Below are 144,179 nucleotides of genomic sequence, written 5' to 3' on the forward strand. Positions count from 1 at the left end.
GTCAGAAGGTTAGAATAGTTAATCTGTTGCAGGTTTAGATAGTGACAAACATCTGGATGTTCCTGAAAACAAAGTTAATAAATGTTTAAAAATGCAATTCTAGCAATTCTGTATCACTTCATTTATACTTAGCAGTCTCTGTATTGGTCTCTAAGTACAGAAAGCTTCTGCCATGTTTCTTTGGCAATGATCCAGAAATGGCTGATTAGGGGGTGTGCAATCCTTTGGAATAGGGGCTTTGGGAAATATGGGACTTCAAATGCAGCATCTGCCAACAACCCATTAAAGCACCCATGTCTTTCCCTTGGATTACACATGCAGAAAGCCTGCTCGGTCTTTGGATTTACAACTCACCACAGCCAACTTGCCATGGCCAACTTGTCACGGGACAACTCACCATGGCTAACTCACCACAGGAGAATGTGCCATGGGACAAGAGTTACACTAACATTGAACAAATAGTCAAATAGAATAATTAAAGAATAGCAAAGGAGGGGGAAAATAAAATGTGAATGACTAAAGTTAAAATATTTTTTTAATTATTTTAAATAATTGAATTGTCGAATTGTCCACAATGAGTCTTCCGGTAGCAACTTGGCCATGGCAAGTTGGCTGCGGTGAGTTCACTATAGTGAGGTTGGCCGCAGTGAGTTGGCTCAGGCGAGTTATCTCCCATTCTAGCCTTCAGTTCTTGTATTTCCTGATATTCTCATGCAAGCCAAGTACTAATTTGGTACACAGGGCATAAGTTTTTACAATCTGTCAACTGCCTGATTTATCAAATAAGCCTACACATGAACTTTTTATCCTGGAGATTATAAGTATCAATTTATACCCCTCAATTGCAGTCTATTATACACTTATCTGGGAATAGGTCCCATTGAATTCAATGCAACTTAGTTCGGAGTAGGTATGTACAGTATTGTACTATCAGCTGTGGTTACCCAAGGTATTGGCATTATATAGTTTTATATTGTCTAGATCTGGTTCTTAGACCTTCCTTACTATATTCTTGCTTGGAACGATGTTCTATGTTCATATGCAGTCCTGCCATTTTCTCAAAAGTGTTACGATGAAAATCCAGGTTGGGGAGAAGGATGTTTCAGGTAAAATGATACTAACATATGCTCTTTGTTTGCAAAGTCTGGTTCATAAAAAAGAAAAATATTCACTTCATTAGGAAGGAGCTTCTCATCTGCCCACATCCTTTTTCCAGTATCTGGCAATAGGAATCAGTTTACTGTAAAACATCATTCCCACTTCACATTATTCTTCAAACTCAAACCATGATTTGTGTCAATTGCCAAAGCATTTCAAATCCCCTGAAGTTGCACATTGTCTTAGTGCAGAATATCCCAGGGCTTTTACAGATCCCCCCCCCCCCGTAAGGCGACCTTTATAACACGCGACCTAACAGCATCCTTTGAAGGATCTATTCCGCAGCAACCTTTCCAATGTGAGATTTGGCGCCAGCTTATATACCGCTTTTGCGCGTTTCAAACCAGCATTCTGCTTCCTTCCCATCATTCCCAGCCCTGTGACTCCACTGGTTGGGGGGGGACAAGGGGTGTACAGCAGGGGTCTTCAAACTTGGTCCTTTTATGACTTGTGGACCTCAACTCCCAGAATTCCTCAGCAAATGTGCCTGGCTGAGGAATTCTGGGAGTTGAAGTCCACAAGTCATAAAAGGGCCAAGTTTGAAGAGCCCTGGTGTACAGCAATTCGACCAGCTGCAAAATTGGGAAAGGCCGATGCCCATAACGGCTCTGAGGAGCAATTTCCTTCGGAAGGTGAAGCTGCGGTCTACCTGGGGGTCCTTCCAAGCAGGGGTCTTCAAACTTGGCCCTTTTATGACTTGTGGACTTCAACTCCTAGAATTCCTCAGCCAGGCATGCTGGCTGAGGAATTCTGGGAGTTGAAGTCCACAAGTCATAAAAGGGCCAAGTTTGAAGACCCCTGTTCCAAAGCAAGGAGAGGAATCGCCTTCTGGCTTCCCCCCCCCCACCTCCCCGAACGCCGCGTGCTGGATTGGATCCAGCGCAGCGCGTGCCCTTCACGCCCTTGAGTGTTTTCGGCCTAAGCCCGTCGCTGCGGCGGGCAGGCGGGAGGGAGGGCAGCCTGCAAGCCTGACCGGTGCTGCGCCCAGGCCGCGGCGTTAGGAAGAGCAGCAGCGACCAAGCCCTTCTTTCTCTTTCCCTTTGCTCCGCGGCTCCTCTGCTTTCTCGTGTGTGTGTGTGTGGGGGGGGGGGGGAAGATGGGAGGAAGGGAAGGGGAAAAAAAAGCAAACTCACGAGGCGAGCCTGGGTAAAGCAGGCCACGTGCTCAAGGCGCCTAGGGAAAGCTGCTGGCAAAGGGAGGCGATTTTTTTTTAAAATAAAAAAAAAAGAAGAGCGGGCCGGCGCGGCCTTTTCCTTTAGCCGGCTTTCTCCCTCAGCAAGCCGGCCGCTCTCCCGCTTCTTTCTGTCCTCACCAGCCCCGGAAAGAAGAGGAGGCGGCGCCGGCGGGGGTGGGGGGGAAGGCGGGGGAGAGAGAGCCGCGCAGATCCTGTGTGAGCTCCACGCCGGGGATGTGTGGTTGTTTCCCGCTGCAACAACCACCCACCCACCCTCTCTCTCTCTCTCTCTCTCTCTCTCTCCCTCTCCGGCTCCCATCACTTTCCGGCGGCCGGGCTCGCCCATCTCGGGCTGAGGCGGGGCGCTCGGAGTTCAAGCGGGTGGGGTGGGGATGGTTGGGCGGTGTTGTTGTTGTTTTTTTCCCCTCCTTTTTTCCCCCCCCTTCCCCTTGAAGGTTTTGATAATGGAAAAAGCGCCCGGCGATATTTCTGGCGGCGGAGGTAATGGTGCCGCCGGCGTCCCTCCTCCTCCTCCTCCTTTTTTTTTTTTCCACCAGCGGCAGATTATTGTGTGGGAGGAGGGCAGGAGCTGCGGCGGCGACAGGGATGGACTTGATGTTTGGGATTTCTCGCTAAAGGGAGCAACGCAACCGCTCCGTCGCACCAGACCAGAAAGGAGGCAGACGCGAGTGGAGCCGCTTGCTGGCCGCTGCCGCCTTTCGCAAGCCTCGCCGGGGGGGGGGGGGAGAAAGAAGCCGGCAAGCCTCGTTTTTTTTTTTTTTTTTTTAAAGCAGCATCGCTTTTCTTCCGGCCCTTCGCCTTCGTCTCCTTGGCTTCCCACCTGGTCGCTTCCCGCCTCCGGCAGATGTGTTTGGGGTCGCTGCACAGGCTGGGACTATGGTGAAATTTCCGGCGCTCACCAACTATTGGCCTCTCATTCGTTTCTTGGTCCCTTTGGGCATCACCAATATCGCCATCGACTTCGGGGAACAGGTAAAAAAAAACAAAACAGAAACAAAAGCTGTGCCCCTGCCTTTTTTTAAATAAATAAATAAATAAATAAATAAATAAAATATAGATAGATAGATAGATAGATAGGGAACTTGTATCGTTCGTGAGATTTAACATCTTTTAGCCGGGGAAACTAACCGCGGAGCGATGGAAAGAGTTGCAAGGTTGCCCAAAAGTGGTTGCTTCGTGCCAGTCTTATTTTTAGGCTCCCTCATGCCGAGTGATGACAAAACGCCACAACGAGCTCCCTTTTTTTAATTTTTTTTTTTACCTTACCCCCCCCCACCCCACCCGCCCGGGAGAATCAGATTCGCAGCCGGGTGGCAACAACAAAAAAAAAAAGAAGAAAAAAAAACGCCGGCTCGATTAGTTTTGAGTGTCAGTCAGGCGGAGGACGGACCGGAGGGGTTGGACCTCATAGGATTTGACTTATTGCAAAAACGCCGCGGAATGTTAAAAAAGAAAAAGGAAAAAAGCTGCGGAAGAGAAAATAATAAGACCCATAGCAATGGGGGGGGGGTCGTGGTGGAATTTATTACGGCTAGGTCAGGGGTAGGCAACCTCGGCTCTTTTATGACTCATGGACTTCAACTCCCAGAATTCCTGAGCCAGCTACGCTGGCTCAGGAATTCTGGGAGTTGAAGTCCATGAGTCATAAAAGAGCCGAGGTTGCCTACCCCTGGGCTAGCTAAACCTGCTCGCGTACGGTTCGTTATATTGTCGTTTTAGGGGAGGCTCCCCAGGGTTCAGCTACCGTTGTGTTATTTCGAAGCAATCTTGATGTAATGCCAGACGAACCCGAAAAGCTGCCTGCAAGCGTGCAGGGGAAATGAAGTTGCCTGCAGTTCGATTTAAATGATTTACACCTGTGTTCGTTTATTGGAACGCCCGAGCTTGATTGATTGACCCATCTGGCTGGGGGCAGGGAATATTAGGCCCAGGCCCTCCGTTAATTATGGGAATTGCTCAAGGTTTTCTTAATTTTTTTTTCTCCTTTCAAACTCATTCACAGCTCACCTTTTGTTTCCTTGGCACTTATTTCCCCCCCCCCTCCCCAATAAATAGAGAGAGATTCACAGCCTCGGTTATTAATTTCTTCACACGTATCTCTTCCTCAGTTCTTCGAGAGAATTAGTTACCATTAAAGATCCTGGAATTTCTTACATGTTCACATATGGATCGTATTTGTCTCCCCCAGAATAGAAAGCTGAGTAGTGCTGCAAATTACTGATAACGTGATAGGAAAAGGGAAGGGCTCCAATTCCTGCTGCTTCAATTAATCTGTCCTTGAGTGACTGAAGATGCCATTAAATGACCTTTGGAAGGGCATTTGGAGATGGAGATAAAAACTGTTCAGAGATCTTAGGAGCAAGGCCTGCCTTGCTAGAGCTGGTGGAAAGTGTGTTGTTGCTTTAAGATTGGCCACACCTGTTAGTTTCTACTGGCAAACTAAGACATAGAATTAATTGATCAGCTTGCTTGGGGACTAGCTTGTACTGGCATGCTGCAGTCAAGATTTGTGACTTTGGAGGTGCTTGTCTGCTTCTGAACTCCTGCATTGGGTGCCAACCTTTAACTATTGTCAGTGTGATAAAGGAGAGCAAATTGTGTTCTCTCAATACTTGCATCCAACCAGGGTGTCTCCTTTCAAAGATGAACTGTGCTTAACACAGCTGTGATTTAAATGTATATTTTACTATCTGTACACTGATAAAATATAAATGCAATAAATGGATTCCACATTGTCAGCTCAATTAATCAGAATGTTGGATTACTTACAGCAAGGGCAGAGAACGTGGATCACAACAACAGATCTTAGTGTTGCTCATCACTTGCTGTACTGGCTGAAGTTCTGTTAGTAGTAGTTCAGCAATATTTAGAGAGCCAAATGTTTTCTGGTACAGTGCTGTTAGTTTATACTCTACCTGAGTTTACTTGCTGTTTTGTTCATGAAATTACTCTAGATCATTATCTTGGTTTAAGATACATGTCAAGTTCATGATAGTAAAAAATATTTAAATTTTGATAGTGTGCTGGAGAATTACATTGTTTTTACCTTTGTGTATTGGTAAATTGGAAAGGGCAACATAACTAACTAAAATATGCAAAATTCTGAATACTTATTGGCAAATACTAACTAGGATGGATAGCCCTTTATTGGCAGCCCTACTTAGGTATAGCTCCAAAGTGGATCTTCTTGAAGTACTAATTTGGAAGATGAATGGCTACTAATGCTTCCTATTATTCTTTCCCCTATATCCTCTATCCCAGGGGTAGGCAACCTCGGCTCTTTTATGACTCATGGACTTCAACTCTCAGAATTCCTGAGTCAGCTGAAATCTTAATTGAAACGGAAGAGAGTTGGAATGATCTCAATAAACATCTTTATATGTAGTTTCTTCTACTTAGGAGTTTCAATAAATGCATACAAATAAGCAAACTTCCTTTTTATTTTATATTATCTTTCCTTTTTCCTGGAACTTAATAATTAAAAATTACTTATTGGCTGATTTTAATGGAAGTATATGATTCCCAATCTATTTTGAAGTTCCCAGCTAATAAAATTTTAATATCAATTTAAACTGTCAGTGTTTTTCTGTCTAACCTGATCAAAGGTCTAGTTCTTAACATGTCCCTGTGAAATTATTTGCTGGGGAATATTTTTTTTAAAAAAAGTAGTCCTTGATTAATAAAGATTCATTTAGTGACATTTGAAGTTATGCTGCTGAATAAGGAGACTTACGATTCTCAAAGTTGCAACCATTGCAGCATCCCCATGATTATGTGATTGTGATTTGGGCACTTGGCAATCAACTCACAATTATGACAGTTGCAGTGTCCCATGGTCATGTGATCACCATTTGCAACCAGCCTTTGACAACATTAATATGGTGAAATCAACAGGAGATTGCAAATGGCAGTCATGTGATATTGCGCCTAATTACCAAGTTACTGTCTTAACTAAGGACTTCTCTAAACATGACTGCAGTAGGAGAATAAGATTACTGTATTTTATCTTGGCATGTATTTAAATCTTGAGATATGAAACTGAGGTAATTTCTGCTTTCACCAGGAGGAATACGTGCAAAAATGAGGACTATGTATCTTGCCTTCCTTCTTTTTTTCAGGTCTTCTTCACGCCCGGTACTGAATTAAATTCCACCTTATTTGTTTTATCTTGTTCATTATATAAAGCATGTATTGCATTTACAATTATTACTTTTCTGCTTGATAATTTCATCAGTACACAGTAGCAATTAAATAAGAATATGTAACCAACAGCCATTTACCTGGATTAAATCCCACTGAACTTTGTATAATGAACACTTTTGTGTGGAGAGAAACCAGAAAATAATTGGGGGAGGGGAATAATTATTTTTTTTTCTGGTGGACCCCTCTTTCCATGGATCCTGATAGAGAATTTCGTGAGACAGTTCCTGAGCTCAAGTGAATTCTTAACACACTTAGGTGCCTTCCAGGAACATGAAGAGAGATGCAAAATATCTGTTGACTTAGAAAGATGGGAAGAAGAAGCCTAAGACTGAAACCCTGAATTGTAGATCTATATATAAGCTATGATTGCTAGCCACTGCAGTAGATGTATTCTGTTGTACAGTATATGACTTCCCCCCCCCCCCAAGACTGCAATAAAGTAATTAGCCTTGCTGAGTCATGTTGTAAGTTTTCCACCTATAACAAAGTCCCGAGTAATAATTTCAGAGTCTGGAGCCCTTAGACATAGCCAAGTAAGGTACAAAGCCTGCCAGATTCCTATTTAAGGATTTTTACAATAGGCTGCTTCCAAGCAATTGAACTCACTGACATGCTTTACTTTGTCCAGATGATGACTTCTTAACCTTGTTATCAAAGACCTCTGCCTGCTATCCAGGATTTGGAGGAAAAAAAATAGAAAGCATTGCAGTTTGGATTTTCCTGCCCAGAGTCTAAAAATACAGAAGTTAAGAAAATTTGTGCCTCCCCCTAAAGCTGTGCAACTCTGCAGTCTTGTATGTGGAGGACGTTTTGATGACATATTCCTTTATTACAATAATAAATTCAAATCTCTTAAATATAAAAATAATGCCAAGTCAAACAAGGCAAGAATATAGAAGGCAGAACTCAGTTCCAGATAAAAAATATGTGAACTAGTCACTTATTACCTGTTGAATTTTGGGGTTTGGGCTTTTGGGTTTCAGCAGGATTTATTGCAGAGACAATGTTGGGGGAGAGACTAGACCAGTTTGGTGAAAAGCAGTCAAGGCATTTGGAAACGTGTCGATGATACAGCCATTTGGAAATGGCAATCCAGAGGCATCCACAATAACTCACCAAAAGGATGAAATCGGGGTTGTATATCACAGTATAAACTCCAACCCTTTCATACTTGTGTACAGTATTGTGATGCAAGTAGAGCAGGGTTTGCATCAGAATACACCTTCAATCACTTGCCTCTTCCCTGCCCCTGGATATCCATGTGGGAGCCACTGTGAATAGGATGAGATATTCACAATAGACTCAATTAGCTGCCAGAGCATGCTAGATATAGTCACGCATAGTGCTGAGTATATTAAGTTATACAAACATGTATATACAATTCCCAGAGTTTTTTACTTAGTGTATTGTTTAAACTCTGTCATTGTAGCTTGCAAACTTTATACATCACAGCATTTAAATAATTTGCAAAGTTAGAATAATTTTATAAGATAGAATATGTGAATCCACTTATTCAACAAACTGCGACCTTGTGAATTCACAGAAGTATGATTTATTCAGTTAAGCCATGGCCTAGCTCGAAGTGGGAATCCAGTCACTAACTGATAATGAATCAGGTGATGTCTTTTGTGCTACAGGTTGTCCTCAAATTATGACCACAGTTGGGACTGGAATTTCCCATCACTAAGCAATGAAGTCGTAAAGTGTGATGTCCAGTGAGGACAATCATGGCAGTCTCAGTTGGCATTGTAAGTCCAGATATGTGGGTCATTAAGTGGAAAGTGGAGGGAATCCCAGGTAAGGGGCATGGGGGTGTCACAGGGAGACGGGGGAGGCTGGCACTGGTTGTGTGCGAGTTGGGGATTATACAGAACAGCATGAGCTCAGGGAGGCCCAAGAAAGAGTGTGTGTGTGTGTGTGTGCGCACGTGTGCGCACTTGTGTGTGAGCACAGTGAGGCTGGAGAAAGAATACAATTTTATCTGATGTGCACTTCCCAAGAATGGTAAGATGGGCAGGTATATTTTCAGACAATTTTCAGACATTTCAGACGAGGTATAGGGTCTCTTGCCTGGACAGGGAGTTGGACCGGAAGACCTCCAAAGTCCCTTCCAACTCTGATGTTCTGTGTTCTATACTTTTGGTTAATAAATTTTAAAAAAAGCACTGCCACTCTGGGACTTCTGGGCTTATCATATCTCTGGACCTGCAAGCCCCTGAGCTGCATCCCAGGAAGAGGCTTAGATCCAGCCTGGCGCAAAGAGGCTTCTTGGTGCATTCTGCCAGAAGCCCCTGAGCTGCAGTGCAAAGCCTAGCATGACACCCAGTCCCAGACTGACCTGGTAGCGTAGCACAAAAGGGATTTCTTACTACCTCAGGAAGCCACAGCTGGCCCAGCCCAGCCCAGCCCTGGAGTAGGGTCATCTGCCCCAACTCACAGCCTGAGCCCCCTGATTATTTGTACTGCACTACTGCAGCTGACCTTTGCTGTCTTCTTGCTCCCCCAGCTGATGAAGCATGTCCAGTCTGGCCCTTCACAAGGCAGATGCTGGTCACATGAAATCATGTTCCCGGATCTTGCAAGGAAATTGCTTTGTGCGACCCAGGGAGGAAAGTCTCACGTAGCCAGCAGCTGCCTTGCGAAGGGCCAGATTGGGGAACAAGAAGACAGTGAAGGTCAGGTAGGGCAGCAAGGATCAGGGAATGCAGAAGGCCCAAAGGCAAGATATAGGCGGGTAGGGCAGTTGAAAGTGCAGGCAGACTGCCAAGTGCCCAAATTTTGATCACATGACCACAAGAATTGCTACAGTGGCTATAACTTCAGGGACTAATCATCATTCTCTTCATTCAGCACTGACCATAAGTTGAGGACTATCTGTAGCTTGCTTATCATTAGAAGAGCAAAAAAGGTTTGCTGTTCTGTTTCAAATACAAAGGAAAGATCCTGCACGACTGAAATGGCCAAATAGATGGGGTTTAGATGGTTTGCAGTCTTATAATAGTTATCATTTGCCACTGTTATTTTTTTTTACTTGTAGCATTTTTTTCAAAGATTTAGCCTTATTTGGTCTAGATACCTTCCAGATGCGTAGACCAAAGATTCTCAGCAGTAGTCATCCTGGCTGAAGAAATTTGGAAGATAGTGCATACATCTGAAGCATGCCTAATCAGGCTTTTATTTTATTTCTATATGGGGTGGGCCAATGTACCAGTATATGTAATTTTTAAAAACATACTCATGTATTGTGCAACTTTTCATTAGCTCTGTTGTGGGGGGAGAGGGGATGGTTCCGTCTGCATGCCCACTGCACGCACATGTAGAGCTATGTGTGCATGCAAGCTTGCCTGCCGCTTCCGCGGCCCAGTTCTGAACAGGTCACGGTCTGATAGTGGGCCACAGCCTGGGTGTTAGGGACCCCTGACCTAGGGGAAATTGTTGGTGTAGAATGTAATTAGGGAGATGGAAGTCTTGTAACCAGTGCTTTTTTTGTAAAAGAAAAAGGTGCCGGAACCCACACATGTCATACAACCTGCCTTGCGTACCCTACAAGGTTCCATCTAAAAAAGGTGCCGGAACTCCGTTCTGAGCGTTCTATGACAAAAAAAGGCTTGTTTGTAACAACAAAATAAATTTAGATTATTAGTTGTTGTTTTAAGGATTGTTTCCTTGTAAATCCGAAAATATTTTATTTTGTCATTTGGAATAATATGGTAACAAAACTGGTCTATTCTCATTGCAGGAGTTCCAAGATTTTGCCTTCCCTAAAATAGAGAAATGAAACCTTCCTGTGTTAATGTGCAACTAGGTCGCTGGATTACATTTAATTTGCCATGCTTGTACTTGCTGAATAGTAATGGTACACTTTGTTGTAGTAGAGCCTTCTGATAATAAAGGGTTGCAATTGATACATATGGCATTAGGCCTTGGATAGAAAAAGAGATTGTTTTCTTACATTGATTGATCCAAACTACTGTGGACATTAGGAAATGAGCCATTTTTCTAGTTCGGCTACATTCATTCTTTTTTAGCAGAAACACTGCGGTCTCTTTGTAGACATTTTGTTTAATCATAAGTCTTTACCACAACCTTTCTTTCATCTTTGAAAGCTCTTTCTTCTAGTGGCTGTCATAACCTCCTAGGATATCTGCTTCTTTTACCTAACCTGGGTCCATTTGTGACATAAGTAAATAAAAACTTAACTTTAATTATGCAAATGAATGCTGGAGCATTGGGTGTTTGTGTGCATTATTTCAGACTTGCTTAAGGATTATGCAAATACTTTAAGCCAGGGGTCTTCGAACTTGGCCCTTTTATGACTTGTGGACTTTAACTCCCAGAATTCCTCAACCAGGCACATTGGCTGAGGAATTCTTGGAGTTGAAGTCCACAAGTCATAAAAGGCCAATTTTGAAGACCCCTGCTTTAAGCCATCAAGGATAAATAGAAACACCATGTTTGTGGTAGGTTTCTTCTAAATGCCATAGATTGGGACAAATGCCAGAACAGAGCTATTGCTCTTTTTATATGTATCCCAGAACTATTTAAATGATGTGGCTGAATCCTCTACCTGAATTAGTAGGCGTTTTTATACAGTTGCAAGAAAAAGTATTTGAACCCTTTGGGATTATGTGGTTTTTTGCATGAAGTGGCCATAAAATGCGCTCTAAACGTCATGTAAGTCACAACAATAGAAAAACACAGTCTGCTTAAAATAATACTACACAAACATTAGCTGTTGTCATGTTTTAATTGAAGATAAGATGGAAACATTCACAGTGCAGGGTGGAAAAAGTATGTGAACCTTTGGACTTAATAACTGGTTGACCCTCCTTTGGCAGCAATAACCTCAACCAAACGTTTCCTGTAGTTGCAGATCAGACCTGCACAACGATCTGGAGTAATTTTGGACCACTCCTCTGCATAAAACTGTTTCAGTGTAGCAATATTCTTGGGATGTCTGGTGTGAATCGCTCTCTTAAGGTCATGCCACAGCATTTCAATCGTGTTGTGTGTTTTTCCCAAACAACTCAATTTTGGTTTTATCTGTCCACAGTATATTTTGCCAGTAGTGCTGTGGAACATCCAGGTGCTCTTTTGCAAACTTCAAACGTGGACAGATGAAACCAAAATTGAGTTGTTTGGGAAAAACACACAACACTATGTGTGGAGAAAAAAAGGCACAGCACACCAACATCAAAACCTCATCCCCACTGTAAAACATGGCGGAGGGAGCATCACAGTTTGGGGCTGCTTTGCTGCCTCAGGGCCTGGACGGATTGTTGTCATTGATGGGAAAATGAATTCCAGAGTTTATCAGAACATTTTGCAGGAAAACGTACGACCATCTGTCCGCCAACTGAAGCTCCGCAGAGGATGGGTGATGCAACAGGACAATGACCCAAAGCATACAAGTAATTCAACAAAACAATGGCTTCAACAGAACAGAATACGCCTTCTGGAGTGGCCCAGTCAGAGTCCTGACCTCAACCCAATTGAAATGCTGTGGCATGACCTTAAGAGAGCGATTCACACCAGACATCCCAAGAATATTGCTACACTGAAACAGTTTTGTGCAGAGGAGTGGTCCAAAATTACTCCAGATCATTGTGCAGGTCTGATCTGCAACTACAGGAAACGTTTGTTTTGTTTTGTTTTAATTCCATTTATATCCCGCCCTTCTCCGAAGACTCAGGGCGGCTTACAAGCTTAGCAGTAGCCTTCATTCTATGTATATGCCTGCTTATTAGGGCTTTCATACACCCCCCAAGCGGCATTATTACAAAGTCAGCTTAATTGCCCCCAACAATCTGGGTCCTCATTTTACCTACCTCGGAAGGATGGAAGGCTGAGTCAACCCTGAGCCTGGTGGGATGCGAACCTGCACTAATTGCAGGCAGCTGGTGTTACTTAAGGAGGCATTAGCCCACTGCTCCACCAAGGCTCTTTTTTTTGGTTGAGGTTATTGCTGCCAAAGGAGGGTCAACCAGCTATTAAGTCCAAAGGTTCACATACTTTTTCCACCCTGCACTGTGAATGTTTCCATCTTATCTTCAATTAAAACATGGCAACAGCTAATGTTTGTGTAGTATTATTTTAAGCAGATTGTGTTTTTCTATTGTTGTGACTTACATGACGTTTAGAGCGCATTTTATAGCCAATTCATGCAAAAAACCACATAATCCCAAAGGGTTCACATACTTTTTCTTGCAACTGTATCTGGGCCTTTTGACATACAGGAAACACTATTATTATTAGTTTGCCCATGTTAGTATCAGTGGGCATTGGTATTGGTTTGGAAGATTCAAGTTCTTTGGTCTTGTAATAGATGAGCATTTGCACCAACAATAGTAGAGGTCTAACTTAGAAGAGAGTGTTAGATACATCATTGATTTCTTTATAAATTATATTGTATGTCAAAGTCAAGGCCCTTTTATATCAGGGTTTTTAGGGAAGGTCTGAAGGTTAGAAGGACTCATTTTTAGCAAAATGTTTAACAGATGCAATACTAAAACTTTTAATTTGCTTTTGATTGATTGTTTATCATTCTAATCTGTTCAGTTCAGTTAGCATTTATGAAAATTTCCATCACATGTTTTCTATTCACAAAATTTGATCAAGTTAGAGATTTTTTTACTCATCTATTGAAAATTTGTTTTGGAAGTTGACGAATTAGTTGGGGCTGAAAACAGGAAGAAACATTTAAAACAGTGACAGCAACAGCAAACACCATTTACCTGAGGCTTCGACAAATGGGAAGACTTTCCAATTACAGTATGTAAGAACATAGTCAGATAACTCAGTGTTACAAATATACCAAAGAGCTTGTGATTTCTTAAATGTTGTGTTACCCAACATTTTAATTCAATGATGTGTTTGTTCAATGCCATGGCAACAGAGGGGGGAAGAACTTGCAAGGGAAAATTAAGTAGTACCTGCACATTTTTTTGCAAATTTATTTTCCCTCCAGTAGGGCCTACTTGTAATTTTGGAGCTTGGTTAAAGTTGAGAACACTTTAGGTTTACTGAGTTGTTAGCACATTTCCCCATTATTTCTTCTTAGAGGTGCCATAATCTCATTAGCATATTCATTTGGGATTTTTCTTGAAAAATATTCTGTTGTGCCTTTAAAATGTCTACATGAGAAATATTCCAAAGATGGTATAAATAAAATAAATGTTCCTGCAACAGTTGCTTATACATATTCTTACTGTAGATAAACGACAACGATGTTGATTTGGCTACTTAACAATGCTTTGCTGTATTATACTACTTAATGGTTTACTTTTTAATCAAATAATTAGATTTCTACAAAAATATTTCAGCAAGATATTAACACCTTGATCTCTGTATAGCCATGTGGGTTCACAGAGTAGGTTACAAGACTAATAATTATTTTGCAGTTGAACTGCATCAGAAATTGTACCAGAATACTGATGATATTTGCTGATATAGTCATACTCCAGGAAATTGAAAGGGAAAGGAAGTATTCTATATTCTCAGGGATCCCTCCCTCTCTAGTGTACCCTCCTTGAGCATATCCATGGTAGAGGTTTTTACCATGCTAAGGTACAGCTGATAGGAGCAAATTGGCCTCTCTCCTGGTGCCATTGCTGCTTTCTCTTTCCTCTTGCTACTGAAGAAAAGGAATTTCTATTAAATGGGGGTTGCAGTTTGCAGAAAGATAATGTGTCATGCCTATGTATCTGATAGCTGTCACTGCTCTAATGGTGAACACCTACAAAGATTTCTTTGTCTCAATCATTTCTTCTCCTGATGCAGCACATTTACCTCTTTGGAATCTGCAGCTTTCCTACAACAGTTAAAGACTCTCAGTTTAAAATGTGGATGGCAAGAGGTGAAGTCCAGTATGGTGATCATTAACCCATTAATTGACCTCTTCTAAATCAGTGTCTGAAGTCTCTGTTGAATATAACAACAACAACAACAACAATAATGATAATTTTTTAAAAAGAGATACCTGGTTGATACCTAGGATGCTGGCGGCAACCCGTGTCAACCATTAGTACCAGTCAATTTGAGTGTTCAGTTGACCGAGTTTCATGTTTTATGAATAAAAGTTTTAGAATAATAATATCATTATCATCATTATCTTAATAATAATATAATGATAATGATGATAATATATTATTGTTATCATTATCATATTAATAATAATATAATGATAATATATTATTGTCATATTAATATAATGATAATGATACTAATGATATATTATTAATATAATAATATATTAATAATAATGATAACATATTATTATATGTAATATAATGATAATGATATTATCATAATGTAAGGTAAAGGTAAAGGTTCCCCCGCACATGCGTGCTAGTCGTTTCCAACTCTAGGGGCCTGTATTCATCTCCGTTTCAAAGCCGAAGAGCTAGCGCTTGTCCGAGGATGTCTCCGTGGTCATGTGGCCAGCATGACTAGACGCCAAAGGTGCACGGAACACTGTTACCTTCCCACCGTAGTGGTCCCTATTTTTCTACTTTCATTTTTACGTGCTTTCGAACTGCTAGGTTGGCAGAAGCTGGGATGAGTAACAGGCGCTCACTCTGTTATGCAGCACTCGGGATTTGACCCGCCAAACTGCCGACCTTCTGATCGACAAGCTCAGCGCCCTAACCCACTGAGCCACCATGTCCCTATTGTCATAATATAATGATATATTATTATGTATTATTAATATAATAATGACAATATATCATCATCATCAAGAAAGTTGGAAGAGTCATCTAGTCCAACCCCTCTGCTCAAGCAGGAAACCCTATGCCATTTCAGACAAATGACTGTCCAGTCTCCTCTTAAAAACTTCCAGTGTAATCTAAACAACACGGCCATGTGTATAGCTCCAGGCAGGCAGTTGCATGAAATAATGTGTTTTATAAATAATGATTCCTTTTTGTTTTAGCCATATTTCATTTGCTTTTCGCTGTCTTGATTTTCAAAAGGCTTGTGTCATAGGTTAGAACTCTATATTTCTCTCTCATGGTTTTTACTTGTCAGCATTATTTCCTGAGGGGATTGCTACTTTTAGTCTGATAGCAGTGAAAACTGCCAACAGCACAGCACTCTGCAAACAAACATATTGGCTCTGTTTTAGTTAAGATCATGGAGCATTTTTTAGATATTTTTTGTTTGCATATTCTAGATGTTTGTTATACATCATTCCTTTTAAGCCACTGCCTTGGCCCTTCCTGTTACTGCTCTGAGGAGAAAGACTGCGGATTAGACAAGAGATGTGTTTAATGTTTATCCACCATCACTTTTGCTGCTGCTTCCCACAGCTCCCTCTAGAGCAATGTTTCCTGCACCATTTCGTGAAGGAAAAGTAGCTGGGAGTCAGGGTCATTTTACCCATCGTTTCTTCACAGCTGATCATCTTTTGCTAGTTTGTAGATGGTCAGATGGAACCAGCTTGAAATATACCAAAAGCATGTTGTTTCAGGCATGAGGGTCTAACATGACACAAAGCCAAACAGGCTGCCTTAGGCAGCAGATTCTAAGTAGCGTGGAAAGGCAACAAATCATGTATTATTTAATTTGTTCATATTGGATTTTTATTACCAGGCCTGGGGAGTGGTTTTTTGAGACTGATGTCTTGGTTTGGGGGGCATTATCTTCCTTGACTGGGAGAAGGGCTGGCATTGCTATTTTGCCTCCATCAGTACAAAATCTTGGTCAACCCTAAAGAACATACCCCTTTGCCTCTTTCTGATATCTAGATTTCCTCCTCTGTCTCACTAGTGGATTGCATTCTCCATAATTGTCAGCATTGCATTGATTATCATTAGGCACAGCTTTTGCTTTTGTAATTAGGCTGGCTGTTATCTTCCCCTGCATCTGAAGTTCTCCAAATGTGGAGCTTCCTATTAAGATGGCTATTATCATCATCATCATCATCATCATCATCATCATCATCATTTTGTCATCTTTAACCTAAGCAGGTTTTGCTACAGCTTTGGAACTGTAGCCTTTCTTTCTGGCCTTTCTTTCAGCTACTGAACCAAGGGGCCTGGAGGCCAACTCTGTACGCTGCTCCAAGCTTCCTGAATCTATGCCATCTGGGGGGGGGAAACCCCATTTAGCAAGGGTAAAAGTAGAATGTGAGCAAATGCTGAGTTAAAATGAAGGTTCAAACACTTCCAGTTGCTTAAATTAGGTAGAGAAATCTCACCTGAAAAGGTAGGGCTGGTGCAGCTTTAATGCTGAAAAGAAAACCAATGGTAGATATACCAGAATTAATTGGGGAAGATAGGAGGGAGTGGGACAACAAGGTATAAGTTAAATTTTAATATAATTTAGGGGCTTTGTAGAATTATCTGAACAACTAAATTTATTAAGTGTAATTCTCATGAATGCCCTATTATATCAGTCCTGCACAGTTAGGAACTTATCCATCTTAACCCCAGCCATCACATACGCAGGAGAGACTAGATAAGCACTGTGGTTTTATTGTTTATAAGTATTTCCAGGAACAGAATGGTTGTCAGATATTTCACAAATACAGACTGGTGGATGGCATTTGAAGTTTAGAAGGTGCAAGACGTACTAGCTTGCTTTTATTAAGGGAAAGGTTAGGTGTGATGATTCTGGCTGTCTTCCTTCTCTGTTTTACATAAACCTCCTAGATCTGCATTCCAGAATTAGAAACCGCAGTGTAGAAATTGTAGAAATATCAAATCCATTTTTAAAGCAGCTTTTTCCATCTTGGCACATTCCAAATATACTGGAGTACAATTCTGAAATAATTCTCTTCCCAGGTAGACCAGACTCAACAAATCTATTAGAATACCATGTCGATTAATTCTCTTCCATTCAGCTTCATATTTATAATGACTGACTTGGGGATTCTTGTTGCTTGTGATATTTTGTAGATAATAACTGTAAACCTACACAAAAAAATCTCTTTAGATCTTGATAGACAGCAGTCTTTAGATTTTACCCTTTGGGGGAAGGCTAGTACCCTTAAAATGTTTCCTAGAACATATTTTATATGGAATTCCATACAATAGAAGAGAATATATTTCTAGCTCAGGGTTGTACCTTGGGGTCCTTGGTATTATCTGAGCTTGGTTGTTTTCTTCTAGATGTTTCATTACCAAACTCAGTAACATTACTAAGCTAAAACTGCAGATATTACCTACTTGTGTAATGAAATTTCTGGAAGAAAATAGTGAAGCTTAGAGAGCACCGAGGACTTCACAATTTCTATATATTTATCTGCAAATCTTTTTAAATATTTAGTAAAGTGTTACAGAAATTCAATGAAGATGTTCAGTTATAATGATATATTTTAAAATGATGTGACAGCCTATTGAAAAGAGGGTATTGATCTTATATCATTTTGCACATCTATATTAAAGTATTATTCCCTTTAGTGGAAATTTTTCCATCCTGGGTTCATCTGGAATATTCATATGTTAGACCTCTAGTTAGTTGGTATCAAAATATAATAATAAAAATTAAATAGTTGTTGTTCCTATTATGTACATTGATTTGAAGAGTATATTATATCTTGGCATTCAATTTTTGATCCTTTTCCCAAACTAAATTAATATTAGGATTTAATATCAGGTTCAATAAAAGCCTGTTGCATGGAAAATCTGGATGAGAGCAGGAACTTAAGATCAATTACCGTATTTTCCGGCGTATAAGACGACCCGGCGTATAAGATGACCCCCGACTTTTAAGAAGATTTTCAAGGTTTTTCGTCTTATACGCCGGAAAATACTTACATGCCCTGCCCTCCCTGTCCATCGCAGAGGAGGCGAAGGCCCGACTGGCCCCGCCGGCCCTCCCGCTGCTCCCGCGCTTCTGCCGGCCCCCGAGGCGCAGCATTTCCCGGGCGGCAGGCAGCGCCGGAGGGCAGCCGCCACCCCGCCACGACCGGTGCCCCTCCTGCTTCCCCCCCAGGCCTTGAACTTCTCCCATTGGGCGCAGGGCAGGGCAGCTCCGCCCGTAGCCTCTTTTTTGGAACTCATGCCGCTTCCCTCTCACTGTCGGCCGAGGCGCGCTCGGCCTGGGCTCTCGGTCCCTCTTCCTGGCCGGCTTCCCACCCTGCCCCTCATGGAGCTGGACTGGGCGTGCAGCCTCTCGGTGTGGCTGCTTTTCCTGGGCAGCCTGGCGGTGCGGCTCCTGTGCTCGGACCTGTTGCTGAGCCGGCGGCTGCTGCTGCACGTGGGGCTGCTGGCCGTCCTGCAGGCGCTGGGCCAGGCCGTCCTGCCGCTGCCCCTCAGTGCCGCGCTCACGGCGGCTGCCTGCTGGCTCATCTCGGCCAGCACCGCCCGGCGGAAGCGCATCCCCGCAGGGGAGAGAGCAGTGCTGGTGACAGGTGAGTCCGGCGGGCGTGAGGCCCTCCCTTCGGGCCAAGAGCCGACAGGCAGCGCCGCCTTCGCGTGGGGAGAGCCGCCCGACGCTCCCGCCCAGCCGTGTCCCGGAGCCGTGCCGGAGATAGCTCGGTTGCGCGGGGCGGCCCGGCTTTGCAAGAACGGGGACGCTCGACTGATTTGTTTTTTTTTCCAGCGTATAAGATGACCCGGCGTATAAGACGACCCCCCCAACTTTTGAGAAGATTTTCATGGGTTAAAAAGTCATCTTATACGCCGGAAAATACGGTAGTAGATGAAACGTTGAATTTTTATCATTTTCCCCTTTGAAATGCAAATATTTGCTTTCTGCAGCTCAACAGCAGTGTTTACAATAATAACATTTATTCATCTCCTTACGTTTTGTATTTATTGGACTTCATTACACTTGCAATATATAGAAAAGGCTTGAATGTATTATCATGTTAAAGTTGTCGTCTTTGATGACTTTCAAAAGGTTAACAGGGTTGGTGCCCTTCAAGTGCCTGAGGGGATGCTGTTCCATCGGGTAGGCACTACCACTGAAGAAGGCATGACTCCAGAGGGTTCTGGGTATGCTGCAGAACCCGTCAATTAAAAAGTGTTGGCTGGTGGGGAGTAAAAGACGGTCCATTTCTGAAGTTCCACAGTACCTCTGTGGAATATCCTCCCTTTAGATATTAGAATGGCCCCAACCCCGTTAGCCTTTCGTCAGGCTCTCAAAACTCCTGATCCTGGGTTTCTGAATTTATTGAGGGTCCCGTTTCTTGGCTTTATTGTTACCAGCTAAGTATCTCAGCTGCTATGTATATTTATTTTGGATTATTAAATTTAATTTTTTATTGTTTTAAAATGTTTGTTGCTTTAATTGTAGTATATACTGTATATTTTTGAATTGTATGCAATCATGGCACGATTGATTTGAGATGGGCAGCTATAGAAACTGAATGATTGAATGAATGAATGAATAAGATGACATTGTTTAATAGGAAGGACCCAGAGCATGCCCTCTCTATTAGGTCTGGTTGCATAAGTAGCTTGGCCCTGTGCCATGAAGGGTTTTATAGGTGACGACCAGACCTTGATTTGCACCCGGAAGCCTACTGGCAGTCAGTGCAGCTTGCAGAGCAGTGATGTTTTATGGGTGTATTGAGAAATGCCAAATATAAAATGACTCTGCAGAGTTAAATATGTGTTGCATTTGTGAATAAGTCATTTCATGTATTATCTCAACTTTGAGACAAGATTTATTATATTCAGATGATCATATTCTTTTAAATATATACCTATTGTACGGAATTTGCACCTGGGCAAATAATTCTCTGTGCCCTACTTATAGCTAAAAGACTTATTCTTCAGTAGTAGAAAGGTAATTATATGGCTCCGGTTTACAGAGTTGACATTATTGCCACTTATGAATTGGCATTCGTAGATTCATTACAATGAGATATGACCACCACTCATTGAAATGCTCCTGTAGAACTTATATATTGTTTCTGTAAATATATGTCCTATATTTTAAGTGATCTTTCTTGATAATTTTGTGCATTGTTTATTTTTCTTTCTCTTTTTGGTGCTCAATGAAAGTAATTTAATGGTGATGTTGATAATAATTTATTATGCTTTTAAATTATTCCAGAAGTGCAGGTTATATTTTAGTGGTTCAACATATTTATTATTGCACAAATATAAAACAAAATAACAATCACATATCACCTCCAAAGATTTGCATCTGCCGTTTGCTTTTAAGCTGGTTGAAATATGCAATCAGTGGAATTTTTTCTTGCATAATACTACTCCGTGTTGCTACTCATCAGGCCTCTTTACTCAAGTTCTGGTAAATGTATCTTTAAATGAGAAAATTATAACTACATAGATATTCTTTATAACCTTTGAGTTTGAAAGCTTTCCTCTTATTTTTGGTCTTTTCTTTCTGTCCACTAAAGCATAACGACTTTGTTGTTTATTTTTCTTGTTTATTTTTCTTTCTCTTTTTGGTGCTCAATGAAAGTAATTTAATGGTGATGTTGATAATAATTTATTATGCTTTTAAATTATTCCAGAAGTGCAGGTTATATTTTAGTGGTTCAACATATTTATTATTGCACAAATATAAAACAAAATAACAATCACATATCACCTCCAAAGATTTGCATCTGCCGTTTGCTTTTAAGCTGGTTGAAATATGCAATCAGTGGAATTTTTTCTTGCATAATACTACTCCGTGTTGCTACTCATCAGGCCTCTTTACTCAAGTTCTGGTAAATGTATCTTTAAATGAGAAAATTATAACTACATAGATATTCTTTATAACCTTTGAGTTTGAAAGCTTTCCTCTTATTTTTGGTCTTTTCTTTCTGTCCACTAAAGCATAACGACTTTGTTGTTTATTTTTCTTGTTTATTTTTCTTTCTCTTTTTGGTGCTCAATGAAAGTAATTTAATGGTGATGTTGATAATAATTTATTATGCTTTTAAATTATTCCAGAAGTGCAGGTTATATTTTAGTGGTTCAACATATTTATTATTGCACAAATATAAAACAAAATAACAATCACATATCACCTCCAAAGATTTGCATCTGCCGTTTGCTTTTAAGCTGGTTGAAATATGCAATCAGTGGAATTTTTTCTTGCATAATTCTACTCCGTGTTGCTACTCATCAGGCCTCTTTACTCAAGTTCTGGTAAATGTATCTTTAAATGAGAAAATTATAACTACATAGATATTCTTTATAACCTTTGAGTTTGAAAGCTTTCCTCTTATTTTTGGTCTTTTCTTTCTGTCCACTAAAGCATAACGACTTTTCTACGTCTGCTGTCCTGTTTTCTTTAAAGAGTTTGAGAGATACTGTGAATGGTCCACTGGTTAGGCTCAATTCCAGCATTGTAACCTGGTCTTAAAAATGATAATCAATTCAAGGTTGTACAGGCCCAAAAGATTATCAGATTTTCCCCAAACCAGAAGGATCTAGTTTTGAAGATTTTCTAAAATGAGATCACTACGTGTCTCATGCATTTAGTTGGGGCAGTTATAACTCATTGAAAGGATCAGCATATACAAGATTCCCAGAATGTAACTGCTATATTGCAGTGTGCTTTTCCCGGGAGTTAAAGGTGGAATTTTTTTTAAAAAAAGAGGCAATAATCAAGAAAAAAGAGGAGGAGAAAAATAACAAGTGCACAGCCTCTCCTTTTTCCATTATTTTGTTCATTACTTTTTTAAATTGCTGAAACCCGAATTTTCTGTTCCAATATACATATACATCTTTAAAAAATAAAGTGTAAAATAACAATAATGATGCAATAAACTCACCAGCTCAGCATGTGATTAAACAAACCAGCAGCAAAGTGCAAAATTCTTTTAATAAACTAAATAGACTCCAAAGCAACTCCTAGGCTGCTCAGTAGATAAAAATAAATTTCCCCAGCTTCCAAAGTGAAAGCAGGCTGAAAGGTGCTCTGTCCCATATCATCTGCAGAAAAGTCCAACTCATTTAGAAGCACGATTTCTAGGAAGCTATTCATTGGAGCACATGCTCTGTCAGACAACCTACTTCCAGAACTTCAGGCAAAAATTTGAATGTCATCAAGAATAGGCAATGAGTGCAGTTACTAAGGTTTAGCATTGTATGTATGGTTGTATTTGGCCTAGTCCAGTTAACAGCCCAGCTGGCTTATTTTGGATTAATAATATTTTGGGATTGTTTTCAGAGACATTCTGTATAATACAGTGCTGTGAGCCAAATTAGTAGAGTGTAAATGGCTGTCACAAGGCTGTCTTTGTTCATACAAGTTCATCGAGTTCATCGCTCAATGTTCACAGCTATATCAATGTGAGTTGATAAAACGGTTCTGAACAACCAAAGCCATCTGTAGTGATAATCACGAATCTCAAAAAGGAGCCTTGAACTTAATCTATTTCACAACTGCCTTACCTGTATTAAGGCACCTCTCCCAAGCCATCTTGGCACCTCTCCCAAGCCGTCGCCGTCCGGAGACCTGCCGAAGTTTGGGGAGGTTTGGGGAGGTGCGCACGCACCTCCCCAAACCTCCCCAAACGTCGGCAGGTCTCCGGACCTCCGCGCCCTGCCTGCCTGCTTCTTTCCGCTATGGAAAGAAGCAGCCTGCCTGCTTCGTTCCGCAGCGGAAAGAAGCAGGCAGGCTGCTTCTTTCCGCAGCGGAAAGAAGCAGGCAGGCAGGGCGCGGAGGTCCGGAGACCTGCCGACGTTTGGGGAGGTTTGGGGAGGCAGGCTGCTTCTTTCCGCAGCGGAAAGAAGCAGGCAGGCTGCTTCTTTCCACAGCGGAAAGAAGCAGGCAGGCAGGGCGCGGAGGTCCGGAGACCTGCCGACGTTTGGGGAGGTTTGGGGAGGCAGGCTGCTTCTTTCCGCAGCGGAAAGAAGCAGGCAGGCTGCTTCGTTCCGCAGCGGAAAGAAGCAGGCAGGCTGCTTCGTTCCGCAGCGGAAAGAAGCAGGCAGGCTGCTTCGTTCCGCTGCGGAAAGAAGCAGGCAGGCAGGGCGCGGAGGTCCGGAGACCTGCCGACGTTTGGGGAGGTTTGCGCGCGCACCTCCCCAAACTTCGTCAGGTCTCCGGACGGCGGTGGCTTGGGAGAGGTGCGCGCGATCCCGGAAGCACCAAAGCCTCGGCCGCGCACAAGTCCTCGGTAAGTTTTTTTTGTTGACTGGAGTATAAGCCGAAGTGGAATTTTTCAGCCCAAAAAGTGGGCTGAAAAATTCGGCTTATACTCAAGTATATACGGTATACATTTTTTAAAAAAATAATGCATGAATGGTAGCATCAAAGACATCTCTTACTGCCTTCTTGAGCTGTCCTGTTGGAGAACATCATGCAAGAAGGCTAGAAAGCTATTTCCCTCCCCGCCCACACACCCCCTGCCCCCACACTCCTTTATGTGTTGTGTTCTCATATTTCAGGCATATGGATCAAGCTGGACAGCTCCACCAAGCTGATAGATAGATAGATAGATAGATAGATAGATAGATAGATAGATAGAGATAGAGACAGAGATAGATACACACACACACACACACACACACACACACACACACACCCTAAAACACGGAGTGATTGACTAACATTAGTACTTTGCAAAACCAACTACATTCATTGTTAGCAGGCAATATGTTTCTGCCGCTCTCACTTAGTTACATTTGTATATTTAATGTGCTTTCAATTTTCAAAGAAAGACAGCAAAAGTAATAATTTTGTAGTTGCTTACATTAGCTGTTTCCTCATAAACATTTTTTGAAGGGATGATCTCAGGTAATGCAGTTCATACACACTGGGGCTAATTATCATAAGCTATTGACATGATTGCACTCTGTTTAGAAAAGAGTTTGCTTTATTTACAGCCTCTTTCACCTAAAGCTCATATACAGACATTAAATATTTCACAAGTTCCTGTGTGACTTATACAAGCTCCTACATTATGAACTGATGCTTTAAATAGAGATTAATCAAATTAATGTAATTGCTTGTTGGCTTTGGTGAGGACACAGTACTGTGGATTTTTTTTATTTACAATATAATACAGTATACCGTATTTTCCGGCATATAAGATGACTTTTTAACCCATGAAAATCATCTCAAAAGTTGGGGGGTCGTCTTATACACCCAGTCGTCTTATACGCCGGAAAATAGTACATAAAAAAATCGAGCGCCCCCGTTCTTGCAAAGCAACTTCAAGCCTCCTTAGTCTAGTCCCCCCTCCAATGTGACTCTCCCTTCCCACCCCCTAGAGCCTCTCAGCCCCTTCCCCTCCCCCTTGCAAACGCCAGACCCCGGGAGCTTTTGCGTCTATTCCAAAGGGTGGGTGGAAGGAAAAGCCCTTTCGGCTCTGGCTTGGCTACAAGTCAGCGAGCCCGGGAAGGCACGCCCTCCCCTCTCACTGTGGAGGAAGCAGGGCAGGCTGGCGTCTGGCGGGAGCCGGCAGGGCAGTCCTGCGCACACGCGCACTCCCCGGCTCCTAAGGAGTCCTCGGGGAGCCATGGCAGGCGCCTCACGCTCTTCCCTCTTGAGGCAGCATCGGCGGAGCCGTCCGGCGTCGGGCGGGAGCCGGCAGGGCAGTCCTGCGCACGCGCACGCTCCCCGGCTGTTAAGGAGCACTCCTTAGCAGCCGGGGAGTGCGCGCATGTGCAGGACTGCCCTGCCGGTTCCCGCCCGATGGCTCCGCCGATGCTAAGCCGCCTTGAGTCTTCGGAGAAGGGCGGGATATAAATGGAATTTAAAAAATAAAAAAAAATCCTCATCAGAAGTCCTCAAAATGAGTGAAAATATTATGATGGATTTGTTAAATTAACAGAGATTAGTGTGACATAAACTAACATATGTAATAGTTGATTGATCTTAAAATTTTTCATTCATTGCACCAAAATTGCACTCAACACTTTTTGAGAGTTGTTCCAAGATGAAAAGAAGTAAGCCTGATTCTAGATAATGCCTAGCACACCTTTGTGCTACCCAGCTAATTTCATTGAAATCTTCCTCTGAATAGTTGTCTTTTTAAAATTGTTCCATCTATTTAACAAGAACAGAACATAGAATCATATAAGGTACTCCAATTACTTTTGTCAGAAGCCTCCCCTTACTTGCCTTGGGGAGATAAGAGGGAAAGACACTATGTCCATGGCTGAACTGAAAAATCTTATTCTAAAAGGATGGGGAATGAAGGAGGAGAAAAAATACTGTCAACTTGAAAGAATACCTTAAATCAGGGGTCTTCAAACTTGGCCCTTTTATGACTTGTGCATTTTAACTTCCAAAATTTCTCAGCCAGCATGCCTGGCTGAGGAATTCTGGGAGTAGAAGTCCACAAGTCATAAAAGGGCCAAGTTTGAAGACCCCTGCCTTAAATCAAGCAGCTCAAACACTGCTTAAAAAAATCCAGTAGACTAGTCATCACATTTTCAGAACAAAAGCTTTCTTATATGGAATACAGAATGCTCATAGGATACGCCTGATCATGCAGAGCCAAAAGAAAAACAAGAGCTAGGTCAATCTGTTGCCTGTCAGACAGACACAGACAGATATGTGGCATAATGCTACCTTCACACCTACAGCAGCTGCATGGATAAACATGTAATTAAATATTTTCTACATATGAGGAGCATTATGAGGTTTAGTAATAAAAGGTTAGTTAACACAAGAGCTGAAGTATAGAGGAGCTCTTGTAGTAATCATGTGTAGCCTGCTGGGTTGTCTTCTTGTGACAGGTTCTTTTCTTGTGTATTTAACTGTTAGCATCCCAGGGTTCTGTTGTGTAAGATATGCAAACACTTAAATCTTTTACATAAATAAATTTGTATTAATGTCCATATTTAAACGGGCCAACAGAGAAGTCATCAGTTGATTATTAATTTTGACAGTATATACAGGAAATACAGATACTTTAAAAAATATTACCATATTATACTTGCAGATTCAGCTTTCCGCAGATAAGCTGAATTTAACTTTTTGGGTGCATTGTGGAACCTAAAATTCTCGGTTTGTCTGTAACTATATATGGTACCTAATCTTGTCCAGACTTGGAAGCTAAATAGGCCTAGTTAGTAGTTGGATGGGAGGCTAAATGAAAGTATCAGGACCATAGTCTAGGATGGAAGTCTAAGGTAATTTGGGAAAAGGCAGTGACATGAAAACTGTCTAAATATACAGTATTTGTGAACCTACCAGAATCAAGATTGAGTGTGTTGCTTGCTATTTTGTCTATAAAACCGCAATCAATTAAATTCAGTTCAATGTAACTGTAAACAAGTATTCTACTATTTCTAGTATGTTTAACCTCAGCTGGAGCATAATAAATTCCTTATCCTGCTTCCACTTGAAAAGTTTTCTGGCACAGGAAAGTTGAATATTTTAAAAGGTGTGTCACATAGAACGATCTAAAAACAGTGCTTATTTTGTGACCATTGATGAGAACCCACCAATATCTTCTGAAAATCCCCAAAGAACTAGACAAGCCCCATTATGCAAAATATTTTGAGCAATCTGAAGACTGTTTTTATGCCCATGTTCTTATACTCTAGCAACACTGGAAAAATAACATTTGTGGCTTGTTTTGGCGTTTTATGTGCCAGCCTTAGTAGATAAAGAAGGCTATTAGTTGGATTGTTTTGATTTATGTGATCTCAGCAAATAACCTGGGATGGCTAACAGCCAAAAAATGAAGACAATAGCAAAGAAAAAAAAGTGCAAATAAATAATTATATTGGATCTAAGTCCCTACGAGCAAATTTTTTCCAAATTAAAACAGGCAGATGAACCACAGACTATATATATTTGCAGCAGTTTTCTAGGAATCTTTCTCAAAGTGATCCTGTCTATACTTATGCCTGTAATCTCAGGCAGCCAGAGATGATCCTTGGATGTTAGAAATTATATTCCAAATCATTTGGAGGGCAGCTACTTGATGATGGCTACACTGCAAGGATGTTTCTGCCCAAAGATAGTATTTTGTATTGGGTTAACTTAAAGGTCACAAAAAAAAAGCTTCAGGTTTTTATGTCCTCTAGATATATTCATCAGGCAAAATATTGCAGAGTTAGTGCAAGAGATTCACTTGAGGTTGAAGATGAATCATAGGCAAATAGGCTACAGATATTCAGGTTAGGTTCTAACAGATGTTTTAGGGAATTCAGGTTGCACTGGATCTCCCAACAGTAAAGCAGTATCTCAGTCACATGCAGTGATTCACATTTAATGCAGCTTCTCTTATGATAGCTACCGTAATCTTCCTACAGTGCCAGGAATATCAATTGAGTCAGATCCCATTCTGTAGAAGAGAGAAAAAAAGAGCCACGTTAACTGAGCCTTTAACTGTTCCTGGAAAAAACCAAAACCCCCAAGGTCAAACACCCAGAATCTCTCCAAGCATAGAGCAATACTTTTGCAGGCATGTAGCGGCCAATCAGCTTTGTACTATCTGACAAAATAGATGTTGGAATTCTTGAAAGGATTCTTTTATATCGTTATAGTTTTCTCAGCATTCAAGACTAATGTTTATCCATACCACTCCATTATCTGATTATCTATATTGGTGTTATGTTTCCAGAGCAGGCAATTGCATGGCAACAGCCACTAGGGGGCGTTGGCCTGGACGGTTTTGGCGGGAACCTCAGTTTCGGCGGGAAACCTAGGGCCAACCCCATTGGCTGATCGCCTACCTGGCTGGGTATTTAAGGAAGCCAGGTAACCCTTGTTCCTCAGTACGCTACCCCCCCCAATAAAGAGCTGAACACGTACTCCGGCTGGCGTCTCTCCCTTCCGTCGGACCCACTACATTACAATTGGTATAGAGAAATATGCCAATAAATATATCTGCAAGGCAATTTCAAGTCCAAAATCAGATTTAATTGTCCATATCAGTGTGATTAGTCCCTTAGGTAAGCCGTAGAGTAAGGAGAGGAAAAAAAAAGAGGAAGTGGGACAATAAAAAGAAAGTAAAAAGGCTCACAGAAGCTTGATTTGTTAATAACTTTTCAGTTGTCAGGGGTTATTGTAGAACACTGATATTTATCAAAAGCAGAAATGTAAGGCATTATTTATTTATTGCATTTCTATCCTACCTTTTCTCTTAGTGCTTAAAAGCCACCTAAACAGTCTTCCCGTAATCTAGCCTTAGAATAACAACCCTGTGAAGTAGATTGGCTGAAACTTTAACCTGCAACTTCATCTTCATTCCTCTTCATCTTAATAATACAGTTACAGGACATTGATTCAAGTCCTTCAGATCCAAAGAATCTGTGGAGTGCATGTGGGCTCACATGTCCATGGCATGTATCTGCAGCTCCTTAAAGCAATCTTCCTCCCCCCCCCCCCCAGGGCTCACTTGGAGAAGGTAGCTGTGTAATTCTGGGAAAAGCGCAGCTGCTTTAAAGGAGTTGGAGACAGTGTCACGGCAGTGCTCCTATGCTTCAGAGCACATAGCACCTTTTGCCTTTGAATCTGAAATGCCGAAAAGATCAAATGAGCCTGTCTAACAGTTCCAGGGTTGACTGAGCTGCTATTCAAACTGGACTTGCACCCCATCAAAGGTAGATGAGCAAATCTGATACTGATTGCATTACCGATAAAGTGAAATTGCTCATATAACCTTAGCAGCTTATTGTTCATTTTGAAGGCCAGATCCTGAAGCTAAAACTCAAATACTTTGGCCACCTAATGAGAAGGAAGGACTCACTGGAGAAGAGCCTACTGCTGGGAAAGATTGAGGGCAAGAGAAGAAGGGGACGACAGAGAATGAGGTGGCTGGATGGAGTCACTGAAGCAGTAGGCCTGAGCCTAAATGGACTCCAGAAGATGGTAGAGGACAGGAAGGCCTGGAGGAACATTGCCCATAGGGTCGCGATGGGTCGGACACGACTTCGCAACTAACAACAACAACAAAAATATGGAAGAACATGGGAAGCTTTGTGAATGCAGTTCACCTAGAGAAGGGGTCCCCAAGCCCCCGTCTGTGGACTGGCACTGTCAGCAAGCGGGCCACACAAACAAGCAAAGCTCCATCCTCGGGATGCAGGCAGTATTCAAAACCACACCCCCTCTGGTCCGCAGAAAAACCTTTCTGCATGGGCACCGGTCCCTGGTGCCCAAAAGGTTGGGGACCTCTGACCTAGAGGAAATGAAGGACTGTCATAAAAGAAATAGCAAAAGAAGACAGCTTGCTTTAAGCACACAAATAATGTCACAAACTCAGAAGTTTAGGAGTGGGGTTTATTAATAAAAGATGATAAAGGAATTCAAGACCAATAATTCTCCCTTTCCTATTTTCTGATGGAAACGCTACTAGGTTTCTGCTAAGGAGTTTCATATGGTGGGACTTAGGAAGAGAGGCTTTGTTACCACGGCATCTACCTCTGGAACATATTTGCCCTGACCCTGAAAATATGACTTTGCCATCAAACCTGGGGATTCCATGGAGATATGGATCCTGCATGATGGCTGTATTGCTGATTAGCAGTTTGTTATATATTTAAGGCTGAATTGTCTTCACTTGTTTTTTAGTGGTTTTATGCTATTGTTTTTGGATATGTTGTGTTTTTCGGATATTTTTAACTCTGTGCACTGCCTGGAATCACTCATGTTATATCACATCATATATCACAGCACACATGTTATCAGGTGAACAATGAAATAAACTCATGAAAACTAGTAATATATGCCTAAAATAACCTTAGTAAAGTGCTAAAAAGAAGCCTTCCTCTAGAAACAATTAGAAATATTTACTGTGCAAATGCCAATGCCATAACTCCATATACTTTATATCCGGGGTGTCAAACTGCCAGCCCACGGGCTGGTTGCATCATGTGGAGGTCGCACCCATCCCAGCTCCGGCAATGCGAAAAAAGTCACGATATGTTGTGACACGTCATGTGGCTTGGAGTTTGACACCCGTGCTTTATAACATATTGGTGTCCCCATGGCTCTTACCTCTTCAAATTCCCATTCCTCGGTCATCAAATGATTCCTCCCCCAAAATAAGGGACTAGTTGCCATTTCTAGTAGTTTAAACAGAAGAGAGATTTTAACTAGTGCTACTAGAAGGAGCTGGCAGTAATATTTCACTAGGATCTTTATTAGCATATATTGAGAAGAGATTTGGAAGAAGAGTTATTTTAGCCACCGTATCAACATATTCTTCTGAGACATTCTTTGCATAGGGAGCCATAAGAGAAAATTACTATTATCTTGAAAGAGACTTTTCTGTGACTAATTGTAGAGTTGGTAGAGTGAATATTGTTAGCAAAGGAAAGGACTGCCAGGAATAGCAATTTGAAAAAAATGAATACAAAGGAAATATGAAGCTACAAGAGATAGCCTTGGATATCATGTAGTTTCCTGAGGATGAGGGAACTTTGTTAGATAGACCTTATTAGATGCACACATACACTCATTTCTGGAGCAGATTCAAGGAGTTCAAAACTGTTTTCCAAAGTGATAAATTTTAACTAAGGTGCACTGAAGGAAGCTAATTTCCCCATGTGGTGTGAATTAAATATAATTTAGCTGACACGTTAAAATGTACCAAGAATAGCAATTTCAAAAATCTCAAAATACAAAGGAAATATGAAACTACAAGAGATAGGCTTGGATATCCGGAGGAAGAGGAAACTTTGTTCTAAACCACAGGTCTGCAAACCGTGGCTCCGGAGCCGCATGTGGCCCTTTCAGCCGTCTCCTGTGGCTCCCAGTCCTCTGCCATGTGCAGTCCAAAAAAAAAGTGGGACTAAAAAAGTTCAACCAATCAATTCAAATATGCAGGGTAGGTGCATATCTCGCCTTGGCTCCACTCTTCAGTCAAACCCTGTTCTGCGCATGTGCGCATGTATGCGCATGTGCACACATTTTTGCGGCTCCCAGTTTCTCCTTTTGTGAGGGAACCGGTTTCGAGTGGCTCTTTCACTGTTTCAGGTTGCTGACCCCTGTTCTAGACAGATCTTGTTAGATGCACATGCTCTCATTTCTGGAAAAGATTCAAGGAATTCAAAACTGTTTTCCAAAATGATGAATCTTAACTAAGGTTTACTGAAGGAAGCTAATTGCACCACATGGTGTGAATTAAATATAATTTAGCTGTCACGCTAAAATGTAGTACATCTAAAATCAAAGTAGGGATGTCTGTTTTTCTGATTGTGGCTGTGCTAGAAGAAAGGGGAATAATGCCAGAGTCCACATATCCTCAAACTCCACAGGATACAATCACACTGAATCTACTGTATGATTCCTATTTAGACAAATTTGGCGTTTGTTCTAAGGAGATGGCTAGTAAATCCTTTCAAACACTGATGCCACTCATAGAGACCGTCTATTGTATTTCAGTCTGGAGTTGACTGTCTTTATTCTTTAATATTATAGTTTTGGCTTAGTCTAAAGCAGATACAGCTAAGCTTGTAAGCCGCCCTGAGTCTTCGGAGAAGGGTGGGATATAAATGGAATTAAAATAAAATAAAAATAAAATATATTGCACCACAAGTAAGCATAATAGCAAGAGACTCAGTATGATAAAATGCTTGTGACAAGCTGTGGGAAGAAGAAATAAAAAGTTGAGGAATAGAAAAAAGGTGTTAATGTCTGTGGAGATAATATCTCTAAATTTCACTGATCTTTGTGCATGGCATAGAAGTGATCACAGTGGTAATAGTTTTAATATAGAATTTAAAAGGGGGAATTTTTCTATAGCATCTGTACAAGTATTTCTGTATCACCACTAGGCATAAAAGTTTAGGATTATTACAACAAGATAAGATAAAAGAAAAACCTCTCATTTGGATCTTACACATTATAGTACCCAATATTTTTTGTTATCCACACGTTTTGTAATATGATGCAAAAGCAATACACCTCATATCTTGATGGAATTAGACTGTCTTAGCCATATACTTTTGGCTATTTATATGGATGACAAATGCATCCATTATCTTCACAGTTATGGTTTAAGATTTTATCTGACTGCATTCATATTACATTTATTATTTTGAATATTATAGCTTGGATAGGTGGTCCCTTCCAGCGCCGTATATATTCTTCTGCGAAAATTAAATGAACACTGAATTAGGCAAATGTTCATCTTACATAACAACAAATGAGGCTGGAGGGAAGGGAATTAAGTTCTATTAGCTTTTAGTCATAGAGCCCTTTAAATACTCTTTTATGCAAAACCTGATTACCAGTTGTCCAGGCTCATTAAGGGCATTTTATGGGTGAGTCTGAAGGATGCCTTCCATTTGTAATCCTCCTATGTTCTTATGTAAGGTATATCAAAGCAAAAATAAATAAACCCAGGTGGTATATTTAAGCTAGTTTTGTACCAGGTTGTTGCCATAGTTGAGGGCCCTGAGCAAATGTTTTGTGGAGGCTCTGGTACTGCCACAGCCTCTTCCACTCAAGAGCAACTTTCATGTGATAATGGTTTTCTCCTTTTATTTTCTAATCCCATCATTCTTTTTTTCCCCATTGCTTTCTGGATATGAAGGGGTTAGGGTACATTGGCACCTGGCAGGTGGTACGCAACCATCCTAGAAAATTGGTAGCGGGGGAGGGGAATGAGCTGAACCGGTGGCAGCACCGCACAAGCCTGAGTGAGAGATGGCTGGAGCTGTAGGGCTGTCAGGGCTCAGCGGCAGCGCCAGGATCAGCGCCAGGCTCCAGCTGGAGCTCAGCGCTGATCCTGGTGCTTCTGCTGAGCCCAGAAGAAGCGCCAATCAGCTGGAAAGTTGCAGTATCTCCAGGGTCTTGTGATTTACATTCAGATGCTTGGCAACTGATTCATATTTATGATGGTCACAGTGTCTCAGGGTCATGTGAAGTGACCAAAACCTGCTGCAACCACCCAGTAGAGGGGGGAAAATAAAAACCAAACACCCGCCCCACCCCACCCCCACTGCCAATCCTCAAAGGAAATGCTCACAACAGTGAAAACCTCGGACAGGAGGAAGAGCATCGCCGGGTGGGCAGGCAGGTGTCTTGCTCGGCTGTGGCTTGGGGGGGGCACTTCTTTCATTGTAACTTCGAACAGTCACTAAGCAAACTGTCGTAAGTCGAGGAATACCTGTACTTCATCACTTTTTTCCTTTTTTTTTTTTTTTGGTCATCCAGTTTTTGACACCTTGCTAGGCGGTGGTACTCGGATGTTGCCATATCCTAAAAGTGGTACAGTGGGTGAAAAGGTTGAAAAGCCCTGCTCTAAAGCACCTGAACGCAAGACAGGAAGCAATAGATGGAAACTCATCAAGGAGAGAACCGACCTGGAAGCAAGGAGAAGTTTCCTGACAGTTAGAACAATTGATCAGTGGAATAGCTTGCCTTCAGGAGTGGGTGCTCCATCACTGGAGGTTTTTAAGAAGAGACTGGACCACCATTTATCTGAAATGGTATAGGGTCTCCTGCTTCAGCAGGGGATTAGACTAAAAGACCTCCAAGATTCCTTCCTACTCTGTTATTCTCTTATATGCAGGTAGTAGCTGCAGTCGTCATGGTACCTTTGCTTCCGTTCTTCATTTCTGCAGAATTCCAGTACTTTAAGAAATAAAAAGTTGCAGCCTTCGTTGGTCTGGAAAAATCCAGATCGCTCCTATCTCCCACTGTTACAGAGAATGTATTACTATAATAAAGAATAAGAGAACATGCATACCTGAAATACTTGCATCTTTTAAAATTCTCTTTTATTGCAGCCAAAACCTGGTAACTCTGAACAATGAGTTTGGTTGGCCCCTCCATAACCTTACTGCTTTTTCCATCTTGACACCAGCTCCTTTGAAATAAAATTAACCTGCCTCCTACAGCATTGAAAAAGCACTTACGAAAAACCTTGGTTAATAGGTTTCTTTGTCAGATTCTTTGTAGAGAGATTCAATAGGAAAAACCTCACATTGGTTTCTGTGTAATATTGATTGCCACATTTTTTTTTACAAAAGCCTGGTTTCTGTGGCATAAAATGAGTATGTGAAACTGATGAAATTCCCCACATAATTCATGCCCTTTGGGAATTCAGAGTGCCTACAATCCAGGTATGTCAGAAATGAAATCCCAGTAATTTGACTCGAGAGATTACAGACCATTTTTTTTTAATTTAGCGTTTCGGCACTGATATTAGAACATAGCCTATCATTATAGGCTGAGGAATTAAGCAGGATGATAATACAGGAATTCCTTTCAGCTTCTTAAGCGTTGATTGTAGGGTTGTTTTGAATAGACCTCAGAGTGTTGCTCCCCAAAAGTCAATTACTAAATGTAACATTCGGTAATTGTAACATTCTACAGGTGAGTAGAAACAAAATTGGCTCAAGGCTGCATCAGTGATGGATTGGCATGATTTCTACTTCTGATTAATCAAAGGTGACATAATGTGAGTGCAGCAGGAAAGTTAATTTGGGTTAAAACTGGATCTGAAAATAAGGTTAAGGCTGATTTTTGCAGGGAATTCTGTGGTACTGAGCTGCCCTGTAAATATAACAGAGAAAATAACTGAACTGGAGTAGAATTTTGATATGCTCACTTTGTCTGAATATGTATATGACAAAAATATACCCCCACCCCCTTATGCCATAGATATACAATATGAATTTTGCTCAGAGAAACTAACCCTAGGTAAATTGGCATTCCTGAGCCTTTGCACTGCTTAGAAGTGAAGGTATAAGATTATGAAGAATACCTTAAAATATGCATAAATACTGAAAAAGTACTGGATCTCTTAAATATTTTGATGGAGATTTTTTGATCAACTTGCTTTTTTTATGTACCATATGTGGCAATGCAACATAGAATAGGGAACTGAGACATTAAGGGACCTTCACTTCTTTACCGTATGTGGATAGCAGCAGTTAATAAATATTGATCTAGATTTAAATCCAGACTACAGATAGTCCTCATTTAGCAACTGCTTCGTACAGCGACTATTTGCAGTTGCAAGGTGATGAAAAAATAAACTTTGTGACCAATCCTCTCATTTATGACCTTCACAGGTCTGTCAAACAAAAGATAGCTAATGATCGTAAGCACAGTTGCAGTTTCACTTAGTGTCTGCTTCGCTTAACTACTGACTTGCTGATCCGAATTATGGTCACTTAACAAGGACTGTCTATATAGGGTGAGCTGACCCTACTGTTATTTTCATCAATGCCTTCAAAATAATGAGACCAAAGAGTTGTGGATAGAAATCTACCCTAGCCTCCTAACAATACAGGAAGCCCTAAGCTTGCAAAGAATCAAGCAGTTAGAGAGATAGAAGTTGCCCCTTAAAACTCTGGCATAGATTAGAAAACCATTGTATAAAATTGAATTTTACAATTGTGTTTTTTAAAACTGTTCTGGAGATAGGTAAAGGTCTTAATGCCAGAATAATGCAGTTTCTGCAACTGACCTGTGCTGTGTGATATAATTAAATGCATAGCGGACAAAAGGCCTTGAACCCAAAGCAATACTGTCCTTTATTTGGAATAAATAGCTGGAAGTTTAACTACACAGTACAGAGGTTGCTGATCTTCTTTGGCCTTACAGCGAGCTAATTAATTGTTATTACATACTTCCATATGTTGCTAATAAATCTATACCAGCTTTGAAAATATATTTCTTACATGACTTTTTTTACTTACTGATGGATATCTATCACACAGACCAGAAAAACATGACCAGAATGTATTTTTCTTGTTTAAATGCAGGATTGGAATTATATTGATTTGCAATTCTGTCTACTCTTTGAACAGAAGTATCACAGGTTTTGTTACATATAATAATATTTTTGTCTCATTCATTTTCATTCAACAGTGGATCAGTTCTAAGTCCATGTTTTCTAATTTGAATTAGCTTATCACACCATCCTTCACATATTAGCATACTTAGAGATTCTTGCAATTTACAGAACTCTTTTCTTTCCCTCATTCTTCAAAACCTAATGGATGGCACATATAAGTCTCCTTTCTTTCTGCTCACCATGCAGAAAGGTTGTCTTAATATGTATATACTTTACATGCAATTTTCTAAATGTAGTAGAATTCTGATGTTCACATGTAACAGCACAGGGGCAAAAGCTTCATAATTCTTGCCATATTTTTTGTGTGGGGCCCTTTGCTACTAAACAAGCTTTATGCATTGCACATTTCAATGGACATCACCTTTGGTTTTGAAAACTGCATTACAGCCTATGACTGCCCCTTGGTAGTTCTGTTTGAATCTATATTTTATTTTTTGTGCAAAGATGCTATTTCTTTCCAAGCAGCTTCTTTCTACTTCTGTGCCTCAGCTGTAGCAGTCATTGGACCTCTTTCTGTCAATTGGTATTAGACTTATCCTTTGTTCATCCTTTGTAGCTCATTCTCTCAGGAGTGACTCATTTATTAAATTTACGAGATTGTAATTCTAATTCTGGGCCTGATTGTGTTTGAGCACCTTCTGAATCCCATCCTATTTCAGATTCCTCATGTTCATTTTCAATGGTCTTTTCTCACTGTGCATCATCATCATCACCATCATCCTTTTGTGATCTTCCTAGTTGGAAGTAGGTGCCAATAGTAAAACTAGGCTGGTTTGCACTACAATATAAATAAAACTCATCTAGGTCATGTTTCATTAAAAGTTGGTAAGTTTTTTATTCCTATCTGATTGTTGTTGTTGTTAGCTGCAAAGTCATGTCCAACCCATCGTGACCCTATGGACAACGTTCCTCCAGGCCTTCCTGTCCTCTACCATCTTCTGGAGTCCATTTAAGCTCATGCCTACCTCATTCTCTGTCGTCCCCTTCTTCTGTTGCCCTCAATCTTGCCCAGCATTAGGCTCTTTTCCAGTGAGTCCTTCCTTCTCATTAGGTGGCCAAAGTATTTTGAGTTTTAGCTTCAGGATCTGGCCTTCTAAAGAGCAGTCAGGGTTGATCTCCTCTAGGGATGACCGGTTTGATCGCCTTGCAGTCCAAGGGACTCGCAGGAGTCTTCTCCAGCACCAGAGTTCAAAGGCCTCAATTGTTTGGGGCTCAGCCTTTCTTGTGGTCCAACTTTCACTGCCATACATTGCAATCCTATCTGATAGCCTACCATTATTCCTAATTGGGTTTGCAATTTAATTTATTCCTTTTTCCTTTAGGCTTTGCATCCAGTTATGTTTAGGTGCAATAGATGGGTTTACTGCTGTTGCATACAGAATGTTATTTTCACCTTTTGTTGGTAAATGGTTTTGTGGATTAAGCATTATTAAGTGCTTCTCCCTGGAAATAGTCAGGTAACCATGAATTAGCCAGAATACACCTTATCATGTTATTAGGTTTTGATTCTTGTTTTCTGCAATCCTATTTTGCCCAGGACTATGACATTTTTTTTCATGTTAATATGTTTTTGTTGATGAAATATTTTTCAGATGTCCAGTTCCGATATTCTCCCGTTATCAGACCGTACTCTCTTTATTTTACTCTTGAATAGTTTTTTATGTAAAAAAAGTTTGTATTTTTCAGATACTTCCTTCTGACTTTCACTCAGAGATAGGTGCAAATTCAGGTAGTCCTCGTTTAGCAATTACCTCATTTAATTAACAGTTAAGATGGTGATGAAAAGATTTATCAGTTACTTTTGTAAAGCAAAAAGTAAAATTGTAAGCATAGTTGTGGTTTTACTTAGTGACTACTTCGCTTAATGATGTTGCCAGTCCAAATTATGGTTAAATAAGGACTACCTGTATGCTTTGAGTGACTGTGAACGTTACAAAGCAATTTTCCCCACTTCCTTTCCTAGTAAAATCATTCTCTTTTAATCTCTCTCTTTTTATTAAAGAATCTGCATTTTTCTCTTTTACCTAATTTTGAGAATTCCTTTCAGTTACATCTTTCAAACTATGCTGGTATGCCTATTCACTGGAGAAATTTCATCATGAAGTTTGATTAACTCTTATTATATATTTATAGTGTTCTTCTCCAAACTTGACAATTCATTGATGAAATCATAAAAAACGTTCAGACTGTTCTAATGTCTTCTGAATAGAGATACACCAGCACATGTTCTATTAAACTTTCATTCTCTGATAATATCTGATTTACAATATCTGAAGCATTATTGCTCATTCCTGAAGGTGTATATGTCTTCCTTAGCTTGTTCCATGGAACAGAGATCGCCAACCTTTTGGGCACCAGGGACCGGTTCCATGGAGAGAGGTTTTTCCGCGGACCGGAGGGGACATGTTTTTGTGTGCTTCCTGCATCTCACAGATGGGGCTTAGCTTGTCTGTGCAGACCGGTTGCTGGCATGCCGCAGCCTGGTACTGGTCCACAAACTAGGGCCGTGGTGGCGAACCTATGGCACGCGTGCCGCAGGTGGCAAGCAGAGCCCTCTCTCTAGGCATGCGTGCCATCGCCTCAGTCCTAGGCCTTCAGCCAGATTTTATAAAACATTTTCGCTTTATGCCTCCGCCACTGTGTGCAAAAAAAAAAAAAAAAGTTCAATCAATCAATTTCAACTTCTCGCGGGAAACAAAAGATCTCGCAAAGTTGGAATTCATTGATTGAACTTTTTAGACCCACCCAGTCTGCCGTTACCACTGCAGCCCCGCACACCCAATGGGCCACACCCACCCGGCACCTGACGATACATAAGTGGGTTTTGGGTTGCAGTTTGGGCAGTCTCTAAAAAGGTTCACCATCACTGAACTAGGGGTTGGGGACCCCTGCCTTGGAACACGGTTTTGAACCAACTTTCAATTTGAGTTCATCCTCAGACTTCAGTGGTCTGTCCTTTTTCTTTCATGTCGGTCTGACTTCAGCTTCGTTTGGACATAGCATTTCCAAAATGTGTGAGAGGTCCAGTTTTTCAAATACTGCTTGCGTCTTCATGCTTCATATGCTATATGTTCTGTCCCACTTTCAAGCAAGTTATTTTGGAACTCAGTATAACTGTCAGTCTCAAAAATGTTATTCTAGCTTTGGAGGCATGAAAAAGTAACCCAGCTGACGCTGCTGGTTCAGCTATATTGCTTGATCAAGCATCTGGAAATAAATTGGGATGCTTTGAACTGCTGTGATGATTCTGTATTTAGTTCTAGCTCCGCTGTGCCCATAACCCTTTTGCTGGAAAATATACGGTACTGATTTCTAGCTTAGTTTGAACCTAGCACACTCCCAGTCAGTCTCCATATTCGGATCTGACCAAACATCCATGATGTTCAGTTTAGCTAGCAAAAGAGATAGCTCGTTTGTTTTGTTGTTTGCCTTAAACACTGCTTTAATGTTTAATAAATAATTCATTGGCAAAGTGGAGACAAGCTAGGCCAGACATGTCAAACACAAGGCCCGGGGGCCAGATCCGGCCCGCGAAGTGGTTTTATGTGGCCCGCGAAGCCATCCTGGAAACAGTGAAGGAACGGCCCCCACTGCCTTGGCCCTGGCCCAGAGACCCTCCTTCTGCCAGAGACCCTCAGATCTGTCCCAGTCCTGCCCAGGCACCCATAGGCACCCTTGAGGCGAATGATGTAGAGCTGGCTATGCCCACTCAGTAGGCCATACACACTCTAGCCACGCCCACCCAGTAGGCCACACCCACCCTGGCCATACCCACCTGGCCCCTTGAGGGCAACCGCAATGCTGATGCGGCCCTCAATGAAATTGAGTTTGACACCCCTGAGCTAGGCAATAGCAACAAGGAAGGGAAGCAGGCCTTGGGGGTAGAGGTTAGCATGTCTCTACAAGATTTTCTGTTTGTTCTGGGGTTGTTTTTTTAACCCTTCTGCATGGATACAATGTATCCCTTCATTTTATTATCTTGCATTTTTAAATATAGACTACCCGGAGTCATTTAGAGTTGAGTGATCTCTAAATTCAGGTAAATAAAATAAAAAGGAGGCAATCATTTGCATTATCTGTGAGTGTAGCTATATTGATCAAAGGGACACAAAACGTTTCAGTAATCTGGAAGCAATAGTGTGGACAGCAGCGTGGAGAGTCCCAAAGCTGTGGCCTTTGACTATCCCAGCTTTAATTCTTTTATTATATAATGGCTGCAGGACAAATTTGGGAAATAGGACGTCCGATATCCCTCCTCTCTCTGTGTTGCAAAGGAAACGATTTGCTATATTGGGGTGATATGTCCTACAAATAGGCTAGTGACTGCTTGTTCCTGGTTGTGCTTCATTTCACACACACACAAACACACTTTTCTTCTTGTAGAGCTCAATTTCATATACGTACAGTGCCACCCCCACCTATCCCGTAAGGTTGCTTAGAGATCAGCGTGGAAGCTTTATGACAGGGTGGTAACATAAATATTTATTACTTCCCTCGGAAGCCATTGTCACAATGTCACGTTCAATCTCTGAATATGTTTCAGTAGGTAAAGGATCAGTGATATTGAGGTTGATGACCTCAGTATTTCATAAGTAGAACTGTTACCTAATGAGTTGCGTTATTCGTGCAGTGTTCTAATTTTAATTTTCTGTGTACGTCATGGCATTGCTAAACCTTTTCATAACTTTCTTTAATATTTCTTGCTGAAGTTCGCTGTGCTTGATTAAAGATCCCTTCAGGCATCTCCCCCCTTAAGAAGGCAGCTATGAAGGGAAAGAGCTTTTAATACAGTAAATGCATGCAGGTTGCCTTTTCAGGTTTTTGCTTGGTTGGTGATGGACTTTGTTATGTTCTTTTTCTTTCCAAAAGAATTCTAGGAATTCCGTCTGTAATTGGCTTCTGTCCTGCACAAAATATCTATAAGATTACACATCTTTCTTGTTGGGTTCAGAGTAGTCTCTGCAGTCTCCGAAGTTATGTGCTGGAATCCTGCTTTCTTTGTGCATCTGTCTTTCCGCTAATCTTTTAAGTTGCTGTTGTTGAGTAGTGGATTGTTGAGCTTCTGCACGAATAGGGAGGGATATGCTGAGCTTTGAACACATCTCCTCCTCTGTGATTTATGATTAAATATCAAAACACTTTATTTCACATGAGCGCTCAAGAAATTAAACAAAGAACAATTAATAAGAGGACAGTATGCAATGAAATAAAACAGGGTAGCATTGTGTAAGGAACAGTGGAAATGGAAAGTCAAATGGGTCACTGAATGCCTAGTCATTAGAAAAGTGACCCAACCAAAAAAGGTGACAGGCTTTGAATGACCACATCAGCAATGGACAATCCTGAATAGGATTTGCATCTCATACGGAGTCTATCCGGACGTACTGTATAAATGGGGCATAGTATCCTTCCCTCAGCGTGATAGCTGGGTCCCATGTCAAATTGTACATCACATCATGATTGACTGTAAGCTGAAGTTTTTATCTATATTAATCTTTGAGCTAATTTTTGAACTGCTCCTCACTTATGGTAACTTGTATCTGCTTTATCTACACATGCAAACTAACATCCATTTTTCCAGACATCATTTTGCTACCTCTTAGAAGGATAGAATAAGCTATGTAAATGCGTAGTCCTATCTTGATTTGTGGTTTAATTCTAGAGTTGACATTTATATTGAAAACTATATATATCTCGTGAAGTTTTCAGCATGAAGTCATGTGTGTAAATTGATTTGTGGGTCTCAGATGTGTACTGAATATACATTTTCTCTCTTCTAAAAATCACAACAAAAACCTGTGAGAATATGCCATGAGTGATCCCAAGTATATTGTAATGTGGTGCACATATGAATTTAGTTATTTGCAGCTTTCCAAAGAGAAAAACCTTCAAATATATAGTACTTTTTCAGTAGTGAAGACTGTTTGAGAGGAAATCTCTTTTACAGGATCCTGATGTCATCTGGACACTCTTCTCCAAAGAATATATTAATTCAAATAAACAAACAAACAAATAATGGAAAACAAGGTTGGTCTAGTGCAGGAGTGTCAAACTCAATTTCATTGAGGGCCGCATCAGCATTGCGGTTGCCCTCGGGGCCGGGTGGGTATGGCCAGGGTGGGCGTGGCCTACTGGGTGGGCGTGGCTAGAGTGCGTATGGCCTACTGGGTGGGCATGGCCAGCTCTACATCGTTCGCATCAAGGGTGCCTATGGGGGCCTGGGCAGGAGTGGGACAGATCTGAGGGTTTCTGGCAGAAGGAGGGTCTCTGGGCCAGGGCCAAGGCAGTGGGGGCCGTTCCCTCACTGTTTCCAGGATGGCTTCGCGGGCCACATGAAACCACTTTGCGGGCTGGATCCGGCCCCTGGGCCTTGTGTTTGACATGTCTGGTCTAGTGGTTAAGGCACCATGCTAAAAATCTGGAGACTGTATGTTTGGGACTTTGAGTTATTTATAAAAATAATAAAAGGCATGATATAAATGACTGAAAAATAAAGATAATAAAATAGGCTCCACTGGTGATGCCATTTAGTACATTATACAGTACTTTTGATTAAGTTATAATCTAAGGCTGTACTTCTTTATAGCAAACAGACTGCTATTGCACAAAGGTTCATAAATGTTGAGGGAGAAAGCTAGACAAGATCTTGGGTATGTGAGGGTTTTACTGAGTATTCACAGGATTGCTTTTGACTTCATTAATTGTGCAAGAATGAAGCTATCTTCTGGGTCACTTCAAACATGGGTAGTTTAGTATATACGACAGAGGTCTCCAACCTTTCCAGGCTCACAGCCCGGAGGAAAGGAGAGCAGCTTCCAAATTGGTGCGCGCGAAACGCAAATAGCAGTGCGTGCACCGGCATGGCACCAGCAGCCCCGTTCACACATGTGCAAATGGGCCACATGCACCAGCACGGTGCTACCATTCATGCATGGGCAAACGGGCTGTGCAGACTTGGCCGGTGCTAGTGCCCCGTTCACACATGCGCAAATGGGGCCATGGGCACTAGCATGAGTGGGAGGGAGTGCACGTACACACGTGCACCGGCCAGCCATGTCCACATTCCCCATAGGTTGGGGATCCCTGATATAGGAAACACAAGTGAACATACACAAGAATGTGTATTTTTATGAAAATCAGAACTAAATCTCTTCTATGCTTTTTCAGCAAGTCTATTGTGTGGGAGAAGTGATTATGTTTAGTGATAAGTGAAAGTTATTTTTGCCCTTGTATAGGCTTAGCTCCAGCTATTCTTGCTTAATTTTAATTCTGCTCTGCAGCTTCATTATACTGCACAGTTCTTCTTTTCAGTGTACAGGATGGGGAGGGCCCTGGGTTATCTTTTATTTGGAGGAATTTTGTAAAAATCATCTACTTCATGCTGTAAATATTAGTAGGTGAAATAAGATAAAATATTACATCTTTTCTGACCATGCAGTACTTTTCTCTTCCCATATTTTTACTATTCAGAATCATTGCATATAATACTCTGAACCAAAATATGTTTTTGGATTCTTTCCCTGGCCAGATTTTAGGTTCAAACAACCTGCCAAGCAGGGTAAGCAACCTTTTGATTCCTGGTTAATATATGTTTAAAAAATTCTTATATGGGTGGAGCTAGACTTTTTTTACTCTTCGTTGCCAGAGTTCTGTTGAGGAAAGAGGTTTAAACTACGTTAGAGCTATGCTAAGAGTTTCATCATTGTGTGTTGTCTTCCTTAACCAAATCATGAGGCTTCACAATATTGACATGTGTCCTAAACACATTGTAGACAGAACCTGCACTTCAATATGTTGTCATGCTTCCAGAATGAGCTCTTGGATGAGATAAGAGCACACACACGGCTAATTTATTACCAGCCACATTTTGGCTTAAGTGTGTTGTGCAAACTATCTATAGATGCAGATGATAGCTTTGCACAAGCCTCATGATTCCAGTTTTCACATTCCTTACATAAAGCAGTCTCAGCATGCCTAGATGCAAATTTTGATCAATGATTTCATGGTTTGTTTGTTTTCCCCCAGAAGCTTGGAAATTTCAAAGAGAGATGTTGAAAGAGAGAAAAAGGAATTCTTTTTAAAGATCTGTCTTTAGGATTAAAAGCCTTAAAAGACCTATCTTTAGGCTTAGGATTAGTTCCTCCAGCTATCTTTGTGAATAGATCCTTGAATCTCCAAGATATCTTAATTACTTCTTGTGTTCTTAAATCAGTTTTTAAGAAAAGATACTTGCAACATGCAACTCCATTAAAGCTTAGTGAACTAGCTGAGGGCCATTTTCACTTGGAAAGATCATGCGAAACTCTCTCCTGTTGTGCTTCCTAACAGAGAGTTGGGTTTGCTTACACTAATTAATAAAAATGCAAGTTCACATTGTGCTTTAAAGTTCATTGAAAATATTTGGTTGAAGTTCGAGTGTATATAATTAAACCCCATCGCTTCCATTTCTTCATTCACTTGCTATCTTGCAAACTGGAATTTTCCATGTCTTTGTTACGCTGACTGGGCTACTTATAGAGAGGGGGGGAAGGAATAAATCAGAAAAGCTAACTCCTGTATGTTTAAAAAAATTTCCTCAATTAGAAACATAGAAGTGGTTCTTTTGTAAATTGTGGTTGTTGTTAGTTGCGAAGTCGTGTCCAACTCATCATGACCCTATGGGCAATGTTCCTCCAGGCCTTCCTGTCCTCTACCATCTTCTGGAGTCCATCTAGGCTCACGCCTACTGCTTCAGTGACTCCATCCAGCCACCTCATTCTCTGTCGTCCCCTTCTTCTATTGCCCTCAATCTTCCCCAACATTAGGCTCTTCTCCAGTGAGTCCTTCCTTCTCATTAGGTGGCCAAAGTATTTGAGTTTTAGCTTCAAGATCTGGCCTTCTAAAGAGCAGTCAGGGTTGATCTCCTCTAGGACTGACCGGTTTGATTGCTTTGCAGTCCAAGGGACTCGCAGGAGTCTTCTCCAGCACCAGAGTTCAAAGGCCTCAATTCTTTGGCGCTCAGCCTTTTTTATGGTCCAACTTTCACTGCCATACATTGTAACTGGGAAGACCATAGCCTTGACTATACGCACTTTTGTTGACAGGGTGATGTCTCTGCTTTTTAGTGTGCTGTCTAGATTTGCCATGGCCCAAGGAGCAAGCGTCTTTTAATTTCTTGGCTACAGTCCCCATCTGCAGTGATCTTGGAGCCCAGGAAAATAAAATCTGTCACTACCTCCATTTCTTCCCCATCTATTTGCCAGGAATTGAGGGGGCTGGATGCCATGATCTTGGTTTTCTTAATGTTTAGTTTCAACCCAGGTTTTGCACTCTCCTTCTTCACTCGCAACAAGAGGCTCTTTAGTTCCTCTTCACTTTCTGCCATTAGAGTAGTATCATCTGCATATCTTAGGTTGTTGATATTTCTTCCGGCAATCTTAATTCCAACTTTGGATTCATCTAGCCCTGCCTTTCTCATGATGTGTTCTGCATATATGTTAAGTAGCCAAGGTGACAGTATACAGCCTTGCTGGACTCCTTTCCCAATTTTGAACCAATCAGTGGTTCTGTGTCCAGTTCTCACTGTTGCTTCTTGGCCCGCCTATAGGTTTCTCAAGAGACAAATAAGATGGTCTGGTACACCCATCTCTTTAAGAACTTGCCACAGTTTGTTATGATCCACACAATCAAAGGCTTTAGCATAGTCAATGAAGCAGAAGTAGATGTTTTTCTGGAACTCTCTAGCTTTCTCCATGATCCAGTGTATGTTGGCAATTTGATCTCTAGTTCCTCTGCCTCTTCGAAATCCTGCCTGCACTTCTGGTAGTTCTCGATCCACATACTGCTGGAGTCTAGCTTGTAGGATTTTAAGCATAACTTTACTAGCATGTGAAATGAGTGCAATGGTGCGATAGTTTGAACATTCTTTGGCACTGCCTTTCTTTGGAATTGGAATGTAAACTGATCTTTTCCAATCCTGTGGCCACTGTTGAGTTTTCCAAATTTGCTGGCAAATTGAGTGTAGCACTTTTACTGCACTGTCTTTTAAGATTTTGAATAGCTCAGCTGGAATACTGTCACCTCCACTAGCTTTGTTGTTGCTCAGCTTTTCTAAGGCCCACTTCACTTCACATTCTAGGATGTCTGGCTCGAGGTCAGTGACCACCTCATTGTGATTATCAGGGACGTTAAGCTCATTCTTGTATAGTTCTTCTGTGTATTTTTGCCACCTCTTCTTAATCTCTTCTGCCTCTGTTAGATCCCTGCCATTTTGGTCCTTTATCATGCCCATTTTTGCATGAAACGTTCCCTTCATCTCTCCAATTTTCTTGAAAAGATCTCTGGTCCTCCCTATTCTATTGTTTTCTTCTATTTCTTTGCATTGTTCATTTAAGAAGGCATCCTTATCTCTTCTAGCTATTCTTTGGAATTCTGCATTTAATTGGGCATATCTTTCTTTTTCTCCCTTGCCTTTCGCTTCCCTCCTTTCCTCAGCTATTTGCAAAGCTTCCTCAGACAGCCATTTTGTTTTCTTGCATTTCTTTTTCTTTGGGATGGTTTTGGTTGCTTTCTGTTGTACAGTGTTGCGAACCTCTGTCCATAGTTCTTCAGGCACTCTGTCTATCAGATCTAATTCCTTAAATCTATTTGTCACCTCTACTGTATATTCAACAGGGATATGATTTAATTCATACCTGACTGGCCTAGCGCTTTCCCCTACTTTCTTCAGTTTAAGCCTAAACTTTGCAAGGAGAAGCTCCTGGTCTTGTTTTTATTGACTGTATAGAGCTTCTCCATCTTTGGCTGCAGAGCATATAGTCAATCTGATTTCTGTGTTGACCGTCTGGTGATGTCCATGTGTAGAGCCGTCTCTTGGGTTGTTGGAAAAGAGTGTTTGCTATGACCATCGTATTCTCTTGACAAAATTCAATCAAAATTCAATTTTGTAAATTAACAATCCTCAAAATAGTTCTGTTTTTATCAGCAAAAGAGCAAAGAGCTTAAAGATCTAAATTTAGTATCCTGAAAACTAACTAAAGTAGATTAGGATTCTTCTTGGAATATTTAATAATTTTTAGTCTATTCTCCCTAAGAACATTTCTTAAAAATATTGAAAAGTAGCTTCTTTAAGAAAAAAATTCCCCCAAGTGTTCCTGAATTTTTATCTTATCAATGACTAATATTTTCTAGGGCTATGCAGTAATTCAGAAGGGGCACAGTGATTTGGACCACACAAATATCACATCTGTTGAGACCTCTTAAATCAGTTGTGTTGTTGCCATGTGATCGCATGAAAAGACATAGTTACTTACATAGGTTGCCAACAACAAATCCCCCAGACACATCAAGCTTCCTTTTTCTCCTGAAATACATATCACTTCACAGCCTTAATATATTCATCTCCTTCAGATTTCTTGTTGCTATAGTGATACTGAACAGGAAGCAGCAGCAGATGGCAAATTTACCCTGTCGTGTAATGCAGCATTGCTGTAGACTTGAAGCATAATGCAGATGTTACATACTAAAGGACTAAGGCAAATGCATATTTCCTAATCTGATAAACCATTTAAAATAATTTTAAATGGCTTGAAGTATTTTCAGTTCATAGGCTCTCAATACAGCACATGGAATCCTGTGGATCATAACATTTATTTAGTGTATCTTTTGTCCAAAGATTGATAGTTGATTTTTTTTCTCTTTTTACATTTAAGAAAAACAGTATTGCTGGAGAAGAGCAGGATAGATTATTATAGAAATTCAGGTCAGAAAGTAAATATCAAAAGACTAGAACAAGAGAACATTCCTAATACTGTATATATCTTATAGATACTGATGTATGCTTATTCCCATAATTGCAATCAACAGTTCAGTGACTAATAATAATGATAATTTATTGTTTGTCTTCATTATTAGTTTCTATGTGATCATTAACATTTCTGTTTTTATACATACTTTAACTGATGAAAATAAAACATTTCATGAAGTAATAAAACTTAGTGAAATTCCCATTATAGTGCATGTCAGCTTGATACTTAACGTATAATTTGTTTTTTGTCACATTGTCCAGTGTCTCATTTAATATACATATTACCTTCAGTGGTGTTTACAAATTAATAGTAAAATATTAAGGATGTCTTTTTTTCTCTTTTTCCTCTTAAAATATGTAGGCATTCCACATCTTTTCTTTTTTCTTATTTATTTATATCCCCCCTTTATTATTTTTAATAAAGATGGCAAACATATCCAACATACCTCCCTCCTTCTATTTTCCCCACAATAATCCTGTGAGGTTGGTTGGGCTGAAAAAGAGAGCAGTTGGCCCAAGCTCACTCAGCTAGCCTTCATAGCTAAGGAAGAATTAGAACTCAGGATCCTCTGCTTTCCAGCCTTGTGTCTCAGAGCTTTCTAGTAGCTCAAGGAATAGGGTGCCTGGTTTTGGTCTGGATTCCCTGGCACAAATCTCCTGATCCCTTAAAGAAGATTGATTTCTAATACATGTATTCTAGAACAGGGCTTTTCAACCTTTTCACTCATTGTACCACTTTTAGGATATGGCAAAATCCGAGTACTACCAGTCGCCTAGCAAGCTGTCAAAAACTTGATGACTCCCACCCCCCAAAAAAGGAAAAAAGTGATGAAGTACAGGTACTCCTCAACTTACAACAATTCACTTAGTGACTATTCGAAGTTACAATGGCACTGAAAAAAGTGCCCCCCAAGCCACAGCCGAGCAAGACACCTACCTGCCTGCCTGCCTGCCCAGCGGCGCTCTTCCTCCTCTCTGAGGTTTTCATTGTTGTGAGCATTTCTGTTGAGGATTGGCAGTGGGGAAGGGATAGGGAATGTTTGGTTTTTATTCCCCCCCCCCCGTCTGCTAGGTGGTTGCAGCAGGTTTTGGTCACTTCACATGACCCTGGGACACTGTGACTGTCATAAATATGAATCAGTTGCCAAGCTTCTGAATGTAAATCACAAGACCCTGGAGATGCTGCAATATTCCAGCTGATCGGCGCTTCTTCTGGGCTCAGAAGCGCCAGGATCAGCACCAAGCTCCAGCTGGAGCCTGGCGCTGATCCTGGCGCTTCCACTGAGCCCTGACAGCCCTGAAGAAGCGCCGATCAGCTGGAAAGCGGCACTGATCCTGGCACTTCCGCTGAGCCCTGACACTCCTGCAGCTCCAGCCATCTCTCGCTCAGGCTTCTGCGGTGCTGCCACCGGTTCAGCTCATTCCCCTCCCTCGCTACCACTTTTCTAGCATGGTCGCGTACCACCTGCCAGGTGCCAATGTACCACAGGTGGTACCCGTTCCCTGTTCTAGAACTTGGGTAGTAGCAAAGATTGAAGCCAGGCCAGAAAAGGTCAGATTTAAAAGAAAACAATATCAGGTTTTTTCATAGAATATGTGAAAAGCAGATATAGAAGAATCAGACAAATGTATCTATTTGCTGTACCATAAATATAATATGTAATAGAATAGGGTAGACTCAGCTCAGTTAACTATTTTTTTTAAGACGTGTGCATGGATTGCACAATTCTATTGTGTGTACTTGAGTGAAGTGTGCTGCTAATATTCTCAAAATTATTGTTACATAATAGAAAACATCCGACTCAACTGGGGATCTATAGGGATACAACTGGAGATTATGAATCAGCCTGGCATAGGTGTAGATAAAGTACCTTTACGGAGAAGTTGGAGGAAACATTTCAGAGGAAAGCCTGATCTTTGGTGGGCTTTTCATCCACAGATGCCATTTCTTGCCACCATTGGTGAATCTCCTTCTAATTTTTGTTTTTAGAAATATATACACTTTTAAGTAACTTCAAAATTTGAGTAGAAACATTTGTTTGCTTTCTCATTTAATAAAAACATTTGGGTTATTTTGGAAGCAGGCTATTGATTCTGTGTCTCCTTCTCACAGCCTTCTTTTACTGATCTATTAGATCTGTATATAGAAATGATATGTCTGATTCAGCCTTTTTGATAGCTTAGGTCAGGGGTAGGCAACCTCGGCTCTTTTATGACTCATGGACTTCAACTCCCAGAATTCCTCAGTCAGCTATTCTGGGAGTTGAAGTCCATGAGTCATAAAAGAGCCGAGGTTGCCTACCCCTGGCCTAGGTGATAAATTATTTTTACAGGCAACTGTAATGAGAATTGTCTTTATAAGTAGTGTAAAATGTATTAATATTGTGTATTCTCCAGTAAAGGTTATTTAAACCTTTCCTTGCTGGGTATAAAATGTTATATCTATCTGTATGCTATTAAAACTCCTGTTGTCATTACCGTTTATTTAATTTAGCATATGGCATACCATACATGAACTAGCAATTTATATTACCATTTCACCTAGATTAGTAAAACATAATAAAACATAAATGTTAGAAAGATCGGTGTTCAGACACCAATAGGACATCTAACCATTAAAGCACAGCATTGTTTATATTTTTAAAAAAATCAGATAACTTGTCATGGCCCCGTCGGAGCCCAGGTCTGAGGAGGAGGAGGAGGAGCAGTTGGAGCCGGGGCTGACGAGGGGGGTGGCCTAGTTCCTATGGCCCATGAGGAACGACCTGGGGATGAGGACGAGCCAGTCCTGGGTCCCTCGGATCTCGGAAGAGTAGGCAGGGAGGAAGAGAGGGTACAGGCCGACCAAGGAAGGGGGAGGGAAGAGATGGAAAGAGGAGGAAGTGGAGCAGAGAAGTGGCAGAGCTCCGGAGATGAGCAAATGCCTCCCCCGCCCAATCCCCAAGCACGGGAGAATGGAGAGGAGGCAGAGTCAGTGCAGGGCGAACCGACTATGTGGGAGGAGGGTGCCCCGTCCCTCCTCATGAGGTTCACCTGGAGAGTAGCATTTAAGGAGATGCTGCGAGGAGGGGCTTTTGGAGGAACAAGTGTTGGTTTTTGAATTACACTCCCCTGGCTTTGATTCAGACTTTTTGCTTTGCTTTGAGGACTGTTTTTGCCTTTGCTTCCAGGACAGTTCTTGTCTTGCCCTAGCCTTGAAGACTTTGCCTTTGGAACTGCTTTTGCCTTGGACCCCATCTTGTTTTATGGCCTGCCGTTTGTCTTGCCCCAGTCCTGAAGACTTTGCTTTCGAAACTGCCCTTAACGCCTGGACTTTTGCTTTGGGTGCCCTGAGGACTGCCCTTGTCTTATGCCTGGACTTTTGCCTTGTGGACTTGCCGGGTAATCTATGGGCTGCTGTTTGGGGGACTGAGAGTGGAGCCTTACTGGTCAGTGGAGGGCCATTTGTTTAACCATTCCCAAGAGAAATAAAGAAAACTCTGGAGGCCTGCCTAACCGTGACCATTTGGGTCATATCATAACTAGACCAATAGATGCCCTCCACTCATAGCCAGTCACAATGTGATCTACAGTGTGATGTGGATCCCCGCAGTCACACTGAGGGGAGGATACTATGTCCCATTGATATAGTGATAGTTTGTCCCAGCAGACGTCATGTGAGGGGCAAATCCTATTCAGGATTGTCTGTTGCTGATGTGGTAGTTCAAAGCCCGGCACCATTTTTGTGGGGTCATTTATATGTTGCCCTATCTCTGGGGATTCAGCGACCCATTTGGCTTTCCATTGGGAATCATTGTGAAAGTTGTTGGGCAGATATTGAGCAAGTGCCAGTGGGGGCTTCCTGGATTTGAGTCTTTTGGCTGAGAAATGAGGAAGGTTAGCATGCACCAGAAGGAGTGAGTTGTTCATCATTTTTCTGTATTCTCTTACTACTGCATTTTGCCTTTGTAAAGCTGGCGGTGGTATATGTGTTTACCATTAATTGGGTGAAATGGTGCATCACAAGGCAACAATTCTTGAACCAAGGTCTCTCAAATGGGCTAAGCTACAAAATGTGTCCAAAATCCAAGACTCATGACTCTCAGAAGAATGAAAAAGTTTGGAAAAGTCGTGGGTGCTTCAATCTGCTGCTGCAATTGGGCTGCTGCTATGGTCACATAACAGTCACTTTGAACATTTCGTGACAGTTTTCCTGCCACTCTCTCAAGCCCTTGCTTCTTCCCCCTGCCCCCACCCCCCATCAGCAAGGGATTGACTCATCATGGGGCTCTTAAAGATGCAATAACTCTAAAGGTGCATGAAGAAAGGCCTGGATTATTTATTGCTTTACATTCTTCTTCTCTGGCACACAAACATGCACATGAATCTATTCCTTTCAGGAACTCAAGGCACATACATAGGACTCCATTCTCCTATATTTTTTCACAACAATCCTATGAGGTAAGATTGGACTGAAAGTCACTAAGTGAGCTGCTGTGACTGTAAATAGAAACTGGATCTCTCTGGTGTCAGATACATTAGCCACTATACCTTAGTCCTTGCCCACCCTGTTTCATTCATCAACTACTTCTTAAATTGAACGTAGACCAGCCTCTCCTTTGGCTGCCAGAGATCAGGTAGACTGGTCTTGCCCTAGCCCTCAGGAGATCTCATGATTCTATTTTTATATGGCCTCTGCAGGAAGCTTCCTACATCTCAATGTAGGTATTCTAAACTGTTCTGAGATTAGAATGGCAATGTATAAGATTGTGGCAATTAATGAATTAATTTTGGCACAATTATGGAAAGAAAGGGAGGATATCATAGTCATGAGATCAAATATTGTTGGGATGCGGCAAGGAGAGAAGAGACAAAGACACAGAGGATTAAAGGGCTTAATGTCTTCACAAGGAAAGGTACAGAATGAGGAGACAAAAAAAAGTGAAACTCAAGAATTTGTGACAAACACTAATTACTGTGAGAGTTCTTCTGAACAATAAGTACCTACCTCAACAGAGAGAGATGGGAAACAAAATGCACACCTTGCAAAACATAATATTTTTGCTGATGTTGATGCCATGGCCAAAGTCTTCCTTCATTGTCATGCTTCCCTGTTCGAGAAACCACCAATTTCTACTGTACAGTATGAACAGAAAAATCAGGATAGACAGATTGAAACCGCTACCTAATGAATGCCTTGAGTTTTAGAACAATGATGACACTATTGCAAAACAGGTCTGGTGTCAAATAAGTCCTTCCAATGAGAAACGGTTGGAATCCTGCTGTGATTATTCAAGGGCAAATCCATCATTACATCAGACATTTAATGCCAGACCCCGACCAGCAAGTGAAATTTCTTCAGATTTACTTCATAGATCCTCAAGACAGCATAGAATTCAAAATAGTATGCTTCACAATGATGAAATTCAATGTTAGATTAATGAACTATAGGGAGGGAAGGAAGGAAGGAGACAAGATACAAAGCAGTCACATTGTAAGTTTCATAATTCACTTTTATAACTTGCTTTTTCCCCCAAAATGAAATATCTCCTCAATCTTTTACAGAGATATAAAGACTACCTGTCCAGGGTCCAGTGGTTTTGTGGCTCTTTTGAGTCTGGGTGAATCTAATTGTGTATATAATTAAAAAAAGAAGCCATCAAGTAAAAAAAAAAAGAAACCTCCTACAACTGCAGCACTTTCACTATAGTTATAACACCTCTGCCCGCCAAACACATCTGTACAAGAACCAAAACTACTTTTACTTCATAGTTTCATGCTAATTAAAGTCAGTGGAAGACTCTTGCAAGGAGGCACTCTTTCCATCTGCATTGAGCTGGCATAAACAACAGAAAAATACAAGTGCCTGCCTGCTGTTTAGAGGAACTGAAGTGTTCTGCCCTGTAAAAAAAATTTAAAATTAGAAAACACATTAATGAACCACAAAAGCCTCAGAACAAATTCTTAACTCCACCTTCATACTGGTGGCAAAACATCCTGGCCACACAAACCAAGAGTGTGTCCTTTGTGGAAAAGCTGCCTTCAGTGATGATTACTCACAAATCCAGACAAAATGATGGATCTTGTTTTTTTGGTTTGATGTTCCACTCCTTCAGTCTTTAAAAGAGTGGCTTATTTTACTGTGGCTTGTTAGAGTCAGGCAGCTAAACACAAGTATTGGAAAACTGAGGTTTTCTATACTGCCAGCATTAAACAAATTAAATTAATTTTTGTCATGTTCCTTCAAGCAAAATTTAAGAAGAAACATACATTCCCTTTCATTTTAGCAACAGGCGTTTTAAAGATTAACTGCCAAAATACAACCATAGTTGCCATCTCCAAAATTATTTTGTAAACCTTTATATCATTCAAAGAAAGATGCCCTTTCTCATCTATTTGCATTCAAGAATTTACGATGCCAAAATTTATTAGAATCTCTGAAAATTTTGTTTAGAATCCTATTTAAACAGATGTTCAAGCATCTCCCATGATAATGAAGGAAGAGAATACTGATTTTTTAAAATTAAGTTTTATTTTTGGGCCATTTATTTGAGAGCATTCATATTTTAGAGAAAAGTGTGAATTGTAAGTTTTGTATTTGAACATTTACTCCATTTTAATTAATTGCCTAACCATGGAACGATCTTGCAAAAACAACTAGACTTGTTTTTTCTTTTTCATAAGTGATTTTTGAATTATTTTTTTTAATTTTTGCAGACACAACTTTGAATTTATAGCAAAGTTTTATAATATTAATCTGTATGCTATTTGTGTATTTTGTCTATGCTAATTGTGATTCTGATTCTGAGTTTCATAATCCTTGCATTATCCAATATCCATTTCATTTCATGGCAACTTAATTTCATAAGAACAACTAAAAAAATATGAACGCATGCAGTAAAATTAAAGTAAAATAGGACAATAATGTTCAGTGCAAATAGTTTAACGTTTCAAAAACATGGGAAAAATACAAAATTTCAGCACGGAAGAAATCACAGACTGGATGCCATGAGAGTTCTTACAGGTAAGGTACTATTTTGGTCCCAATTGATTATTAATAGAAATATCAGAAATGATACTGTAAAATTATCCTGTCCTTATCCTGTCAACCACCTCCAATGGTGAGTGCCCCCTCAGGGCTCCAAGCTAGCTGGCAAAACACATTTGGGACTGCCAAAAGGGTGGGAGCAGGCCTCACCTCCAGCGATAGAATGTTCCACAAGGCAGGGACCCCATTAAAAAAGGCTCTTCTCCTTGATCCCACTGGCCGGAATTCTTTAGCCGACAGGGTCCAAAGTAGGTCCCTTCCACAACAGGCGGGCTAGTTCCATTGGAGTGAGACAGCTCCGCAGGTACCGTGGACCCATGCCATGAAGGGATTTAAAGTTAATAATGAGTACCTTGAATTGGAGTCAGAGGCAAACTGGTAACCATTGTTGCTCGTGCAACAGCAGTGTTATATATGCCTATATATATACAGTAAAAGAGAAAATGAAAGATATAATGTAAGGACACAATATCGGTAAGGGGTAGACTGGTGCTCAGTATAGTCTTGGCAAAGGATTAATCATAAAAATCAGTTTATGCTGCACTATTTTTAACAAAAAAGGAATGGGTTTTGATGGTCTTTTAAAATTTCTGGGTTGAACGCCAACAACATCCCTGTTTCATTAGTTATAACTAAAATCTGTTTTTAGATTTGAGTGTGAAAGTTTCCAAATCTGAATTCCTGAGCATACCTGCAAATGCTTCCTATGGCAGACAGTCCTGCCTTACACAAGAATGACTGAAGTCACAGCACAGTTTTTATTTGGGATGCAAGGTTCAGCTCATTTCTGATTTTGGGGGATTTACATGTGGACATGTCAACTGAATAGGGGTGGTGAGAAATATGCAAGCTTGCTAGGCAACTATCTCCTGGCAATTCCTGTAGTTGTGAAAGAAAAAATAATAGAAAAAGTGTAATAGTGGACAAGAAACTGTGGCCTTTGCAGTTTAGCATCCATAGTTTTAGGTGAACTGGCTTTGTGAAAAGGAAAGAATCTGAAAAAAAGAGCTCATGATCAAGGGATAATGATATTCTGTAGAATTGTGGCTTTAATGAGACTGGTGTAACTATATCCAAAACTAACAAAGGGCAGTTTCTGAACATCTGCTTTCAAACTACATTTAACAATAAAGAGTAGTTGCAGGACATTTTCCTAGACCTGCTTTGTCTTAAGCCATCGTTAAACAGCCTTAAGTGGCATTTTAGTGTTTTTATACCACCCAAGATTAAATAAAGGGGAAAAGAAAGCAGAGGGCACTGATGAAAAAGTAAATATTGTAATATTTCAGTAGTAAGACAGTCTATAATAATACCATATTAAACACTGCACAAGCTATACTTTAGTGCATTTCAAAATATTTTATAAATATTCATCATGTGTCCAGTTATTGCTATTTTTTACTGAGAATACATATTCTAATAACCACAGGACTCAAGTATAGGGTAACAGCTTTGCATATTTTAATCAGGGAGCCCTGGTGCTTAAACCCTCATATGTTTCTCTGCCTCTTTATAGTGGACTACCAAGCCACCTCCCCCTCAGATTTGTAATGCAAAATTCACTATTGCTGTTATGTAGAAGTATGCTGGGGCATTTCTCTGCTACATCAAATTATTTAAGCAACAGAACTGATTACACACACACACACACACACACACACACACACACACACAAACACATACATATAAAAAGGTAAAGGTTCCCCCGCACATGCGTGCTAATCGTTTCCGACTCTAGGGGCCAGTGCTCATCTCTCTTTCAAAGCCAAAGAGCCAGCGCTTGTCCGAGGACGTCTCTGTGGACATGTGGCCGGCATGACTAGACACCAAAGGCGCACGGAACGCTGTTACCTTCCCACCGTAGTGGTCCCTATTTTTCTACTTGCATTTTTGCGTGCTTTCGAACTGCTAGGTTGGCAGAAGCTGGGAGGAGTAACAGGCACTCACTCTGTTATGCGGCCCTCGGGATTCGACCCGCCAAACTGCCGACCTTCTGATCCTAACCCACTGAGCCACCGTGTCCCTATACATACATACATACATACATACATATAATTTTAATCCATTTTTTCACCATCTTGAAAAATCAAGACAATTTCACACATTCCCTTCCTTCTCAATGTTGGCCCTTGCCTTGCCTCTCATTAAAGGATTATAGTAGTAAAATGTGAGAGTGAGTATAATAGAGTTTTTTTGAGAATGTATCGGGAAAACTGGATAAGATATTGCAATAAATATCTGAAATGGCTTTGTGAAAGCAATCATCTTCTTTCAGAACTTTATCTGCCAACCTGGAATAGTCATGCTGACCTGTCTGACAGGGTGACTTGAGAAATCTAGCAGTATGGAATTTCTACATGGCACTTAGATGTTGAAAGCATAAGGAGTGCTGATAGATGTTATGTATTCTTGTCCAGTAATATTGCTGGACAAGAAGATTTATTGTACATAGCTATTCTTTTAATTCTATTTATTTGGCAGCTTCTGGAAATGTTTGATCCTTGTAGAAGGTTGCATTTTTCATAGTGAATTTCAGATAAGAAGAATAGCTTGTATTGTAGGCTGCTTTTCTGAAATTGCTTAGCGGTCAAGATTTAATTTCCTACATTTCCTACATTTGAAGATACTCTCTGAAATCTCCTTAGAGAATGTTTGGGAGGCCTGAAGCTATTCTAGGTATATCAAAGCAACAAATTCATTCAGCCGGTCACATTGACAACTATTCTGCTAGCAATTGTTCCCTTTAAGGAGCTTCAATTATTCAATTATGCCTAATGCCTAAATAAATCATTTGTGAGCAGGAATAATAGTACTTGCTTACCAGTATATTATTTTTTAGAAGCTTAGGGATATATGATCCTTCATGCTCTGATCATTCACCATTGCTCTGATGAGTCAATGATGTAAGAGGCACTACTCAGTGATAGCACACTATGAGAGAGATTGTGCAGCTGGGAATATAGCTGTTCCTCTTTCTGTACTCATTGTACCCCATTTTATCTGATTTGGCCCCTTTTTATGTCTGCAGAGAGGGCAAATTAAAACTACATTGTTTTTATGTGTGACTTAAAACTTGGAATCCATCACCCATGTATAAGTATTGCCCAGAATAGTCTTGGTTCAGTATTCAGAACGGCATCATTAGCATATTGAAGGTAAGAAGGCTGAGGATCAGTTACTAAAAATTGAGGAAGTTGGAGGAGCTTCAGAAAGTAAGTAGATTTACAAAATGAGAACAGGTATATGCGTGTCTTACTTATGAGTGCTAGTTATTTGTATATAGGTGTCATCCTGCTCCTAACCATCTAATTAATATCTTCCATGTGTTTCATACAGATGGTGGAAACATGTCCCTGAGGGGCATCATAGAACAGTATTTACAGTTTCAAACAAGAATCTTTTAGCATCATGGAAAAGAATTTGGGGAGAAGCATGCCAAGTCCAGGCAGTCTCCAGAAACCAGCATTGATTTGAAGCACACATATGCACCTCCAAAACAGATGTGAGAGAAAAGAGACCCAGTTTGGTGTAGTGGTTAAGGTGCTGACCGAGAAACTCTGAATTCTACTCCCACTTTAGACATGAAAGCCAGCTGGGTGACTTTAGGCCAGTCACACTCTCTCAGCCCAACCCACCTCTCAGAGTTGTTGTAGTAAAGAAAATAGGAGGAATAGGTACATTCACCACCTTGATTCACTTATAAAGTAATAAAGGTGGGATAACAAATTCAAATAAATAAATGCTATACACTATAACTGATTTCCAAATGCACTCTCTCCGGATGATTTAGGATGATTTCATGGTAGGTTCAATTAACAGGGATTTCCTTGCCCTGTCCACTATTATGAACAAATTGACACTGAACCCCAATTGAAATTTGTCCAGATAGTCTATTTCCTTCAGAAACAATGCACTGTTATCTTGCACACACAAAAAGAAGAAACTTAGAAGCAGGTGTGGACCAGCATTTTTCAGCAAGAGTGAATAACACCTTATTTTAGGTGGGCTGGAAATAGTTTTTCTAATCCCTAATTTATTAGCTCAGATTAATGATCTACGCATGATAAAAGAGTAGTTTTTCCTCCAGACAAGTGGTGAATAAGAGACTGGGCATGCACTTTATTATATCTTTTGAATTATTAGTTATTAATTGAGACAGAAGCATCCTATCCTATAAGGATGAAATTCATGTAAAGCAGCCTTTTGCACATTAGCTTATAAAGCAGAAAAACAGATGTATTATGAAGCTTTGAAGTGATTCTAATATAGTACCTATCTACATGCATGCTTGCTGCTGGTATTGGTAATATACTTCATGTTGAAATAGGAAATAAGGTTTATTTATGTTTATTTAGAATATTAAGCATTTCATTTATAATAAGATTGTTAGCTTAAACAACATTCAGAAATGTAATTATATGATTGAAAGTTTCAACAGAGAAGTAGTCGTAACTTACCTAGAGAGGGGAGGAGAGAAAATGAGAGCACTGTATAGTAATTGGATAGTAAACATAATGTCTGCTATATTAAAGGGAACAGGAGGGTATATAATTGAACTTTTCCTTGCATAATGGGCTTCATCCAAAAAGCTACCACACTGCCAGCTGCTTGCTTTGTAGGAGTTAAGAGCTCCCAAACCAACAGACAGAGAGGAGGAAGGCATAACCATAGTGTGGGGAAAACTAGGCAGATAAACATCTATAAAAAGAAGACTCGGAAACGGTTGCTTTAACAAAAAGAATGATTAAGCTTGGAAAGCTGCCACATGGAGCACTCCTTGCCCCTGCTATTTTATGGGAACAGTTAGTGGTGAAAAGAGGTAAACAGCGTGTGTGTGGGGGGGGGGCTTTGGGCAGTCAGTGTGGGCGGGGCAAAAACAAAACTGCTCCAGCAGTGATAAGTGACCTCTTGGAGCAGAAAGACAAGTATCCTAACGAACATCATTCTTTCTACAAATTGCTATGAAAGAAAGGAAGTGTAGAAGAGTATATAGTAGAGTATTTTCTGCAGATTATTTTGGTGGTTTCTTGTTTCTCTAGAAACCTGAAATGTTAGTTTCCCAGTCCCAGAATCTCCTTTCCTTAAAATCTTTAATCCACTCTGATGTGCAGTTTTTAATTTTAATGAAATTACTTATCGTTTTTATGCCTTGCAAAAACCAAAACAGGATCGATTTCCAATAGGAAACCATTCTTTATAAATAATTCCATAGTCTTGATTTCCAAAATCTTCAGTTTCAACATCCTAAATTTTATCTGGACTCTTAATCTATAAGTAACATTCTAGGGTGCAAATCTTATTTAGCTTTTTGCTATTTATTTCAGATTCTTTCAATTCTTAAGATTATGATTTGTTTCATTTAGGATTGAAGGCGCACTCACTTGGTGTTTTCAGACTTCTGTCCTGAAGTTAGAAGTAGTTAATGAGCAATGTCCAAAAGAGATCAAGCAAGCGAGGTTAATGAACTTGGTATCTTTTAAAGCAGACATGTCAAACTCGTGATGTCGTGCAACATATTGGAGCTTTTTTGCCATTGCTGGCAATGGGGTGGGCATGGCTTCCCAATGACGCGTCTGGCCCACGGGCCGGCAATTTGACACCCCTGCTTTAAAGGGTGCAGACTGCAGTTATGAGCAAGGTAGCAATTCCCCTCAGCTCCCAATGTTCAAACCTGCAGGAGACCATTCTAACCTAGTGACCTCTGAGTTGAATTCTTTTCATGATCTTTAATTACCTCACATCCTGAATCTGCCTAAGTCCAACTTGATCATCTTTTCTCTCTTCTCTCCATCCAATCACACCTCCTCAGCTGCTGTCTGCCAGTTTTTCAACTTCCGTTTCTGAGAGAGACTGTATGTACTGTATGTATATGGAAGAAATGCCTTGTTTACTTCCACCTCTTTCCCAGACTCAGATTATCAACTACCAGTATGGCTATAACTTGTATAACCAAGGGATCAAATCACAAGATGGCAATGGGCACTGCCGTGTAGTTAGCCTCCTAGCTCTGTTAATGCTCTGATGCTGACCCCTTGGCCATATTAAGCAAAGATTCAGTCCGGTCATTTTCTATAGGTGGACTGGGAGGATATACTATCTTTATCTTAGTCAGCAAAAGATTGTCAGGGATTTGTTTCTTGCCTCAAGGATTGCCCCACCCTGGCCACCATTTGTTTATTTGATTAGATACTTCATTGCTTCAGTAATTTAACTCTGTGCAACTTACAAGCAAGTAGATGCATCATCATAATACAGTGAATAAAATGTTATCAATATATCCAGTAATAAAACATATGCTGCACTGGTAAACAACAAGTACATGAAGACATTTAACTCTTATCTCATAAAGAATATTTAAGGAATAAAGTCTTTTAAAAATAAAAATATTTATGGATTATACATGGAGTTTTTGGAGCTCTGGTGCCTCAGTGGCTAAATGCAATCCTGCAGGCCAACTCTGCCCATAGTCTGGAGTTTGATCCTGACAGGCTTGAGGTTAACTCAGCCTTCCATCTTTCTGAGGACAGTAAAATGAAGACTGAGATTGTTAGGGGCAATATACTGACTCTAAATCGCTTAGAGAGTGTCACAAAGCAGTATGAAGCGATATATAAGTCTAAGTGCTATTGCTATTTATCATGTTTGTACTAGTGGCATTGTACATCCATTTATATGACTGATGCCCACCCACGGAACAAGGAGAAATGTGTTTTCCCAGAAACCACAACAAATAAAATATACCAAATATAAATCCCATGCCCAGTTAAATCATTGTGGGAGATTTTTAAAGGCAACCAAAAGAAATCTTTCAAACTACTTGGAAGCCACTAGCAGTAGTATCTTCTCATATTCATTGTCTCACATAGTAGTACCCAGAAGTCATTTCATTAATAAATTCCCAATTTGTTCCTATACAATATATACTTAAATTGCATTGTTCTTGACATAAACTTTTATATCCGATTTTTAGTCCATATGATTGCATGCTATGAGAATAAAATATAGTCCTGGTTGATAGAGCAGAAATAACAATAAGCACTCACCAAACATCAACACTAACTTGAAGGCATTAGAAAAGTCTGAATATGTCCATGCTATATTATATACAATCCCATTTTAAGTAGGATTATATTTTATTTTACATTCTATTTATTGTTCAGAATGTGTCCCCGTTGTAATTCCATTTCTCCCACAATGACATTTGTTACCCTACAGATAAACTAAATTGAAATTTATTAATGTTTGTATTTGTGCTTGTTCAAAAAATTAAATGATTTGAAGGGAGAAAAACAACTTATTGTAAGACATTATTTTAAGATGCTGCTTTAACAACATGGTAATTAAAAAGTGCCATCTGCCTTGCTTCCATAAGCCATTATTTTTGGATTTTTTTTACTTTGGTGCATCAACTTCCTTCAGACAGACAATTAAGGAGGATTGAAATAGTGTTTGCTTGGTGGTGGTCTATAAACATATTGAATAGTCACTATAAAGTCATTACTAATAGTATGCAGCCACTGGTAGGGCAAATTTTAACCAATAAAAAAGGGCTTGCACATTGTGGAGTAAATAAAATGGCCACATATGAAATTAAAACAGTAATCCAACTTGTTTAGCACTGTAAGTTATTGACGTGCAGTAGCTGTTTAAGGCTTAGGTAGAGATTCCTTTTGTAACTCAGGTCCTCTTAACAATAATTGCCATGGACTGAACTGACATTTTTTCTGGATATAAACCATGTACTTTAGCACTGAACTGTGGGCATTAGTTCTGTGTGTCAGACAGTTGCACATAAGCAGCATACCACATTTTAGGGCCTTGTCATACAAAAGCACCTTGACAAATCCTGAGCTGTATTCAGGGCTAGTTTTAAAAATGAAGTCAGCCAGTTATACATGCTCACTGTTTGGTAGTTATCATGTGGTGGCTTGGCTTACTGTGGAAGCAGATGGATCAGAGGACAGCAAATGGTATAGTACAGGGGTAGGCAACCTCGGCTCTTTTGTGACTCATGGACTTCAACTCCCAGAATTCCTGAGTCAGCTATGCTGGGAATTCTGGGAGTTGAAGTCCATGAGTCACAAAAGAGCCGAGGTTGCCTACCCCATAGTACTTTACATGGAGTGATTCATTCATGGAAATTTTTTTAAAAAAATTGAAAATGGGACTTGGCCATGTTGCATTTAAAGAGCATTTAGGACTGTGAATTCACTGGCCATTTTTATGGCAGGTAGGACATCATATCTAAATCTATATATAGATATTTATATCCCGCCTTTATATATATATATATATATATATATATATATATATATATATATATATATATATATATATATATATATATATATATATATATATATATATATATATAACTCAAAGCAGCAAACATGTCCAATCCTCCTAGTTTCCCCACAACAACCCTGTGAGGCAAGTTGAACTGAGAGAAAGTGACTGGCCCAAGGTCACCCAGTCGGCTTTCATGCCTAAGGAGCTAGAATTCACAGTCTCCTTGTTTCTAAGCCAATATGTTAACCACTAGAGACTCTAGAGACCAAACTGGCTCTCTGTTGCTATGGTGGAATTAGACATTGCTACTCTTAACAGTAGTTGCAGTTGTTAGTTGAATCAAGCAAATTATGATCCATCTGTCAAGAGGCTTAATTCTCACAACAGAACATTGATCCAGAATGGCCTGAATGACTTTCACAAGTGCCTAGTGGGGGACTTGAGTTTCCAGCATTCTGAACCATATTCAGAATGCTCCCTGTTGGCTATTTTCTGTATCCATTTCTTGTTATTATTCTGTGCTATATTTATCTTGTAGGAAAGTGTATAAAGGAGAGGAACCTTGAATTAGTGTCTAATATGAGGAAAGATTGTAATGGCTAATTGGGCAATTACTCATCTGGTATATTCCAGATAAAACTTTTCAATTTTAATTGTCACATAAATGTAGTGTGACTGTACGTATTCGAAACAACTCCTCGCATACAAGTTTATGATTGAAATAGAGGTAGCTGTGAGTCTCATGCCTCTTCTCTCTTTCCCTAGTTTTGTTTAATCAGGCTTCTTTTCATACCAATTAAAATTACTGGTGTGCCACAGAACAAAAGGCAGAAAAAACAGCCAATAGCCAATCTAAAAATAAAAGGAAATCCTCTAAGTTGCAAGCAGGCAAACTGAGTATGTTTTCCCCTTTTATCCCTTATTTTCATTCCAGCCGTTAAAGATTCTTGGTCGTAAGTAGGGATTCCTGAATCACCTATGAAATAAATCCCACCACATCTTCTAGTAATAAATGTCAAACGTGAAATTTATTTAACAAATGAATATGAGAAGGATTAGTTTTATGCCAGAGTGGCATTTTCGTAATGCAATAAGTTTCAATCAACCGTTGTGAGTCTTTTTTGATCAGAAAGAGCACTGCACTATCTAATTTGGGGAGCAGAGGGGTTGAGGGAGAGGTAAGAAAGTTGTACAGCCACTCCTTGACTTATGACTGTTTTTCATACTTATGACCATTGCAGCATTCCTATGGTCATGTGATCAAAATTCACATGCTTGGCAACTGATTCATATTTATGACCGTTACTGTATCCCAGGGTTATGTGATCCCTTTTTGCGGCCTTCTGACAAGCAAAATCAATGGGGAAGCCAGATTCACTGTATTACTAACTTAACAACTGCAGTGATTCATTTAACAAATGTGGCAAGAAAGATCATAAAATGGGGCAAAACTCACTTAGCAAATGTCTCACTTAGCAACAGAAATTTTGGGCTCAATTGTGGTTGTAAATCGAGGGCTATATATATATATTACCTTTTCCAAGTAAAATGAAACCTTTCTACCATTCCAGATAAAATGAACCTAAAGGTAAAGGTAAAGGTTCCCCCGCACATGCGTGCTAGTCGTTTCCAACTCTAGGGGCCGATGCTCATCTCCGTTTCAAAGCCGAAGAGCCAGCGCTTGTCCGAGGACGTCTCCGTGGTTATGTGGCCGGCATGACTAGACGCCAGAGGCGCACGGAACGCTGTTACCTTCCCACCGGAGTGGTCCCTATTTTTCTACTTGCATTTTTACGTGCTTTCAAACTGCTAGGTTGGCAGAAGCTGGGACGAGTAACAGGCGCTCACTCTACTACGCGGCACTCGGGATTCGACCCGCCAAATTGCCGATCTTCTGATCAACAAGCTCAGCGTCCTAACCCACTGAGCCACCGCGTCCCTAAAATGAACCTACTTGCTTGTAATTTTGTTCTATTTTAAAAGAGCCTTGATAGATAAAGTCAACTCTTAGCAACCCTATAGGAGTGTCAACTTTTAGCAACCCTATAGGAGTATAGGACAGTCTTCTTCAATATGATTTGTCTACCCTGGCTGTTCAGATCTTATTACTGCTTTAATTGAATCCATCCACCTTGCTGTTCACCTTTTTTCCCTTCCAGCATAATAGACCAGGCTAGCATGAGGATCAGAGGCTAAACGGCCTTCTTGTTTTTGCTGCCCTATTTAAGAAGATAGATGGTTTATTGACTTTGCTATGCATGGCTGGGAGCCTGCCTGCCTTCTGGAGATTACAAGTGGGGCTAGCTTGAAGTAGACTCAACTGCCACTCAATAACATGTCAGATGCTGTTTTCATTTTGAAAGGAAACTATAGAAGGTCCAAACCCACCAATTAGAGAGGAAGTTTTAAAGCAATATTATTAAGCAAACCCTACACATTGAGCAGCATTGACTATAATAAATGTTTTGTAGAATGAATTATAATGGCTAAAGTATATTAAAAGAAAGATTACATAAATACTTATGACCCATATTGCTATGTAAATGAAAGGTTTGTGGCCACAACATGAAGCTTAGCTTAAATCCCTTCAATTTCTAAAGTTTTCTGTCCTGTTGGGGGGTGGGTGGGTTGAGAATAGCATAGAAAATGTGTTATGTCCGGATTGACGAGCAGAGACAGCGAGGCTTAGCAAGGAACATTTATTGAACTCACATATGTCAACTGACTAACAACGGTTAAACACTACCTTATATACTGTTATTCAAACGTAACCAATCCCCAGCCTTGAATCTCCCGCTGAGAAGTAACAGCCAATGGCCGCACTGGGTTTTCCCGCCGAAGGAGAACCCTCCCGTAACTAAGGACACAACAAAATGTATTTATTTTCCTTATTACTGGAGCTAGAGTAAGAGGAGAAACCTGTACTGTGGTAGTATTCTGAGGCATTACTCTGCCAGAAAAACAGAATGTCTGTTCAGAAAAAAAATCATTTTTATAGATGGCTAATTATGTAATCTTATATACATAAAATTATTTTATATGTATAAATTAACTGTATAAATTAGCTCTATTCTAAAAAGATAATATTTGAGTTATAATCAAAATTGCATTATAAAAAATCAAAAATATTATCCGAGGTTACACATGGTTTGAGCCATTGCTTTTAACTATAGTTTATTGAATAAACTATGATAGTTTCACATTACATGTAGTCATAAATCATATCTATAAACAGCAATAGCTGGGATCACATAACAAAGCAAGCCAAAAGCACACAAAAATCACATCATGAACCTAACCATAGACTTATTGGCCAAGGTCATTGAACTCTTAATGTCTCTGTGGAGGAGGGTGGGAAGAATATAGTTTCTAGTTTAATTTTAATTATAAAATGCCTTTGTGCAGTGTTTAAATGAGACTTTTCATCAGTAATGCTGATGTACAGTTATTGATTAAAAGGCCCTAGAAATAATATACCATCCTTTTATTACATCCTTTTTCTAGCAAGCAATTATTGAATTTTCCTTGTCTTGATGTATTCAACAGTGAGTAAAAAAAGACACAAAAAATGAATCACTGCTTGTCATCAGAGACTTCAATGCACAGGTCACTCAAGGTGTTTAGGTTAAACTATAAAAGCTTCATACTGATGTAAAATGTACATTTGTATTCTTTCCTTTGGCATGCCACATTATTAAATTATGAAAGAGACTGTCAATTGCTTTTTGAGAACTATAAAGGTGATACTTGCTGCTTCTTATACAGATTTTAAAGCTCTGTTCTGCTTTCAGGACATCAGCCAATGAAGCTTGATGATGGTAGGTTAAGTTGAGAGAAGGAAGATAACCTTATGATAATACACTTCAGCTCAAGCTCAACTCCTAGTAACTTTAATAAGCAACAATATACTTTATTGGCAGCAATATGGAAATCGTTTATTATTGCCTTCTTCCAGAACATTTTTAGACATCTCAGTTGACTTGACAGATCTGGGATTTCCAAGCAGTCTCCTGTCAAAGCACTAAGTAGGACTGATCTTGCCTAGCTTTCTTGAAATCAACCATAACCAGTTAGTTGTTGCCATCTGGATGGCAAATATATAAATTAATATTGACTTTAGTTCATTGTGAAGAGATATTATTAGTTGCTTGAGGTGAACGCTTATTGCGACTGTCTTTAAAGAGATGAATATTCCTACAGTAGTACCCTTTACTGTTTTAGTGCAAATTGGCAAAAAAGTAGGCAGCCCAAGGGGCCATAAAAGATAGCATACTATGTTTATAGTTGTTAAAATGCCTTTGGGTTATAACATGTGCTTTTCGATGGGGGAGTTAATGATGCTTATTACATGGCAGATTAAAATAGAAGTACTATAATTAGGAAAAAATTAAGATAACCTCTGAGAAGAATAGACACAGAAATTTTTTATGCGGTGCCCAGTTTGCTCATCTTATCAAAGTAGGCTTGCCAGCTCCAACTGCAAATATTCGGAAAATTCTCCTTTGCTTAATAAATCTGTACACGTTATGCATTCTGTGAATGTGTTAGATGTATTTGTGTGGGTATGCACCTATACCAGCCTTACTAAATTGTTTCCACTTCAATATTACACTGACACATTCACCTCCTTTCGTGCAGGAGAATTGTAAAAGAATAAGAAAGGGAGAAAAGCAGGGTGAAGATACGTAAGAATTGGGATAACAATAATGGGAAGGAAAAGAAAGAGAGAACAGAATCAGATGGAAATAAGTCAAGGACAGGAGCCAATTAGGCAGGGAAGGAAAAATAGTAACCTTCTATTCATGTATTACAGGAACAATTAAGTTCACCATAGAGCCATTCCCAATGCTAGGCTAATTTAAATAGGGAAGTATGAAGCTTTGATAAATGTTCAAAATAGAGTATCTTCTTAAAAATGCTTCAGAGACCTATCAGTTCTTTTCTATAATCAAATTGACCGTGTTGCTTTGTGATTCTTTGCTCACATTCTTCCTCCTTTCTACAAAGGATAAAGGTTAAAAAGACCCTTCCTCAATGAGTGCTGTGGGGAAAGAGTGGTGTAGTCCTCACAGCGCCCACAGCCTGGATTAGATGGAGGTCACACTAGTACAAAACTAAATGGGATTCATTTCCATCGCAGTCACAGTTATCATTAAATGCAAAGATGAAGTGGCGGCAGTTGTCATTCCAGTCACGTTACATCCTTCAGCAATACAGAATATTTAAAGAGAGGTTTAATTTCCTGTTTGGTATATGGAATTAGATTGCTAGAAGAGATTAAGCTGGTATGTTGCAAACACTGGTTTCCTATTTCAAGATAACCGTTGTATCAAAATATGATGTCTGAAGGACCGTTCTGTTCTGTGTAGGATTTTGAAGTGAGATTTGGCTGTTTTCTTAGCTACGGTGCAATAATTCTCCCCCCTCCCCCATGGATATATAGGACATACAGAGAGAGCAGTTTTGTATAGTAGTTAAGGAATGAGGCTAAAACTGGGAGAGCATGAGTTCTAGTTCTGCCTTAGTCACAAAGCCAGCTGGGTGGTGACTTTGAATTAGTCACTTTTTCTCAGTCCTAGGAAGGAGGCAATGGCAAAGCACTTCTGGAAAAATGCCAAGAAAACTACAGGGACTTGTCCAGGCAGTCCCTGAGAATCAGACACGATTGAACAAGAGGGGTGGGAGAAAAGGACATGGAGACATGCAGGCTGTACCCAATAGCAGAAAACATCTGTTCACAAGATGGGGAACACACTTGATGTTTGGATCTGTTTCCATTCCCTAGAGTTACTTCCCTAGAGTTACTTTAGGCCAGAGGTCCCCAACCTTTTGGGCATCAGGGACCAATTATGTGGAAAGAAGTTTTTCCATGGACCAGAGAGGGTGTGGTTTCGTGTGCTGCCTGCATCCCGCAGATGAGGCTTTGCTTGTTTGTGCGGACCAGTTGCTGGCATGCCACGGACCGGGACCGGTCCACGGACCGGGGGTTGGAGACCCCTGCTTTAGGCTCCGGCCTTTTGAGACTGGAGATCTGAGGCCTGAGTTCTGTCAAAATCTGATATTTTCCTTTGCACAAATGGAGTTTTGCTGATAATACAAAGCCATAATCAGAAATAATTGATAATGCTGATTATTTGTACCAAAGAAAACCAGAAGTTCTTTTCTTATTTTCCCCCTCTTTTTTCCTTATTGCATTTTTATTCTTTTCTGAACCTTTTTCTTTCACTAATTTTCTATTTCTGTTTTATCTTTTAAATTTGTATTTTTTTAAAAGTGGCTTCAGAAAGAGGGACATCGATTCAGAATTTACAGCATCAGTAAATTGTTCACATTACTAATTTTTGCTTTTTAATATTGCATTGACTGCAGTGAACATTTGTATGAAGGAAATAACCACATTTTTGTGAAGTAATCTTAATAGGTTTGGGGTTTTTTTTCACAGTCTTTTTTGACACTGGCAATTTAGAGCACAAATATTAAAATTAAAAAAAAACTTTCATTCGTAATATAGTAGATATTTTTTAAAATCTAGTAAAAATTGGGGCTTCTTTTCCCTTCCTATATAATGTATTGGCTGCTTTTCATATTATAAGCATAGGAATGGACATTTGCTCTTACTTCTCTACATGGGGCTGCCCTTGAGGACCACTCGGAGGCTCCAACTGGTACAGAATGCAGCCGCGAGAGTTGTGTTGGGAGTCTCCCGATACTCCCATGTTACACCTCTGCTCCGTGAGCTGCATTGGCTCCCAGTTGTCTTCCGGGTGAGATTCAAGGTACTGCTAATGGTGTTCAAGGCCCTACATGGCATGGGTCCGGAGTACCTCAGGGATCACCTGCTGCCGGCATCGACTTCCCTCCGCCCTGTGCGTTCCCACAGAGAGGGCCTCCTCAGGGTGCCACCGGTCAGAGAATGTCGTCTGGTGGCCCCCAGGGGGAGGTCCTTCTCTGTGGGCGCCCCGGATTTATGGAATCGGTTGCCGGTCGAGCTCCGGATGGTGCCCGACCTTCGCTCCTTCCGACGCAATCTGAAGACTCACTTATTCAAACAGGCCGGCCTGGCCTGATGGGGGATGGGTTGGGATTTTACTGTCATTTTTAATATATCTATTTATTGTTTTAGCTTGGGCATTGTGTTTAATTCTTTTTTAACTTTTGTATCTTTTTATTTTTATATGTTTGCCCTGTTCACCGCCCTGAGTCCTTCGGGAGAAGGGCAGTATATAAATAAAATTATTATTATTATTATTATTACCACACAACATTGACATAATCACATGTGGTAAGGATGGGAACTAATGTTCTTGTGTAAATATGTGTGTATGGATATGTGCTGTTTCCTCTTCCTTCCTTCCTTCCTTCCTTCCTTCCTTCCTTCCTTCCTTCCTTCCTTCTTTTGGTTTTCTATAAACTTAAATATTGTTTTTTCCTTTGTATTTTCTATTACATTCAAAACTGATACAATATATATTTGACAGTTGGCAGATTCACCATTAAGGAAGGGCTATAGTATAGTTTACTATTCTGTTTCTTGGAATTTTGGTTAATAATCTTGATGACATGCATCAAGTAACAAAGTTGTAAGGTACATGTTGTGTCTACTTGAGACTTCATTCAATATGTTGATCTTTCATAACAACCACAGCCTAGTTTGTGGGTGTAATGTCCTCAGTAAAAAAAAGTTCTTGAGAGTTCAGTAATGGTCTGGAGCTTTAATGACCTTGAGACATCTACTAGAAAAAATATACAGAATGATCATGTTGGATAAAAATGGCTTAGAAACACAGGACATGATGTCATACTGGACTAGCCAAGGCTGTCAGAGTTCTCAAATATAGTGTTTTAAAAAAAACAATGTATTATAAAAGTTCTGATGGTGTACGTTGTCCTTTCATAAGAAAGGTCACTCTGTTATAATGGTTTTATTTTTACTGTGACATGGATGCTCATGATCCTGGAGATGAGGACAGTTAAAATAGCCATAGTTCAAGAAGGAAGAGTTTTCTCTACAGTTCCAAAGATAGCAACGACAATGTGTGAGGTGGTAATAAGGAATGGGATGAAACTATGACCTCTTGTTTCTTCACAATAGTGTAGACTTCACACACCGAGGCTCTCTGATTTTTGTTGCAATTGCATCTTCCAGAATTCCTAGCCAATATAGCCAAAGATCCCACATTTAGAAAGTGTGGAGCAAAGGACAAAAGTGATTTGTGAATAAACATTGGTCAAAGCTCAATTTGACTACGACTCTGTTAAGGATGCATATGATTGTTATTCAGCTTGAATACCATCATCTGGAATTCTCATTCCTGAACATTAGTGTTCCATCTACTTCTGAGAAACTCCCAAAGTGCATCTTGAGAGCAATTGTCTCTTTTGATGTTGCTTCTAGCAACTAATTTTTTTTTTTTTAAAAAAATCCCATTTATATCCCGCCCTTCTCCGAAGACTCAGGGCGGCTTACAATCTAAAGCACAATGTGTTTAGCAATAGCCTTCATTCTATGTATATGCCTGCTTATTAGGGCTTTCGCCCCCCCCCCCCCAGCGGCATTATTACAAAGTCAGCTTATTGCCCCCAACAATCTGGGTCCTCATTTTACCTACCTCGGAAGGATGGAAGGCTGAGTCAAGCTTGAGCCTGGTGGGATGCGAACCTGCACTAATTGCAGGCAGCTGGGGTTACTTAAGGAGGCATTAGCCCACTGCTCCACCAAGGCTCTTATTTGTAGAATGTTCAGACACCCAATTCTATCAAGGCTATACTCCATAGAGTGTTCAACAGTAATAGTATACAAACAAGTACAGCAAATAATACCTATACCTGTAAAAGGATCACCATTTTTTAAGAGTCTCTACTTGTTCAACCAGGTCAAGCAGAACGATCATTTTGTAGATCCTGTCAACTAAAAAAATGAGCATTTTCCACAGTGGCTTCTGCTCTATGAAACAGGTTCACAAGAATGGGAGGCTGAATGTGTCAAGGACCTCATTTCCTGGCTGTATTGCTAACTGGCCAAGTTATCTTGTATATTTAATTTGGATGTTTTTAGAGTTCTTATTGGTTTAACTATTTTTATTATTTTAAAATGTTTTTTTAAAAAATATTTTAACTAGTATGGTTTTTTGAATTGTAAGCGCCTAGCGTCATTGAGTGAGATGGGCAGCCATGGAAACTGATTGATTAATTAATTAATAAGTTGTTTTAAATATTGAGTTTCCTTTTAACCATGGTGAGTAACAGCTGGTGAATTCTAAGCGAAGGTATAGCAACCCTGAGTTTACTGACTTACAGAATGTTGAATAATCTGATGTGTATACTGGGATAACACCTTGAAGAAAAAAAATCAGGGAGGCATCACACCTATGCTCCTGAGACTCTTCTATACTTTTTCTTTTGGTTTTAAACCAAAACTAGTTTACAGATAACCATTCCATGTTCACTGCGATGTGCTTTCTTGAAGGTTCTGGAATGTGTTGGCTTTTCCAGAAAAAAATGTTCGTTTGTATTCTGTCACGAATCAGAGAATACTACTGGGGACATCAAATACCACTGTAGCAAGTCTGTCTTAGGGTAACATGAAACATAAACTTCAATTGTTTCATTTGGTTCAGTTCCTGCACCTGCAATTAAGAGTTAGAGTTGCGTAGCAGACTGTGGGAAGTAGCTCTTCCTGCAACCTGAGAAAGCCACAACTGACCAGGCTACAGTGCTGCACAAATAGACCAATATTTTACACTAAATGGACAAATATTCTTACATATTTATATTTATGTAGATTTGTACATGTTCCAAAGCAGGGAGTTTGACAAATTATAACTACAATGCACAGCAGTCGGGAAAAAATATCGTACTACAGTTCCTCGACCCCTCATGGACTTTTGACATTTTATAAAGTTTTCCATCCTGAGGGATTAAGATTCTTCCACTTGAGATTTCCCAGCAGATGCGTAAGATATCTATCTCAGCAGCAGCCTTTCTCAAATAAAGAGTCAGTGGTGCTTCCTCATTAATCTACTTGAGTTGAAAAGGCTTACTCATTGCATTGGGATCATATGCTATTTTTGGCAGTGAGGACCAAGATGTTTGCCACCTTGATTCTTCCTGGCAGAAAACTCTCCCTGACTGGCTGGTTGCCTGTCTGGTACACTTCCCAGACCATAACCTATGTCATCAAATGATTTTGCAATACCTAACCTGGGATCCACCATTTACCTATTTTATTTTTTAAAATAAATGCTTATGTAATAAATATATTTAATAAAATTTACATACATTGGATATAATTTGTGGTAAATATCATTTGAAAGACCTGTTACTTAAAGGTAATCCTCGACTTACAACAGTTGATTTAGTGACCGTTCAAAGTTACAACGGTGACTGATGACCTCTTTTCACACTTATGGCCATTTTGATCCCATGATCAAAATTAAGATGCTTGGCAACTGACTCATATTTATGACGGTTGCAGTGTTGCGGGGTCATGTGATCACCTTTTAGTGATCAGGTTAATGGGGAAGCCAGATTCACTTAACAACTGTGTTACTAATTTAATAACTGCAGTGATTCATTTAACAACTGTGGCATGAAAGATCATAAAATGGGGCAAAACTCACTTAACAAATGTCTCACTTAGCAACAGAAACTTTGGGCTCAATTGTGGCTGTAAGTCAAGGACTACCTGTAAAAGTTATAAAATACATTTAAGAAATGACTTTTTGTTAGGGAAGGAACAACCACCACTTTTGTTAAAGACTGGAAGCCCTCTATGGATTTTTTTGCTGAAAATAGATAAAAATGAACTGGTGATTCTTGGATTTAACAATTAAAATGAGCTGTACCTGGGAAGAAGGTACATGTCATTTTCAAGGCACAAAACAGTATCAAATATGTCTACAACTTCTGTAAAGAAGATGGGAAGTTGTTTTTTAAGTTTCTTTTTTTTGTGTGTGTGTTTCCACTCCATTATTTGAATATTTTTTCTTTTATCTTTCTTTCTTCCTTCCTTCCTTAATTTCTTTCTACATTTATTTTTTAACTATAAAACATTTCACACCGAGACCTATACAAATAGTTTTTCTATGGGAAATACCACCATTACCTCTTTAATTGTTTTTCTGGGTTTTTTTTGGCAGCAGTTTTTCCTTTCTAGACCACTGTTAGGCCCACCTAATATTCTCTCGGCTTCTTATCTTACTATTCTCATTATCAGCAGATATGAACATTTCGTATTGAGAGCTGCTCTTGGCTCAGCAAAAGAAAGCATTGTGACTTATGAACAATTTTCCTGTTTCTCTGAGGTTTCACAAAATTAAGTTTTTGATTCCCATCTTTCCATCATGTCTCACTAGCAGTAGCAAACCAAGTATTGCCTTTTGTAGCCTAACACCTATTAACTTCTCGGGTGGCCCTCCTTTGAGGGCTGTTATTATTGATTTCCTGATCCTACACTTGAAGATAGACTGCCTCAAGATGTCATTTTTAAATTAAGGCTTACCCCCACACATTTGGGAAGGGTTACAACAACCTACTTTGACTTGTTTACAGATAATGGTTAGATAATGATTTTAACTGTTCGCTTTTAACAGCCAAGGAGCAAGATGAAATTCTATATTGCTGATGGGTATATATTATGGACTGAAAGTCATAAAACTTTACTGTAGGTGCCAATCGATTACACTTTTAAATTGGCCTTAGGACTGATAAAGACAACAGCTATATCTATCTAATTAGTTTGGAAGGAAATAGAAAACAAAGCATATGCAGGGTATAGCTCACTTTTCCTCAAAAAGTACAATTGGTAGTAATTATATTAAGCTGTATAAATCACTGTAAATTAGTAAAAGTCGGTTTCCTCATTGCAAGAATACTTTATCCATGTGTAGTAAAGAGTAAGAATTACTAAGATTTCCTCAGGTGTTGTTTTGATTTTCATAAAGCTTTATTATTTTTGTTGTATACCCTGTGATTGAAGTTATATTACTGATGTGATCTAAATTATCTTGCAGTATCTGTATTTGAGTAAAATCTCTATTAATCATAAGAGTTCTTTTCTTGTTTTCATGAAGTCTATGTTCCTTGTAAGACTCCAAAATTTGTTTGAGTCTTAAAGGGGAATAATCTTTTCCCAAAGAGAGATCTGTGTTGGGCACATAAATAAATGTTTAGATAGGGATTTGAACAGCTACATTATATGGAGTGACATGAATCGTCCAAGTTTAATCTGGATGAGGTCGAGGAACTAACCCAGCTTTCCAGTGTTTGGGGAAAAACTGATTTTCTAGGGACTATACTAGTGAACATTTGACATATTTGATTTATTAGCTCTTTCTCCTTGGCTTTAAAAAAGGAAATGCTGAACCGGTCAGTCAAAACATTTGGTTTGTCTGGAGGAGTTAATTAAACTCAGCAACCAACATTCCGGTTAGATTTATTTTAGTAGCCACCCACTGGAAAACCAACTTTTGCATGGCATCATTACAATGTCAGACCTTCCATAATTTCTCCAGTGAACTATTCCTTCTTAGTGGAACAACTGAGCTGAGACATTATCTCATGATGAATGATTAGCGAAGACCTTCGAGAAATACACAACCACACAAGGTCAAGGTGCCATATAGCTGTACAATATGATTCCTGGCCATTCATTTATAATTGTTATAAGTCAAACTCAAAAATTTCTATTTATTTATGCTTCATGAATCAGGTACTAAAAATATGCCCTGCTCAGTTTCTGATGTTTATATATATATGAATGTTCACTTCGTTGACATGCTTTATATTCTAGTATTTAATAATTGCTGTCTATGAACACAGAGATTCCATTGTAGCTGTTGTGATCAATTTACCTTCTGAAACCTATACTCGCCAGGAATTTATATAGCTGTTTAAGCTGATGACCTATCTCCAAATTTTGTAGCAATGAATTTCAGAAGTTTAATTCTGTGCTGAATTGAAAAAGTGCTTATTCTGTATGTCTTACAACTTCTGAAGTGAATCGAATTATCCAAGTATGTGTTGCTTAATGTACCTTAAGTTGGGGAGGAGAATTACTGTATGTACCTCATAATTTACTCCACCTTTCCCCGTTAAGCAGTTTTCATCCCTAAATGCCCCGGAACATCATCAAGTAATAATCTTCCCTTCCCTTGGAAATACATTCTTGCTAAAGGTTTGCTCTTTCAGACTAATGTTTTGAAGCTCAGGGCAGCCAGAGGTGAAAGAAACACTTTCTACACGAAGGCTTCTGTGGTCATTATAGAGTCATAGCCAAATTAACACTTATTATTTACTTCCATTGCATCATGAGTTCCCCACCTCTCTACCATGTTACAGTATGACTCTTTGGCTGCAGCTGCTGGCAAAATACTATGTGAAGAGTCAGTCATTTTCTCTGGGTGCTTTGATGCTCTAAATCCTGTTCTTAAATCATTCTTTGATCTGGGCAGAGACCAAGAGTATTATGTCAGATGAATAGTGTCAGTTGCCAGCTTGCTAGTAATAAAATCACTTTCTTTCTATGCACTTTGACACTGAATCATATTTAGGGAAGGATGGAAAAGACTGTACTGCTCAAGTGTAGGTACGGTACATATACATGTACAAAGGAACTTCAAGAGTATTTTAGTACATGGAACAGGGAAATGGTCTTTAAATCTGTTTATCCTAAAACTCAGACAAACAGAAATTCAGCAGACAAATAGACAATAAAAGGGAGAGAAATGCTCCTCCGTGAACCCAGTGTTTTTGTTTTAAAGCAGGCAAGACAGAAGAAAAAAATAATATTTTTTTATGTGGGTGGGAACAAACAGTGCACTTGTGAATAAAAGGATACATTTTGCAGCCTCTGCGTCTTAGCAGAACTGAATGGTTTATATTTTGTTTGTTAAGATCATGTAGTGCATGAAATGGAATAAAGCAATATTAATAATGTATTTTCATTATTGAAACTCGGGAACTGGCATGCAAAATAAGTTTGCTTAATATATATGCTTAATATACAAAGCTTAGTCGATGTACATTCATTTTTCATGAACAGTTTAGAGCAGGAAAATTTAACTTATTTCTATGAATAGGTCAGTTTTGCTCATTTTATATGTTGATATATTTCCTTTTGGGGAAAGGGAAATCAAATTAGCTGAACAATGTTTGACCAAGAAATTGATCTGTTCATAATCATAATTGCAATATAGAAATACATCAATAACAATTTTTGAAATTAAAATGTCACTTAATGTCAGTCTCTGTAAGTAGATCAGACCAGAAAATTAACTCCAGAAGGAAATTAGAACTACACTTTCTTGATAGGCTGTAGTAACATTTTCTGCAAGGCTGACTGTGCTGTATCTCCTCTCCTTATATTCCATTGATTCGGGGAGGTGTTTACCTGAAGTGCTTTTCCAAATGTTACCTTGTTTTGCAAGGTTAAAGAATGCATCAACCTGCTTTGCCTATGTAACAGTTCCTTGCATATTTGCATCAAGGTCACATCTCTCATTGTCTGCAAAAAAAAAACCTGTCTTAATTTCAGAAGTTAAAACAGTGCAAACCAAGCCTAGAACCACATATAGAACCGTGGTGGTGAACCTATGGCACGTGTGCCACTCGTGGCATGCAGAGTCCTCTCTGTGGGCATGTGCGCCATCGCCCTAGGGCCTAGTTCTAGGCCTTCAGCTGGGTTTTATGAAACCTTTTCGCTTTAGACCTCCACTGCCATGTGCAAAAAAAAAGGGTCAATCAATCAATTTCAATTTCTCGGGGGAAAAAAAAGATCTCGCAAAGTTGGAATTGATTGATTGAGCTTTTTAGTCCCACCCAGTCTGCCATTACCACCACAGCCATGCCCACCCAATGGGCCATGCCCATCCAATTGGCCACAGCCACCCAATGGGCCACGCCCACGCAGCACACGATGATACAGAAGTGGGTTTTGGGTTGCAGTTTGGGCACTCGGTCTCTAAAAGGTTTGCCATCACTGGGGTATAACATACAAGGATATGTCTACTAGTTTCATAGTTCATAGACCTTATGTTCATATGTACCCGTTGTTATTCCCTCTTAAATACGTGGTTTATAGTTTTGATTAATGGTTTTGTCAGGCTTTGGGTGCTATCATGTTGCAGTGTATTCAACCTGCCTGCTAAAGTAAAGGTTCTAAGATCTCATGTGAGAACTCTTGAAATTTCATGAGGTTCCCTGTGAGATTTTGCCATATTCATGTGACTGAATTTTATGGTGTAAAAGAAAATAGGGTTACAAATGGAAGATAATGATTTTGAGGCTCATTTTTAAATTTCATGAATAAAATTAGAATTGCACAAAAATATTATGTGGGAACAGTCCCTTTTCTGAGCTATGCAAAATAATGCATATGTCTTTTTACTTTATTTGATTAAAAATTAGTAAACATGTTTAATAACATATTGCACATGTTAATTTATTCTCTTCCTTTCTATTTTCTTGTTCCTGTTTAGGCCTTGAATAGAGGAATTGCAGCTGTTAAGGAAGATGCTGTGGAAATGCTAGCCAGCTATGGCTTGGCATACTCCCTCATGAAGTTTTTCACTGGACCAATGAGTGATTTCAAAAATGTGGGTCTGGTTTTTGTCAACAGTAAAAGAGATAGAGCCAAAGCAGTTTTGTGCATGGTTGTAGCTGGTGCAGTGGCTGCAGTGTTTCATACCTTGATAGGTAAGTTTGCTTCACAGTTGTTATTGAAGTAGCATCTCTTCTCAAATGATTGGCTGACAAATAACTTCTTTTGTTCAGTTTTTTTAGTTATTTGTCCATTATAATTTTTCCAGAGCTAGAACTTCCCTCCCTGACTCTAGATTTTGATCAAAGCCAGGTCTCTTAGTAGAAGGCATCCTCATGTTGTCACCAATAACAAAATATAGGGATCTTGGGAGTCCTAGTGGACAATCATTTAAATATGAGCCAACAGTGTGCTGCGGCTGCCAAAAAAGTTAATACAGTGTTAGGCTGCATTAACAGAGGGATAGAATCAAGATCACGCGAAGTATTAATACCACTTTACAATGCTTTGGTAAGGCCACACTTGGAATACTGCATTCAGTTTTGGTCACCACGATGTAAAAAAGATGTTGAGACTCTAGAAAGAGGACAGAGAAGAGCAACAAGGATGATTAGGGGACTGGAGGCTAAAACATATAAGGAACAGTTGCTGGAATTGGGTATGTGTAGTTTAATGAAGAGAAGAGTGAGGGGTGACATGATAGCAGTGTTCCAATATCTCAGGGGCTGCCACCAAGAAGAGGGAGTCAAGCTATTCTCCAGAGTGCCTGAAGGCAGGACAAGAAGCAACGGATGGAAACTAATCAAGGAGAGAAGCAACCTAGAACTAAGTAGAAATTTCCTGACAGAACAATTAATTAGTGGAACAACCTGCCTCCAGAAGTTGTGAATGCTCCAAAACTGGAAGTTTTTAAGAAGAGACTGGACAACCATTTGTCTGAAATGGTATAGGGTTTCCTGCCTGAGCTGGGGGTTGGACTAGATGACCTTCAAGGTCCCTTCTAACTTTATTCTTATTATAAATATCTTATTTGGGTTCCACATTTGTTCTTAACCCTTATTTCTGACTGGTTATTCAAACAATATTGAAGTAGAAGTATTGAAAAGCTTAGTGATGTTTTGGCATAGAGTAAGCACTAACTAAAATTCTTACAGCAATGGGTTTTTCTATCTCCACAGTCTATTGTAATCTTCATTTTGTAATAATAGTTAATGTATGGGTAGAGGGAAGTCAGAAGAGATACAGATGGAGTGCATAAAAACGGGCATTAAGCTATTGAAATGAAGGGGCTCCAGTATTCATTATTGATGCTGCTAAGTATCATAGAGGATATGATACTCAGCAGATACTCTCTCTTTTTGTTCACATTTTGCAGTAGCATTTATTCATCTGAAACCATTTTAGACCCTTTTAAGGTAAGGCAAAACCTCAAGGTCACTGACAGGTTTAAGAAATTAAAAACAAAACTAACTAAAACATCAACAATTAAACATAAAAGATAAAACCGGGCATCCGTGCTATATAAGTGATAACATTCTTAGCCATGTCATGCTTTTCCTCAAATTATATTAGTTTGATAAGATTAACTGATGAAGCATTGAGGTGGTGTGCCACTTTTGATGTGGTAGCTTTCCTCATGCTAGTATGAAATCATTGTTTTTCAAAACTGTAAATGCCAACGGTTAGAGAATGTAATCAGAAACGTGGGGATATTTGTCAGTATAAATGCAGTACTCAGTTCCTTGATAAGATCTTTGAAAGCAAATAATATTTTGAACATTGAAAGCAGAGAAAATTGGTCCCCTGGGTTCAGTGTAATTTTCTGACTTAACCCTGGATCTCTTTTTGTTTCATAAGTATGTTTATTAGAAGAATAACAAAAAGCTTTTAAGAACACTAATAGCTTAGACTAGGGGTCCCAATCCCCAGTACCAATCCATGGCCTGTTAAGGAACCGGACCGCAGAGCTGCAGGTGAGTGGTGGCAAATGAGTAAAACTGAAACCATCCCCCCCCACACAAACACCAGTCTGTGGGGAAAATTTCTTCTGCAAAATCAATCCCTGGAGCCAAAAATGTTGGGGACCACGAGCTTAGAGGATAACAGCTTTTTGAAACATTACAGTTATACAGCTTATCCATTAAATCAGCAATCCCCAACCTTTCTGTCTCCGTGGACTGGCAGTGGTGGTGGCGGTGGGGGGATGGTTTCACGTGTATAATCTAGATCCTGCACAGGTACAAATGAAGCTTCATGCACTTGCCCGCCCCTTGGGCGGCGCATTCTCAGCAGACGGTGGATCGGGGACCCATTCACTAAATCTTATGCATATATTTCGGTCCTGTTTCGATATAAAAAAATATTTGCCCTAGCTCCCAAGAGGACAATTAGGGAACTAAGATAGGACAATATTATCTTTCAGCAACTCTGGAAGATGAGATGGATGAGAAGAGACAGGGAGAAGAGAGAATAAGCTAAGTAAAAATAAGTGAAGAACACACATCAGTTGACTAGCATCCTGAATTAGGAGTGAGGACTGAACATTTATGGAAAGTTACAATGGTGACTCATTCTGAGACAGAATTGATGGCAAAACAAGATGGAGGGGTGGTAGAAAAGAAGATTCCAAGCAAGAAAAGTATCCAGTGTCTTATCATGAGTAAATACACCAGTGCCATAAAAAACAGAATAGAAACGCAAGTTAAGATATGCAAAAAAAAATGGTAAGTGAACACCTGTCCAGCCTAGACGAGTTCAAATCACCAGGACCAGATGGATTACACCCCAAAGTTCTCAAGGAACTGGCAGACGTGATCTCAGAACCACTAAACTATATTTTGCAAAGATCCTGGAGCACTGGGGAACTACCAGAGGACTGGAAGAGAGCTGATGTAGTTCCCATCTTCAAAAAAAGGAAAACAATAGATCCAGGAAACTACAGACCTATCAGCCTGACCTCAATACCTGGGAAGATTCTGGAAAAGTTAATCAAACAACAAATCAGCGAACACCCTGATGCAAACAAAGTCATCACTAAAAGTCAACTTGGGTTTGTCAAAAACAGATCATGCCAGACAAATCTTATTACATTCTTGGACCAAGTGACAAAATTAGTGGACCAGAGGAATGCTGTGGATATAATTTACTTGGACTTCAGTAAGGCATTTGATAAAGTAGATCACAACCTACTACTTGATAAGATAGAAAAAATGTGGGTTAGACAGCATCACCACCAGATGGATTCCTATCTGGCTGACAGGCCGTACTCAGCGTGTGGTCCTCAATGGAACTGCATCTACATGGAAGGAAGTATGTAGTGGGGTGCCCCAGGGCTCTGTTCTTGGCCCAGTGCTCTTCAATATCTTCATTAACGATTTGGATGAGGGGATAGATGGGGAACTCATCAAATTTGCAGATGACACCAAGCTGGCAGTAATAGCCAATACTCCAGAAGATAGGCTTAAAATACAGGAGGATCTGGACAGACTCGAACACTAGGCGCTATCTAACAAAATGAAATTCAATGGTGAAAAAAGTAAGGTTCTACATTTAGGCAGGAAAAATCAAATGCACAGGTATAGTATAGGTGGTACCTTGCTCAATAGTAGTAATTGTGAGAGGGATCTCGGAGTCCTAGTAGACAATCACTTAAATATGAGCCAGCAGTGTGCTGTAGCTGCCAAAAAAGCCAACACAGTGCTAGGCTGCATTAACAGAGGGATAGAATCAAGATCAAGTGAAGTACTAATACCACTTTACAATGCTTTGGTAAGGCCACACCTGGAATACTGCATCCAGTTTTGGTCACCACGATGTAAAAAAGATGTCGAGACTCTAGAAAGGGTACAGAGAAGAGCAACAAAGATGATTTAGGGACTGGAGGCTAAAACATATAAGGAACGGTTGCTGGAATTGGGTATGTGTAGTTTAACGAAGAGAAGAGTGAGGGGTTCCAATATCTCAGGGGCTGCCACAGAGAAGAGGGAGTCAAGCTATTCTCCAAAGCACCTGAAAGCAGGACAAGAAGCAACGGATGGAAACTAGTCAAGGAGAGAAGCAACCTAGAACTAAGGAGAAACTTCCTGACAGTTAGAACAATTAACCAGTGGAACAACCTGCCTCCAGAAGTGGTGAATGCTCCAACACTGGAGGTTTTTAAGAAGAGACTGGACAGCCATTTGCCTGAAATGGTATAGGGTTTCCTGCCTGAGCAGGGGGTTGGACTAAATGACCTCCATGGTCCCTTCCAACTTCTTCTTCTTCTTCTTCTTCTTCTTCTTCTTCTTCTTCTTCTTCTTCTTCTTCTTCTTCTTCTTCTTCTTATTATTATTATTATTATTATTATTATTATTATTATTATTATTATTATTATTATTATTATTATTATTATTATTATTGGAATCAAAATAGGTTTACTCTGATTTATCTGGTAGCAGCTAGTGTATTCTAAAGCAATTGGCTTAAATAAGCTCCTTGTGTATCATTAGTACAGTGTTTCTAAATAATCACTTGTGATATTTTATTTTCTTTTAATCAAGAGCCTTTATAGTATAATACGCAATTGTACTAAAGAAAAGAGCATAAACTACTTCATTCGACTCTCATTTTCCTTCAGTCAGTTGCAATTCCTGGAAGAAAAAACTGCTGCTGCCGCCTTATTTGTGTGTGGGGGGGTGGGACTCTATTTTAATACACTTTGGCAACCTATTAAGCAATGAAATTTTGTTCATAAAAACTGTCAGCATTTCCAGTGGAAAAGAACTATTTTCATCCTAAAATACTGATGTGTTGAATTATCACTGCTATAGCTACTTATTATTGTTATTCAGTAGTATTCCTGTTGCTACTATTGTTATTGTTATTATTCTGCAGCATACAGTGATCTGGGATACTACATCATTAACAAGTTGCATCATGTTGATGATTCTGTGGGAAGTAAAACACGCAAGGCCTTCCTTTATCTTGCAGCTTTTCCTTTCATGGATGCCATGGTGAGTCTGCAAAAAACGATTGCCATTCTTGCTCTTGGAGATCTTTTAAAAGAGTTAGCAGGGTTGTTGTTTGGGTTTTTTTACTCAGTTGTGGTTTGTTTAGCTTCTGTAGTATGTTCCACGAAATTAAATTTGTTCTACTTGCCTTTTTTTTTAGTACAATCTCAGCCTCTTCAAAGACTTGTATAAAGCCTTTTTTTAACAAAGAAAAACGCCTCGCTATCTCTTTTATTTCACATGTAATTATTACATAAACCCTTTTTTTAATGGACTTTACTTGAGTGGGCTTCAGACACGGAGATCAAAATCTGTTCCCTGTAGGTGTCTGCATATGTAAAATTCTGTTTGAATTTAACAGACATTCTGCTTTAACAGGCACTGTTTACATTCACAGTCCAGTCAGTTGAAGGTTTACTGTAATTTTTAGAAGTTAACTCTCTCCAGTTACTCTGGTCTCATTCTTTGACTGTAATTCAACAGATGTCCACTCTCCCAGTCAGTTTAAGGAGTTAGCTTATGTCCCAAACAAGTAATTGATTGAATACATGATGTTATACATAACTTGATACTAATGCTTAAAATATGTCTTTATCCGTAGTTCATTTTGTAATTGACTTATTTGTATGCTTTTGGAAACTGCCACAATCTTTTCTAACCATCCATCCCCAGATGATGATGTGTAACCTTTGTAATTCCTGACTAGTGATTATGCTAGAGAGGATATAGACATCATAACCAAACATCTGGAGTTCAAGGCTATACAATATTGTCCTGCCACAGTGCATTATGATTAGAAAGTACATTTTTCCATACACAACAGAATGAGATTCATACCTTGATGAGCAGAGAAAGAAATGATGGCTTTTAGTGTTCCAGAACCCTTCCAGCAAATGTTGTGGTTGTGAAATTTATTTTACTGTTATTCCAGAGTTTAAAGTCATCCCAACTGATGATCTATTTTTCCTTCGTTTTTGTCAGGCTTGGACACATGCAGGCATTCTTTTGAAACACAAATACAGCTTTCTGGTTGGATGTGCCTCCATTTCAGATGTCATTGCTCAGGTAAGAATTTGTTCAATTTACAATTAGTTCTGCTTTGGGAAATGTCCAGTTAAACGAATACCATTTCCCTGCTGGAAAAAGTCTTTGTTAATTTATATGTTTGAACATGCTTGAATTCATGCTGAGGTTTCTGGGCTGCCAATACCTAGACATTGGAAATAAGAAGTTAATATTAAAAAAGAAAAAAAAACCTTCTCAACCTTAAGGGTGATCTGTGTCTTCCTCAATCTCCAGTTTCTCATAATCCTTCTTCCTGTTGGTGCTGTCATTTGGCACTGCTACATCTGTCAGGGACTAGATACACACTCACACACACCCTCACACACATTCATACATACATACTTACATATACACATTACATACATGATGTTATTGACTTTTGTGTTTATTATCAGCATCTATATTATAGTGTAATGTTATAATTATACTGTTGTTGCTTAGCTCTTTTTTGTTTGTGTCATAATAGCCACTAATGACTCATCTAACTGTTAGATGGTGCTGAAATGGATGCCATTAAATATACTTGCGACTGTATTTAAACTAATACTATAATTCAGTCTTTATTTTTTCCTCCTGTTCTCTCAGACTCAGACTAATCACACAATCATTTTTGGATCGGAAAGACAACCTAGAGAAATTTTCTCTGGTTTCAATCGCACCACAGTTTTGTGGCAAAAACCTACAAATTACCACATCCTGAGTATGGATTGCCTCAAATTTTCTGTTTTTAACAATTGATCTTTGGTGCACTTCATTTTTGTTTCTTGCTCAGCAATCCTATTTAACAGGTTTTCTGTCCTTAACGTGGTCTTACAGCTCAGTTAATGCTTCCATGCATACTAAACAACATATAAAACTAATTGGAAGGGAATGTAACAGACTGCAGTATATTTCTTTAAATATTCTATTAAATTGTAATCACTCTCGTTAAAAACATTAATTCAATAATTCATTAATTAGCCCACATGGATGTTATTTTTTTTTCTCTTTGGAGATATATAGAATGCATCAAGATTCACATGCATTAGCTGTGAATTGCAAAATTTTCTCAAGAGAATCATCCAAGCACTTTATTGGTTATATTTATTTGAAGAGTTGCTCTTTGCAATTAAAATAATTATACTAAAAATAAAAAGAAAGCTATCAGATGGAAAGGCAAGGCACATTGATTATTCTAGTTCCATTCTTTAGCTTTTAAACACAGTTGCTAAAACTACTGGGGAAACAATTAACTGTAGTTTTCATCTCTTATTTGTATAATATGCTATATTTTTACTTCCCTGAAAAATACATGAGAATCCTGTGAAATAGGGAGAAAATAATCAGAATTATCTTGACTCACACAGATAAGCAGAATACTACAAAATGAACCAACAATTTGGGTTTAAACTAACGCTTTGTGTAAAAATATGTGCTCTGTTATAATATATTGCATCTATTCTGGTTTCTCTACATATCATATAAAACCCAATATATCTTTTAAACATCAATATATTGTAGTCTTAATGAAATCATTAATTCATTTAATTAAGCAGATCATTCAGCCATTCATCAGCAACATTGGGATAGCCAGTCGTGCAGAAATGTTGCAAAGATTGTTGAGCTAAACTTTCAATCAGATTGCATTGTTATTTAAAACTTTCCTGTTCTTGACAGTTATCTCACATTCTATGTTTTCAAGTATCCTTAATAACTTTAATCCTTAATAAATTGGTAAGAGGAAGTAGATGAGATCTACATCAATGCAACTGTTTCCTTTCTTTCTCTCTTGTCCCGCCTCCAATTATTGTTTGTTCTTATTTCACCAGCACCATATTTTTCCCCTCCATATTGTTCAGGACTTTTTTTAAAAAAAAAATCAGTTATTTAAAATGTAGATAATCCTCCACTTACGTCTACAGTTGGAGCCAGAACTTTCTTTGCTAAGAAAGGCAGTTGTTAAATTAGTTGTCCCCCAATTTAACAATCTTTTTTGCCATGGTTGTTAAACAAATCGGTGCAATTGTTTAGTGAATCACACAGTCATTAAGCTTATCCAGCTTCCTCCATTGACTTGGCTTGTCTGAAACCATGGGAAAGTCGCAAATGGCAAGCACACAATCCCGGGATGCGCCAACTGTTGTAAATACATGCCGGTTGCCAAGCATTTGAATTTTGATCATATGATTGTGGGGATGCCACAACAGTTATAAGCGCAAAGATCATTATTTTTGTCATTTTTCCCCAGTGCCATTACCTGTAATTTCAAATTCATTTCTCCCAGTGTGTGCATGCCTACAGCTTCTTGATGGAACTCTTAGCCATGTCTTCTTTAATAAAATGTTGAGTACAGTTGAGAAGGTGGGGAGATCTTCTCTGATTTTCAGATACATCTATATAATACAAAGGAGCAATTTCTCAAATTAATGGGGTATGCATGTAATAGGAATCAATCACTAAGTTCTGCTCTTTGATATTTCTTGTAAAAGTGAAAAGCCAGTATGTACTACCTGTCTTTAGCAATTTCAGAGGATATGTTCCTGAACAATAATGAAGACATATCTTATGCTCAGAAAATGATGCCCTGACTTAGCCTTCTGACAGTCTTAGGTGTTCCTAATTAATCTTCCTCTCTTTTTTTTCTGGATAGGTGGTTTTTGTGGCTATTTTACTGCACAGTCACTTGGAATGCCGAGAGCCCCTTCTCATCCCAATCCTCTCTTTGTACATGGGGGCACTCGTCCGATGTACCACGTTATGCCTGGGTTACTACAGAAACATTCATGATACAATTCCTGATCATAGCGGGCCAGAGATGGGAGTAAGTTTGGATACATTAATATCTTAACTGTATAATTGCATCCAATACGTCCATTTTTATTATAAGGTTATAGTTCAAACTCCTATAATGCTACTTTAGATATTTTGTGTGTGTGTGTGTGTGTTTGTGTGTGTGTGTGTGTGTGTGTGTGAGTAAATTTTTTTGGCTTGCTAACTAAGAATAAAGGGAGACCGATATGATCATTTCAAACTTATTTGTTCTCATCAGTCAGCCATACCCTTCTGAGATCCGAACCTTTTGTGTGTGTGTGTGTGTGTGTGTGTGTGTGTGTGTGTGTGTGCATCAGAGATTAAGGACTGTAATGTTGATTTTTTAACAAAAAAAAGAGAGAGAGAGAGAGAGAGAGAAAAAACCTCTAGTATTTCCTGTTAGCTACTAAACACCTGGATTGCAAGGAGGCTTTTAAAAAGATACCGGTATTCCTTAAATTTAATTGGTATTTTGCTATTTCATAGGTTTGAAAAACGTAATGAGAAAAATATTCCAGTGTAAATATATATATATAGTAATATTAAGAGATCAATTATATTTTGAAATTTTCTTATAAAGATGCCTGTGGGCTTTCGCTGAGTTGAGTACAAAACTCCTACAGTTACATACCAATAGCTAGGCAATAAAATATACTGGCTTCAGTGTAACTTATTCTTTTTTAGTTTCAGCAGCATATGTCAAGCTTGGTGTAAATAATGCCACTTGATCATTCCATAGCATTGCTTCTTCTCCTACATAACTCTAAAACCAAAGTATTTCTTGTGATCCTGTTTCCTGTTTCTCATTCTTATTTGTATCGATACTAAGAAACAGAGACAATCAGCATCAAGCTGAGGAAATAAGCATAGAACTAAAATGCAAAATCAATAGTGGGACAGTGAAAGTCATTAATCTTCCAGGATGCTTCTTTGGCAGAAAAATGTTTGAGAAGAACTATTTTTAAAAATATCACATTGCATAATTCTGTAGCTAAAGTACAATTATTTTAAGCAAATTCTTAAATACTTCTCTTATGAATTGAACACCCAGGACAGTAATATTCCTGGATTTCATAGACAATATTTTTAAGAATCTGTAGTTCTTTTTTTATTTATATCTTAGGAGCTTTTTAATACTACTTCTCACCTCTTATCTTTGAAACATTCTGAGATTTGTAAAATAATTTCTTTAGCTCCTCTATTGGCTGTGCTCTGGTTTTGTGATTTAACAACACTGACTTTTCTCATTTTATCTGCAGGGAGATGCTACAATAAGAAAGATGCTAGGTTTCTGGTGGCCTTTGGCATTAATTTTGGCCACTCAGAGAATCAGTAGGCCTATTGTGAACCTCTTTGTATCCCGTGATCTTGGTGGCAGTTCGGCAGCCACAGAGGTATGAGTCCAATTTGCTTTGATTTTCTAATATTTGTTCAGAATAGCAGATCTATATACAGAGAACTTAGATCTGTCCTCACAAAACAGCTGTGTTTTCTCCCAGTCCTTTAAAAACTCATTGTGTCAAGCTATTGAAGATTTATTGTTACTGGCTCTGAGATGTATTGTATTTATTTCCTGCAATTCCTAACCACCATGGCTTGACTTGCTTTTCTTGTTCCTGACAGTGCTAGGATCCCTGAAAGACTTTCCAATCAAAATTGTCATTTTAACTAAATTTGCGCTTTCCAGATTTGCTGGGTGATTTTGACTCAGTAAATTCAACTAGCTACTAGTTCCTTTTGACTTAATGAAGAGGGATGCACAGCATTTATATTTTTTTTGTTCAAATTGAAGGGTTACACTCGGTCTTTGCAGGTGGGCTCTGTTCCCAAAAGTGTGTGACCAAAGAAATAGATGGAGATTTTAAAAAAAAAGACAACTACACTGGATTTATTGTATAAACCTGAAAGGAAGAGTATGTACACTGCTCAAAAAATAAAGGGAACACTTAAACAACACAATGTACTGTATTTAATAGTAGAATGTCTTATCTTGTGTTCCCTTTATTTTTTTGAGCAGTATATTTTTCCCAAATAATTTTAGTGGAGTTTCTTGCCTTGACTTGTGAGCAATACAGGAGCTACCCTTTTTTCTGTCTATTCTTCCTTTTTCAGAGGAGATCTTAGATTAAGAATCTTCTTCCTTGTGCGTAAATACAGTAACTTACATTTATATTTAAATTTAAAATTATTGCTGAAACACATATTTATTACCTATAAAAGACTTTTCAAAAATACAGTAATTTTCCTCTTTTGTCATTAAAAATTCCAATTGGTTAACAACTTTTGAGAAGTTGTGGGGGTCATGTCCAAGGTTCATGTTCAAGGAGGGCACCCTGTAAGATTCCCAGTTCCAACCTCGGAAGTTTTCAGCTAAATCGTGGTACAGGAAGTTCTTGGTTAACGACCACTCATTCAGCAACTCTTCAAAGTTACTGTGGTGCTATACGACCAGTCCTTGAAGTTCCAGTCAACCCTATGGTTATATCATCGCGATTGCAATCTGGGTGCTTGGCAACAGGCTTGCACTTATGACAGTTGCAGCATCCCATGATCCTGTAATCACAATCTGTGACCTTCCCTGCTGGCTTTCCCCAAGCAAAATCAGTGAGGAAGCTGGAAGGGAAGGTTGCAAGTTGGTCATATAAGTCTAACCCCACTCGTGCACCCTCCCCAGCCCCTCTGCACTCAGGTTGCATGTCATTAACCATAAACACCTTCCCCGGACGTTCACACATCATTTTCCACCTGGCAGCAGCCATCCCAAGCCACACCATACTCATGTCGTGCCTCCCCCCCCGCCCCCGACCATCCACACACCCTGAGCATCACTGACTTTGTGCTGCACCATCCTAGCCACCCACACCCTCTACCCAACTATTGGTGCACATATCCTCCACCCTGCAGCAGCCACCCCAAGCCCTGCCACACTCGCGCTGCGCCACCCCAACTATCTGCACATCCCCTCCCTTTCCCACCCAACAGTAGCCACTTAACCTGCCTACTGGCCTGCTTTTGAGACACCTGCGACTTAGAAATTTCCTATTTGCTTCCCACTTTTGATTGTTGGAAACTGTGAGGAGGTGCTCATTTAAAAGCAGCAGTGGCGACTGAAAAGATTACCATGGCTAAAAGGGCAGTCATGTGACATCATGCTTTCTGATCATATCACTTAGTGACAGAAATCCCAGTCTCCACTGCTGTTACAATTCAAAGACTACCCGTAGAGAATAACTGCTTTTAATGGACCAGATTGCTCAGTGTTGAAACACATCTTCTGCAAATTAAGGAACACAGTTTAAGAGAAGACTAATAGTTGGAATCACATCTACTGTAGCAATTAATGACAGCTTGAGCATATTTAATCAGCTGGCTTCTGGTCTTTGTATGTAAAATATACCCAATTAAGTAGAACACTTTCAAATGTACTTTTTCTCTAATGGTAACTAGCTTTCACATGGCAAATCTAATATATATATATATATATATATATATATATATATATATATATATATATATATATATATATATATATATATATATATATATATAGAGAGAGAGAGAGAGAGAGAGAGAGAGAGAGAGAGAGAGAGAGAGGAGGGAGGGAGGGAGGGAGGGAGGGAGGGAGGGAGAGGGAGATGATGGATAGGATTCCGTCGAAACGTTGCTCCCACACCTTCAACTCTACGCGGGGAAAAACCTGAATGACCAAAGATCCACATCTATATCTATCTATCTATCTATCTATCTATCTATCTATCTATCTATCTATCTATCTATCTATCTATCTATCTATCTATATATCACACACCAGGGAAGAATACAATATTTAAATTTCCAGTGAAGGGTTAAATCCAGTATGTGACTCTACAATCATACAGAGTAACAAGAAATTATACAAGGCTCTGAATCAACCTGGTTTTCTTAGCTGCCAAATTCTGAGACTGCTTCCTATGAGTGGAACTGCTTCAGTTACGTTACGATCCCATATAGAACAATGTGCATGTTGATTTCTTAACCAGATGAGGAATTGAATCAGACTCTTTTTATTACTATCCTCTACCAGTTCCTGGGGACAGTGCCATATGATCAGCTTCATGTAGGAAACAGTACATGTGCTTTAAATTTCATTACAGTACTCCGCAATTTTAGATTCTTTTATCAATTTATATTATAATCACATTACTTTGAATTCTGTTACATATTACTACAAAGGTGAAAGTGCTTATGGTTGCATGAAATATTGCTTGGACATTTGTATATCAAGGGCTACAAAAGTTGGTATAGAGACAGGTACCTGCTCAGATGCTTAGAATTCTGCCCCACTACAAAGTCACTCACATCTATAGAATCGGTATAAATGCACAACCCTTATTCTAGCATGATAGCTAATATAATTCTGTTTCATGGAAATGAAGACCTTTGAGGTTTTATGTAATATACTTGTATTCAAAGTAATGTAAAGAAGTGAAATATGGAACTGAGTTATTCAGCATGTACTTAATTGAACAATTAACTTTTACTGAGCACAAGTTGTGTGATTAATACTTTAAACCATCCATTTGGACATGCTTTCCCTTGTGAAGGCAAAGAATGCCTTTAAACATTCTCTTGTTGAAATGTGTCTCATCTTGTCAGCTGATAACTGACTTCATTGGTGTCTATTGTTCATGTGTTTGTTCTGTTGCTTTCTGTTTCTGAAAACATCATTGCTAAAAGAGAAAGCACTGGAAGCACTAACCGTTTGCAAAATCCTGGCACACAGGCAGAGTGTGCTGCAAATTTCAGCTTATGAATGTGGCTGGATCTACTTGACAAGTGCTTTATATCTCTTATCTTGGGCCCAGTTGAATTTTGATGCTTTTGAACTAACCATGGCTAGACAATGAGACACAAGTTGCAAGCTCAGATAACTACTTCCGTTTTCTTGCATGCAAAGCGCTCTTCAAATATTTGAAAAATGAAGTGCTCTATTGCTCCAGAATACACAGATCCCAGGAATTATGACTGAATATCAGAAAAAAGCCCCCATAATGGCAAAAAGCTAGCTGAATGTGCACTTGTTTAGCCAAGAGAGGTGGTAGACTTCTCTTCACTGGCTGTGTTCCAAGCAGAATTGACAGAGATTTTTTTAGTTTAGATTTCTGTACCAAGCAGAGAGTTTGACTTGAAGGCCCTAAGCGTTTCCTTGCAATTCTATGAAATTCATTTCCCCTTTTCAAATGTAGCACTGTAATTGCTTAAATAAGCATGCTGTGTATCACAATGTTTTTTACACTCATGAAAGTGCTTCCTAGCGAAGTGTGCCATTACAGTACTGTGCCAAGAATAGTTTAATTGGCAACGCTGCCTTAGAATTTATTTTTAAGCTGTAAGATTATATTGTTATTGTTTTCTTAAATGATTTTTCTTAGAGCAAAACTTGAAAAGATTAGTAAAGTTGAGATAAAATTTGCCCAGTGAATTTGAAATGGAAGAATAAGATTTTGAACTTCCACTCTGGAATGGACAAGACAGAATGTTTTTCAAAACAGTTTTAATGTGATTACGAAAAAAACTATTCAAATTTCTGACTGCATAAGATATGGGTTCTTGACCCTTAAGCCAAAAGGCCTGTCCACTTTCTTTAAAGAATCTTGAGATGATCCTAGCAATGAATGTCTATGCTCCTTTACTACTATATTTCTAGATTGCTATGTCTAAAATTTATAGATTGCTGTAGTTTAGATATGATCCACAATGCAGTCACACTTGCTTGTGTTTCTAGTCATGATTTACAAAACATAATTCCATAGGCAGTCTCAAGTACTTAGGTAAGATGTATAAATATTGTCCAGTCACTGAATATCTTTTCAATACTGAGTACAACATTCTCAATGTTTTATGCAGTTCAGCCCTTGCTTTCCAGCTCAGATGGATCTTTCATTGTACAGATGCAGATTAGTCTGTTTTTGTGGTATAAGTTCCAAGAAATTCCATGAAAATACAGGATTACAGATTTTTTTCGGGGGGGGGGAGAGTCTTGCATTGAATTGAAATAGCACCACAAAAAAATGTCAAAAGCAGGCAGACAACATCTGGATCAAATGTGTGGAATGAGCTGGATGGGCCCAAATTTTAATCATGTTTGGAAGCCATGTTTCAAGAAAATATCAAGAGGAAGGCTTAGGGGGAAAATAATTAGATTTAATTAAAATTAAGTTTAGTAATGAGTTTCAGTTTTGTGTTCTCTCACATTCCAGGATGGTTGGGAGAAGCTCAGAGGCTTCCATTGCCATTTTCAGTTAATCATATGCTAGCACATCACGAATAGAATAAACTGCTATGGAAACAAAAACACTCCATAAATCATAGTTTGGCTTATTTTTACCACAGTTCTGAACAGTGTTTCTTCATTAACAATTGTGCCACATTTCACTAGAGAATGGTCATCAAATTAAAAAGGTCTACTGGCTGTGGGAACATGCAGAATGAAGGTGACAAAGTATATATATTTTAAAGCAAGTTGCAGTTGAGTTAGAGTTGTTGCAACTTAGAATTTTTCTGCAACTGAAAGTCATCAATTGGGTTCACATATTATACCATGCTGTGGTCAGCTTTAACTGCTTTTTATTAAATAAGCCATAGTGTACTAAGCCATAAATCACAGTTTTACAAACCATAATTAGGGGGCTCACACATATTAAGTCAACATTAAAGTAATATTATACTTCATAGAATTCGCGAATCCAGGTATTCATTGACTAGTCTTAGTTGCTTGCATCTATTGTGGTCATAAATCAGGTGCCTGCTTGACAGTCTTAAAATACTGCTGATCTAACGGTGATAGAAGTATCTGAATATTAGGTAAAAAGCAAATTGTCTCTGAAGAGTTGATCTGTAATCTTCTGTCTTTCCTTCGCACTGCAGGCAGTTGCAATTTTGACAGCTACGTATCCAGTGGGACACATGCCATATGGCTGGTTGACAGAGATCCGAGCTGTTTACCCTGCTTTTGACAAGGTGAGCTTGTTTTCTGTGAGCAAATCCTTAGTTTTCCTTTCAAATGCAGGTTTGGCAAGAGCGCTCTGTAAGAAATAGGCTTTGTGAGGAGTGAATTTGCAAAAAAACAAAAAAAACAAAACGGAGAGCAAGCTAGTTTCTGTCCGTCTGATTGCTTTTCCTGATACTGTTACATATACACTGATCTCGCTCCATCCTGCTCGACAGCCCCACCTCTTTTATTCCTTATGAAGTGATTGGAACAATGACCTCCGTACCCAAAGGTTAATCCTTTGTTTGCTTAAGGAATTGTAAGGTAATTGTTTCTCTGTTGTGTTCCTCTGTGTCAACAGAGGATGGAGCACAAAGATGCAGTGGAACATAAAAAAAGCCTCAACAATCTGTGTTGGACAAGAAACTTTCTCTTACGCTGCACCCTGTAAAACAGCTATTGAGGTTCTCTTTTTTTTTCCTTGAGTCTCTGACTCACAACTAATAAACTAAGAAAATGATGCACAAAGATGGGTATACACATGCACACTAAAAGTACGTGTGTGTCCCTTAGCTTCCTTTTATCCGTAGCTCCCTTTAAGAATGACATCACCGCTTCAGCTGTTCTAGCATGAACACTCTCTTCTCTTTCAGAAGCTCCATCTGTCTAGCTAGATAGAGAGAGAGGTTGCTTTTTAAATATTTGCATAGTGATATCTGGAATTTCTTTGTGCAGAACAGAACATCAAGTCACTTAGTATGTGTACAAATCATTAGAGTGAATAAAAACTAGATGTTCAGACCTTCATTTTCTGTAGGTTACTTTTATTGCTAATTAGAGGTAGGGTAAATCAGGGTTCAGTGATTTAGATCATTGGGAAGAGATGAGAGGATTTATCTATGAAAACAACTGTTATATGGGTCACGTTGGACTTAATAGATCTCTAGGAATCTGGAAGAATTTGCCTGGAAATCCAGTAGGTATATTATAAGAAGGCAGCCACACCTACTGTAATAAATAAGAGCTTATTGTGTGTTCAGCATCTGCAGTAGCATCTTGCTGCATCAAACTGCAGGACTGGTTTGGGTAAATTCCCATTAAAGAATAGGGAATTGGAGAGAAGAAGATGGACAAACAGAGAAGGTTAATGATCTCTAATCAATTTGTACAGCAGTGACTGGCATAGAAAAATATCCTCCCATTTCTTATATGTGTACGGTTTAGAAGTTGCATTCAGTGACGGTAACCAATCTGTAGAGTAAGTCCCACTAAATCAGGATTATCACTTATGCTGCAAGATGTCCAAAGCTATTGTTCTGTGGCTATGGGGAAAGCTTTAATTTATTGAATGGAAGAGATCCAGCTCAAGATTCAGAGGCCGGTCTACATGGAGGATCCTAATTATGAAATACTGCAAATGCACTTCTGTAAGCCTGTGGGCTGCGGTTCACTTTGATTCTGATTAGAAAGAAATGATGTGGGTATATAGAAAGCAGCTTCACGGGTTTGTGGCTGCTATCTGCAATAAGCAAAATTACAGCCAACTTTTTTTTTTTTTGCTTCTTCATCATGCAAGAACAGCAGTATGGGTAATAGAACTATGATGTTACTTCCAGAAGCAAAGCCTATTGGACACTGTTGTGTCTTTTATTGGCAAATTCTTGCCAGCAAAGAATTTACTTTCTAAAGTTTCTCAGTTCAAATTTACTCAGCATTAAACTCATCCAAAGGAATGCATAAGTAGAGATTAGGTTGACAAAGTCTAATGATTTGCCCCGAACATAATATATATTTGCTCTAGTAAGGTTAATGGCACTGTTTCTTCTCCCTTTCACCTTAGAACAATCCCAGCAATAAAATGGTGAATTCCAGCAGTACTGTCACAGGAACACACATCAAAAAGTTCACTTTTGTCTGCATGGCCTTGTCTTTAACGGTAAGGAATCAACTGTCTGATTATTGTTTTTAAAATTAACCCTATTTTAACCACTCTCGGTACACATTCTTTACCGGGATATACATGGTTATCTACCCACTCCACCTCTATAAGCCATGCAATATTTTAATCCTAATCTTCCAGAACTACTACTAGGTGAATCAACAAGAGATTGGCTGATAGCCTTCCTGGAAAGTCTATAACCATTTATCCAGAACCATTGTCAGTGTCTCCATTGACTGTAAACACTAGGTTTTGGAGCATGTAGGGTCTGTCCTCTTAAGATTACCAAATAGGCCAGCAACAAATATTTGTTTGCTCTTTCACCTTCTCTTTGCACTCCCTACATTTGGCCACTACTGTTTTGGTTCTTCGTTTTAGACAGTTTGCAGAAAAGAATTCTGCCACTGAGATTATGAACTTGATCTATTTAGTATACTTGAGAAAGTAAAAAAAAACAGTAAATACATATAAGATATAACAAAATTGTTGAAAATACTATTTTTATACAGTTGAATTAGATTTCAGATTCAAATTTTCTTTTTAAATAGATGAAGCCTCTCATATGAAGAATAAAAATCAGTTTCAGAGCGTTTACCTTTCTTTATATTTCTAGCAAGGGATGCGGTGGCTCAGTGGGTTAGGACGCTGAGCTTGTCGATCAGAAGGTCGGCAGTTTGGCGGGTCGAATCCCGAGTGCCGTGTAACAGAATGAGTGCCTGTTACTCGCCCCAGCTTCTGCCAACCTAGCAGTTCGAAAGCACGTAAAAATGCAAGTAGAAAAATAGGGACCACAACGGTGGGAAGGTAACAGCGTTCCGTGCGCCTTTGGCGTCTAGTCATGCCGGCCACATGACCACGGAGACGTCCTCGGACAAGCGCTGGCTCTTCGGCTTTGAAACGGAGATGAGCACCGGTCCCTAGAGTCGGAAACGACTAGCACGCATGTGCGGGGGAACCTTTACCTTTATATTTCTAGCAAACTCAGTTACTGAATATGGTGAAAATGATGTTGTGAAATATTGTTTGTGCTATTTTTTTCAGACTGCTAGAATCTGTTTCGGTTGCCACATTGAACATTCAGATTTCCAAGAACTGATTAGAAAATAAATCATTCATCTTTTTCCCTATATTAGAAAGACCAGTACAGCAAGTTGTTTATTCAGAGTCAAATATATGAGTTTATTATTGTGTGTGTTCACTAGCACAGAAGTGAGGATTTTTTTTCCCATCCTGACTTGGAGATTCTAGGAATTGACCTAGTTGGCAAAGCAGGTGCTTTCTTAGGATGTTGTTCCTTGGAATAGTATTTTTAAACTATAGGTGTAAATATTGGGAACTTGGTGTTAAAATCATTCTGAATTTTTCTTTTCTCCTTCAGATCACAAGGCAATCTTACTGAGAAAAGAACAAATAAATATCAAACAAAAGCAAACAGAATCTGAATAAAAGAGAGTAGTAACAAACTTGGAATATAATTTGCACATTGTTATGTCTCATTAATTTAGCTTTAAAGAATTCAGATGGACTTAAATACTTGTCTCTGAAATCTTCGAAGCAAGAATTGCAGCAGCACTTTTGAGTAAATAAAAAAGTGAAAAGGAACTTCATAGTTATGTGGTATTCCTGCTAATAAATACTTTTTTAAACTCTACCATTATATTATAGCACAACAGAGCACTCAAATCTTTTATAAAAAAGTTAGCAGCTGAACTCCATCACTAATCTTCTCTTTCCTTTTCAGCAAGTATAGTTGGCTATATATTGGGGATTGGCTTCTAAAAATAGACGTTCATTGTGAGTTAGTGCTTATTCTTAATCAAAAATCTCATTAATCTTCTTAATTAGACAGGTCCTTCATTTATCCTTGAGTCTCCCAGCTGTTCATTATCTGCCTGAAGTCTTTATGTTCATAAATTAAAATGCGTGTGTAAGAAAACCTTGAATAAGTCACATGCAAACGTGTTGATTTCTACTAAATATTCTTACTGATTAATGCTTCCTGTTTTTAATATTTATTTAAGACTGTTTTAATTGTTGGCTTTACTGCCCACCCCCCAGAGTCACACTCATGAGATGGTTAGCTATATAAATTTGATAAATAAATACCAAACAATAGGTGGAATGACAGGTCCTTGGTGCTCTCTGAGTTTGGTTTTTTTCTTGCAGATGTTTTTAATTACCCAAACTAAGTAGCATAATTGGTGCTAGTAAGAGAATAGGGTTTGCTCTCAATTTATATTCTAGTGCAGGGGTTCTTCAAACTGGGCCCTTTTATGAGTGTGGACTTCAACTCCCAGAATTCCTCAGCCAGGCATGCTGTCTGAGGAATTCTGGGAGTTGAAGTCACAAGTCATAAAAGGGCAAAGTTTGAAGACCCCTGTTCTAGTGGTTTGTCCTGCCAATGTTGGTGGGAGAGGTCTTGGTGTTCTTTAGTTGCGCTGTTTATTATTAGCTTGTTTGGCAGTTCCTTGGTTGATCTATGCTTACCTGGGCGTTGATTGCTTACGGGGAGATGTTTTGGTCATTTTGTTCCCTTTTAGAGCACCAAGGACCCCTCATTTCAAAATCTCTCTCTCTCTCTCTCTCTCTCTCTCTCTCTCTCTCTCTCTCTCTCTCTCTATATATATATATATATATATATATATATATATATATATATATATATAATTTTAACAGCAAAGTACTTTATGTTATTAGACTGGGAGACTGGGTTTTACACTTATAAAAAAAACATACTGTGCCGACATTCTAGTCAAACAGGTTCTTAATCCATTTTTGGATTAGTAATGAAACAGCTTGGATAGTTCTCAGCACCTTTCAGATGTATTTTTAAGAAAAAAGAAATGGTTTAGCACAGGCATGTCAAACTGCCGGCCCACGGGCCGGATGCGTCATGCTGAAACTGCGTTCACCCCGTTGCCGGCAATGGGGAAAAAGTCCCGATACGTTTTGTGACATCATGTGACGTCACAAGTTTGACATGTCTGGTTTAGCACTCTCCTATTATAATGGTCTTTCCATATTTTTTTCATTTTTGGATACATTCTTCTCTCTCTTCAAGCAGTCCTCAACTTATAACTTGGTCGCTTAGCAACCATTCAAAGTTACAACACAGCCCCCTCCAAGAATGTGCCCCAAGGTTTCCTGCTCGTTTTAGGGTCTCATGTAGCGTCTCCTGCTTGAACAGGAGACGGTTGGAGTAGAAGACCTCTAAGGTCCCTTCCAACTTTGTTATTCTATTAGATGAAATTGACTCTTCCGATAAAAATGTTCTATTCTGACCCAATACCTAATGTTGAGAAGAAAAGGAGGAAAATTTTCTATTGTGATCATTTAATATATCTATTTATTGTTTTAGCTTGGGCATTGTGTTTAATTCTTTTTTAACTTTTGTATCTTTGTATTTTTATATGTTTGCCCTGTTCACCGCCCTGAGTCCTTCGGGAGAAGGGCGGTATATAAATAAAATAATTATTATTATTATTATTATTATTATTATTATTATTATTATTATTATTATTATTATTATTATTATTATTATTATTATTATTATACTGTTTTCCTTCTTGTGGCTTGCTTCCTAATACTGCTTGCAGAGAGCAATTGCCAAAACTCATTGCAGAAAAGAAGGAAAAAGGCAGAGAGAGACTAATCCAGAGTCTTGTTCTAGGACTAAGTAGACCCTATCTTTTCTTCCCCCCTCCCCAGGACACATAATTTTGGAGGAAGGAGATCAGACTTTCTGCTTTAAAAATGTAAATGTCATTTGTAAGCCACCTTGGTAGCAGCTGTAGTATCTTGAAAAGTAGAATTTCGAAATAAATTCTAAATGTACAGAATAGCCCTTGACTTACAACCACAACTGAGGCCAAAATTTCTGTTGTTCAGTGAGTTTTGCCCCATTTTACGATCTTCCTCGCCACGGTTGTTAACTGAATCACTGCGGTTGATAAGTTGGTAACCTGGTTGTTAAGTGAATCTCGCTTCCTCATTGACTTTGCTTGTCAGAAGGTTGCAAAAGATGAGCACGTGACCTTGGGACACAGCAACGGTCATAGGTATGAACCAGTTGCCAAGCCTCTGATTTTTGATGACAGGATCACGGGGATGCTTCAAAGGTTAGAAGTGTGAAAAACGGACCTAAGACCCTTTTTTTCAGTGCCGTTGTAACTTTGAACGGTCACTAAATGAACTGTTGCAAGTCGAGGACTAACTGTATTTAAAACTACTAAATAAATCCAAAAGGACTGGGCATAGATAAAGAAAACAAAAGTTGCATTGAACTAATGATGAACCATATGTTTTTGTCAGTATTAAAGCCACTCGCGCGTGAAAGAGCTTAAGCTACAGGGAGGAAAACGTGGTCCAATTGCCTGCATCATGTTGGCCCTCCTTGGCTGCAGTGGGGGCGGTGGGGGGTCTGAAAGATCAGGATATTTGTCCATCCCCCTGAAGCTTTGCACCGGCACGCCACAGGGCTGTGTGCTTAGCCCCTACCTGTACTCTTTATACACTTATGATTGTGTATCATCTGACCCATCCATTGCAATAATCAAGTTCGCAGATGATACAACTGTGGTGGGTCTTATTACAGGTGGGGATGAGACAGCATACAGGGCGGAGGTACAAAAACTATCCATATGGTGCAGTAACAACAACTTGCACCTAAACATCGGCAAGACGAAAGAGATGGTGTTAGACTTCCGGAGAAAAAAGGAGGAACCTGCCCCACTTTACATCGGGGAGGACTGTGTAGAGAGAGTTTCCTCCTTTAAATTTCTGGGAGTCTACCTCTGTGAAGATCTGACCTGGAAAGTTAACACAACTCAGGTGGCTAGAAAGGCCCAACAGAGGCTTCACTTTCTTAGGGTCTTGCGGAAGAACAGGGTAGAACAACAGCTAATGACCCTCTTTTACCGGACTACTATAGAGAGCGTCCTCTCGTATGGTATTGTGGTTTGGTATGCTGGTCTGACAGCCGCGGATAGGAAAGTATTACAGAGGGTAGTGAGCACAGCATAAGACATTGTGGGCTGTTCCCTGACATCACTGGATGACATCGCCAGGGCTCGTTGCCTTGGAAGAGTGAGGAAGATTCTCAGGGATGACTCACACCCTGGACGGTATCTCTTTACTCTCCTACCATCCGGTAGGAGATATAGGAATATAGCCAGCCGTACCAACAGGCTGAAAAATAGCTTTTATCCGTGGGCTGTTAGGCTTTTAAATGGGACATAATCTTATGCAGAATTGACTTGGGAGGCCGTTGTGTGGTGTAGTTGGTTCACATAGTGTGGTGGGATGGAGGGTTTGTTGTCACTGTGTGTTGGGGGGAGAGAGCATGGGGGGAGGCTCAGCTAATCTCAATGTACACATGTTGTACTTTGACAATAAAGGTTTATTTATTTATTTATTTAAAGTCATGGGAAGTGATACAGTTCCACCAGGGAGCTTCTTTCCATCCTCACTGGAAAAATTAATTACGCCAGGGGTAGGCAACCTTGGCTCCTTTATGACTCGTGGACTTCAACTCCCAGAATTCCTGAGCCAGCTAGCTAGCTGGCTCAGGAATTCTGGGAGTTGAAGTCCACGAGTCATAAAAGAGCCAAGGTTGCCTACCCCTGAATTAGGCAGTGACATATCTCATGGAGGGCCACAAGTAGCCAGGAGAGATATGTGTCCTTCAGTCAACCTCATCAGCTTCAGAGCTTCAGTATAATCAAGATCCTTTTCTATATTTTGAAGAACGTTTCCTATCAGTTGTGTAAGCTCAGCAGCAGCAGTCACTTCCCTTTTGAAACATACAATATCTTGGGGGTGGGGGTGGGGAGTGGGGAATATGAATGTTGAGTTTAACTATCACCATAGAGCAGTGATGGCGAACCTTTTAGAGACCAAGTGCCCAAAGTGCAACCCAAAACCCACTTATTTATTGCCGGGTGGGCGTGGCTGTGGTGATCATGGCAGATTGGGTGGGTGTGGTCACCTCAATGTTGCTCGTGGGGAGGAACACCTGTGGGGGGGTGGGCAGGGTTGGGGGAGATCCAGGGGCTCTCTGGCAGGTGGGGTGGTAGGCAGGAGGCTCCTCCTGTGGGGTGAGGTGAGGCAGGGCAGGGGTGCCATTGCCATGGGGCAAGGCAAGGGCTGGGGCGGCTGCTGCCTAATACCATCAGCCCCCGCACACAGAGGCCAGCGAGCGCATGGGGGCCTACGGTGTCTGTCAGCAGCCACAGCCTGCTGACCTCTCGACTGGCGTACTCTGGGGCTGCGCAGCCCACTGCCAGCAGTTCAAAGAAGCCGCCTCTGCGCTGGATGGCCAGCTGACAGCTGGGTCGTGCCTGGGAAAAGGAGAGCATGCAAGGCCAGGAGGGATGGGATGGAGGTGGGGGCGGGAATCAGCCATGCCAGGATGCATCCGGCCACATGGGGCCTCGGCGAGTTAGCAGGCGGCTGGTTGAAGAGGAACAGTTGCCATCTCCGGGGCATGGTGTCCACAGAAAGGGCTCTGAGTGTTGCCTCTGGCACACGTGCCATAGGTTCGCCACCACTGCCATAGAGCACGTACTTTGTACTTGCTGAAGTCCTAAGTGTTTGCAGATAGTTGGAAGAGTCTCCTACTTGCAGATAATTGGAAAAGTTTGAAACTTTAAAGAACTGTTGAACAGAAGTTACTGAGATAGACAGAAGAATAGGCTGACTTGATGTGATCAGACAGAAGCTTCCGTTTTTCTTTTGTAGAGAGAAACAGATGGAAGAAACTGCATGAGGTAATGAGAGAGTAATCTGTTGGAGATTGGAATGATTTATGAGAGGGATGTGTACAAGTTGACACAACAGATTTGCATACTGAACAGTTGCTCTGTACTTAGGCCTCTCTCATCAAGTTGAAGCACTGTTGTATACTTTGTGGTTTTTGTCCAAGATGCAGGTGCTTTTTTAAAAAAAAGTTACTTGTTCATTTCTTAGCACTTGTTTATCTTTTTATGCCAAAAGAATTAATACATGCTATACTGAAGTAGATGTGTGCACACTGCCACTTGCATTTCTTCATGTGAAAAGAGCTGTAGCCCATTAAATGAAATGATAAACTGAAATATTCCATGTTAACATATTTTCTGATAGGTTTGGGGTAAAAGTCTCTCCAAATATTTTCTCAAAACAGTGGCTCAGATCTAGAATCAGGCAGCTCCTTAAAACAGATATCTGAATCTGTGATCTGCAATAAGATCTAGAATCAGGCAGCTCCTTAAAACAGATCTCTGAACCTGTGATCTGCAATAAATCCTCAAAATCAAAGAACTCTGTAGATTATGGCTAACTTCAGTCCAATTAATTTCAATAATTCACCCTGGGATCTTGATCCAACACTGAATAATTTTGTCTGAAGATATTCCTATTGCAATTTCCAATTTTTGTTATTTCTTAATCCTTTAAACCAGACATGTCAAACACAAGGCCCGGAGGCCGGATGTAGCCTGCAAAGTGGTGTCATGTGGCCCGCAAACCCATCCTGGAAACAGTGAGGAAACGGCCCCCACTGCCTTGGCCCTGGCCCAGGCTGGCCAGGAGCCAATGTACAATTTCGTGGTGGCCATCTATGCTGAAACGCATTCAGTCTTAGCTCCACAAGGCCGTCTGGAAACAGCGAGGGTCCAGCCCCTGCTGCGTCGGCCCCACCCACTGGGCACGCACTGGGGAGGTATCACCCTTTGTGAGGAATGAAGAAAGGCACCATTGCCTGGAAGTGGCCAGCACATGACCCTGCCTACTTCGAACAGGCTAGGGGCTGGGCAGCATTGCACTTCTCTTCAGATTCATGCCACCTGGCTCAGCCTCTCAGCACTGTGAGGAGAGCACCCCGCTGCCTGCCCAAACCAGGCAGGCTGGGGGCTGGGCAGCATTGCGCAGGTAATGTCGACTCTCACGCTGCTCATGGCATCCTCTCCCCCAGAGCCCACCAAGCCGGATATGTGAAATAGGCGAGAGCCATGTGCTGGCCACTTCCAGGCGATGGTGCATTTTTTCATTCCTCATGAAGGATGACACTTCCCCAGCTGCGTTTCTTGCCTGTTTTTCTCCCTCCCTCATCTCAGATATTTTCCCACTACAGGAAGGAAGGAAGGAAGGAAGGAAGGAAGGAAGGAAGGAAGGAAGGAAGGAAGGAAGGAAGGAGAGGGAGGGTCTGAAGGAAGTCCTGCCTTAGTCCTTCCCTGCTGCCCTTTCACCATCCCATTGCCCCCTTCTCCTGGCCTACCCTGGGGGGTCTCCCATCCTATTGCTAAGGAAGCTTTGGATACAAAGCCAGGTCTCCTCACATGGAGAGGGAGTGGGCCTCCCTCTTGACTTTGCCCTTGTACCCATCATGAGCAACCTGGCTAAGGAGAGCAAGTACAGCTGCAGCAGCCTTGAGGAGGTAAGTGCAGCTGGGTGCCCCCTTGGGGAAGTGGGGCTGGGCTTAGTGCCGCAGGTGCTTAAGGGCTGGGCTGGGCATTTGAACTCTGCGCCATCGTTCAGGCCCCTCCGCATGGCCTGAGAGGAACAGTGAGGCTCCTCCAGTGGACCATGCCTTGGCACTTGCCCCGGTCCCATCTCCTTCTGCCAGAGACCCTCAGATCTGAACCACTCCTGCCCAGGCCCCCATAGGTACCCTTGACACGAATGATGTAGAGCTGGCCATGCCCACCCAGTAGGCCACACGCACTCCAGCCACGGCCACCCAGTAGGCCGCGCCTACCCTGGCCACACCCACCCGGCCCCCTGAGGGCAACTGCAGTGCTGATTGCGGCCCTCAATGAAATTGAGTTTGACACCCCTGCTTTAAACCCACGGATTGCTATCTAAGTTGAATTAGATGTGCAACAGTTAATTCATTTTCAGTCATTAGGAAACTAGATCCATTCTCATGGAAAGTTAAAAAGGAAAAATACTTAACTTCAAAAATTGAAAAGCAATTTCTTAATCTTATTTTAGTTTTAATTTATGCAACTGTTTTTTAGTTACCAAGTTAAATTACAGTTTTAAAGTTTTAAGTTAAGCTTCAACAGTGAAGCAACGTATGCTGAAAACATGAGAAAAAAGAGTCCTTTCTAAAAAAAAATTAATTCTATTTTAGTATGAGAATTTATAATTTTATGTTTTTAATGTTTTAAGTTGTTATTAAATGTTGGCATTTGTATACTAGTTAGAGATTTAGGTGCTGATGGGTTGTCTAAAAAATTAAAACCAATAACTAAGCTACTCCAAGAAATATTTAAACTGTGCAATACTTTAGAGATATTATTATAAATGTATGTTTGGTTGTACTTATAGAAGTTTAAAAACGTATTTCAGAAGAGCTGTGAATGTGATGTTCTTGGAAGACTTCATTTTCCAAAGACTAGAAGGTTTTTTTTTTTTATTAAATATGCAAACCTCTCAGTTGTGGCTGAAAATGAATGACTGAAGGCATTAAAATAAAGGAAGTTTAGCAGCATATTGACTAAGAGAGAAATATAACAAGGAAATGTTAATCTGGCTTTAAAAGTATATTTTCACTCCATTTTTACAGAGAAATTTAGGTCAGCAGGCAAAATGGAATTGCTTTGGAAATCTTGAAAGGGAAGTTAAACCTGGAATTTTTCATGCAGGTAGAAATGTTGACAATATGGAGCAAGAGTATCATTTTAAATAAAATATTAATTTCATTTTAAATAAAATAGTAGGCTTGTAAGTCTAGTGACTGGTAACCTCCAGTGATCCTAGCAGTCACTAAACATCCTGTAAGTTGGAAGTGTTTTGAAAGCTGAAGTTCTATATTTTGAAAACCAAGGGGCACATTTAGCTAATTAAGAGATGATATCTAATCATGAAGTATTATTTTCTGGCTTTTCCAGCTCTGCTTTGTGATGTTTTGGACACCTAATGTGTCTGAGAAGATCTTGGTCGACATCATTGGCGTTGATTTTGCTTTTGCAGAGCTGTGCGTCATTCCTCTTCGCATCTTCTCCTTCTTTCCCGTACCAGGTATGTAGAAAACAGAAGAAATGAATGGCACAAAATGTTTACATTAACCCAGCGCTTTTTAGACTTTGCATAACAATCCATCCAAAGGCAACACTTGTAGAAATACAGCTCACAGTTGGAACAGTCAACCTTTATGACTTGTCCAGAGCTTCCATTTAAAGAATGTGTCAATCAATTCTGGATAAAGAAAAGCTCTTCACACACAGAAAAACCACACATCCAAACAAGGCTAATCTTGGGGCAATATTGAATTTGCTACATGAATTTGCTATTTTAGAGAAAGTTATTATGGCAAAAATGCTATGGGCACAAATTCTTGCAGTTTTCTTGGCAACATTTGCAGAAGTGTCTTACATCATCTTTCTAGGCCTGAGTTGGTGATTGACCCAGTCACCCAGCTAGCTTCCATGCTTAAGGCAAGACTAAAACTCATGACCTCTTGCCTTGTAGTCCATATTTAACCATATTTAATATTAAAAGAGCCTTGGTGGAGCAGTGGGCTAATGCCTCCTTAAGTAACACCAGCTGCCTGCAATTAGTGCAGGTTCGCATCCCACCAGGCTCAAGGTTGACTCAGCCTTCCATCCTTCCGAGGTAGGTAAAATGAGGACCCAGATTGTTGGGGAAAATTAAGCTGACTTTGTAATAATGCCGCTTGGGGGGAGAAAGCCCTAATAAGCAGCCATATACATAGAATGAAGGCTATTGCTAACCACATTGGTTTGTGCTTAAATTGTAAGCCGCCCTGAGTCTTTGGAGAAGGGCAGGATATAAATGGGATTAAAATAAATAAAATAAAATAAATAAATGCAAATATTGATAAAATAAAAATATGTTTAGTCAGAAGGGAACTGAAATAAAACAAAAATAAGCATACTAAGATTTTCAAACATATCGAGAGCCCACGTTTTAAAATCACAGTTTCAACTAAAGTGAAATGAAGTGAAGTCTTTACCTGGAATATTAAAAAAACCAAAACCATAACAAGGCTATCTCTGAAGAGAATGTTTCACAAGTAGCTCACCAAGAAAGTCCTTTCCTTGTTTCCCAGTTGTTTGGTTGTACTTGGGAAGGATACTTACAGTAGAGAACCTCTAGAAGGAACTTCTGCTATTGGCTAATGGCTAAGTTTTTGAAGATTAAAACTAGCATTTTAATCTGGGAGTGAACAGAGAATGGGAATCATGGCAGAATAAAACATTACATAATGGAACTGCCCCACCCCAGTTATTGCTCTGGCATTCTGGCTGAGGAATTCTGGGAGTTGAGGTCCACAAGTCATAAAAGGGCCAAGTTTGAAGATCCCTGAAGTAAACTATGAGGCAATACAGATTAATTCAAGATAAAATGAAGATCCTGAGTCTGAGCAAGTCTGTATTCATGTCAGAGGCACCTACAAAGCTAATCAAAGGATTTGTCTGGATTGAAAGGATTTGCCGGTGACAACACCGTTGCCCAAGGGATGCCCGATTGCCAAAAATAATGCAGTCTTCAGGCAGGTTTCTTTCACATTCCCCCAGTCTGAGCAGGACTCCAAGTTTGGAGTCAGTTGTGTTAATGCTGCATCTTTTAGGTTGAAGAAGGTAGATCAGACCTTTACTAGAAATGTGCTATTTTGAGAGAGCAACAAACTATATCACAAGGAGCTTACAGTTTAATAGTGTGTTAGCCAAAGGATTTTTTTATTGGAAAATCCTATTTTTTAAGCATTAGAGTAAATCAGATTTTGCTACTCAGAGTGTGTCGTAACTCTAGCTATTTACTTCTGTGTTTGCAGCTTCTTTAATCATGAATAATGCTCATTTTCTTACGTAGTTCAGAACTTCATCTAGTACCTGAGAAAGAAAGGCAATCATTTTTTTTTCCTGGAGGGCACTAGAATTGTTGTTGTGACTCAGGGCCAGCCTGTGGGTCCGACAGCCGGCTCCGACGTATCGGAGGACTCAGATGAGGGGGAGGAGGGAGACGAACCGGCTGATGATGATTTGGAGGCTTTGCAGAGTCCTCAGCCGGGGACCTCTTCTCAGCTGCGTGAGCCCGAGAGTGCGGAGGATGATGACCCACAGCTGGCCCTGTTCAAGGACGCCCGACGCAGGAGGCAGTCGAGCAGGAACAAACAAAGAAAGGCTATGGGACTCCTCGGGAGGAGGCACAGGGAGACCACGCCCTGAGCTCTCTATAAAAGGAGTGTTTGGGGAGGGGCTGGTTGCTGAAAGCAACTTTTCCGCTTGAGAAGACAAGCTCTAGTGTTTTTGTTAACTGCGTAATTAAATCTTGGCAGAAGCCTTTTAGCCTTGGACGCTCTCCAGTCTCTTCTTTTTGAATAGGGGTTGCGAGAAGAGGGCTGGTTCAGAACAATTGTCTCTTAGACATATTGAGCATGTATCCGAGGTTTTGCTACCAGTAATTGTTCTTTCCATGTTCTTCTTTAGTCACAGTAAGAGCACATTTGACAGGATGGTTGATGACATTGAAAAAGACTTTTGTCCTAGCTCCTAGCTCAGTGCTGCGCATCATTGTTCTCATCACCAGTTTGATTGTGCTGCCTTATTTAGGGTAAGTTATGGTCTGTTAGCCTTTTGTATTTTTGTCAGTGATGCCATGACTTCTGTAACACAAAGCTACAAGCTATCCATTGCGTTAAAACACAATATTCTCCATCCACATCTAATTGTTACTTGGCTAGGTCACAGTTCAACTGCACACAGAATTGCATAAAGAGAGGCAAGAATGCTATCAGCCCAACAATTAAACCTATAGTGATAGTTTTCCATGTTAAATGCTTTGTGTATGTGTGTGTGTGTGATAACTTAAATCAGGGTTTGCTTCAACTGTTTGCTGGAGCAGACAGCCCTTTTGTGAGCATGGGTTACCTTTCTGTTTTTCTCAATTTCTTTCATTAATGCAGAGACTGCTCTGCATTTCTCCTGAAGCAGAGCCAGTATTTTTAAAGGGGATGGAGCTTTGTAAAGCCATAAGGAAAATTCCAAAGAATTGCAAATAATTGGAAGTAGTTCAGTCTAGATGCATGCCAAACAGCCTTGGTTTGGAGATAGGATTACTTGCAAGTAAGGTTTGGAGTTGATGAAGCGTTTCTAAAACTTGGTTGAAACTGTTGATTGCCTCGGTTATTTTTTCCCATTAATTTTGGCTGATAAATTATATATTTATCTGTAAAGATCTTTAATGAAAAAACTCAGTTCTGTGCATTATTTCCCAAGTGTGCAACTTCGCTGCATTTTGAACACACTAAAATAATTGATCAGATGATGACTTTGGGACTCTTGAGTTTTAGAATATATATATATATGTTCAGTTTTCAAATCACAACTCATGTACAGAAATAATGATATGATGGAGTGGCAGGGATCTTCCTGCCCGGAGGAGACCATATACATATTTCAGAATTGTAAGAGTTTACATAGTTCCCTTTTCTCTGTCAGGAAAACTGTTATGGCAAGATGTTGGAAGATGACTCTAAAACCTAGATTTTGTGATTAGGTTGTGTGGCAGGCTAGATATCAGACACACACACAAGGTGACAACGACTGCTCTTTTACACTGCTCATCTACCTGGCAGTGGAGAGTAATGAGTAATCAGTACCACAGGAATATACAGACATTAGTCTATTTATGAATTTTCGAGTTTCAAACTTTCACCAATATGAACAATCTTGTCTGCAACTTCAAATTAGAAGGTCCCAGAAGTTGGAAGAAGGTTAATTTACAGCACATCACATACCTACTTTTGTTAGACTTGCAAATAAAATGGATTTTTCTTCGAATGTAACCTGTTCATACCTAGAGCACTGCCTGTAGTTCTGTTGTTGCTTATGAGAATAGCACATGGCCTTTTTTGGGGTTACTTAGTCCTGCGTTGTATGACACATGCTTTGGCCATACAATTCTTGTTTCAGTGTTTCAAGTTCTTGATTTTTCTCTAGTACCCTACTCTTCTCTATAACATCCCCATCCCTTAGACCAGGTGTAGGCAACCTTGGCTCTTTTATGACTCTGGACTTCAACTCCCAGAATTCCTGAGCCAGCCATGCTGAGGGGAAAGGGAGAGGTTTCCAAGCTGAGCCATGCTGGCTCAGGAATTCTGGGAGTTGAAGTCCAGAGTCATAAAAGCCAAGGTTGCCTACCCCTGCCTTAGACTATCTGTACTACCTGACATCAGTTTGGCCTCCTTCTCTCTGAGAGGCCCTTCCCACTTGTGGCCTCTCCCATCATGAAGATATGGTTTCCAAACTTCATTTTTCCTCACAACCAGGACAATCATTCTGCATCTTATTGAGCTAGTAGTAATCAAACTTTAACATTGCAGTCAATAACTGGACCAGGGAAATTTTTTTGGAAGTGATATTGAGGCAATTGTTTTTAGTCTGTAACATTATATAGAAAGAACATTGTTTAAAGTATCAGTGTAACCAAGCTTTCATCATTCTAGTAATATTGTTAATATATAGTGATTAAGAATGAAAAAATTGAATGTATCTCTTTCTGATATTCTTTTTTTTTATTGGAAAGTTTTAACATACAGTTTATCTTTAACAGTCCCCCCACCCCCTCCCTTCTCCCTCCCCCCCTACCTCTCCCCCCTCCCCCCCTCCCCCCCCACTTCCCAGAGCTAAATACAAGGTATATATATAAAAAAAACAATCGTAAACAACCATATACTAACAACCATAAACTCTAAAATCCATCACTCTCTAGCTTATATAGGATAAGACAAACCTTAGTAATATTAAATATATATAGAGAAGCTAAAAGAGAAAAAAAAGAAAGAAGACTTATTCAAATGCTACATGAAACTTCTTAACCCTATACTTGTTCTTTCTGATATTCTTAGGGTCCATGGAGCTACTCTGGGTGTAGGATCACTTCTAGCTGGCTTTGTAGGAGAATCAACTATGGTTGCAATAGCAGCTTGTTACGTCTATCAAAAACAGGTAAGACATTCTCTCAGAAAAAAACAGATCTCTTGCTTATCTGCTTGTACCTTCGGCCTACAGCAGGGGTCTTCAAACTTGGCCCTTTTATGACTTGTGGACTTTTAACTCCGAGAATTCCTCAGCCAGGCATGCTGGCTGAGGAATTCTGGGAGCTCAAGTCCACAAGTCATAAAAGGGCCAAGTTTGAAGACCCCTGGCCTACAGTAATGGTGATGATTTCTGAAGACCAGAAATGCTCACTTGAACTGAAGACTGTTTATTATAGGCATGTTACTAAATTTATTGCTGTGTGCCATAGAGCAGCGGCCCCTAACCTTTTGGGCACCTCCGCAGACTGGAGGGGTTTCGCATGCTGTCTGAATTCCGTGGTTGGGGCTTCCCTTGTTTGCACGGCCCATTTATTGTGGAATGAAATGCCCTTGTAGTTGAGGCTGACTTCTTCTTAAATGGTAATATTAAGAAGGAGATTAAAATCTCTTTAGAGTTTAATTATTTGTCATTTACTTTTAACACTTTATAATTTTATGTGTTACATGTGTGTTTATCTAAGCCATCCAGATATCTGTGGATGGCTGGAATGTAGGCAGGCAGGGAAGCAAGGAAGCAACTTGCCTGCAGGCCATCTTCTACAAAACTGGTGTTTTTTTCCCCCCAACCTAGAAAAAGAAGAGGAATGATAATGAGACTGCTACAGAAGGTGAAGACTCAGCAATGACTGACATGCCTCCAACAGATGAAGTGACGGACATCGTAGAAATGAGAGAAGACAATGAATAATAAATGAAAACTCTGCAGGGAAAACTGGAAGTTTACTTCTTCTCTCACACTTTACTTTTCATAATGAGGCCTTGCTTCTGAAGGTTTCAGATAATGAATTCATAGCATACCAAGTATGCTGTCATGGAGGAGGAACTTAAAGGAACAGTCTCTATTTTTCTTCTTCCCCTTCCCCTGATTCTTTTTTTCTCATTTCATGCAATCGCAAAAGACATGGCGGCTATTCAGTAGAGGAAGCCTATGTTCTTGGGACCTTATCCTTCCTTGGTCAACCAAAGTCTCTCTGTTGATTCATGGATTGTGTTGCCGTCCTGCATCATCTTCTTCCTTGCCCCATTTCTTTTTTATTATTGTTAATGAAATATAAAAATACACATGGGACTTGTGGGGGGAGGGGAAGATTAGTTTTATTTTGCTTGCTGAAACATGACCTTACTCTTTTGATCTGTATCATGGTAGATCCCTGAGATTGGCTTTCTTAATATTCAGTGTAATATATTGTGTACTGCTAAGACTACCAAACAAGATCCTGAGTCAAAAAAAGAATTAGAGATGAAATATCTTAAAAGAGACTTTTGATAAATACAGAATAAGACTAAATACAGGGTAACACTTCTGTTTAAGATTAATTGTTATCTATGATACAAAAGAGAGTTTTCCCTTTGGTAGTCAACTGTGAACCATCTGTATTACACTAATCTTGTAACTGTTTTCTAAAAACAATTGTGGACCTTTAAATCAGAAGCTTTATTACAATATTGGTGTCTTACCTAAAACTTTATATTTGATAGTGTTGTTCTCATATTTGATGCTATGCAGGATAATGTGGTTGAGATGAGGGACAAGCATTTGTTAACAGGGGTCTTTCTGAAAAGAAATGTGGCCACACACACACACACACACACACACACACACACACACACACCAATAATTAAACCAAAGTAGTAATCTCTTGTGGGGTAGGGGAAAAATAAGGCTATCTGTACAAACTGCTCTATATGCTAACTTGTACAACGAACATAATAATATATCTTTTTCCTTTAGAAAACTTTGGATAAGACTATATTACTTTAGGAGGAAGTTGCCAAAATGGAACGGTGTTAAATAAATCAAAGCCTACATTGGGAAAATGGTCCAAAGTGAAATCTTGCAGTGCTGTGGAAAGAGGGTCTCTGTCAGTGGAATTAAGTGTTTCATTTGTCACTCATTAACCTGATGGGACTTACTTACGCTTTGGTGACTTGGATGTGCTATAGAGCTTCTCCTTGGCCAGGCCGTTGGCTCTCAGGGGTTGCCAGTTACGTAGTTAACGAGGGTTACTGTAGTCCAAGTGCAGCTTTAACCATGGACAACACCAGCTTCCAGCTATTGACGTGGAAAGTGAAACTGATGTTCGTATTTGCTCAGGAACTTCCTGTTCTTGTCATGCAGCTGTGCACTATTAAGGGAGCTAAGTGGAGCCCTCAGTGCCCAGGATTCATTTGGCAACTTCACATGACATCTTAACACAAGACAAAACACACTGAAACATTTCAAGGCTTCTTTAGACAAATTATATTTTTCTATAAGCTTTACAACAGTGAAATGATTTTATTTAATTTTGCACAAAGCTGTTTTCTAGATTTTGGAAGTGGATAGTTTTGATCAGAAGACATCTTTAAAGATAATATGTCAATCCTATATCAATATATGTGTGTATATACATACTGAATGTATATATATATATATATATATATATATATATATATATATATATATATATATATATATATAGTACATTATATGTAATTTATTTTAGGTTGCAATGTCTTTTTTTTCCAAAGCTCAGTAAAAAGAAAAAAAATGCAAAACAGCTTGTTTGCGTGGTGAAATTCAACATTAAAGATGCATATTATTTTTGGTAAATTATCTAATTGTCAAGCCCAAGGAACCAAGAATGATGGGAATTACTCCAGATCAGTTTCTTTATTGCAGCTCACCTAAAAGACAGGAATTTGCTAGATTAAAGCATCAGTCTGCAAAACTATTAGTTATACCCTGTGAAAGATTAGGGAGAGTCCTCTCTTACTCTATTCCTATAGGCCAGGGGTGTCAAACCGCCAGCCCCTGGGCCGGTTGCATCATGCAGAGGCTGCACCCACCCCAGCTCCAGCAATGCAAAAAAAGTTGTGATATGTCATGACACGTCATGTGATGCAGCGAGTTTTACACGCATGTTATATAGACCAAAGATTCCACACTTTGGTCTATATAGCTCTCTGCATGTGTGCATAGCCTGATTTGCGCAAGTGGCTGGCTGGTGCATGCAGATAGGAACACACAGCTCAACTAGCACAAGTTGAGCTGCATGCACCTACGCCTGCATGCCAGCCCACCACTCATGCAAGTCAAGCTGCACGTGAATATTTGCATGCAGGCTGATTTACCACTCAGGCAAGTAAGGCTGCACATGTGTGCATTGGCTTGATGCTCAATGCAAAGGTTGGGGACCGCTTCTGTACTACCTTCCACCACACTATCTTTGCAAATCAGTGCTGAGTTCTGCACCCCGGGGAAATACTGTAACAGTAAGACAAAGTGGTAAATAGATTCAGTTTAAGATCAGCTTCTGAAACTTCAGAGCTAAATCTTTTCCCAAAAAATATTAGCCGAGCCACCAGTGCCAAGCCAAAAGCAAGAAAAATACATGGAGAGACTATTTGTTATAATCATGAATGCCAGAAGCCCAGGGAGTCCTGGGTGATAAACCAATCTCTATTGAATGTGCTCTCAACTGAAATGGTTCGGTGATTAACAGCCCCCAGCGAAATAAAAATTTTCAGATCTCTTCAACAGTAGGTTCAATGTTAGGAATGCGTGAGTTTATTTTGTTAATATATTCTGTCTTACATTATTGGTATCTGTCCCACCTGTGAATATATGTGGAGTATTTACGGACACCCAAAATGTTTCTATTTTTCTGCATTATGACTATTGGAACTTAAATGAGGGAAACATTCCTAAGACAGGTTCCCTGCAGACATGGATTTACTATTTAGCTAGATGTTTTGTTTTATTTAGTATATAAACTGTATCGGACCAAATCGACAGGCTCTAAGTCAGGGGTGTCAAACTCACAACGTCACGTGACGTGACATATCACAACTTTTTTTCCATTGCCGGCATCGGGGTGGGTGCGGTTTCAGCATGACGCATCCGGCCTGCGGGCCAGCAATTTGACACCCCTGCTTTAAGTGGTTCACAGTAATCTCCAAACTGCACTAACAAAAGCAATTATTAATAGAGTTAATAAAAATACAGGTAGTCTTCGACTTACGACTACATTTCAGCCCAAAACGTCTGTTGTTGAGTGAGACATTTGTTCAGTAGGGTTTGCCCTATTTTATGACCTTTCTTGTCAGTTGTTAAGTGAGTCACTGTAGTTGATAAGTTAGTAACACGGTTGTTAAATGAATCTGGCTTCCCCATTGATTTTGCTGGTCAAAAAGCTGCAAAAGGTGATCATATGATCCCAGGACACAGCGACGGTCATAAGTATGAACCAGTTGCCAAACATCTGGATTTTGATCACAGGATCGTGGGGATGTTCCAAGGGTCGTAAGTGTTAAAAATTGTCATAAGTCACTTTTGAACAGTCACTAAATGAACTGTTATAAGTCAAGGACTACCTGTATTACATAGTTTAAAAAAATGACCCCTCCATACCAGATCATAGAAAAGAAGGAAAAAAGGATCCTGACTGCACAGTTCTGTAAATGATGCAGGGAGCAGAGTAATCTTTCGAAAACGTGCCACTACTACACCAGAGCACAGCGTATTTGTTAGAAATAAGTCTTAAAGTACAGGTAGTCCTCAACCTATGACCACAATGGAGCCCAGAAATTCTGTTGTTAACGTGAGATAGTTGTTTAGAGAGTTTTGCCCCGTTTTATGACCTTGCCACAGTTGTTAAATGAATCACTACAGTTTTTAAGTTAGTAACACGGTTGTTAAGTGAATCTGGCTTCCCCATTGACTTTGCTTGTCAGAAGATCGCAAAACGGAATCATATGACCCCAGGACAGAACAACCGTCATAAATATGAGTCAGTTGTCAAGCATCTGAATTTTGATCACTTGACCATGGGGATCCCCCGACAGTCGTAGGCGTGAAAAACGGTCATGTCTCACTTTTTTCAGTGCTGCTGTAACTTCAAATGGTCACTAAATGAACTGTTGTAAGTCAAAGACTATCTGTAGCTTGGAGCAGCAGTTAGAAACCAGGACACTGAGTTCTAGTCCTGCCTCAGGCATGAAAGCCACCTGGGTGTGACCATGGACCAATCAGCCCAAATCAACCCAACTCATCTCAAAGTGTTGTTGCTGTGGAGAAATAGGAAGAGGGAGGAATATAAGGTATATTGCCCCCCTTCAGTTACTTACAAAAACAAAGATGGGATTAATAAATAAATGCGGAATGACCATGATTGCACAAATTTCTGAGCCATGGTTATCTCATGGCTTATTGGATTAACCCAACTTCCTGTGTTTGTGCTGTGCACAGAATTATACACTATTCATACTGATTGAGTGGTCTGAATTTGCACAAAGCCCTGATCCACAAATTAACTATGGTCCAGCCTAGCAATATGTACAACCTGAGAATCTCCAAGGAATTATTCATGATATTAAGCAGAGACACACATTTGGCCACCATTTTGAATAATATGACTTTTCCTAGTTCTGGCTGAAGAACATTATGCAGCCGTGGTGGAATGCAGTATTGCAGGCTAATTCAGTTCATTGCCAGGAGTTTGATCCTCACCTGTTGGAGGCAGACTCAGCCTTCCATCCTTCTGAGGGCAGTAAAATGACGACCCAGATTGTTGGGCGCAATATGCTGACTCTAAACCATTGAGAGAGAAATGTAAAGCAGTATATTTAATTTAATTTTAATTTAATAATATTTCTATACCGCCCTTCTCCCTGAGGACTCAGGGCGGTTCACAGGGCAAGAATAAAATACAAAGTTACAAATATTAAAAGGAAATTAAATAATTGCCCGATTTTAAAACAATTGATATATTACAATTATAAAACCCCAAAGATAATATTAAGAATACAAGAATAAAAACCCCCACCAATCCCCCATCAGGCTAGGCCGGCTTGTACAAACAATATAAGTCTAAGTGCTACTGCTATTGCTATGGACTAAATATTTTAAAGCTGTTTCTGAAGATGGGGCTTAGTTTCTCCACATGCTTCAAGAACAGGCATTTACTTTTAGTTAGTTGAGGTTGCCCTCAGTCTCGTATCTGTCTCCCACCATGTTTCAGTGGCTAGGAAATGGAGATGCTGACATCAGCAGAACTCTTGGAGAAGCATTACTAAAAGAATAGGCATTCTAAAGTAGATCTCAAAGCCTTTTGACAAAGACTCTTTGTAATGCTGCAAAAGAATGTTTGCCTCTGAGTAGAATAAATGTCTTCAAACTTCCATTATTAAATTAGAAATGTTGAAAAACCTCTAAATAATAAACCAGCTTCTACGTGTAGCAAATGTACCTCCAGGTGCTTGTCAACCTGACATTTTGTTTTATTGGTTGAATAGTTATAATAAATATTTTAAGCGCTGCACTAAAGGGGTGGTGGGGTGGTAGTAAGGTTTCCTTTTTCACTTTCAAAATCTCTAGACAGAAGAGCTGTTTCAGGATGGTTAATAAAATGGTGCTTATGCTTCAGCTAAAATACAAACATTGTATTTTAATTTAACTGCAATTCTCCTGGGTTATATCTGCCAGACGTGATTCACGTGCTCACAATTCAGCTGTCATCGATCATTGCTGTAGCTGCAGTTTTGAGATTTTTACTGCATTGTTTGAAGCCGCCCTCTGGGGTTTGCACAAACCAAACTCTAGGCTAGGATCAGCCTTGGGTGCAACATCCTTACTTTAAAAGCTCCTATTTCAGGATTGTAAAGTGTGATTTAAAAAACAGTTAAAAGAAAATGGAGGACGAATCTGGAGGCTTAGTGTAACATAGGTGCAGTCCTACAGGGTCAGCTCCTGAATTTCAAACGCTTAATTTTTTTAAAAAAATATCTTGGGAGATGTCAGAGTAGGTACTATGTAATCTGGAATCTAAATTTAAATTCAGTTATGAGGAAGACTGTAGTTTTTTTAGAGGAACTGTTCTGCTTGATTTCAAAGCTATTTCAGCTTTGCAACTGATCCATGCTTGAAGATCAATGGCAGTCTTGGACCATATGGATGAGGTGCAGCTCATAGGAAGTAATAAATGCTGCACTATTTTTCCCCATTCAAGTTGCAGGATGTCATGAACTAATATGACCACCTGACCTTGTTTAAAAGAGCTCTTAAAACCTGGCTGCTTCCCAAGGTATAGATACTAACAGAACAGAATCACGGAGTCAGAAGGGACCTTAGAGCAGGGGTGTCAAACTCAATTTCATTGAGGGCCGCATCAGCACTGCAGTTGCCCTCAAGGGGCCGGGTGGGCGTGGCCTACTGGGTGGGTGTGGCCTACTGGGTGGGCGTGGCTAAAATGCGTATGGCCTACTGGGTGGGCGTGGCCAGCTTTACATCGTTCGCATCAAGGGTGCCTATGGGTGCCTGGGCAGGAGTGGGACAGATCTTTGGGTCTCTGGGCCAGGGCCAAGGCAGTGGGGGCCGTTTCCTCACTGTTTCCAGGATGGCTTCGCGGGCCACATGAAACCACTTCACGGGCTAAATCCGGCCCCTGGGCCTTGTGTTTGACATGTCTGCCTTAGAGGTCTTCTAGTCCAATCCCCTGCTCAAGCAGGAAACCTTTAGACCATTCTGGACAAATGCTTGTCCAATCTCTTCTTAAAAACCTCCAGTGATGGAGCACCCACAACTTCTGAAGGCAAGCCATTCCATCGATTGTTCTCATTGATAGGAAATTCCTCCTTAATTCCAGGTTGCTTCTCTCCTTATTTTCCATCCATTGCTTCTTGACCTGCCTTCTAGGGCTTTGGAAAATAAGTTGACAGCCCCCCCCCCCCCCCCCGCACACACACAGAGACACTTCTTTGTGGCAACTCCTCAAATACCGAAGACTGCTATCATGTTCCCCATAGTCCTTCTTTTCTCTAGACTGGCCATTTACTTGCATGTCAGCAAACTAACAGAGAGCTGCCCAGGTTTCCAAGAAACTGAGACCAGGGCTATGCATACTAACTGGAGGGGAAAACCAGTTTAATTCCGGTGGGTTTCCCCCTTAAGAAAACAGAGGCAGAATTAAGAATCCAGGCTGAAAAACAGCAAGGCAAGTAAATGAGCTGGAAAGGATCAAGGCTTGGGTGCCCTCTCCTACAGGACAAGCCACGTGTGACACTTAGTTTGCACAGGGCTGTGCAACTATGTGTGGTCCTCAGCTTACGACCACAATTGAGTCCAAAATCTCCACTGGCAAGCGAGTTTTGCCCCATTTTACATGCTTGTTTTCCACAGTTGTTAGGTGAATCCCTGCACCCGTTGAGTTAGTAACTCGGGCGCCAAGTGAATCTTGCTTCCCCATTGTCTTTGCTGGTCAGAAGGTCACAAAAGGGGAATCACGTGTCCCTAGCATGCTGCAACCGTCATAAAGATGAGCCAGTTGACAAGGGTCTGAATTCTGATCATGCTGCAACTGTCATAAACATGAAACAGGTCATCACTTTTTTCATTGCCATTGTAACTTTGGTCACTAAATAAATGATCGTAAATCGAGGACTACCTGTTTTTTTTAAGGAAAATGCCCTCTAGGAGAGCCAGACACCCCCCTGAACTTCATTCTGGAAACCAAAGACACCCAGCTAAAGGGAACAGCGAGACGCTTTCCAGAGCCAAAGTCAGTTTAAATTCAGTTTAAACTCACACACAATCAAGCTTCTCTTACCCCAATCTCTCTTTGCTCTCCTCTGGAGTCAGCTGGTCAAAGGTCTTGCCCTCATCAGACCCCAGGAAGGCATCGTGGTCGTAATCGAAGTTCTGGGTGTCATTGTGGACTTTGTCACTGAGGATCCTGGTGGACCCGGTCCTTCTTCTTGGTGGGCTTGCTCTGAGCGCAGAGCCCACAGGGCGAGGCACCCGACGACTTGCTGAACACCCAACAACATGGTGAGGCCGGTCCACGGCAACGAGGCCACTTGTATTTTATATGGCTCTTTTTAGAGATTGTGGAATTACTTCATTTGCCGCCCATCTTGCGCCCGACGACTCTGGGCCGCTTCCAATATAAAAATTATATTGCGTAATATGTAATGTAGATGTAAATACATATTATACTACATGCCACCCAGAAGAGCAATCAAGTTGGGTGGCCTTATGCATATTGAGAAATCAAATGTGTCCGGAAAAGGTAACTATAGTGGTGAGCGCTAAAGAATGCATTAACATAGAAGAGTTGATTGAAAAAACAAATAAACCCTGGGATGTGAAGTCAGCAAGAGAGAAAATTAAGGGAAGATATACCAGTAGCCTTCCTGTATCTGATAAACAGACAATGGAGCAGATTTTTTTTTGGTTAGTCAGAAGTAAGACTAGAACCATTTGGTGACAGATTAGAGGAAAATGTGTTTCAGCTAAAATCAACCTTGGCTCTTTTATGACTTGTGTACTTCAACTCCCAGAATTCCTGAGCCAGCATGGCTCAGCTTGGAAACCTCTCTTTCCCCTCAGCATGGCTGGCTCAGGAATTCTGGGAATTGAAGTCCATGAGTCATAAAAGAGCCAAGGTTGCCTACCAGAGGGAAGATTTAATAGTGAGACTTCTATAGCAACAAAGCAGGCTGCCTACCTCTAGTCAAGAGTTACAAAAAGAGGCTGCAGGGCCACCTGGCAATTAAGCAGGAGATTTATACTGCACATTCTGCAAAAAAAGAATTCTTCTAATTCTGTGATCTTAAATTCTGAAATCACCTCACTCCCATTCCCCGTCAAAATTATAATTTATGAAGGCCAGTGGTCAGTGGCCAATCATTGCACCTTAAGAGTTGTTCAAATGCAGTATGAATATCTGAAATCCCAGTGAAATCGGGGTGGGTGAGGAGCCTATGTAGCTTGTTAAAAAAAAAAGCTAAGAGTTTATTGTAAAGAAAACAAGCAAGATCATCTTAAATTATACAGAGAAAAAATACATTGTAAGTCTTGATTCCGATACTGAATGGTTTGAATGCTTGTAAAAATACTTCTTACATAAGAAAATCATGTTTTGTCTAAATGAGAATTTACAAAGATCCCAAAGTCAGTCTCTTGCACTCTAGATCCATCTTGTTGAAATAGTTAAAAAATAATAGGGAACGGTTTCATCCTTCTAATGAACCAATTCCATTATTGCCAATTCTCCTCATCTGCTCAGGATTTACACAACGGATTTCAGTGCCAACCAACCCTTACAAAACAGGATTATGCACATTTGGATGGGGCAGTTAAACAAACATTTGAACAAGCAGCCATTGTTGTTATGTTGATAATCCATTCCATGTAATGGATCAGTCACACTTTATAGACTGAAATAGACAATCATAAAAGAAAATGAGCTTTATTTTAAACATGAGCTCTCCAATGGAAATTTTATTAAACTGTTCATATGTCTCTCTTTCCTGTAGTGACACCTACTGGCAAGCCACTCAAATAACAAGTTCATCTGTTCTATATTGGAAGACTGCACAACCCCCTTTGGGGTACAATTCCCCCAAGAAAAGCCCTGTAAAAATTGACCCGATTGCACTATAACTGCAATGTGATCAACAGTGAGATATCATGTTAACAATTAAGCCCCTCTGCCTATAAAGCATTCACCAGTCTGGGAGTAAATCTAACTAAATTCAGTGTTCCAAAGTGTTGTTAAATTAACTGTCACAATCCAAGTAATATTACAAATTAAGAAGTTTGCTTTTACATCATTTATTCAGTTTATATAACTGGAAGGGAATCATATCGCTTATACACTGGTCTCTTCACACATTCGGGCAGGAATATTGTAATGTCGGTCATCTTCTGTTATAAGGGTCACCATGGGCCAGGTTTCTTCAGGATCATTGGGATAAAGAGTGATGAATTCTTCTGTTTGGTACTTATACAATCGGTAAACCTGGATGGTGTGCTGCAAAGCATAGGCAAGGAGAAACATTTCAACCTAAGAGATGGGAGGGAGAACAAAATCTGATGTTATAAAGAGAGAAGCATTCAGGCAGTTTGATTTAATTGAATAAAGGTAATAGGTTTCCTCCCTATGCTTTCAGACTTCTGATCTACTTAGGAAGCTACAGTAGTGGCCAAAATTGTGGAAACCTTTTGGGAAAAGTGTACAGCAGAAATGCAGCCTTTAGTTAAGTTTCCACCAATTTTTCTTCTAATTTCTTTATAACTGTAGCCTTGTTCACTTGATCAGGGGTAGGCAACCTTGGCTCTTTTATGACTCGTGGACTTCAACTCCCAGAATTCCTGAGCCAGCTATGCTATGCTATGCTATGCTGGCTCAGGAATTGTGGGAGCTGAAGTCCACAACTCATAAAAGAGCCAAGATTGCCTATCCCTGACTTAATAATACGTACTATTTTACATCGCTTTCTGGGCAATCAGTCAGCTTTCTGCACCATTACTTTAATTTTATTACGTTTTACAAGCTCACTAAATGAAAGGGGAGAAAAAAACAACTTGATAGCAAACACCAGTGCTTTTTTTGTATTTTTTTTAAAAAAGGTGCCGGAACTCACACATGTCATACAACCCGTTTTGCCTACCTTACAGGGTTCCCTCCAAAAAAGATGGTGGAACTCCGTTCTGGGCATTCTATGTCAAAAAAAGCCCTGGCGATCACATAACACACTGACAAATGTCCTCCTCTCATCTTCAATATATGACATCAATAACTGAAGCCTAGTGTGATCAGATTGGCTCATTGCCAAAACAAGATGACACCCGATTGGCTCTCTAAACACTCATAGTCATTGGCTACGATCAGATGAAGGAAAGCTACCTGATATCAACCTAAGCAAGTTGTGCTTCCTTTTTCTGGTTATTTGGCTATAACTTTTCACAGAATACAGTACAGATGATTGAACAAACTTTGTTGCATTACGTTCTTGATTAAATTATCTTTCCACTGATATATAATTTTATGGTACTATTCCCCCCCCCCCAAAAAAGTGGTGTTATTAGCCATCAAACCTCAAAATTACTTTTCCCAAAAGGTTTCCACAATTTTGGCCACTACTTGTATACACACAGTGTCAAGCATTCAAGGCTCCACCTTGCCCTACTGCATGTGCATATATAGTTAAGTTTCTGAACGACTGCAAGAAGAAACCATCTCTGTATATATGTACCTGAAGTGTCAGTCCTTTTAAATTTAAGCAAACCTAAATAACTTGGCGACTTCCGGCTATTTTTTGATTTCAACTCCCATCAGTCCAAGCAGTATGCCAAAGGAAAAAAAGATTGATAAGACATCTGGGTGGCCATCAAGCTACCTACCTTAAACTCTAAAGTCTCTATGAACTTCTGAAAGGCAACTCCTTCCAGTTAACAGTCTGATTGGAGACCCTCCTACGGCGTCTTCTCACCTGGATCTTTGTTCTTCTACAACTGCAGCTCTGCTTCTTCTTTATAGCTGTTTAGGTTGTGCTCCACTGCTTTTGGCTAACCTCAACCTTTGTCTGGTTTTCAACTCCGTGTGTTGGTTTAACTTTTTGTTTTCTCTGGCCAAAGCCCTCAATCACTTTTTAACAACTGGCAGACTTCAAGCTCACTGGTCTATTTGTAACTGCCACCGAGTATAATTAGAACACTTTCTCACGGACTGATCTTTTAAAAATTCCACCTCATTTTAAATCGGCTCCGAGGCTCATCCGTTACGTCTCACACAATAATAATAATAAACCTTTATTGTCAAAGTACATGTGTACATTGAGATTAGCTGAGCCTCCCCCCGTGCTCTCTCCCCCCAACACACAGTGACAACAAACCCTCCATCCTACCACACCACGTGAACCAACTACACCACACACCGGCCCCCAAGTCAATTCTGCATAGGTTCACAGAGATTATATCCCATTTAAAAGCCTAACAGCCCACGGATAAAAGCTGTTTTTCAGCCTGTTGGTATGGCTGGCTATACTCCTATATCTCCTACCGGATGGTAGGAGAGTAAAGAGATACCGTCCAGGGTGTGAGTCATCCCTGAGAATCTTCCTCACTTTTCCAAGGCAACGAGCCCTGGCGATGTCATCCAGTGGTGTCAGGGGACAGCCCACAATGTTTTGTGCTGTGCTCACTACCCTCTGTAATACTTTCCTGTCCGCGGCTGTCAGACCAGCATACCAAACCACAATACCATACGAGAGGATGCTCTCTATAGTAGACCAGTAAAAGAGCGTCATTAGCCGTTGTTCTACCCTGTTCTTCCACAAGACCCTAAGAAAGTGAAGCCTCTGTTGGGCCTTTCTAGCCACCTGGGTTGTGTTAACTTTCTAGGTCAGATCTTCACAGAGGTAGACTCCCAGAAATTTAAAGGATGAAACTCTCTCCACACAGTCCTCCCCGATTTAAAGTGGGGCAGGTTCCTCCTTTTTTCTCCGGAAGTCTAACACCATCTCTTTTGTCTTGCCGATGTTTAGGTGCAAGTTGTTGTTACTACACCATATGGATAGTTTTTGTACCTCCGCCCTGTATGCTGTCTCATCTCCACCTGTAATAAGACCCACCACAGTTGTATCATCTGCAAACTTGATTATCACAGTGGATGGGTCAGATGATACACAATCATAAGTGTATAAAGAGTACAGGTAGGGGCTAAGCACACAGCCCTGTGGCGTGCCAGTGCAAAGCTTCAGGGGGGTGGACAAAGCAGACCCAACCCTCACTGTTTGTAACCGATCCCTAAGAAAGTCTTGAATCCAATCGCAGATGGCGGGGGAGAATTTCAAGTCAGTCAGCTTCTTGATGAGAATGCTCGGCAAAATGGTGTTGAAAGCCGAGCTGTAGTCAACAAAAAGCATCCTGACATAACTTCCAGGTCTCTCGAGATGACTTGCTACAGAGTGTAAAGCAGTAGCTATGGCATCGTCTGTCGACCTATTTCCCCTGTAGGCAAATTGATGTTTATCAAAGTCCAGTGGACTTTGTCCTAAGATGTTGGAGAACCAATCTTTCGAAGCATTTCATGACTACAGACATTAATGCAATAGGTCTGTAGTCATTCAGGCACTCAACTGCAGTTTTCTTGGGGACTGGGACAATGGTAGCTGCTTTCAAGCACGATGGTACACATGCCGTTTGCAAGGAGATGTTAAAAATCCTTGTCAGGACCCCTGCTAATTGATCGGCACAATTCCTGACCACTATCCCCAGCACCCCATCTGGGCCTGCAGCTTTGCTGGGATTCACAGCCTTCAATACAGCTCTCACTTGGTGTTCACACAGGGTAAGTGGCTGAGAGTCAGAAGGCCGGCCAGCAAAGGCTATGGGGTCTGGTCTTTTAACCTCGTAGCGGGCGAAGGAGATATTCAGCTCCTCAGCCAATGAGGCATCGGTGTTTGCCATGCTCCTCGTGCTGCCCTTATAGTTGGTTAAGTGCTGCAGTCCCTGCCATACTTGCCTCGGATTGTTATTCGCTAAGTGGTTCTCCACATTTTGTTTGTATTGTTGTTTTGCCATCCTAATGCCTCTTCTGAGATTTGCCCTGGCCTCTCTGTATGCGTCCCTGTCCCCTGCCTTAAAGGTAGAATCCCGGGCTCTCAAGAGTGTTCGTATCTCTGCAGTCATCCAGGGTTTACAGCTCCCGTAAACTCTAATGCACTTATCCGTTGTTACACATCCGTTGTGCATGTTCTAATATAAGAGAGTACAGCATCTGTATATGAATTTAGATCTTGTTCTTCAAATACACTCCAGTCAGTGGTTTCAAAGCAGTCCTGCAACTGACTGAGAGCACCCACTGGCCAGGTTCTGACCCTTTTTGTGACTGCCTGAGTCCTTTTCCTGAGAGGAACATACTTTGGGCACAACAGGAGTGAAAGATGGTCAGATGTACCCAGGTGGGGAAGAGGGAAAGCTCTGTATGCCTGTTTCAGATTGGAATACACATGGTCCAAAGTGTTCTTCCCTCCGGTGGAAACTTGCACATACTATACAAACTTAGGGAGAACTGTCTTCAGACAAGCTTGATTGAAGTCCCCAGCCACGACAAGAGCACCCTCTGGGTGAGTTTGCTGCTACCTGGTGATGACGTTATACAGCTTAGAAAGTGCCATGTTGACATTGGCATCAGGAGGAACATAAACAGCCATAATGATTACCACAGTAATTTCTCTAGGCAGATAGAAAGGCCTACATATAACAGTCATCAGTTCCACATCTGAGGAGCAATACGTGTATACCAATCTGCTGTTAACACACCATTCACAGTGTATATACACACACAGTCCTCCTCCTTTACCCTTCCTGGAGCATTTATCTCTGTCAGAGTGGTGAAAAACTCGGCTTATCAACTCCACAGCTTCATTCGGTATCTCTGAATGTAGCCAGGTGTCCGTGACAACCATCACACAACATTCACGGAGAAGCCTGCTTTCTGCTAACTGCAGCTGTAATTCGTCAATTTTATGGACGAGGGATCTGGCATTGCTCAGAAAAAGACTCAGCAATGTTGGTCTAAAAGGCTGCCTTCAAAGTTGAGTCAGAGTTACAGCCCTGCAGCCACGTTTTTGCTTTCGCTCCTTTCTCTTTCGCTTACGTGGTCTCCTCCCCAGCCCGAAGACAACCCATGGAGATCCTGGAGGCCTCGCTATGCAGTTCGGTATGTTATGTGACTGCTGAAAATCACTAGTAATTTCAGATTGCCTTGCAAGCCCGATGTTTAATAGCTCTATACGTATGTAGGCTATTTTACATCATTTAGAAGTAAACGCTGCAACATTTTGCAGTGTGCAGAACCCAAGCAACTTTGTGGTACATAAAGCTATTCGTAGCAAACCATACAACACTTAAGACAATCTATTCCCACCCTTTTTTTTAAAAAAAACCAAAAACAAAACCCTAATGAGCAGTGTTCTGATTATCTTATTCAAATAGGCATGAACACGCCAGCTGCTTTTCAAATGCTGAATAGTGACCTTGAGGTATTTTTATACAAAACCAAGCATACTTGACTACAGAGAAAGAAAGGAAAGTTAAACACACTGAGCATGCCTGTCCTTTTCCCGTTTGTTTTTACTTCCAGATGAGTTAACTCCGCTTTATCATAAAGCTACATTGACATAATCTCGTAAACCTGAAAGGACAATTCTGCTTTACAGCCTGAGAAATTGCAGGGGGTTGGGTGGGAGTGGGGTCTCCTCTGAGCCTTGCACTCTCCATCTGCAGACTAGGCTGTCTTTTAGCCTTGAGATGGTTTTTCACCCATTCTCCCAAGGTCTTCCTCACATTCCTTTACTGCTATGGACTGTAGTGGATTAATCTTTTGACATTACAGTAGGTATTGAATATTTGATTCATAAATGCAAGAATGGTGCTTACCTGTTCAAGGCCTCCTGTGTGACCAAGTTGATTCAAGTGGTTTTCCATTAATTGGGAAGGATTGCTAGATGTGTCTCGAGCAAACAAAAGCCACGAGAAGACAGGGACCTCTTTGCCCTTTTCGCTGTCTTCATACAATTGGATGGCAGTGCTCAGCATAAGAAACTTGACCGCTTCGTAGAGCTTGTATTCATCTTCTTCACTTCTGAACAGCTCATCACAGGCTGCTTGCCTCTCTACAAAGGTTTTTAGGTCACTCATATTTTTCCACTACAACAGGAAATAAACAGTGACTAGATAACTGGGATGAAAAGACGTCCCTGGTGAAACAAACTGAAACCCTCTAGCACAGGGGTCCCCAACCCCTGGTCAGTGGGCTAGTACCAGTCAGCGGCATGCCAGCAACCGGTTCGCACAGACAAGCAAAGCCCCATCTGCAAGATGCAGGCAGCACACAAAACCATGCACCCTCTGGTCCGTGGAAAAGCTTCTCTCCGTGGAACTGGTCCCTGGTGCCCAAAAGGTTGGAGACCTCTGGTCTAGCACAATTGATATTCAAACCTTGTTTTGAAGCTCATCAACTATCAATTGGTACCCTTGAATATTCTCTGACCATGCTGCAGATGACTTGATTTCCAACTCATTAAGCTATTTAAAATGTTCAGAGGAGAAAGGGGGGGGGGGGAGAAAACAACCTTCTAATTGGAATTTATCATTCTCCAATTATTGTGAATTTTCATGATCAACTATAATTTCTTTATGATATATAGCTGTTAGTAAAAAAGGCAAGTGCCTAATATATTAATAAAAACTCCATATTGTTAATGACAGCTTAACCTGTATCATGGTGAAGTGCAGAAATGTCTTGCAAAAATTATTGAACATTTAAATTGTCTGTGTAACACACCATGAGATTGATTTCTAAGCAGTTTTTATGCAATCTATTTTTATTTTTATACAGCATTATTTACTTTTTTCAAAATGCTTTTTGAGATACTTTCAAAATAAAAATTCAGTTAGATGCACATAAATGTGCCACAAAACAATCCAGTTTTGCCATTAATTTATTTAATGGATCTACATCTCCACCTTTTCAAAGCATACCTGTGCAATAGCGTTAAAATTTAAAACAAGCAAGAAAATCTTATCCTAATAACAAAATACATGCCCAAAATGTTTGTCAAAGCTGATCTACCCCTATAAATATCAAAATAAGGAGTTTTAGATTAGCATTCTGAATTACATTTCACTTCAAAGGATATTCTTCTCTTCCAATATTTTCCATCATTTGTCAGCAATCCCCCAACTACATTTAACCCAGGACAAAGTGGTTAGGTTCTGTACAAAACAATAACAAGTGTGGATTTGTAATCAAAGGTGCAATATTTAATGAACCTTTCATTATACACTGTTAGTGGCCTTTGGTGAACGTTCTTGAACAAAAAGAATTTAAAGTAGATTTCATTATGAAAAACTTGCCCCAGGATTCATCAGTCTGTTCAACCTGTGGCATGACTTCAGGTGTTTTTCAAGACACACATACCATATTTTCCGGCGTATAAGACGACTTTTTAACCTATGAAAATCACCTCAAAAGTTGGGGGGTCGTCTTATACGCCGAGTCGTCTTATACGCCGGAAAAATACCTCTCGGATCTTTTCTCTTTTCTGCTGGGCGGCGGGATCGCTGGGTGAATGGAGGTAGGCATGGCGACCTGTGGTAAAGCGGCTGACGGCGAACGGCGAATGGGTGATGGAGGGCAAACTCTCGTTAGCTTCTGGGGCGGCTACTGCAGCTGCCGCCGTTGCTCTCTCTAGGACTGGCCATGCTAGTGCCTCCAATGCTGGCTGTCAGGTCCTCGATGAGAGGAGGGGCAGGCAGTCCCCAGAGGCGCCCCGCTCGACCGTAGAAAGTGAGCACCTTTGCTCCCGCCGAGGCACCGCCTGACTCGCGCCGACCAGAAGAATTGCTTGCCCAGTCACGGAGTGCGGAACTGAGAGCAGCAGCGCACCAAGCGAGAGAGCTCAGAGAAAAGAAGGCGAGGCGCCCATTTGGCGGGGAAGGAGTAAAGCTGGGCAAATCACAGAGCAGGCGGAGCAGAGAAACTTTACAGGGGAAAAGGGGGCGGGGTTTAAAAGGCAAGGCGGGCGGGACGTGGAGACCTTCTGCAGTTAGAAGTAACGAAGGAGCCTCCGGGCACTTTCTGGATCGGATTGTGCAAACTGAGCGTGCCGCTACAGTCCTCGTGTTTCCCAGGGTTGCCTGTCGTGCCAGAGGTATTCCCTGTAGCCCCAGATTCTTTAGCTCCCCACTTTCCTTAATTCGGGCGAATTTTGTGCTCCGTGGAGAAACATTAATACGCAAATGCCGTTTGTTTAACTGCGCAAAACTCGGGGGAAACCTTGGTATTTGGGAACGGAAAGGCTTAAGCCTTTTCATTTCTGTTTTATGCACGGGCTGGGAGGGTCACGAAGTTTACCTCTTTTATTTTAGCAACATTGTGGCACTTATAAAAAAAGGGTACTAACGCTAAACAAGTTGTTAATATGCAGATTGTGTGCCAGGAAGTGAAATATTGAGTTATTAGCCCAAACCCTATAATTTAACATGAAAAGTAGGGGGTCGTCTTATACGCCGGGTCGCCTTATACGCCGGGTCGCCTTATACGCCGGAAAATACGGTATTTCTGCTCAGCAATATATAGGTGGCTGCTGGACCTCCCAAAACTATTTGATGAGTAGTCACAATAAATAAGGAATAATCACTAGCACTTTTTGCATTTCATTTCTCTCCGACAAACCTGCTGCTAATAATGTATTTTCTGTAGATTTATTATTCCAGAAAAAGAGCAAGTCTGCCAAGATGAAATGCAATAATGAACTGGTTTGTCTTTAAGGTGCTACAAAATTCTGTTTTTACTGCTAACTCAACTTACTTCTGGAAAAGGATTTAAACAACCATGTAGCAAATGAAGGACCATGCAATTATTATGTTCAAAGCATAATATAATTAACTACAATCCAGTTAATTAACTATGGAACTAGTTAATTCCAACTTGCTTTACTTTTTGAGATTCTAGAACAGGGGTGTCAAGCTGCCGGCCCACAGGCCGGACGTGTCATATGGAAGCCGCACCCACCCCATTGCTGGCAATGGCAAAACCGTCCCGGTACGTTGTGTGACGTTACGTGACGTTGCGAGTTTGACATGACTGCTCTAGAAAGAGTGCAGAGAAGAGCAGCAAAGATGATTAGGGGACTGGAGGCTAAATCATATAAAGAACGGTTGCTGGAATTGGGTATGTGTAGTTTAATGAAGAGACGGGTGAGGGGTGACATGATAGCAGTATTCCAATATCTCAGGGGCTGCCTCAAAGAAGAGGGAGTTAAGCTATTCTCCAAAGTGCCTGAAGAAGCAACGGATGGAAACTAATCAAGGAGAGAAGCAACTAGAACTAAGGAAAATTTTCCTGACAGTTAATCAGTGGAACGGCTTACTTCCAGAGGCTGTGGGTGCTCCAACACTGGAAGTTTTTAAGAAGAGATTGGACAGCAATTTGTCTGAAATGGCATAGGGTTTCCTGCCTGAGCAGGGGTTTGGACTAGATGACCTCCAAGGTCCCTTCTAACATTATTGTTGTTGTTGTTTTTATATGTTTAGAAATCAGGTTGCCTAGATAAGACTGCTAAGCTGCAACTATTTCATTTTCATACATTATTATTCATACCTTTCTTTTTAGTAACATCAAACAATCTTTAATTTCATCCATTAGGCTTTCCACTTTACTTGTCCATGTGTGCCTGAGTTGCCAATGAGTGATCCATTCATATCTGACCATCAGCTTTTCTGGTAACTAAAAGGTTCAGATATTAAGTTTTAACATGTGTTAGAAAGTTGAAAAAAATGATTATTTAAGTATTACATTTTTAATTAAGCTTCTTATCCCCAGAAACCTAAAGCTATTTAATAAGCCATTTAAAGGGTTTTTTTAAAAAATGCCTCAATATTCCAATAAACATCTACAGCTGATGAATAAAACTCCAAAGCAGAAATGAACTTAAGTCTGCCTATGAAATAAAAGTGGTTGAATAGGAGGCCTACCAATATCAGGTCTTCTTTCTGAAGCCACTGAGGAAGGTGACCAGCTTGGCTGAGAGCTTGAAATAAGGTTGCCCGGAGAGCACAGTAATTATCTCCTCGCACTCTTCTTATTGAAATAAATTTATGTGAAACAGCTTCATAGCCCTGTATTAAAAATCATAATCTGATAAGAGACGGTCCTAACAGGATAATAGAGTTGTCAGGTTACCTAGAGTTCTAAACTAATCATCAACATTTGCCGGAAGTTAATAATCAAAACTGCTAACTTCTTGGTGAGTACATGCACTGTATCATCCACAGTATTCCCAAATGTCATGTTCGGACACCCTCCCAAAATAAAATAAATATTTAGAGCTGGCTGAAATCTTGTGAGATTTGGTAATCTACAAAATCTGACTGAATTGTAGATTATTTGCATCATCATCGTACAAATTCAACAACCTGAAAAAGACTGCTGCTAATGTAACAGCTCCATTTATACAATCATAAACAATAACCTAAATCCATAATTTAGACTACTGGGAATGAGGCTGCAGAGGCCTTAGAATCACATCTTCCCCTCCCACTCCAATTTTTCCTCTTTGCAGGGAGAGAGAAGATAATGACACTTTTCACTTAACCACACAAATTCAAAGAACCTGAGCTGCACTCTAAGCTCCTTTGAACAAGCCAAGATAAAGCAGCAATTGGATGTTCGAATTGGTAACAGCACAAACATCCTGGGAGGAGAAATCTGGTTAGGACAAAAAACTTTGGGAAGGGATGGTGAGTGAGCCATGCTAAGGAAGAAGATGAGGCTGTATCAGAGATGTTTGCCAGATGCAGCAAGACTCTTTTTCTATTCCTATATCTTTTTTTATCCATCTTTATTGTTTTATAAATAATTCAAGGCAATGAGAATACCCAATACTCTTTCCTCCTATTTTCTCTGCAACAACCCCCATGAAGTGAGTTGGGCCCAAAGTCACCCAACTGGTTCTTATGCGTAAGTGGGACTAGAACTCACAGCCTCCCAGTTTCTAGTCTGGTGCCTTCACCACTAGACCAAACTGGCTCATATAGTTGTTTTACTTGCACAATTGCTCTACATCAGTGTTTTACTGAATTCTGGGAACTGAAGTCTGCATGTCTTCAAGTTGCTAAATCTGATAAACATTGCACTACATTCTTCCTATCCACCTCAAGTAGAAGTGGGGTTGCTAAAAAATCCCCCCCCCCCACTTCCAAAATTGGAAACTCCAGAGTTACCTTTTTGCATATTAAAAACAAAGATTTGACTCTCAGTTATTATGTGAATCAAAACTGAGGATGTTCTTTATGATGCATAATAAGATGAGCCATTTTCTCTCTTTTTCAAATCTGCAAGATTCTTAAGACATTAAGATCATGCCTACATGGCTGGATTATTTGCAGGGCCACTCATCTGTAGCTGCGTCTGCCTATCCCACAAGATCTGAGAGAGTGGCTATGCTTCAAATTACCGCTTTAAAACTATGTCATCTATGTCAGTGTAGCTGGAATAGCATCCCTGCCCTAAGATTTGGGTGGATGTGTGTGTGCCTGTTGGCTTCTGCAAGGCTTTAAAAACTCTTTTTTTCCACCCAAGCACTGGGACAAGATTTTGGATAAGTCCATCTGAAAAAAAATGTTTTTGTTTTTTCTACCTTCAAGTCAGTTTTTGACTCCTGGCGACTGCCTAGCAAGTCCCTGCAGTTTTTTGGTAAGATTTCAGAAGTGGTTTGCCATTGCCTGCTTCCTAGGGCTGAGACAGAGTGACTGGCCCAAGATCACCCAGCTGACTTTGTGCCTAAGGTATGAGGACTACAGCTCATAGACTCCGAATTTCTAGCTTGACACCTTAACCACTATATCAAACTGCCTCTTCTGAAAAATGTTTTGGCCTCAATTTATGTTGTTTTTATGTACTGCTTTCATGGTTTCTATATTCACGGTTTATCTGTTTGTGTGTGTTTTAATCCTCAAGGTGGCCAGAGTTGCAATTTTAAAATTGGGTGGTCACATAAAATAAACAATAAATGCCTTATCTGATCATCTGATCAATTTCTCCTTCAGTCTGAACAAAAGGAATCCAATTATGAGCGTAACTTTGCAAACATAAATTGTACTGAAACATCACAATGAGAAGAGCTGGGGTACACCTTGAGCGATTTGTATGTAATAATAGTTCCTGCACTGCATCTTTCTACAAAATAACCATATAAATTAGATTAAATCTCAGTTAAAGGCCATATCTTTTACAACTTCCAAAAAACCCTTTTATTTTCAATTCTGCAATTACCAAAAATACAAAGAACAATTTGCCCAGGATAAACAATTTATACTCTGTCTTTTGTGTAAATATTAATCACTGAGGTTTCACTATCTATATTTATTCCTATATTTTCAAGAAAAGAACAATTCGGATTTAGATCCTGAAAAGAGAAATTCCCTACACAGACAAACAGGAGAACAGACCTTCCGAATACATTCAGCGTGGGATGTGTTTCCTCGCCATTCTTCTTGGCAATAATGCATGATGTCTACTTCAGGTTCAATACTTAACTTATTTTCTAGAAAATCTAAATTTAATTAAGACAAGAAAATTACATTTAAGTTAAACATCAGAAAATCCCACTCTACATTTCTTTAAAAAGTATCTCCACATGCAGATGGAAATGGCCAGGATTTTCCCTCAGTTGTAGATTCCTTCTTGTCTGGAATGTTTGATCCTCCTTGGAATAAAATACATAAGACTTTTCATCTGTCAAATGTAATGTCTTCTAAGTGTTCCCATTTGTTTCCTAGCGTAAGGGTGGGTCTTTCATGCAGATGCAATAAATATGAAAACAAATACGATACTAGGTGCACCCAAACCACGTCATGATAAAAACCCAGGGTCTGGTAATTTCTCATTTAAAATACTGCAATACTTTATGTATGTGTATGTATACATAATTTTGCAGCAAGAGTACTAATTAGAACTGGGTGCTATGAATGACAGTTGTACAAAGCTTTGAAAAATGTGCTTTCCAGTACTGAAGATTTGCTTGAAAAACCTCTTTGAATTTATTATATAAATTTACATAAAATGTTGGAATTGTTGTTTTCTTCTAAGCATATTTTTTTTACTTGTTTGACACATGACTTTTGAACATTCTTAAGTGCAACAACTTTGTTGTTAAGTCTGGTTTCTTTAAGAAGAAACTGGGCAGCCACTTGTCTGAAATGTATAGGGTCTCCTGGTTGAGCAGGGGGTTGGACTAGAAGACCTCCAAGGTCCCTTCCAACTCTATTCTGTAACTAACTTTCTCTGACATTGACAAATTCTAATGTGATGATATCGTTTAGATTAAGAACCGCTTTATTGGGCCTGATTTTCAGCATACCTTGTATATTTGCATAGAAAAGTAATTACTATGGCTGACGCTTTTATTATTTATTCCATTGTGGAATTCAATTTCTTTGGGCTTTATTATGTAATTTTAGTCTTTGCTCCAATTTTTTATCTTTTAAGCTGCCCTGGCCAAAAAAAAAAAAAGATTTTGAAGGGCAGCATACTGTACCAATTTAAAAAAAGAAAAGTCAACAAGTACTAGGTGTTGATTTATGCATCATCCAGCGTAGACGCCATAAAGAAATACTTTTGAAATGTACCTGAAGAATCTGTCCCAATCTCAAGTAACACTTGCTCTCTCTCTATTTCATCCGCATCACGGTACAGGTCCTCCTCACTGCAACAACATTGATATACACTTCACGCAACAGGAAAGACTGAATTCACAGAGATATCTTTCTCAGCAAAAGGAGCTAGGCAGCTTTTCTCAGGCAATAGTTGTCAATTAAGGTTGTCCGTGCTGCAAACCTGATTTGGAAGAAATGCTTCAGAACTCATGCAGCACCCCTCTTCTTCTCATTAAGGCAACTGAATCATTTTTCAAGCTTTTGCCCAAACTTGAAAACAAAAGAGATGACTTGGGTGACAATTAAAGCAGGCTTAGGTATACTTTGGAGTTCTTCTAGCCCAGAGGTTCCCAACGTTTTGGGCATCAGGGACCGGTTACGTGGAGAAAGTTTTTTCCGCGGACTGGAGAGTGTGTGGTTTTGGTGCTCCCTGCATCCTGTGGATGGGCTTTGTTTGTTTGTGCAGCCCAGCTGCTGGCTTGTCGCGGCCCGGTACTGGGGACCTCTATTCTAGCCTATTGAAGAATTTTTCCACTTCCCTTTGTTTAAATCCATGTGTAACTGGTATTAGGACAGCACATACTTTGAAATCTATTCAGAAGTGCTTTGGAATGTGCCTAAATGCAGCACCTGTCTTATCAATTAAAGTAGAACCTCATTTTTCAACTGCTCCTGAATTATTTGCAAAGTGCACATAACCATTATGTACATGTCCACTGAAAAGGGGAGCGGGGAACTTCTTAAACACAGCACTCCAAATTATATATCCTCAAATGTAAATAATTTGAAGACATACCTTTTACTCCTCTGGACTATAACAACTCTAACAGATTGTTGCCTCCCAGATTAGAATGCATTTTGCTGGTGATTGCAAAACCTTAAAGGGGAATTAAAATTGGATTTTATTAAGAAAGCAGCCAACATTCCACCAGATACATAAATAAATATAATCTAATAATGTTGCCCTAGTAACCTCTTGGCACAATAAAATGCCTTCCATCAAAGGAATGGGGAGGAGAATGATTTTGGACTTAACCTCAGTATAGCCTCAAAATCAGTACCAGAGTAATTAGCACCACCCTGGAAAGAAAAAGCAAAGTAAGTCCTGGTGTTCCATTCTTAGGGTATTTGATTGTGGCCTATATTGGATGTTCAGTTAATTGAGAGAAACTGACTTCAAATGACTTCAAATTGACTCCCAATCAATTAAAATAAGTGTACATGATATTCTGAATGCAGAATCCAAACTACCCTGTTTGTGCATCTGAAAAACTTTTAACGGAATACTGCGTAAAAGATTTTCCCATTTTTACTTTTACTGATAGTTCTTTTAAATATATCAGATGAAGCAAGAAAACATTTGTATTACTTTAATTCAAAGGAAGTTCCAGGAAGATTAATTTTCCCACAAGTAGATTTATGGTATTTTGGATGTTACTCTTGCAACATTGTGTCATTTTAAATCTGTAATTCTTAAACTGCATGATCCTATTACTCCTTTTCCCTGTCTCAAATTATGTGATTAGCCCACCAAAAAAAACAACCTGTGGTGTTCTACACAGGCATCTCCACAGTGTCAGTCCCAAACTGGATCCTTGACTCATAAAAAATAACAAATTGCATCCTTTAACTCCAGTTTAACCACCATTGTTTTAAATGAAACTTTCCCAAACTGTTAATTGCTAGAATAACTCCAATAATTTTTAGTTAGCATATCAACTTGATATGTAGCTTAAAAGTATCTTGGATCTAGGCAGGTAGGATATAAATGAACACTAAGAGTAATAATTCAAATATTGTTGTAATGACCCACCACAGTGGAGTGACATTGGTATTTTTCCTAACCTTCCTCTAACCTCTCTAACCCTTGTGCAGGAAAACCAATTTTATTTTTGCTGTGTCAAGGTCAGTGGTGGGATTCAGTTGGTTCGCACCACTTCGGCAGAACCGGTAGCTACTTTTTTGTTGCCCAGGCCCAGAATGGACTTCCGGAAGCTGCATCCACACAGAGAACCGGTTGTTCACATATTTGAATCCCACCACTGGTCAAGGTGCTGCACAAACTCTTGCACTGCCTCTCAAGTTGTATGGCGGTCCAATGTGCCTGTATCACCAAAAAAAACCCCTTCCATAGTTCTCAAATAATATTTTCTAAATTCTGAGAAACGTATCTTTGAATCCAACTCTGCTTTACTTCCTCCTCCTCCTCAAAAAAAGTTAATTTAGCTGTTTTCAAAGGGTAAAAAAACAGTGACAACAGCCAACTTGGTATCAAAGTGTTACCATGTGCGTCAGATACTAAAATGAATATAGAAATTACTTACAGGAGTCTAATGAGCAAATTGCAAGGATGCTCAAGGGTAGGTGCATCATCACCATCAAAATGCATGCTAAGTCATCCCACTGGGCAGAAGAAGACAGCAATCTGTGATTTTTAAGGACTTGAAAAACAAAAGTAACTTTTAGCTTTCACAGGCTGGTACTCCACTTCTTTGTCTAAAAGTCTAAGTCCCTAAGAAGTGCCTGGACTCCTTTTATCAGCTGTTGACTTCAATCTTCACCAGTCTAGCATCCTCCCATCCACTTTGATCTTCACTGGAAATTTTGAAAGTTGCGGTCCAATACATCTGGACAGCTTTTGATTATTTTGATTAGCTAGTTGTGATGTACACAAATGGCAGGATGCTATGATGGTCATAAATGGGCTCTAGTTGCAAAATGCCCAAATGGCAAATACATCCCTGCAGAGACACTGTGCCCTGCAGGTCATAAAACAAGGATTGATCATAAAGTTACATTTTCAGTGTATTGTAACTTCAAATGGTTGCTAAATAAAATTGCTGGTGGTGTGTACTTAGAAATGTATGTGTATTTATATCCTTACACACACACACACACACACACACACACACACACACGGCAGTCTGATGAAGGGAACTTTCAGCTATAATGCTAGATCAACAGTAAGCATAAGAACACTGTAAAGAATAACAAAATATAGTTTTCTTTTGGCAACAGTTAATTCTTGCTGATCTTTAGTAAACTGAATATTACAGAAAACAGACTGTACAATAAGTCAGACATATCACTATTACAGAAATTTTGGCCACAAATGTTTGTGGAGGCTTCACATTCTCTTCCATTTCTTTATCTCTATAATAATGGCTTTGAGAACTTTTGTACCATAGCTCAACATTTTGGATTAAGAAAAAAAACAGGGTGTTCTCATGCAAATCTTTACCAGGAGGTGACCACCTCATCCTATATAGCTTTACAAGTCATTAAAATACTAGTAATTACTGAAAGATCAAAAAGAATTAGAATGCCAAATATGCAGACTTGCTGAAAATGGGGTCCCCCCCATAAAGTCACACCAAATTCAATGAAAGAAAACAAAAGTAGACAAATCTAAATCAATCTTAGAGTTAAAAGTAAGGAGTTTAAAGGAGTTAGGACTGTAAGTTAAGAAATAAATACCATTTAATAATGGCCTTAAGTTTTAAATATATTAATAGGGATGTGGATAGAAGTTATGCAAGAAAGTGGAGACAGCAGCTTGCTTCTTTTTTTGTAAAAGAGCCTGTAGGGAGCCAACATTTTGATCCTACCATCATGTAAGCCCCTAAAATACTTCATGCATATGTTAAGCACCTGAAAAATCTCAGTTAACTAAGTCTCAAACTTTGAAATATACGTGCATAGCAAAACTGATGGCAGGAACTCACAAGTCTACAGAGAAGCCCATTGGGCAAGGGATGATTGATGCAGGCAGTTCTTTCCTCTTGAAATAATTCTCTTGGTGGACTACTGATGCTTCCAAGATATCGGCTTGAGGCCTCTGCAAGTGACACACACTATCTTCATTGGCAATTAATTTGTGGCTGATGCTCGTGCTCGACATTTTATCACAAGGAGGGCCTTTTTCTTTTTTGCCTTTAGAAAACGACAGACTAAAAAACCCTTTTCTCCATTTTTCTTCGGTGATAACTGGAGGCCCTGATGCCTTCCTTGCCTTTGGCTGTGACATCCTAGGGCTACGAGAAAAACAGGCATATATGTATGTGCTGCATTACTTACACAGTTAAAATTTAAGGCAAATGTTAGACCTGAGGACAGTTGCTTGGCCAGACCTGACCAACCAAATACCCCCAGGTTGAAGATGGCCAGATGCTTCTCAGTTTGTCACTGCCTTGTGGCTGATTCCATGCAGGGAGCTTAATGAACACCCATTGTATGGTCGGAAATGATTAATGGTAGAGATAAAGATATGGCTAGAAAATATTTCACTTCAGGAAAGTTTATCATTTTCAAAGTTACGTGATGTTTACTCTTCAAATGATTATTGTAAGAAAAACGGGGAAACTAAAAGTATATTGCAACTGAACATAATTTTACTGCCTACTACCTATCATTTTTCCAATACCTCCATTAACTAGGATCATACTCAAAGTCTGTTAATGGGTATCTAAGATGTTATTCAAGATTAGGAAAATTAATCTTATTTTTATGAGTTTTACTTGAAAACCAGTGCATATTTTATCAGCCATTCATATTTCTTAATAAGCAAAGCAGCGTTCTCCAACTTATTGTCCTCTACAACTCCCAAATGCTCAGCCGGTAGAGTCAATGATATGCTGGTTAGAAATTCTACAAACTAGTCTAATACATCTGGACAGGAGTAGATGGAAGGAAGGCAGCTATAAAGCAATAAGAAAAAGAACAAGACAACAACAAAAAGCTAATCCTGCCATGTAAAAATATTACAAAAATTTGTTTTCCACATATATTTCTTTTTTTCCTTTGACTTTCACTTATTCAGAATAATAAAATAGACACTTTCTGCTGGGTTGGGGATCCTACAGCATTTTACTAATCCATGATGATTAAAGCAGAAAAATGCAAAAATGTTTATGGGAGAGCAATTACTGCACAATATTTATTATTACTATTAAAGCTTTATCCTGCCTATCTATCTTACATTAATGCAAGGTACCTAATCCTTCAACCTCCTATTTTACCCATAACAACAACCCTGTAAGGCTGAGTTGGGCTGAGAGAGAGAGTGACTGGCTCGAAGTCACTCAGCGGGCTCAGCTGTCATTCTATAAATAAGGGGCCCTAAGAATTCAACAACTAAAATTGTCTAAACCATTCAGATTTGAGATGAGAAGAGAATCTGATAAAAGAAACAGCAAAAATACAGGGTACAAAGTATCCCTTCCCATAAACCTTATCATTTTTCAAAAAAAATAAAAAGCAGTGACACTATTACTTAATGTACATTTCCTCCCAAACCAGAATATACTGATTTGTTAGAAATACAAGCAGGTGTGCTTTAAAGGTACTATTTCATTTAGCTGATGACAGAGCTTACCTTTCTTGGACATATGGTACCTGGATGCTACTTAACTTAAATCTCTTAGTATCGTCCGTCACCATTATACTGTGGGGACCAGCATAAGCTCGACTCTCTGGATGAGATTTTTGCTTGGTTAGTTTATTCTCATCGTCTACTGCAGCAGCTTTTCCATCACCAACTATCTTGCATAACAGCTCATCTTTATCTGTGCTCATCTCTAGTGGGTTGGCCGAATGATGAACAGGAGAAGATTGGCAAAAGACAGGATTTTAAGTACCTTTGCAAGAAAGAGAAACCAGCCAGTCACAGATATAGGCACAGTAATGAGTATAAGGAGATAACAGAGCTTCATAAAATAACTATCCTAAAAGCCTTTGGGAAATGTTGCTGTTGTTGTTAGTTGCGAAGTCGTGTCCGACCCATCGCGACCCTATGGACAACGTTCCTCCAGGCCTTCCTGTCCTCTACCATCTTCTGGAGTCCATTTAAGCTCACGCCTACTGCTTCAGTAACTCCATCCAGCCACCTCATTCTCTGTCGTCCCCTTCTTCTATTACCCTCAATCTTTCCCAGCATTAGGCTCTTCTCCAGTGAGTCCTTCCTTCTCATTAGGTGGCCAAAGTATTTGAGTTTTAGCTTCAGGATCTGGCCTTCTAAAGAGCAGTCAGGGTTGATCTCCTCTAGGACTGACCGGTTTGATCGCCTTGCAGTCCAAGGGACTCGCAGGAGTCTTCTCCAGCACATAGTTCAAAGGCCTCAATTCTTTGGCGCTCAGCCTTTTTTATGGTCCAACTTTCACTGCCATACATTGCAACTGGGAAGACCATAGTGAGCCCCAAGTTAAGTTAGTTAACTTATTATAAGGATAGTAACTTAACTATAAGTGACGGGGTGGCTCAGTGAGTTAGGACGCTGAGCTTGTCGATCAGAAGATCGGGGGAACCTTTACCTTAACTATACTATAAGTATAGTTTGTATTGTAAGTACTATGAGTAAACTGCGTTATATTTCGACTGAATACCCAGTTTGTAAGAACTACTCGGAAAGGAACGGAATGGGACGTCAAAACTCAAGACCTGAATGTTAGCTTATCGTTGGCCAACGTTCCATTATTAGACTCAACAAGACGCGATTGGCAGGAGACTTGCAAAAGGATCAACCGAGGCTTCCGACAGCCCGCGATTATCCACACCGTCTTGAAGCGCCACAGGAATAGCAAAACAACAGATTAAGTGGCGGAGCTGTAAATATTACCTTTTGCTGCAGTCAGTCTGGTATTCTCGAGCGACACCAAAAAGCAACGCCCGGGCGTTTTTGCGGAATCACTTTTCCTTCCGTCTTCTCTATACACTGCCGATGATAGACATACGCAATTCAGAGCTCATTTCCGAGTTCGCTTGGAATGATCAAAAAGAGCATTTACTACCGGTATGCAATTAAAAATAAAAAATAAAATAACAGCAGGAGTCCTAGCGAGATTAGGTAGCAGAAAGCGTCTGCCGTCTCTACCACGACGTCGCCAGATATTAAACCAGACTGGAATCCTGGATCTTCTGAAACAACGCTTACATTTTTTTTTAAAGAGTAAAAAGCTTTCCTACAAATGATCGTCCAACGCACGAAGTTCATGTTTTCCTGGAAAAGAAATTGCATTGAAAGCCACTATTAAGATCCCGCGTTTCAAATAGCGCTTACTCCAGGTTTAGTTGAGGTTTTAAAAACCAAGCATTTAAAATACTGGATTCGAGTCTTTCCTTTTCATGGCGCAAACTCCTATTCCCGCCTAAGGAAAATAAAGGTATTTTAAAGAAAGTGTGTGTGTGGGGGGGGGGGGGGGAAGAGCGTTCCTTCTAAAGCAAAGAAAGTTCCTTTGCAACTTTCCTCTTTTCGTACCTCTATGATTTTCACACTCAGAGCTGCCTCCTGTAACCCTCCTTCTCTGACGTCTGAGTTGCAGCTGTGCCAGAGGTTCCTGAGCCCTGTTAGGGTCGGATTTTTCCCGATATAAAGGATTTTCCTGGATTTGGGGACCAGCTCGCTCCCTCTCTTTGGCCTTGGATCGCAGCAGCTTTCGGGAGGCTGAATCGGATATGGCAGGGGTAGGCAACCTTGGCTCTTTTATGACTCGTGGACTTCAACTCCCAGAATTCCTGAGCCAGCCGCGCTGAGGGGAAAGGGAGAGGTTTCCAAGCTGAGCCACGCTGGCTCAGGAATTCTGGGAGTTGAAGTCCACGAGTCATAAAAGAGCCAAGGTTGCCTACCCCTGGGATATGGAAAGGCAGCTCCTGGGGGCGGAGCCAGCGTTTGACCTCGTGGGCGGGACAACGGGAGACTTAGGAAATGGCAATGTTGTCTCTAACACAGTGCTGTTCCTACGTCAGTATCACTACTGGGATACAGGTAGACTTACAAACAGTTTATTTAGTAACAGTTGAAAGTTTTTCACACGGCCATTGCAGCATCCCCATGATCACGTCGTCAAAATCCAGAGGCTTGGCAACTTGTTCATTTTTATGAATGGTGTACTGTCCTGGGGTCATGTGATCAGCTTTTGCGACCTTCTGACAAGCAAAGTCAATGATAAAGGCAAATTCCCTTGACAACTGTGTTACTAACTGAACAATTGCAATGATTCATTTAACAACAGGCAAAAGTCATAAAATGGACAAAGCTCACATAGCAACATAAATTTTGGAGTCAGTTGTGGTTGTAAGTCGAGGATTGCCTGTAGGTAGAAATGTGTTGGGTTTTTTTTTTAAGGAAGGCTAGGAAAAAAGATTCCCTTCCCCGCTTTCTGCTGTGCTGTCTTGTGGGGGACAAGGGGTTGTACATGGGAGGGATGGGCAAAGAAGGCCAGGAGTGTAAACCAAGAGTATAAACTCCCAGCAAAGTCACACAATGTGTCAAGGCCGTCCCAGTTGCTTAGCTAAAGGGAGATGGCAATTAAAATAAACACATTGTTAAATGGACATCACCAGATGGTGTACAAAGAAAACAAATTGATTATGAAAGACATGTACAGGTGTTAGCTGTTAAACAGATCACAAATGGCTTATGTGAAAGTTCCAACTTATGCTAAAGAAGAAGAAAGCCAATCAGTTTCTACAATATCATCGTGAGTATATATGCCCGAGTGGGGCCACGAATGCCTGCAATGCTTGCGGCAACGCATGTGCGAGTAGGGCTGCAAATGCCCGCAGCGATGC

The 144,179-nt window shown here is 40.1% G+C and overlaps 2 protein-coding genes across 2 annotated transcripts; one reads left to right on the plus strand and one right to left on the minus strand.

Annotated features, from left to right (window-relative positions):
- The first annotated feature begins 2,958 nt into the window (after positions 1-2,958).
- ANKH (ANKH inorganic pyrophosphate transport regulator) lies at positions 2,959-115,205 on the plus strand. The gene is made up of 12 exons (XM_083358366.1): positions 2,959-3,325; positions 78,766-78,982; positions 83,700-83,818; positions 84,797-84,880; positions 87,510-87,680; positions 88,930-89,064; positions 94,577-94,669; positions 96,481-96,576; positions 106,452-106,581; positions 109,014-109,137; positions 111,434-111,533; positions 112,197-115,205. Exons 1-12 carry the CDS (start codon positions 3,230-3,232, stop codon positions 112,311-112,313), a joined length of 1,482 nt encoding a protein of 493 aa, XP_083214492.1. The 5' UTR covers positions 2,959-3,229; the 3' UTR covers positions 112,314-115,205.
- A 6,633-nt stretch (positions 115,206-121,838) lies between these two features.
- On the minus strand, positions 121,839-143,030 carry OTULIN (OTU deubiquitinase with linear linkage specificity). Its single transcript, XM_083358377.1, has 10 exons — positions 142,867-143,030; positions 142,228-142,323; positions 140,989-141,250; positions 139,340-139,648; positions 135,588-135,664; positions 134,409-134,512; positions 131,934-132,077; positions 131,560-131,685; positions 127,833-128,102; positions 121,839-122,451 (listed from the first exon to the last, which is right to left on the minus strand). Exons 3-10 carry the CDS (start codon positions 141,186-141,188, stop codon positions 122,257-122,259), a joined length of 1,425 nt encoding a protein of 474 aa, XP_083214503.1. The 5' UTR covers positions 141,189-141,250; positions 142,228-142,323; positions 142,867-143,030; the 3' UTR covers positions 121,839-122,256.
- Between the last annotated feature and the right edge of the window lie 1,149 nt (positions 143,031-144,179).

Source organism: Vipera ursinii (genome assembly GCF_947247035.1).
Source record: "Vipera ursinii genome assembly, chromosome: 3".
In the NCBI taxonomy this organism is placed as follows: domain Eukaryota; kingdom Metazoa; phylum Chordata; class Lepidosauria; order Squamata; family Viperidae; genus Vipera; species Vipera ursinii.

Coding starts and splice junctions, on each gene's coding strand:
- OTULIN (XM_083358377.1), bottom strand. CDS start 141,188: ATGAGCACAGATAAAGATGAGCTGTTATGCAAGATAGTTGGTGATGGA. Junction 139,649..140,988: donor GTACCATATGTCCAAGAAAG/GTAAGCTCTGTC, acceptor TTTTTCTCGTAG/CCCTAGGATGTCACAGCCAA. Junction 128,103..131,559: donor TGATGTTACTAAAAAGAAAG/GTATGAATAATA, acceptor TTCCTGTTGTAG/TGGAAAAATATGAGTGACCT.
- ANKH (XM_083358366.1), top strand. CDS start 3,230: ATGGTGAAATTTCCGGCGCTCACCAACTATTGGCCTCTCATTCGTTTC. Junction 109,138..111,433: donor ATTGTGCTGCCTTATTTAGG/GTAAGTTATGGT, acceptor TGATATTCTTAG/GGTCCATGGAGCTACTCTGG. Junction 111,534..112,196: donor GTTACGTCTATCAAAAACAG/GTAAGACATTCT, acceptor CCCCCAACCTAG/AAAAAGAAGAGGAATGATAA.